Source organism: Nycticebus coucang, chromosome 11, assembly GCF_027406575.1.
Source record: "Nycticebus coucang isolate mNycCou1 chromosome 11, mNycCou1.pri, whole genome shotgun sequence".
NCBI lineage: Eukaryota > Metazoa > Chordata > Mammalia > Primates > Lorisidae > Nycticebus > Nycticebus coucang.
In genome coordinates, this window is record NC_069790.1 from 47,249,329 (window position 1) to 47,364,015 (window position 114,687).

General features: G+C 38.8%; 2 protein-coding genes and 1 pseudogene across 2 annotated transcripts; all 3 read right to left on the reverse strand.

Annotated features, from left to right (window-relative positions):
- Nucleotides 1–10,813: 10,813 nt before the first annotated feature.
- SCIN (scinderin) lies at nt 10,814–99,150 on the reverse strand. The gene is made up of 16 exons (XM_053609508.1): nt 98,164–99,150; nt 90,340–90,494; nt 86,187–86,348; nt 70,198–70,347; nt 51,337–51,429; nt 48,629–48,761; nt 48,202–48,290; nt 47,278–47,493; nt 44,339–44,460; nt 39,310–39,400; nt 29,537–29,707; nt 24,580–24,757; nt 24,182–24,303; nt 21,996–22,073; nt 17,702–17,762; nt 10,814–11,659 (listed from the first exon to the last, which is right to left on the reverse strand). Exons 1-16 carry the CDS (start codon nt 98,360–98,362, stop codon nt 11,532–11,534), a joined length of 2,148 nt encoding a protein of 715 aa, XP_053465483.1. The 5' UTR covers nt 98,363–99,150; the 3' UTR covers nt 10,814–11,531.
- On the reverse strand, nt 33,614–34,385 carry LOC128598753 (AN1-type zinc finger protein 6-like; annotated as a pseudogene).
- Nucleotides 62,194–62,547, reverse strand: LOC128598755 (60S ribosomal protein L34-like). The gene has a single exon (XM_053609514.1). It carries the CDS (start codon nt 62,545–62,547, stop codon nt 62,194–62,196), a length of 354 nt encoding a protein of 117 aa, XP_053465489.1.
- Nucleotides 99,151–114,687: the final 15,537 nt, after the last annotated feature.

Consider the following 114,687-nt stretch of genomic DNA (forward strand, 5'->3'; position numbering starts at 1 on the left):
TAATCTTTCTGCTTTTTCTTATGATTTTTTAAATTTTTGTTTCAGATTAATTTGAGGGTACAAAGAATTAGGTTACAATGTTTACATTTGTTAGGTAGTGTCCCACCCCCCCAGTGGAGTGCCATACACCCTCACACTGTGCCCATTGAGTGGGAGCACACTCATCCCCTCACACCTCCCCTCTTCCCACTCCCTGTTCCCCCGTCTCCCTTTCTGCTTTGAATTGAGTTTTTCTCTTATGTGGGTGTGTAGTAAATAGTCTACTGACTTCATATTAGTATTTAGTACATTGGATTCTTGCTTCTCCATTCTTGTGGTGCTTTACCAAGAAAAATGTGTTTTAACTCCATGAAGGTTAATACAAAAGACGTAAAGTCTCTATCCTTTCAAATGGCTGAATGGTATTCCATGGTATACATATACCACAGCTTGTTAATCCATTCCTAGTTTGGTGGGCATTTAGGTTGTTTCCAATATCTTGGCGATTGTAAACCGAGCTGAGATAAACAGTCTAGTGCAAATGTCCTTACAATAAAATGATTTCTTTTTCTTCTGGGTTAGATGCCTAGTAATAGGATTGCAGGATCAAATGGGAGGTCTAATTTGAGGTCTTTGAAGATTCTCCATACTTCCTTCCAAAGAAGGTGTATTAGTCTGCAGTCCCACCAACAGTGTAAAAATGTTCCATTCTCTCCACAGCCACGCCAGCATCTTCAGCTTTGAGACTTTGTGATGTGGGCCATTCTCACTGGGTAAGATGGTATCTCAGGGTGGTTTGGTTTGCATTTCTCTGATAATCAGGGACAATGAGCATTTTTTCAAATGTTTGTTAGCCATTCATTTGTCTTCCTCAGAGAACGTTCTGTTCCTATCTCTTGTCCAGTGGTAGATAGGATTGTTTGCTCTTTTTTTGTTTATTAATTTTTAGAGTTCTCTGTAGATTCTGGTTACCAATCTTTTATCAGATTCATATCATGCAAATATATTATCCCATTCTGAGGGTTGTATTTTTTGCTTTAATTGTTGTGTACTTAGTGGTGCAGAAGTTTTTCAGCTTAAGTCTCATTTGTTTATTTTTGTTGTTGTGATTGTGCTGAAGTCTTCTTCATAAAATCTTTCCCCAGTCCAACATCATTAAGAGTTTTTCCCACATTTTCTTCTAAGATTTTTATTGTTTCATGTCTTAGATTTAAATCTTTTATCCATCTTGAGTCAATTTTTGTAAGTAGTGAAAGGTGCGGGTCCAGTTTCAGTCTTTTACATGAGATTATCCAGTTCTTCCAGCACCATTTGTTGAATAGGGGTTCTTTTCCCCATTGCATGCTTTTTTGGGTTTGTTTATCAAAGATCAAATGGCAACTAGAGATTGGTTTCATCTCTTGGTTTTCTATTCCGTTGCATATGTCTATGTCTCTTTTATTGTGCCAACACCATGCTGTTTTGATCACTGTGGACTTATAATATAACCTGAAGTCTAATAGAGGGAAGCCTCCAGCTTGATTTTTATTCTAGTACGATGTTGGTATTTTAGTAGAGATTGCATTGAGTCTGTAGATTACTGTGGGTAGAATAGACATTTTAACAATGTTGATTCTTCCTAGCCACAGGCATGGTACATTCTTCTATTTGTTAATTTCTTCTGCTATTTCTTTTCTTAGGGTTTCATAATTTTGTTTGTAAAGATCCTTCGCCTCTTTTGTTAGGTATATTCCTAAGTATTTCATTTTCTTTGAAGCTACTGTTAAGGGAATTGTGTCCTTGATTTGCTTCTCAACTTGGCTGTTCTTGAGTTACACAAAATCTACTGACTCATAAACATTGATTTTATACCCTGAGATGTTACTGTATTTCCTGATCTCTTTCAGGAGTTTTGTGCTTGAGTCTCTGGGGTTTTCTAAGTATCAGATCATATCATCTGCAAAGAAGAAGAGTTTGACCTCCTCTGCCCCATTTGGATACACTTCTCTTTGCATAGCCTTCTCTTGCCTGATTACATTGGCTAGAACTTCCAGCACTATGTGGACTAGTAGACCTCCCTTTCCCTTGTAAGGAGGCAAATCTTAGCCAGCTCAGCCAGCTACTGTCTTGTTGTTTTCCCTGTCTTGTGTTTGATCATGTTGAGGGTTAGTGGATCCTGCTGGAAGCTGAGGACAGTGAGAGAGGAAAGAGAATGAGAAAAAAGTGGAAAAAATGAACAACTTCAGTGAAGGACAGAAATAAGATTTGGGGGAAGGCTTGCTCTGTGTTCTAAAATATAATCCTCCTTTTGTTGCTTTCTTCTTTTCTTTCTTTCTTTTTTTTTTTTTTTTTAGAGACAGAGTCTCATTTTGTCACCCTTGGTAGAGTGCTGTGGTGTCACAGCTCACAGCAACCTCTAACTCCTGGGCTTGGGTGATTCTCTTGCCTCAGCCTCCCGAGTAGCTGGAACTACAGGTGCCTGCCACAGTGCCCGGCTATTTTTTTGTTGCAGTTGGCCAGGGTCAGGTTTGAACCCACCACCCTCCACCCTCGGTATATGGGGCCAGCACCCTACTCACTGAGCCACAGGCACCGCCCCTTTTGTTCCTTTCTTAAGAAAACTTTGATCAACACCAAGAATTGTTTCTGAGGCCCTCTGGAACTGGGTTTTGTTTCTTTAGCATGCATTACTATGCTACTCTGCTGAGATGAGGAGGTTTAATTAGTTTATATTTTTATCAGACAATAAAGGTAATTTCTCTTTCACAAAACAAGAAATGCAGAGGGGGGCTACTATTGGTATTTCATTTTCAGAGAGTGCTACAGATGTTCTGGGAAAGACTTCTTTCACTTCTGTCTGACCCAGGGGCACTCTGATCTGTCCCAGACTTATACAGTCAGAACTTACACTTCTAGTTTGACAACAGTTCTGCACCATTTGGCTGGAAAACTGACCCTAAAAGGAATATTTCTATCTCATCTAAAAATGGAAATTACTTGTCAACTCTTTTCATTGGCTACATAGCACCAGTCCAGTTGTAATTCACTGTAACCTATAGCAGCTGCAGATAAGCCTGAAACGCCCCCTTGTTTGACCCTGTTTTATATACTCATGGCTTTATATATCCATGTTAAAAGGGCACATGATATCTGCACACTCCTTATCTCCACCCCAGGCACCACTGGTTAAGGGAATCCCCTGCTTCTGCAGATGGGTCTAGATACCTGATTTCTGACTTCTAGTTTTCAAGTCAGGTGTTCAAATACAGCCAAGTCAATATTAATCTGTACAAGTCAATTGAAGGTGATGTTCAAATACAGCCAAGTCAATAGTTATCTGTCCATTTTTCTTTTTTTTTACTTTTGCGACAGAGCCTCAAACTGTTGTCCTGGGTAGAGTGCCATGGTATCACAGCTCACAGCAACCTCTGGCTTAAGTGATTCTCTTGCCTCAGCCTCCCATGTAGCTGTGACTGCAGGCACTTGCCACAATGCCCAGCTATTTTTTTTTTTTTGAGACAGAACCTCAAGCTGTTGCCCTGGCTAGAGTGATGTGGCATCACAGCTCACAGCAACCTCCAACTCCTGGGCTCAAAGGATTCTCCTGCCTCTGCCTCCCAAGTAGCTGGGACTACAGGCACCTGCCACAAAGCCCAGCTATTTTTTGATTACAGCTGTCATTGTTGTTTTGGCAGGCCCAGGCTGGATTCGAACCCACCAGCTCAGATGTATGTAACTGGTGCCTTAACCGCTTGAGCCACAAGCGCTGAGCCTGGCTATTTTTTGGTTGTAGTTGTCATTGTTGTTTGGCAGGCCCAGGCTGGATTTGAACCCACCAGCTCCAGTGTATGTGGCTTGCGCCTTAGCCACTTCAACTACAGGCACCAAGCCTATCTGTCTATTGTTGATGATCTGTAGACAAATGGGTGACCAAATGTGTTCTCAAAAAGCTCATCTAAGGCCAGGTGTGGTGGCTCATGCCTGTAATCCTAGAACTCTGGGAGGCCAACGTGGGTGGATTGCCTGAGCCCATGAGTTTGAGACTAGCCTGAGCTAGAGCAAGACCCCATCTCTAAAAATAGCCAGGCATTGTGGTGGGCACCTGTAGTCCCAGCTACTCAGGAAGCTAAGGAAAGAGAAACACTTAAACCCCAAAGTTTGAGGTTGCTGTGAGTTATGACAACACAGCACTCTGACGAGGGTGACAAAGTGGGACTCTGTCTCCAAAATAAAAAAGCTCATATAGTGGTATCATTGCCTACTATCACCCCTATGGATTATAAAATACAATAGTTTGGCTCAGAACACTGTATGTTCTACAGCAATTACAGTTTTAACTTGTAATATTCCAAAAGCTCCCCAACTTTACTGGTACTTCTGAGGCTATCTGTAGCGAAAAGAAATTTAGGATAGGTATCAGCAAGCTATAGAAGGAGATGGGAAATCAGACAAGTCAGCTTTCACATCATCTTTCAGAACAAGCCCTCTCCCCAAGCACCTGGCCCCTTCAAAATAAAGCAGACAATCCAACTTACTTCACCTGCCTTCCTTCCCTGTTTCATTATCTTTTCTGAACTATATTTGCCATAAATTCACTATGCCTATTAAAACCCTAAATGTGGAGTGAGATTGCTTCCCAGAAGGTATTGTGTTACTGAAGACACCATACTCATCTTCTGTTGCCAAGTCATTGGAAGGGAATGGGTCAGGAGAAATTTTCACCTAGGAAGCATCTTTGATGTGTCTATACCACAGCGAAACCTTGTCCACATTCACCTCTTCCTCTGACCATTCTAAGGAGTTAAAAGCCACATCATCCTCCCTACTATTTTAACCAGGGCTCATGAGTTCCCTGGGGCAAAGAGCTAACAAAATACATTCCAGGTAAAATTCACAAGCTAACGCCAATGTCAGGAAATTAGGAAAATGAAATTAGCTCATTCTTGTTTACAGTTTATCTAGTAAACATTAAGATTAGCTAGAATGATGTGGATAACATCATTAATCTTAGTTTATGAATTATTAAAACCTTAAATGGAATTATAATAAATTTTCAGGAACAATAATATTGCTTGCAATCAGCATAGAAACGATGTAAAATATTTTGTGATTAGGCATTTTTTGTAAACATGTTGTTTGTATTATAAAACGTTTAAGTGAGGTGGATTTTGCCATGTTAACTAAATTCAAAGACCCATCTTTTACAGGTAACAGAAAACATGATTACTACATTTTCATTCCTACATTAGGAGAAAAACGTACTAGAAATCATTATTCTAAGAGATGGAGACTGGATGAAATGTATGCAAACATCATAGTCAATTACATACTGAAAATGACATCTTACTATAAAGGATTAATGTTCTCAAATAATATTTGGCTGCTTTTCACATTAGTGTAAAAAATTGTCTGGGTGTCACCTGTAGGCTCAAAGGGGTAGGGCGCCGGCCCCATATATGGGAGGTGGTGTGTTCAAACCCAGCCCCGGTCAAAAACTGCAAAAAAAAAATATATATATACATTTTCTTAAAAAGGGAAAAAATTATAACACAAGTCTCAGTGCACAAAGGGAAATGGTATCTCTGATTTGTCTTCCACTGATTGCATTAAACAAGGAAATTGCTAATCAGGATCTTCATTTTTTCACTTAAAAATTCATGTTGTATCCTTTGATGCACAGATGCATGTATTTTTGTTGGCTACATACCTCATCCACTGTCTTTTTGATTTCCTGGCTTTGCCCTTTGAGTTATTCTGCCCTGTCCATAATTTCCTGGGGTACATCTACAGTGCATGTTGGAAGGTATACCTTTTCCCCCCCACTTTAGATATGTTAATGGACACCGAATTCTAGGTCTTGAGCTGAATGCAGCCCCAGTTTCTCAACTCTCTGCTGATTCAGGGTTAGGGTCTTAGGAGATGCTTTATGGTCAAATAACCCCAAGCCTTTGTCAACCGGGCTTCCAAGTTCTTGAACTGTGCAATTTGCTCAAAACCACAGTTGAGTCCTGATCTATTTGGTTCCAGACAGCTGCATATGAAAAAAGCACAAGCAAAGCCTTTAACTGGACAGAACTCTGACAAGGCTCAGTCACTCTCTCTCTTGAATTAATAGCAGGTACGCTGAGTAGGAAAATAACACCCTTAATCTTATTTTTTATCTGGATTGGCTCCCATTTCTGGTTGGAATACTCAAAGGAAGGCTCTTGAGCAAGATTCTGAGTGACAATTTTATCTATTGTTATTTTGTTTACAGGAACAGTTGACTTTTCCAAGTTACTAATTCTGCCCTTTTCGATTGCTCACCACCTGCTGAGAAGAGAGCAGCAGCATCTCTCTTTCTTTTCTGCATTAAACTGATTAATTCCTGGCTGACTTCATCTCTTCTTCTTCTTTTTTTTTTTTTTTTTTTGAGACAGAGCCTCAAGCTATTGCCATGGGTAGAGTGCTGTAGCATCACAGCTCACAGCAACCTATAACTCCTGGGCTCAAGCAATTCTCCTGCCTCTGCCTCCCAAGTAGCTGGGACTACAGGCGCCCTCCACAACACCCGGCTATTTTTGGTTGCAGCTGTCATTGTTGTTTGGCAGGCCCAGGCTGGATTCGAACCTGCCAACTCAGGTGTATGTGGCTGGTGCTTTAGCTACTTGAGCCACAGGTGCTGAGCCTGATTTCATCTCTTCTGCAGCACATTGCTAAAAGCAGCAAGGAACGGCCAATACACATTAATGTCCTGAATTTCTGGACATTTCTGGACCCACCCCCTTTTTTTAGGAGGTACAGGCTTGGCAGGCACCATGTGCCTTGGTTACAAATTTTACCATAGAAAGGATTACTGGCCTTTCAGCCTGCAATATCTATTTACTCTCTCTCAGCAAGTCTACTGATAGGGTAGGACCAGAACATTTTTACTGTAAAAGTTCACTTATGATATTAGTTTTTGTTTTAGTTAGGGTACAGACTAAACTGCTGGAAAAACAAGACTCTGAAGTACACTGGCTCAAACAAGATACAGTGGTTTTTCTTTTTGCCAATCTGTATTAAAATGAGGACCTCTGGTATAGTAGGGAAGCTCTGCTGACTGCTACCTGTGGCTTCCATGTCTGGGCTCAATGTGGCTGTTTGCAAGCTCTCATCATTTCTCAGTGGGAAAGGCAGGACAAAGAGGTTTCTTTTTAAGGAGGTGAAACCTGCCCTCATAACACCATGAACTTCAGCTTGCGTGCCATTGGCCAGAATTTTGTCAGATGACCATACCTTAACTAGCAGGGATACAGGGAGTGTGTGCCCACTAAAACGCACACACTGTGCTATAACCCTAGCACTCTGTGATGCTGAGGTAGCTGGATTACTTGAGCTCAGTAGTTCCAGAGCAGCCTGAGTAAGAGTGACACCCTGTGTCTAAAAATAGCTAGGAGTTGTAGTTGACATTTGTAGTCCCAGCTACTCGGGAGGCTGAGGCAGGAGGACAGCTTGAGCCCAAGAGTTTGAGGTGAGCTATGATGCCAGGGCATTCAACCCAGGCTGACAAGGTGGGACTCAGTCTCAACAAATAAAATAAAATAAGCAGGCAAGGTTTCTATTACTAAATGGAAAGACAGAAGAATGCATAATGGAGACCATTTAGCAGGTTTAAATATCACGTTAGTATAATTTGTTGTTTCCTTGCTCTAAAAAATTTTCTTTCACATCTCTTTGGAAGAGATGGCATGCATACTTACAAACACAATTTTTGTTCCCAATACATACAAAATCATTTATCTAGATTTCACTTTTTAAAATATTCAGACTGTTTAGACTGTTTATTAGCACCAAGTTACCAATAAATAAAAAAAAATTTGCAATAATTCTGATTCTTGATTCTTCTTTGCTATTCAAGTTACACTAAGCTTTTTTCCAAGCTAAAGAAAATACAGCCATAAACTTCCATCTTCTACCTGCCTTTTTTTTTTTTTTTAAAAAACATCTCACTTTGTTACCCTCGGAAGAGTGCCATGACATCATAGCTCACAGCAACCTCAAACTCGTGGGCTCAAACAATTCTCTTGCCTCAGCCTCCCAGGTAGCCCGCTGGCCATTTTTAGAGATGAGGTCTTGCTGGTCCTGAACCTATGAGCTCAAGCAATCCACCTGTCTCGGCCTCCCACAGTGCTAGGATTACAGGCATGAGCCACTGTGCCTGGCTTTTTCTTTCTTTTTTTTTTTTTTTTTGAGACAGTCTCACTCTGTTGCCCAGGCTAGAGTGCCATAGTGTCAGCCTAGCTCACAGCAATCTCAAACTCCAGGGGTCAAACACCTATGCAGAAGTTAAGAAAAAAAAAAATCTACTTCTTACAAGATAATTTTTACTTAAAGCAATTAATATTCCCATCTGTTGCATTTGCCATAAATAGTTCTCTATTATCAAACACATCAGTAATATTATACTGAACATTTCAGAACATTATAGGCTCACGCTTATAATCCTAGTACTCTGGGAAGCGAAGCCTGGAGGATCCGTTGAGTTCAGGAATTTGAGACCTGCCTGAGCAAGGGCAAAACCTCACCGCTACTAAAAATAAAAAAATTAGCCAGGCATCTTGGTAAGCTCCTGTAGTCCCAGCTACTGGGAAGTCTGAGGGGAGAAAATTGGTTGAACCCAGGAGTTGGAGATCTGTCTGGGCAACATAGTGAGTCTCCATCTCTGAAAAAAAGAAAAACAATTGGCCACCCTGATGGGGCACCCCTGTAGTGCCAGCCGCTCCCACTTCCAAGCTCAAGTGGGAGGAGGATCATTTGAGCCTGTGAATTTCAAGGCTGCAGTGAGCTGTGGTCATGCCACTGCATGTCAGTTATTCTGTGACCATTTTGCCTACTCAATCATTTGAGCTAGTGGTAGTTTTGGTGCTGAAATTCAGAGCGATTTCTTCTCCTGTATTATTGAAGTTCCTTGAGAAATACTTATGCTGTTTGGCGGCAGTCTCTTCTCTTCATGTCAGAATATAGGAAGTTGTGTGGATGGTACAGGACCAGTTCGGCATTATATGAATTTTCTCATCTGAGTAACTGATGACTTCTTAGAGAAAAAGAAAGAATAAAATGTAGACACACACAAATGGCTGATTCGAAGAGTATAAAATAAAAATAGAAGTTCTCTCTGGTACCCTCAATAAAATTTCATGTAAAATACTGTTTGGCCTTATAAAACATGACCTTTTTGAAGCATTTTTTTATATTTAGAAGTTGAAATCTCACTCTATTATTTTTTATTGTTTTTTTTTCCTTCATATTGATTTTAAATTGCTGCAGATATTTCTTCAAGCCATGGCAGCTTTGGGTGTGAAATTAAAACACCAACTAACTGACCCTTTCTAGGGTCAGTTTTCGTGATACCTATTTATCCTTTCTTCCCACTAACTGCCCTTCAGTTTACTAAGAACAGGGCTCATAAACCACTGCAATTGCTGGCAATTTCTACGACCAGCCCCACTATCTGGGCTGGGCTGGGCAACACTGCTCAGTAGAGACTTCTCCCCCATCGTGCTTGTGCTACTGATGTTACCATCACTGCCTCTGAGGACCTGAGTTTAGGATTTGTACCACTCAAGCTTAACACGGCAAATCTCCTTAAGATGAATTTTTTTTGTAGTCCAGAATTTAACAGCAGGCAAGAGACTGCTGCGGAGTCTTCCTGCTTCTTTAGACTTCAGCCCGTTCTGCCAGGCGTCCTACCCCTTCAAGGCCTTGGTACTCCTTTTGCGTAGGTGTAACCACGAGGTTGACTCCCCACCCTCTGAGGATCTCTGTTGAAATGTCACCTACTCAATAAGGCCTCCCTGACCAGCCTATTAACACGGCACACTGCCCCCCTGTCCACTTAGTGTTCCCTAGCCTTCGTTCCCGTATTTTCACCTCCATAGAACTTATTTTCTAATATATGCTACAGTATATCTACTTGCTGATTTTGCTTTTTTTTTTTTTTTTTTTTGTAGAGACAGAGTCTCACTGTACCACCCTCGGGTAGAGTGCCGTGGCGTCACACGGCTCACAGCAACCTCTAACTCTTGGGCTTACGCGATTCTCTTGCCTCAGCCTCCCGAGCAGCTGGGACTACAGGCGCCCGCCCCAACACCCGGCTATTTTTTGGTTGCAGTTTGGCAGGGGCTGGGTCCGAACCCTCCACCCTCGGTATATGGGGCCGGAGCCCCACTCACTGAGCCACAGGCGCCACCCTGATTTTGCTTTTCTAGGCCTCTTTTCTGGAATATAAACTACATAAAAGTTGGGATTTTGTCTGTTTCATTCATGTTGGAGCCAAAGTGCCTGATGCTGAGTAGATGCTTAATAAATATTTATTGAATGAACAGTACCCAAAAGTACAGCTTTTCTCTGCTTTCTCACCACCCACACAAGCCCCAAGACCTCACAGGACTATTCACCTTTTGGACCATAATGCAGCTGGGCCCACTGCTCCATGCCAGGACCCAAGTCGAAACACATAAACCCTCCGTGTCCTCAGAGAGAAGGTAAGAAGTCCTCAGATCACTTCTCTGCTCTGTTCCTTCTTTCCATGGAAGTACAGCTTCCCCTCTTCAGCCACCTACCCTCTACCCCACTACCAAAGTCATCTTTCCTTTATTGGGGTTCTAGATTCTATCCCAATGCCTGTTTCTAGAGTTCCATGTTTCATATGCACTATACAATATTTAAATTTTTCACACTTATCTAACCATGGAAAAGTTGTTTCACCTTAACTACTTAATGAAGATAAGTTAAGAAATATTAAATCTTATTTATGTATAAAAGTGTTTAAACAAAATTAATAGTAATCAACTCATATCAAATTTGAATAAAAGGTTACAACACAAAATCCTTTCAAATAGAGATGTTTTAATATTGCAAAATAACATTAGTGAGGTTTTTCTGTATATATCTTTTGTGATATTAAACACGTACTATTAAAAGTATATCTAAATGGATAAGAATACAATTTGTTATGTGATGAAAGGGCTGTGCTTCCAAAGGCTTTTAAAAAGGCAAAAAAGAAAGTTCCTCTTAGAAAATTATACCAAGAAGTTAAAAGTATTAAAGTCACACTCATTAAAGAAGGAAAATAACAAATTTTAAAAGGTATCTTGACATGAACCTTATCACAAACATACAATTGTTTTGAGCACAATAAATGGAAAATATAGTAACCTTCCAAGGCATGATAGGTTTCTTCTCTGGCGTTCAAGAACTTTGGCTAGTGATTGCTGAATTCCATGTATAAAATGCTCTGCTGGGCCTCTACATTGTGCACTTTTACTTTAAAAAAGTCATATAAAAAGATACAAATCAGTTTCCAGAAGACTTAATATTAGCCCATAACAAAGATTTATTTTAGGCTATTTCATATATTAACATAAGAAAATTCCAGTTTAAAAGGAATTTCAAACCAATACTAGGCATTAAAAAAAAAATAGCCATTTAGCTAAAGTTAATTTTTTTAAGCCAAAAAGCAAACAAAAAGCTTTCTCCCTGGCCTATCCCAAACAGCAATAGTAAAACTTCCCAGTTATGTATGTTCGTTTTCTTTTTTTAAAAAAATCAGTTTACCACCTCCTGGAATCCCAGCCCAGGAACCAGCCTGTGAAGGTGGGCGGCTCATGGCCCTGCTTTATGATGACAACTGGTGTCCTCTTGTCTCTTCCAGAAGGGTCTGTCTGAAGGTACGTTTTGGCTAAAGAGTTGCAAAAACAGGAATTTAGTTAGTTTTGCTTAAACTAAAATAGTGTTAGAAATAGAATTCTTCCAATACAAGTAATAAATTAAATTTACTTGCCCCCACATAGGCAAATATGAACAATTTTTTTATTTCTTTCATCTGTATCATGAGTCTCATTTATGCCTAAAAAAACTCAGAACTTTATGGAATTACCCTGATGGCATAATCACTCCTACACTTTTCAATAAACAAAAAATTGTGCCAGAAAGACCAGTATTACGCAAAAGGAAGTTAAAAAAAATCTAGCCTATCACAGTTATGAACAGTCTACTAGTCTCATAATAAAATAAGGGCTTAAGAGGCGGAGCAAGATGGCAGCCGAGTAACAGCTTCCTTGCATCTGGGCACTGTGAGTCTGGGGATATAGGACTCCAGGCATCTCTGGCTGGTGGGATCTGCCTATCATCACCCCTGAGAGGATACAGGGAGTCAGCGAGAGACTTCTGGACCCCAAGAGGAGGACTAAAACAGTGGAAAACCGGCACGTGGTCGCGTGTGTTCAATCCGTCTAAACCCGCCCGCAACTTCCACAGGCACGAGAACTTAAAGAGCAAGAGGAAGTGAAAGGAAAATTAGGGCAAGGAAACAGATAAAAGAAATCACCCATGAGGAAGAATCAGCAGAAAACTCCAGGCAACATGAAGAACCAGTCCAGAACAACCCCGCCAAGGGACCATGAGGTAGCTACTGCAGAGGATTCCACCTATACAGAAATGTTAGGAATGACAGAAAGAGAATTTAGAATAAACATGTTGAAAACAATGAAAGAAATGATGGAAACAATGAAGGAAACTGCTAATGAAGTAGAAAATAACCAAAAGGAAATCCAAAAACAGAATTAAATCAGAGATGAACGATATGAAGAATATAAAAAGGATATAGCAGAGCTGAAGGAAATGAAACAGTCAATCAGGGAACTTAAAGATGCAATGGAAAGTATCAGCAACAGGTTAGACCATGCAGAAGAAAGAATTTCAGAGGTAGAAGACAAAGTTCTTGAGATAACTCAGATAGTAAAAGAGGCAGAAAAGAAGAGAGAGAAAGCAGAACATTCACTGTCAGAATTATGGGACTTTATGAAGCGTTCCAACATACGAGTTATAGGAATTCCAGAAGGGGAAGAAGAATGCCCCAGAGGAATGGAAGCCATACTATAGAATATTATAAAAGAAAATTTCCCAAATATCACCAAAGATTCTGACACACTGCTTTCAGAGGGCTATCAGACCCCAGGTCGCCTCAACTCTAACCGAGCTTCTCCAAGACACATTGTGATGAACCTGTCCAAAGTCAAGACAAAAGAAAAGATTCTGCAAGCTGCCAGGAGTAAGCGCCAGTTGACCTACAGGGGCAAATCCATCAGAGTGACCGCAGACTTCTTTAATGAAACTTTCCAAGCAAGAAGACAATGGTCATCTACCTTTAATCTACTTAAACAGAACAATTTCCAGCCCAGAATTCTGTACCCTGCTAAGCTAAGCTTCAAAATTGACGGAGAAATCAAATCATTTACGGATATACAAACATTGAGAAAATTCGCCACAACAAGACCAGCTCTACAGGAAATACTTCAACCTGTTCTGCACACTGACCACCACAATGGATCAGCAGCAAAGTAAGAACTCAGAAATTAAAGGACAGAACCAAACCTCTACACTGATGCAAAAGACAAAACTAAGCAATGGACTCTCACAAAATAAGACGAATAGAATACTACCACACTTATCAATTATCTCAATAAATGTTAATGGCTTGAATTCCCCACTGAAGAGACATAGATTGGTTGACTGGATTAAAAAACACAAGCCATCCATTTGCTGTCTGCAAGAAACACACCTGGCTTCAAAAGACAAATTAAAGCTCCGAGTCAAGGGTTGGAAGACAATTTTTCAGGCAAATGGAATTCAGAAGAAAAGAGGAGTTGCAATCTTATTTTCAGATACATGTGGATTTAAAGCAACTAAAGTAAAAAAAGACAAAGATGGTCACTTTATATTGGTCAAGGGAAAAATGCAACAAGAAGACATTTCAATTCTAAATATCTATGCACCCAATTTAAATGCTCCCAGATTCTTGAAACAGACCTTACTCAGTCTGAGCAATATGATATCTGATAATACCATCATAACAGGGGACCTTAACACTCCTCTTACAGAGCTGGACAGATCCTCTAAACAGAAATTAAACAAGGATATAAGAGACTTAAATGAGACCCTAGAACAACCGTGCTTGATAGACGCATATAGAACACTCCATCCCAAAGATAAAGAATATACATTCTTCTCATCACCCCATGGAACATTCTCCAAAATTGATCATATCCTGGGACACAAAACAAATATCAACAGAATCAAAAGAATTGAAATTTTACCTTGTATCTTCTCAGACCATAAGGCACTAAAGGTGGAACTCAACTCTAACAAAAATGCTCGACCCCACACAAAGGCATGGAAATTAAACAATCTTCTGTTGAATAACAGATGGGTGAAGGAAGAAATAAAACAGGAAATCATTAACTTCCTTGAGCATAACAACAATGAAGACACAAGCTACCAAAACCTCTGGGATACTGCAAAAGCAGTTTTGAGAGGAAAATTCATCGCTTTAGATGCCTACATTCGAAAAACAGAAAGAGAGCACATCAACAATCTCAGAAGAGATCTTATGGAATTGGAAAAAGAAGAACAATCTAAGCCTAAACTCAGTAGAAGAAAAGAAATATCCAAAATCAAATCAGAGATCATTGAAATTGAAAACAAAAGAATCATTCAGAAAATTAATGAAACAAGGAGTTGTTTTTTTGAAAAAATAAATAAAATAGATAAACCATTGGCCAGACTAACGAGGAATAGAAAAGTGAAATCTCTAGTAACCTCAATCAGAAATGATAAAGGGGAAATAACAACTGATCCCACAGAGATACGAGAGATCATCTCTGAATACTACCAGAAACTCTATGCCCAGAAATTTGACAATGTGAAAGAAATGGATCAATATTTGGAATCACACCCTCTCCCTAGACTCAGCCAGGAAGAAATAGAGCTCCTGAACAGACCAATTTCAAGCACTGAGATCAAAGAAACAATAAAAAATCTTCCAACCAAAAAATGCCCTGGTCCAGATGGCTTCACTCCAGAATTCTATCAAACCTTCAAGGAAGACTTATTCCTGTACTGCAGAAATTATTCCAAAAAATTGAGGAAGAAGGAATCTTCCCCCAACACATTCTATGAAGCAAACATCACCCTGATACCAAAACCAGGAAAAGACCCAAACAAAAAGGAGAATTTCAGACCAATCTTACTCATGAACATAGACGCAAAAATTCTCAACAAAATCCTAGCCAATAGATTACAGCTTATCATCAAAAAAGTCATTCATCATGATCAAGTAGGCTTCATCCCAGGGATGCAAGGCTGGTTTAACATACGCAAGTCCATAAACGTTATCCACCATATTAACAGAGGCAAAAATAAAGATCACATGATCCTCTCAATAGATGCAGAAAAAGCATTTGATAAAATCCAGCATCCTTTTCTAATTAGAACACTGAAGAGTATAGGCATAGGTGGCACATTTCTAAAACTGACTGAAGCTATCTATGAGAAACCCACAGCCAATATTTTACTGAATGGAGTAAAACTCAAAGCTTTTCCTCTTAGAACTGGAACCAGACAAGGTTGTCCTCTGTCACCTTTACTATTCAACGTAGTGCTGGAAGTTCTAGCCAATACAATTAGGCAAGACAAGGGAATAAAGGGAATCCAAATGGGAGCAGAGGAGGTCAAACTCTCCCTCTTTGCTGACGACATGATCTTATACTTAGAGAACCCCAAAGACTCAACCACAAGACTCCTAGAAGTCATCAAAAAATACAGTAATGTTTCAGGATATAAAATCAATGTCCACAAGTCAGTAGCCTTTGTGTACACCAATAACAGTCAAGATGAGAAGCTAATTAAGGACACAACTCCCTTCACCATAGTCTCAAAGAAAATGAAATACCTAGGAATATACCTAATGAAGGAGGTGAAGGACCTCTATAAAGAAAACTATGAAATCCTCAGAAAGGAAATAGCAGAGGATATTAACAAATGGAAGAACATACCATGCTCATGGATGGGGAGAATCAACATTGTTAAAATGTCTATACTTCCCAAAGCAATCTACCTATTCAATGCCATTCCTATCAAAATACCAACATCGTACTTTCAAGATTTGGAAAAAATGATTCTGCGTTTTGTATGGAACCAGAAAAAACCCCGTATAGCTAAGGCAGTTCTCTGTAACAAAAATAAAGCTGGGGGCATCAGCATACCAGATTTTAGTCTGTACTACAAAGCCATAGTGCTCAAGACAGCATGGTACTGGCACAAAAACAGAGACATAGACACTTGGAATCGAATTGAAAACCAAGAAATGAAACTAACATTTTACAACCACCTAATCTTTGATAAACCAAACAAGAACACACCTTGGGGGAAAGACTCCCTATTCAATAAATGGTGTTGGGAGAACTGGATGTCTACATGTATAAGACTGAAAACTGGACCCACACCTTTCCCCACTCACAAAAATTGGTTCAAGATGGATAAAGGACTTAAATTTAAGGCATGAAACAATAAAAATCCTCCAAAAAAGCATAGGAAAAACACTGGAAGATATTGGCCTGGGGAAAGACTTCATGAAGAAGACTGCCATGGCAATTGCAACAACAACAAAAATAAACAAATGGGACTTCATTTAACTGAAAAGCTTCTGTACAGCTAAGGAGACAATAACCAAAGCAAAGAGACAACCTACACAATGGGAAAGGATATTTGCATATTTTCAATCAGACAAAAGCTTGATAACTAGGATCTATAGAGAACTCAAATCAATCCACATGAAAAAAGCCAACAATCCCTTATATCAATGGGCAAGAGACATGAATAGAACTTTCTCTAAAGACGACAGACGAATGGCTAACAAACACATGAAAAAATGTTCATCATCTCTATATATTAGAGAAATGCAAATCAAAACAACCCTGAGATATCATCTAACCCCAGTGAGAATGGCCCACATCACAAAATCTCAAAACTGCAGATGTTGGCGTGGATGTGGAGAGAAGGGAACACTTTTACACTGCTTGTGGGACTGCAAACTAGTACAACCTTTCTGGAAGGAAGTATGGAGAAACCTCAAAGCACTCAAGCTAGACCTCCTATTTGATCCTGCAATCCCATTACTGGGCATCTACCCAGAAGGAAAGAAATCCTTTTATCATAAGGACACTTGTACTAGACTGTTTATTGCAGCTCAATTTACCATTGCCAAAATGTGGAAACAGCCTAAATGCCCACCAACCCAGGAATGGATTAACAAGCTGTGGTATATGTATACCATGGAATACTATTCAGCCATTAAAAAAAAATGGAGACTTTACATCCTTCGTATTAACCTGGATGGACGTGGAAGACATTATTCTTAGTAAAGCATCACAAGAATGGAGAAGCATGAATCCTATGTACTCAATTTTGATATGAGGACAATTAATGACAATTATGGTTGGGGGGGGGAACAGAAAGAGGGAAGGAGGGAGGTGGGTGGGGCCTTGGGTGTGTGTCACACTTTATGGGGGCAAGGCATGATTGCAAGAGGGACTTTACCTAACAATTGCAATCAGTGTAACCTGGCTTATTGTACCCTCAATGAATCCCCAACAATAAAAAAAAAAAAGAAAAGAAAAGAAAATAAGGGCTTAAGTGAATTTAAATTTTCGGAATGAATTGATAAAATTGTATTCTAAGTGAGGTCACAAAACATTTTTCTTGTACTCATTCTGAAACTCTTAAGTTTAAAAAAATTCCATTACTTTTTAGTTCTGAAGATGAAAGCCAAGCTACTTCTCAGTTTTGATTTTTATTTTTAGAATATAGAGCTATTTTATAGAAAGCAGTCAGGTGCTCAGTACTAACAGTGCCGGGAAGCTGCTGTACTTGTTTATGATCTTACCAGACTTCAAAGATTCCGTTTTCTCCAACTCATTAGCATCTTTTCCAATCCAAATAAATATCTGAAAAATGAAACAACAACATATGCTAATTTGGGAGTGTTGGCTCAGTGCTGGGCCCTGAAAAGTGTTTCACATACACCTACACACGGCTCATTCCATCCTTTTTTTTTTTTTGAGACAAAGTCTCACTATGTCACTCTCGGTAGAGCACTGTGGCGTCACAGCTCACAGCAACCTCAAACTCTCGGGCTTAAGCGATTCTCTTGCCTGAGTCTCCCAAGTAGCTGGCACTGTAGGCACCCACCACAGTGCCTGACTATTTGTTGTTGTTGTTGTTGTTGTAGTTGTCCTTGTTTGGCAGGCCCGGGCTGGGTTCGAACCCGCTATCTCTGGTGTATGTGGCTGGTGTCCTAGCTGCTGAGCTATAGGCCCAAGCCCCAGTTTTCATTGTTATTTAGCAGGCCCAGGCCGGGTTCCATCTTTACAACTCCAGACACTTGGGAGGTGGAGCTAGAGGCCCAAAGAATTCTGATAATTTTCCCAATGTTCATATTTATTGATGAGGGATAAAAGGGGGCTATAGGGAAGTAGGAGAAAAGTCTGGCCTTTTTCTGACCTTTTAGACAAGGAAGTTAAAAGAAAGGGCTTTGCAGCAAACAATGAGTTTAGGGAACTGTGTGATTCCGTTGATTAAATATAATTTATTTTACATAAAATGTAGTTTCTAGTTTGCTATAAAGAAGATTATTAATAAAATAGTGTAATGGTCCTGGGTCACAGAACAGTGCCCACAGAAGGGGTCACAAACATCACAAGACTACTAGGCACTGCCATACAATACCTGGAAACCGGGGAGTGATTACTGTTGACATATAAAAGAAAACGGACACATAGATGCCTGCGGGTGCACACGTGAGTATGTAAGGGAAGAGTCACATCTTGATGTGCTTGCACTGCTAGAAATAATGATTTAATAAGCTTAAAACCAATATTCCATTCTTTATTATAAGTAGGTTAGGAATTGAAATAAGAAAATGATTGTAGATGATGTGCAAAGGGAAGAGAGACAGGAGAGAAGTGGATCAGAGAAAATCATGGGCACATTCAGACTCCAGGATCCATACTAAGAAATCTATAAACTGTTGCGAAGTGCAGCAGCCTGGAAAACTGGCCCTCTGAGACCGAGAGACTGTCCTGCTGAAGCTTCACTCCCCAGCAGGACTCAGCCCCAGGTGGAACTGCTCTCTGAGAGGGATGAGTACAGGGGGTTGGGAAGTTTTACTAGAAAATTCTTTGATCTCAATAGGAGATCTCAAAAGTCTCTCAGGGAAATGAGGGGAAAGTGCCCCTCCCCTCCTATTTCTCAGGATGGCATGGCACCTGACTGCTCACAAGGCTTCCCAGGGGCTTAATTGTTCATCTTGGGGTCTGTGTGTGTGGTTTAATTGGGGTCGGTCTTCACCAGATGTCTTGCACCTGGACTGTGTTGGTATCCCATGCTCTGTTTGTGTTAAGATCATAAATAACTTAGAGTAATAACAGTAAGAGGTAAATCAGTCTAATTAATATAGTTAAAGAAATAGTTTGGTCAAAAAATGCAAGCCCAGAGAGAACCATGAAGTAAGAGTTTAGCCTCCCTGCCTTTAATGTCTGTAATAAAAATGGAGCTGTCTTGGAGAGAGGGCCTTTCCACTGGTCCTCACCCTTGAAAGTGGTCAATCAGCTCTCTAAAAAAACTTTCCCAACCCAGCTCTCTAAAAAAACTTTCTCTTTGGCTCTGTGCCTGTGGCTCAAGCAGCTAAGGCACCAGCCATATTCACCTGAGCTGGTGGGTTCGAATCCAGCTCGGACCCGCCAAACAACAATGGTGGCTGCAACCAAAAAATAGCCGGGCATTGTGGTGGGCACCTGTAGTCCCAGCTACTTGGGAGGCAGAGGCAAAAGAATTGCTTGAGTCCAAAAGTTGGAGGTTGCTGTGAGCTGTGATGTCACAGCACTCTACCCAGGATGACAGCTGAGGCTCTGTCTCAAAAACAACAACAACAACAACAACAAAAAAAAAAAAAAAAAACCTTTCTCTTTGAGTCTTGACTTTTTGTTTTTCCCTCATTCTCTTGTCTCTGCCAGTCACTGGGAGAGAACTCAGCATATAGTTTGGGGCTGGTCCCCAACACATGCGCGTGTGGTAGCTAAGGTAACTAAAAACCAATAAGAAGTAGATAAGATTACTTAAGAATTTTTTTTGGGGGGGGCAATGAAAACTTTTATAGATAATATAGGGAGAGTTAGGATGAAATAGTTATACTGGTGTATTGTCTTTGGGCTGGGGTATCCTCTTATGCCTGAGGGGGCTCCTTCTCAATCTCTCTAGGAAAGTCTACACTTTACTCAAATATTGTGCTTCTTCCTTCCTGCGGCATTGGAGTCTCCCTTGCTCTATTTCCATTCCCCTTTATCTTACTTTTGTTTTGAGTCACAGTACTTGCTAGTTCTGCTGAGTGACCGGACTAGGTTGACTGGACTCTTGGAGTCCCCTGACACTTATCAGGAGACACTAAAATTTACATCCAACCAGTTTGACTCCAGATTTCACACTATGACATATTCTGTTTATGAAGTGTTTTCTACTTTTATAAAGTGATCTTTCACAAAAACAGATAGGCTATTTTTTTCTTTTCTTTCTTTCTTTTTCTTTTTTTTTTGCAACCATCCCCTGGGATGTGAAGGTAGTTAGAGGAAATCAAATATTTTACTTTAAAATACACTTTGACATATTTTGAAATGGTTATTCAGGGGACCTAAAAACATAAGTAGAGAAAATCTGTGTTGATGCAGTAGGGCTTTCCTCAAGATCTTCCTTTGTCCAGAGCTAGGAAAGATTAATGGAGAGTCAGACATGTTTTAAAGTCTGAAAGGAACATTTCTTATATATTCTCAGAGAGTTGGTGCCAATGAAGCTTCATCTACATAACAGGCCTTCCTTGTTAGCCAGGCCTCTTCTTCCCACCCTCCCATAACCTGCCTTGCCACACTCCAGGCCCCATTCTCTCTATAACCTCAAGACAATATAAAACATCAACCATCTGGCCATTTCTTTGCCTTCTTATATTCTGTATGACTCCTGTGCCTAGTAATAAATTTGTAAAGCACAGAAATATAAATGAAAAGTATGATTTTAAAAAATGAAACCTAGTACCAAAAGCTTCAACTATCTGTGACTACAGAAACAACAGAGTTGGGGCGATAGTCCCTCAGCCCCTTCAAACACAAATGAGAAAAATTAAACACTTCTGAATAAGGAAATGTATTTCATTTAATTATTAAATATACAAATGGTTTTACTGATATAATGTTTTAAATCTCTTATACATATAATCCATTCACTTGGGAAGAATCCAAGACTGGATCCTCAATGCAAATATGGTCACTGCAGTATAACTGCAGAAGCTAAGTGCAGTATAACTGAATGGCTTATCAGTTAGGAACAGACCTAAAATAATCATCTCTGGGCTTGACACTAAGACCAGGCCTAATTCAGATAAGCATTTCACACTTGTTCCTTAAGCTGATCACCTAAGGGACTGTAACAAACTGGTCACTATACAGAGGTGGTCAACGTAAGGAATGAGCGAGGCCTACTGTACTGATACGTCCATGTGGTACATGTCCTGTCTATAAAAATTAGGTCAACTTAAGGATGTGGTCTATGTAGGGAGATGGTCAACTATGGAGGCTCTACTGTATTTATTTTTCCTTTGCTGTTCATTTATATGGAGGTTATAAAAGCTGTAAGATGTGACATGTTGAATCACCATTAGTTTCCACCAAAATGGAGATAAATATACAACAGCAACTATGTTGATTCAAAGCTGTTCTGTTTCTTCCTCAGCAGAGGGGTCTCCTATGACACCTTGTCAAATTTCAAGAGAAATTCTGACTACTTTGATTTTTTTCCATGACATTGCATCCCTATAAAATTGTTCACATTAATGCACTTATTATTGATAGTTCAATTATGAATAAGTAAAGAGTGAGTAAACTCTATAAATAAATGAAAAATAAAAGTTTCTTGCCAACAACTGAAAAGCCAAAGATAGTAGCCATGGAATTATTTCCACAGTAAGAAATCAACTTGCCATATTGATCAGCTTTAGTTTTTGCCAAACTCTGTTGAGTTTCTTTTAAATACAGCCTAAATCTCAATTCCCAGTTACTAGATTTGCCATTTTTCAAAGCAAGTTCTATCGGTTCCAACGTTACGTGTATCCTCTTGTGAACAAAGCCTAGTTTTACCTGTTCCCAAGTGTCCAGTAACATGACATCATCTTCTGCCAGATCGTCCTGGGTGAACTCTCCTGGAACCTCTTCAATCTGAAATGTATGAAAAGCTTTATGACCAAACAGTACAGCAGTAATTTTTCTAATATACGGGATACCGATGTGATGTATTATTTTTGAGTGCAGTGAAAATAAGATATGGTAGTCATTTTTCCTTCTTTTTTAGGTACATAGTAATAATGATATAATTAACTGTTCATCTGTTTAATTTGATATCACAAACTAATGGTATTGTGTTTGACAGCAGAGTGCTCAATATTATATATTGCATTTGTGAATTTAAATAATTCAAACTTAAAGCTGTTATAACTTTAAATTATTCTGAGCTTTGAGAGGAATGTGGCTACCTGTGGCCTGAGTCATGAGGCATGTGGCCACAACTTCTGCCTTTTTTTTTTCCCTGTAAATAATTAGGAAAACCAAACAGTGTCAGAGAGAAGACCTCAGATCACTACCCTGCCTCACAGAGTAATAATTTTCCTTGGAAAATTGGCATTTTGGCAATTGGCAAACTGCTGCCCATCAAATCACTATGATGAATGCACTGGTCTTGTATGGAGAAAATGTTATAACCCAGCTAAAATTTCTCTGTTTTGGCCTGGATGAGTGAAACCTTAAATTCACCTTGGAACTCTGACCCCATTTGTGTGGAGTTGGTGTTTCCCAGGTGGCTACCTTGAAGCTTTAAAATAAACTCCATATTTAATCATATTTTCTGAATTTCATCACTCATGCTTGATACTTTTGAATGCTCAGGCAGGACATCATTGCCCACAATTCTCTCTACTTCCAGCTCCTTACAACAGCTTGTTTCACAGATTTATGTTGCCTGCTGAGTTTATAGTCTGAGTATTAAATTATCTTATATTTTGTGTTCAAAATTAGTTTTAAAAAGTCAGTAAGTTGGGCGGCGCCTGTGGCTCAAGGGGTAGGGCGCCAGTCCCATATGCCGGAGGTGGCAGGTTCAGACCCAGCCCCGGCCAAAAAAATAAAAAAATAAAAAAATAAAAAAAAAAAAGTCAGTAAGTTTTGTCATTTTAATAAATCAACAATTTTCAAAAAGATATCATTAACATAATAATGCATATGCAAAATTCATTGTTTTTATTTTTAATGGTTAAAGTGTGTTCTCTATAGTTAAGGGTAATGGGGAGGGTTAGTTTAATCCACCCAACACCAGTGGGCATGTGTTAATCTCAAATTCAACATTTTTAGAGAATTCTGGAGGACAAGCTCCCTGATCCTTAGGCGAGATTAGGTGGGAGTTTGGATTATGGCTCCAAATTTTTCACTCCCCCCTCTGCCATGCGATTTTACAGTGTTATGGATTACATGTTTGTTTCCTCCCTAAATTTCTATGTTGAAGGCCTGACCACCAAGGGCATGGTAGGAGGATATGGGGCCCTCGGTGGTAATGAGGTTTCGATGAAGTCTTAGGATGGTCATGAAGTCACCTGTGTCCTTATCAGAAGAGAAAGAGCAAGCCCCATGGCCATGTGAGGATATGAGCAGGCTAGGAAGTGGGTCCTCGGAACTGTCTCAGTAGTGTTTGTTATTTAACCTCCCTGTCGATGGTATTTTTGTCATAGCAGCCTGAACTAATACATTTACACAGATACTTTTAATTTTACTTTTAATTGACTGAAAGTCAAAGCCCGTAAATGACTATAAACTGAAATATTCCTATTAACTTCACTTACATATAAAGCTGTCTGTGATTTTGCCCAATGATCATAATATTTACATAATATTTTTTATTCAGTTGACACAGTGAAAATTTGTATTCCTCTGTAAAAAGTCCATGTAAAATTTACATAGCTTGATCAGAAACAACTATTGCTGCCCACAGAAAGTGTCAAGTTATTAAATTAGCAAATCTAAGCATATGCAGAGTCATATGGCAACTACTGCATCTTGATAGGGGTGTAAAGTAGCTGCTATTTTTTTAAAAGCAGTAGTAATGTTTTCAAATCCATTATGTCATTGACCCTTAAAGTCACCGTGTGTAGAGCAGAGACGGTCCCCGTGGTTGGCAGGTGCACTGAAACTGTGGAGCCGCCCATGTGGAATGTGTTAGACAGACATAGAAATGCTTCTCCTGGTATCATCAGGTTCCAGCCGCTGTTTTTAAAAGTACTTACAACGAATCTTCCAGTTTTGTTAGAGCAGCCGAAAAGTCGAGGTGGATGGTCTTCAGCCTTGGTTTCTAGTAGCGGTGAGGTCTGGTAGTCTTTTTTCCCTCCCAGGGATTTCCAAAACTCCTCTGCGAAACACACAGTGATTCAGTGAATTCACAAGAGCATATGGTTGGCACGGCTTTACAACAACAAATCACGCCTCGCCTTGACCTTAAAGTGAGGAAATCACTTAAACAGGCTAAGTATCATCACCTGCTTTGCAACTAATGAGGTTTTTTTTTTTAACACTTATAGCCATTAAAAAGTGACTTTTGAGTGAAAAAACTTGATCAGCCGTCATATTAAATATAAATCAAGTAAATTCCAAATTCTGGTTGCGTCCTTGGCCCCACGGTACAAACCTGGCTCCTCGCCTTCCTGGATCCTTAGGGGATTGCATTTGAGGACACTTGCTATGAACTTTGCTCCCTTCTCCTCCTCCTGGCTAGCACCTTTTCCTATCCACATGTAGCTGCTATTCTGCGGCAGTTTCAAGACAAAAACATCATTGGAATTCAGTGAATTTGAATCAGTATCAACCTAGAACATAAAGGAAAATAACACAATGATTAAAATTTCCCTCAAGAAATATGTCCCAGAAGCTGTGACAACCCCCCCACAGCCTCCTGTCCTATCCCAGAAAACTAATTCAGGGCAGCCCTAAGAAACGGCTGTAGTGTTAGCAACATTAGAAGCACTTAGATTTGTGTCGTTCTGTTGCTCAAATGCCTTCGGACAGTAGCAGCACAAAGCATCAAGAATAAAATTCATGGAGGTTAAGTGAGAAGAATTGAGGACTGGGGAAAGTAACAAGAGTAATATTTAAATATGTAAGAATAAGGATGAGCTATAACCGACAACTGGAAAGGGCACAGTGTTCACGATGACACAACTAAAACAAAGGTATGCAGTTTTTTCTCCTCCACTTAAGAGGCGGTTTATCAAATAATCAAAGGGAAATCTACATGTCTTAAACAGGGACTGGAGTCCATTGTAATGGCTCAGAGAGACTACTTCACATTCACTAAGAGATTCTTTAGGCACAGATTAAAAATAGTTCAAATTACAGAAGACTTTACAGAGACTTATCCTTCCTCCAACTGAGAAGCTGCGGACACTGTCTGGAATCTGCCTGGTGAGCACAGTTCCAGTCCATGCGGTCACAGAGGAGTGAGGGAGCCTGGCGAGGTCCAGACCCTGTGCCAGGGTGAGGCAGAAGATGCCATCTCTGAACATGGACAAGTCATATAGAAGCTCAGGCTCGGCAGCGAGCACAAGGGTCTTAGGATTGTCTTGCTTCTAAGACTGTCTATGACCTTGTGATCTGGTGACTTTGTGTCCATCTCTGTGAGAACCGGTTTGGCCGTATGACTGTGTTGCCATGTCACTGTGTAAGGCTTTCTACATGACTGTGGAACGGAGTTTGGTGTGTGATTCCAAGGAGGGGAAGAAGCATCAGTAACCAAGACTGAGACATTGCGGCCCAGAGAGAGGAAGAAGCAAGAGAGTGTGGTGATCCTTCACTTGGAGGCCAAGTGAAGAAAATATTTAAGAAGCCTGAGGTGATCTGCTGTGCCAAATGATGCTGCTTGGCCGAGCACGTGGAGCTGCCAGGATGGAGGCAGCAGCTGTGTGGAGAGTTGAACTGCAGTAGGTCATCAGGACCCTGTCCCCAGAGAGAACACAAGAGGAGGAAGAAACAGCTACTGGAAGTTTTAAAGAAATGTTCCAGGGATTGGGGCCATTCAGGGAAGTGGCTATAGTACTCTTCCAGAAGGAATGAGACATCATAGAAAAAGTTCAAAGGACTCCATCAGGTGTGGTGATGAGGAGTTATATGATCTGAGTCTGGCTATCAGGGCTTCTGATTGCTAATTTACATGTGTCCTCACTGGCACAGAAGGAAGAGCCAGGATAAAGATAATGGAGGGACAGTGGCAAGAGGCCTGTGCGGAGATTGGCGTGAGATCAGGGAGGGAACAAATTCAGTCTGCCAAAAGATGAAGACAGAAAGCCTAGAGTGGTGCATTTTCTTTCTTTCTTTTTCTTTTTCTTGTAGAGACAGAGTCTCATTTTAACGCCCTCAGTAGAGTGCCGTGGCGTCACACAGCTCACAGCAACCTCCAACTCCTGGGTATGCGATTCTCATGCCTCAGCCTCCTGAGCAGCTGGGACTACAGGCACCTGCCACAATGTCCGGCTATGTTTTTGTTGCAGTTTGGCCAGGGCCAGGTTTGAACCCGCCACCCTTGGTATATGGGACTGGTGCCCTACCCACTGAGTGGTGCATTTTCTGAGAGGGTGAGAATGTGGAGGCTAGTTTGAGAGGCAGCAAGGAAATAGATGCCTCACAAGCCACTGTTGTCTTACAAAGAAATGCTACTGGGGAAGAGATCAGGAATGTAACAATGGTACATTTTGGTCAAATTTTCCATCTGAAATCAACTGGGAATGCCTGTAGATGAGAGCTTAACTGTCAATTTGATAGTTTAAAAAATTAGTCATAATTGAACACAGGAGAGTCCAAGCACAGAATATCCTAGTTGAGAGCAATATGTATGTTGGCATTTAAACTGTATGACTGAATGAGACCACTATGAATGGGGCCAAGACTGGGCCTCAGAGCACTCATGTGCTTATAGGTCATGAGAAGAGGAAACCCCAGTGCAACTACTCCTAGAACAGTGGCTGTAGGTTTAGAAAAAATCAGGATATATGTAGTGTTACAGATCCCTAATGGAAAAAAAAAAAAAAAAGTTCAATAGAACAGGAAAGGTTGACTCTGGCAAATGCTTGTGTGGGGGTTAAGAAAAATGAGATCAAGGCCAGGCGTGGTGGTTCATGCCTATAATCCTAGCACTCTGGGAGGCTGAGACGGGTGGATTGCCTGAGCTTAGGAGTTTGTGACCAGCCTGAACCAGAGCCAGACCTCGTCTCTAAAAATAGTCCAGCATTGTGGCAGGGCGGCTGTAGTCCCAAGCTACTTGGGAGGCTGAGGCAAGAGAATAGCTGGAGCTCAAGAGTTTGAGGTTGCTATCTGTGATGCCCACAGCACTCTACCAAAGGCAACAAAGTAAGACTCTATCTCACCAAAAAAAAAAAAAAAGAAAGAAAAATGAGATCAGAGAAGTGACCTCTGATGGTGGCAGGAGGCAGTTCACTGACAAACCCCACAAAAACCCCTTCAGTGGAGTGGTGGGAATGGACACCTGATGGGAGTGGCTTTAGAGAGAACAGGCTTAAACAGTAGAGAATATGAGTGGGTGAAGACCCTTTCAAATTTGTTCCAAGACAAATCGTTCAAAAATTTGTGCTCTTAAGAGAACAGAAAAATGATGTGATTGCTGGAGAAGGTCAGAGTTGAGACAGTTTTTAAAGAAATGACAGGAGGTTTTTGCCATCTTTGTAGTTCAAAGTAAATAACGCGGGATAGAAAATCAGTTGTTGAGACAGGAGAGAAAGGGGATTATTTCCTACAATCACAATGACCTGGAAGTGGGGTAAACACATGGGAAAGAGAGAAACCTAGAAGTGTCCTTAGGACACTTCCCAGGAGGGAATCCTGGACAGAAGTTGGTGGTGGGGTGGAAGCAGGAGGAATTTGGCCTTAAATAGGAGCCATATTGGTTATTTTATGTAATAAATATTTATTAAATTATTTACTGATGCATCATTTCGTACAAATATATTATTCAAATATATATTATATATTGTTAATATATTCAATATATTATATATTGAATAATATATTATTCAAATACATATTATATATTATATATTTATATTATTGTATTATAATACAAATATATTATTCATTGCTAATATATGAATAACATTGTTATAAGTTTATAAAACACTTCATTATATGAAAATTACTAACAAATTATTTATAAATTTTAAAATATAAGTAAAATTTTAATATTTCATAAAACAGGAAGGAAAGAGATTATATAGATACAGATGCAGATGAGCCGGTAAAATTGCAGGAGAGTAGACAAGGGGATTCATATGTAATTGAATGTATGTTCTCTGTAAACTCTGAATCGGGGGTTTCAGTAGGGAGCAGAGGGTGCCAGGGACTGGGGAGAGAGGTGGGTGGGAAGGGTGTGAAGAATGTGGAGGGTTCAAGGACTGTGGAACAAGCACCCTGGGGGTAAAGGAGACAAAGGGCAGGAGATGGTTGTCAGAGATTAGATGATGGAAAGAGATTTCTGAGTAGCTGTTATTTATTGCCCATGGCAAAATTGATTATAGGACCATGTAGATGTGGGATGAAGAGGGATCAAGGAAAAGACTGTTTTTAGGAGGGAGAAGCCAGAGTAACAAGACAGTGAGGCAATGAATGGCTGAATCCATCAAAGAATGAGAGGGAAGAACAGGCAGCTCAAAGGAGCACAGCACAAGAGGGCTGGAGGAAGGACAGGCTGATGAAAGCAGAGAGATCAAAGTCACAAGGCCTACCCGGTCCAGTCCATTCCTGAGGCCCTTGTCAGAGGGCACTAGGGGAAATTGAACTTCCACTGGAGAGGGCTGCACAGGAATCTGTCCTCAGAGGACAGTCACAGAGCAGTAAGGTGAAGGGGGCAGGAGGCTTGGGGAAGAGGCTGCATGTGGAGGGTATGATGACTGACCCCATGTTAAGGGCTCCACAGAGCGGCCTGTGCAGAAGGGAAGAGCTGCGAGAGGGCTGCAGTGTGGGAATGTGCGGAGTGTGCAGGGAAGTGTAAGGATGAAGTAGGAGGCTTGGATTTCAGCGGTGACTGAGATGACCAGGGTGCAAGGTAGGACAAGATCGTCCTACAGGTCACAGCACTCAGCCATTTAAAAATCTGGACAAAACCTAGGCAGCCTGTTTTTGTCTATACCTGGGGGTCTTATTTCGTGTCTCCATAATATGGCATTTGATTTCTTTGCCCAGTGCAGTTAAGTTCTAGCATGGCAGGAGGTGCCTCCCACATTTGTTACACTTGTACAAACCAGAGCCTTCCCACCGAAATTTGCCCAGTAGGGTCAGTCACCTCACCCTGTGATCCATCTACCCCAGGCCTTTCAAGATATAGCTTAAGCTGCCTCATGCCTTGGACAGCTTGATTTGTTACAGTATTCTAAAAATCCATTTGCTTGGGTTCAGTGGAGTTGAAAAATGTGAGAGGCCTGGTATTTGGAGTTTCACTTTTTACTCGACTCTCCTCCTTTTGGCGTTTTTTATTGTGAACAGTGGGCTTGCCAAGTTTTTAAAGACTGATATTTGTTGACGGCTCAGATCCGTTGGGAACTGCATAACTCGGGCATGTTTTTTTATTCAATGCCTGACATTACCTCCACAATTCTGGTGATGGATGCCAGGTTTCTCCGGACTTGAAAGAGGCGTGTCGGGGGAGCAGGTGCCTGACCTCCTTTCTTTGATGTTCCATTCTTGTAAATAATGAGCGGTTTGTCTTTGAACAAACTCAGCAGGTGAACAGGCTCTTTGCCTTGAGAGACTCGTATCTGAGAGGGAGGTTGGGGAAATTAAAAGAAATATAATAAAGAGTGTGATGAAAGAAGGCTGTATTTCCAAATGTGTTCTTACTTTTTCTTTTTGAAGGCAAAACAAAAATTAAAAAGTCAAGGGCAGGAGGAATGATAACTAATATAAAATACAGGTTTATGATAATCAAGCACAGTCTCCTCACTGACTTAAGAATCTTCTGTTACCCCAGATACAGACTCTCTGAGTAGTTTCTTGTCGGGAAAACACTGCCATACGTCGGCACTTTCAGCTTTAAGTCTGTTCATCCACATCTCCAAAAGAGAAAACACAACAACAAAGTCCTGGTGTCTGTGTGTGAACTTATATGAAATTACTCTTCTTTCGAGAGAGAGCATCAACATTTTACAATGTTTACAGAGGTGCTAGATTCTCATGGGTTTTGGATGTGGTTCAGAAGGTTAAGAGATATACATTCAAATGCTTCAAAAAATAAGAGACACAAAATCATACTCGTTATTTCTACATCCCTATATTTGTGAATTTTTTTTTCTTGTAGTTTTGGCTGAGGCTGGGTTTGAACCCACCACCTCCAGCATATGGGGCCAGCGCTCTACTACTTTGAGCCACAGGTGCTGCCCGAAATTTTTTTTTTTTTTTTAAGAGACAGAGTCTCACTTTATCACCCTTGGTAGAGTGCCCTGGCATCACAGCTCAGAGCAACCTCCAACTCCTATGCTTAGGCAATTCTCTTGCCTCAGCCTTGCGAGTAGCTGGGATTACAGATGCCCACCACAATGCCGGCTATTTTTTTGTTGTACTTTGGCCTGGACCGGGTTTGAACCCACCACCCTCAGTATATGGGGCCAGCGCCCTACCTACTGAGCCATAGGTGCCGCCCTATTTGTGAAATTTTAAAAAGACACACATAGGAAGATTTCAACTAACCTGATTATACTTTTTAATTTTTAACTTAACCTATAGAAATGGCAATAGTAGATATGTTCAATACAAGCAAGTTATTTTTTATACAATATAGGCACTTTTTAGGATGAGAAAACTGAAGGAAATAAATGTCAAATTATTTGTTTGATTTTTACCAACACCAAATAAAATTAGAATTTCCTGTTTTTCACATAAACAATTGGTGCATTTTTTATTCTTTCATAAAGAGTTCAGATTTTGTTTCAGCCCCTTATTTTTTTTTTTCATTTGTTTTGCCCTTTTGCTCTATGTTAAAATCAACTATCTCATCTACCTTGTCTGTCTTTTTCTAGAAATCAGGTGAATGGGTAAGCAGATGCACTTATCATCATGGAAAGGCCTAGGAAGGATTAAGAATAGCTGACTTGTAAGACCAGCAGACGTTCAAATAAGTGAGTAGTAAATTACGGAAATGTTTCTTCAGTCACAGGCCCAGAGCTTGGGATGGGGGTAGGAGAGAATACCCACTGTTGTAACTTAGTACTTCACATAACACTGAGAAAATTTCAATTGCCAACCTAGGGGAAAGGGGGCCACTGACATCCTCTAATGTGAAAGGAGAATAAGACAGAAAAAAGGTAGATTAAACTATTGTCAATAGTGTTAATAATACACTCTAGAAAGGAATGTTTAAAACAGCAATACAGGCCTGGTTTCCTATGCAGCATTGTAAACTACTGCCATCTGGTGATTAAACTAAAAATTACCATTTTGTCGTTAATTCAGTACTCAACTGGTTAACAATTCATGGGGAGTTATTACTAGGACATATCAGATATTCTACTGTGAAATATGGAATAGGTAAAGCACAATGCATATATTCAAAGCTTTTGAGTAATTTAGTAAGAAATACTTTAAAGATCAACTTAAGTCAGAGTTGAGTGCATTTAAAGAATCCAATTATCTCCTTAACTTATTAATTAACAATAAATTAGCAAGTTAATTTGTTTAAAGAGGTCAATACACATCTTAAATTTAGATCTAACCTGCTTTATATATGTATTAACAAGTAACAAGAGGAAACAAAACCAGCTGGAAGATCAAATTCAGCCTCATCTTAGACTTTACGTTTTAAAGTGTCTGACTTAACCATTTCTCTATTCAATTTGAAAACAAGACAAAATAAAAAACTTGTTTGCCACATAAACTCTTAGCTCACATCAGGAATGGGGAAGTTAGACACATCATGCAAAGGGAATCCTTAACGCTGCTGCATCAGAAACGTCACTACACTGGCCAAGTAAGCACCTGCTCTCAGCTTGAACCTGGATCTGGAAGATACTGTCCCCAGTAGATGGGAGCAGACACCTGCACAAAACTAGACGCGGAAAACACACAAGCATGCAGAGAATCCCCAGATAGCTCCAGCGCGCCGCGGCGCAAGCCGGGAATGGGGAGAGTGAAAGAGCCCACAGCGCCACCTAGTGCTAGTGGAGAGACAAGGCGTTAACAGCGGCCCTGTCCCCGAGGGTAAGGAGAGAGGACCGGACACGCTGGAGCACGCACGCTGGAGGGGGCAGGTCTCCCTGAAGTCTGCATTTCACTTATACAGTAAGGAAGTAAATAAGAAAGACCTAGAGTTTCCCATGGTTGCTAATAAAGATCTTAAAACAAGTAGCAGATACTTGAGAAAAAAAAGGTTGAATTAGGCTGAGAACAGTTCCTTAGACAATGTGAGGAGATTCAGAACTAGACATTGGTATTGTCGGATAGTGTGACATTCAAACTTTATTAAAAATAAATCAGTACAATATGTTGATGTACTTGAAAAATGTATGCTGGTATGGATAATAAAATATATAGTCAAAAAAAAAATAAAATAAATCAGTACATTAACCCTTCTGGTCTTTATCTCAATTGCTCTCTCTCCTTCCCTTTCTCTCTCTCTCTCCACACATACAACATATATGCACACATAAAAGTTGACTTCTTTCTGTTTATATGAAATTGCCATTCTGAATTTAGATTCAGTCATCTCAACAAGTTATTTTTTTTCAGAAATATCCAAATAAAAAATATATCTCTCTCTTCTCATGTCCCTTCCTCTTCTCTCCCCTTATTTCGTCCTCCAAATTTCTCTTCCCTTCCCTCCCCTCCTCTCTCATCTCGTCTTTCCCTCTTCTCCCCATCTTTTCTCTCTCTCTGCTCCCATTTCTTTTTTTTTTCCAGTTTTGCTTTTTATTTAATCAAAGATTAGTGGATAAACATAAACACAGCACAATTACTTCAGATCATTCTTCATATTGTATACACACAGGCCATGAACATAATCTGAAAGAAATCTGCAGTCAGCAATGAAATGCATATAGCTTTTTCTTCCCTCACGCAAAAAAAAAATTTTTTTTTAAAACACACAAACTTAGAATTTCATCAGCACACACTCTCCTGTGACAAATGATTCAGACATAAATAAAGAATGGATGCAAAGAAACTATATGCTAACATATGAATAACCTTTGTTAATGAAAAAACAGAAGCAGCCATAATGATTAAGATACATTCAGTTACTGATAGCTAGTTGTGCCCTAAAGGGCATTATCAAAAAGAGAAATTGTGCTGCAGAGAAAAGCTCTCTCTATATACACAATGAGAAAATAAACTGCAAGATTAACGCATGCATGTTTAATACTGGAAAAAAATCACAGCCCTCCAAAATTTCTCCACGTTTGTTATAGAAGCCCTCTGCACTCAACTAAAATTAAAATGATCTTAAAAGGATAATACTTGTCAAGTTTAAGTCTTTTCAGCCACAGAAACTGCAATGGGAATAAATGTTCAGAGTCATTTTCAAAACAAAAACAAAAATCTATTCTTCTGATGACATGCATGATTAAAAGGTGTATGCAAGATACATTGCTCTACATTCCCAATGACTAGGAAAAAAAAGTCAAGTCAATTTTTAGTTTGCAGATGGTCAAAGGATTTTGTATTCCAGCAGGAATTCAAATCTTCAGGATCTTTTCACCAACAACTACTGGATTTTCTTTTCTGATTTTCTCAGCAGCATCAGCTTTGTAATTGTAAGAGTAATTGTGTACGTCTGAGTAACGGTGTACACCACAGTAAACATTTCCACATCAGCATTCAAACCCAGTAAGTCCCACTTTCTTCCTGCACATGAAACAGCGATTCTTTTTTTTGTTTTGGTTTTTCAAGAGACTTGCTTTGCTCTTCAGATAGCTGCTGTGCCGTATCTGACACGGAAGCTTGCAGATCTTCTGCTTCAGGTACTGCTTTATCCACAGAGGTACTGTCCACTTGGGAAGATGCTACAGATTCTGATAAAAGTGACTGATTTGATACAGGGCTTGGCTGTATACATGAAGATGTAGAGTCTAGCGTCCACTGAGCTTCTGGGACACTGCCCTCTGTGCACCGAACTGGTAAAGATTCAGACAGACTACTGACAGAAGTTGCAGGTGGGCTTATTCTACCATTACTACTGTTCTGTCTTTGAAGATGTTCTTTATAGCATACTGAACACATGCCATTTGTACCAGGGTTTCCATAAAATCCGCAGCCAGTGGAACAAAGCATAGGCACTTGGCTGTGATTAGTTTCTTGAGCCATGTTCCTCTGTTGCACACTCTGATATAAGAATAGGACTTTGGATTAGGGTTCCTACTGTACTGAGGGAGCTTTGCAGCTCACTCTCTGTACAGCGGCCCCAGTTTCCTAGGTCAGGTGGTCTTCCCTGCTGCTGACTGGGCTGGCGGCGGCTCTCTCCGCCCGACGCGCTGCCCGCTGCTGCTGGTCGCCGCCGGTGAATGGGGACAGGTGAGGCCGCCGAACCCCTGCTCGCTCCCTCTGCTCCCGTTTCTGTCCTTCTCCCTCTCCTCTTTCTCCCTCATCTTTGTGTGTTGGATTTTGTTTGAGTAAAAGGGAAAAATAAAGATCCATAGTCTCTTATTCAAGTTTATTTCAGTTTGCCTCTGCAAAACATAACTCAGGCAATTTTATGATTTGGAAGCATAAAATAGTCTATTTTTAGCCTATTAATTAGAATTATTAATCTGTGCTTGTTCTATTTATTTCATATTTTTCAGAAATGGAGGTCTCATTAGGTTGTCTCCTTCCTTCCTTCCTCTTTGACATAGTCTCACTCTGTTGCCTCGGATTAGAGTCAGCCTAGCTCATAGCAATCTTAAGCTCCTGGGTTCAAGTGATCCTCCTGCCTCAGCCTCCTGAGTAGCTGGGACTACAGGTGTGCACCAGCACACTCAGCTGAGTTTTCTATTGCTAGTAGAGATGCGGGGAGGGCTTTGTTTGCTCAGGCTGATCTCAAACTCCTGAGTTCAAGAGATCCTCCTGCCTCAGTCTCCCAGAATTAATAAATTTACTATCTTACAGTTAATCACTGGGCTAAGCAATTCCTTTCTCTCGACCTCTTGAGTAGCTAACACTACACATGTTATGCACTTGTGGCTCAAATCATCATGATTTTAGTGGCTTAAAATAGCAAAAATTTATTATCTTGCAGCTCTGGAAGTCAGAACTCTGAAATAGGTACTGCGCAAATTTAGTCACTGGGCTAAAACTGAAGATAACAACTTAGTCACTAGCCTAAAATCAAGCTACACCAGGGTGATACCCTGTTTTCCCGAAAATAAGACATCCTCAAAAAATAAGACCTACTTACAGGAAAGATAAGACGTCCCCTGAAAATAAGACCTAGCACATCTTTGGGAGCACACCTTAAAATAAGACACTGTCTTATTGTCGAGAAAACAGGGCAGCTCCAGGGTGAATCTTTCTCCCTGCTTTTTCCAGCTTCCTTTGCCAGGTGCCTTTTCATCTTCAAAGCTAGCACCTTCACACAGCATTCCTCTGACTACCTGCCTGTTTTATTTAGAAGCACCCTGGTGACCACCTTGGGCTCACCCAGCAAGCCCAGATAATTTCCTACTTTAAGTCTGCCAGTGAGCGATTTAATTCCATCTCCAACGTTAACTCCCCTTTGCCTTATAGCATATTTGCACATTCTGAGGAATGGGATGTGAACATCTTGGGAGCATTATTCTGCTTACAACATCTGTTTAACAACAGCTGGAAATGATAACACAAGTAGAACATTTTTACTGTCAAGTGACTATCATTGGCATATGGGGTGTGATTCTAATGGGAAGATTCTTTCGGGCTCTTAAATCTGTTGATGGATTTTTGTTACTTTAATTTTGCTTTTCTATGCTCCCCATTTTCCAGAATCTGAGAGAACCAGCATGGCATGAGAGTAGTGTATTTGAATTCCAAAATGGAAAAAAGGTAGCATCAAGAAAATATCAACTTCTTTGGCGCTACTGTGAAAGGAATAGAGTCCTTGACTGTTTTTTCAGCTTGATTATTGTTGGTATATATAAAGGCTACAGATTTATGGGTGTTGATTTTGTAGCCTGAGACATTGCTGTATTCCTTGATCACTTCTAAGAGTTTTGTAGTAGAATCCCTAGTGTTTTCCAGATATACGATCACGTCATCTGCGAAGAGTGAAAGTTTGATCTCTTCTGACCCTATGTGGATATCCTTGATCGCCTTTTCTTCCCTAATTGCAATGGCTAAAACTTCCATTACAATGTTAAAGAGCAATGGAGACAATGGGCAACCTTGCCTGGTTCCTGATCTAAGTGGAAATGATTTCAATTTAATTCCTTTCAATACAATATTGGCCGTGGGTTTGCTGTAGATGGCCTCTATCAGTTTAAGAAATGTCCCTTCTATACCAATTTTCCTAAGTGTTCTGATCATGAAGGGATGCTGGATATTATCAAAAGCTTTTTCTGCATCAATTGAAAGAATCATATGGTCCTTATTTTTTAGTTTATGTGCTGAATTACATTTATAGATTTACGTATATTGAACTAGCCTTGAGACCCTGGGATAAATCCCACTTGGTCGTGGTGTATAATTTTTTTGATGTGTAGTTGGATTCTGTTTGTTAGGATATTATTGAGTATTTTAGCATTGATATTCATTAGTGATATTGGTCTATAATTTTCTGTTCTTGTTGGGTCTTTCCCTGGTTTGGGAATCAAGCTGATGTTTGCTTCGTAGAATGTGTTGGGTAATATTCCTTCTTTTTCTATATTTTGGAAGAGGTTTAGTAATATAGGTACTAGTTCTTCTTTAAAGGTTTGGTAGAATTCTGAGGTAAAGCCATCTGGTCCTGGGCTTTTCTTTTTAGAGAGATTTTGTATAGTTGATGCTATTTCAGAACTTGATATAGGCCTGTTCAACATTTCCACTTCATTCTGGTTAAGTCTTGGTAGGTGGCGTACTTCCAGGTACTGGTCAATTTCTTTCAGATTTTCATATTTCTGAGAGTAGAGTTTCTTGTATTATTCGTTAAGGATTTTTTGAATTTCTGAGGGGTCTGTTGTTATTTCATCGTTAGCATTTCTGATTGACGAAATTAGAGATTTTGCTCTTTTTTTCCTGGTTAGGTTGGCGAAAGGTTTACCTATTTTACTGATCTCTCCTCAAAAAACCAACTTTTGGATTTATTGATCTGTTGTATAATTCTTTTGTTTTCAATTTCATTTAATTCTGCTCTGATTTTGGTTATTTATTTTCTTCTGCTGGGTTTGGGGTTGGAGTGTTCTTCCTTCTCCAGTTGCTTGAGATGTCCCATTAAGTTATTAACTTCCTCTCTTTCCGTTTTCTTGAGGAGTATACCTAACAAAGGATGTGAAAGATCTCTACAAAGAGAACTATGAAACTTTAAGAAAAGAAATAGCTTAAGATGTTAACAGATGGAAAAACATACCATACTCATGGCTGGGAAGAATCAACATTGTTAAAATGTCTATACTACCCAAAGCAATATATAATTTTAATGCAATTCCTATTAAAGCTCTATTGTCATATTTTAAAGATCTTGAAAAAATAATACTTCATTTTATATGGAATCAGAAAAAACCTCAAATAGCCAAAACATTACTCAGCAATAAAAACACAGCAGGAGGAATCATGCTACCAGACCTGAGACTGTACTATAAATAGATAGTGATCAAAACAGCATGGCACAAAAACAGAGAAGTAGATGTCTGGAACAGAATAGAGAACCAAGAGATGAATCTAGCTACTTATCATTATTTGCTCTTTGACAAGCCAATTAAAAACATTCGGTGGGGAAAAGATTCTCTATTTAACAAATGGTGCTGGGTGAACTGGCTGGCAACCTGTAGAAGATTGAAACTAGACCCACACCTTTCACCATTAACTAAGATAGACTCCCACTGGATAAAAGATTTAAACTTAAGACATGAAACTAGAAAAATATTTGAAGAAAGTGCAGGGAAAACTCTTGAAGGAATCGGCCTGGGTGAATATTTTATGAGGAGGACTCCCCAGGCAATTGAAGCAGTATCAAAAATACACTACTGGGACCTGATCAAATTAAAAAGCTTCTGCACAGCCAAGAACATAGTAAGTAAAGCAAGCAGACAGCCCTCAGAATGGGAGAAAATATTTGCAGTTTATACCTCCGATAAAGGTCTAATAACCAGAATCCACAGAGAACGCAAACATATTAGCAAGAAAAGAACACGTGATCCCATCTCAGGGTAGGCAAGGGACTTGAAGAGAAACTTCTCTAAAGAAGACAGACGCATGATCTACAAACACATGAAAAAAAGCTCATCAGCCTTAATCATCAGAGAAGTGCAAATCGAAACTACTTTGAGATATCACCTAACCACAGTAAGAGTAGCCCACATAACAAAATCCCAAAACCAGAGATGTTGGCATGGATGTGGAGAAAAGGGCACACTTCTACACTGCTGGTGAGAATGCACACTAATACGTTCCTTCTGGAAGGATGTTTGGAGAATACTTAAGAGACCTAAAAATGGACCTGCCATTTGATCCTGTAATTCCTTTACTAGGTTTATACCCAGAAGACCAAAAACCACAATATAACAAAGACATCTGTACCAGAATGTTTATTGCAGCCCAATTCATAATTGCTAAGTCAAGGAAGAAGCCCAAGTGCCCATCGACCCACGAATGGAGTAACAAATTGTGGTACATGTATACCATGGAATATTATGCAGCCTTAAAGAAAGATGGAGACTTTACCTCTTTCATGTTTACATGGATGGAGCTGGAACATATTCTTCTTTGCAAAGTATCTCAGGAATGGAAGAAAAAGTATCCAATGTACTCAGCCCTACTATGAAGCTAAATTACAGCTTTCACATGAAGGCTTTAACCCAACTATAGCACAAGACTATGGGGAAAGGGCCTAGGAAGGCGAAGGGAGGGGGGAGGTTATGATGGAGGGAGGGTAATGGGTGGGGCCACACCTACGGTGCATCTTAGAATGGGTACAGGCGAAACTTACTAAAGGCAGAATACAAATGTCTACATACAATAACTAACAAAATGCCATGAAGGCTACGTTGAACAGTTTGATGAGAATATTTCAGATTGTATATGAAACCAGCACATTGTACCCCTTGATTGCACTAATGTACACAACTATGATTTAACAATAAAAAAATAAAAATAATAAATAAAAACAAACAAAAAAAAGAAAATATCAAATTCCTATCCCAGTTTGGGAGGGGAGCCGTAGCTAGAAATGGAGCTAGCAAGATTTTAACTCGTGTGAATTTGCAGGGGGTGGGGAGAGTATTCCAACCTGCACAGCCTGTCCTCCGAGGGACCGATCCAACTGAACAGTCAGGAAGGCGGATGTGGTCAGCTCATCTCTTGTGGCATTCGCTCCTTGCCTAGAGAAAACAAAGTAAAAGAAATCAGCTTGTTTTCAAGTATTAAGATCTCACGCGGGCATTGTAAGCAGAGACTTAAGTTATCATGAAAGATCAAGGAGAAACTGTTTTAACATAATAGGAGTTGTCGAAGCTATTATTGTTTTTCAATGTACTAACGTTGAGCCATGATTGTCCTGTGCATTGTCTAGAAATATATGTGGGAGGCATTTTTATCTGCATTTGGAAGAAACTGGGCATCTGTTGCTTGTATAACTTAGCTAAGGAATTGGGTCTCTTTGATTCCAAGTTGGAGCTGCCTACTTTTGGGAAACCATCTCCATAGTGAAAATAATCCATCTGAGTATAAGAGTATGAGCCAAAAATATTAGGATGGATATTAGAAGCATCGTATCTCTCTGTGAATGTTTGTGAGCATAGAGCCAAATGTCTGGAAGCCAGAAAATTTAAGAAATTAATCATCAGAAGTAGGCAATGGAGAGCCCCCATTTTGTCATCCTAGCAATTATGTAAGGTAGCAGTCTCTAACCTTTTTGGCACCAGAGACTGGTTTCACGGAAGACAATTTTTTCACAGACAGGGGTGGGGGGAGGTGGTTTTGATATGAATCTGCAAGCAATTTAATTATTATGGTCTCTGTGCAGTCAAACTTCTCTGCTAATGAATATCCGTATTTGCAGCCATTCCCCAACACTAGCGTCACTGTCTCAGCTCCACCTCAGATCATCAGGCATTGGATTCTCAAAAAGAGCACGCATCCTAAATCCTTCACACACAGTTTACAGCAGGGTTTGCACTCCTATGAGGTTTAAAACCCCCACTGATGGGATGTGAGGCGGAGCTCAGGCAGTGATGCAGGGAAGGGGAGTGGCTGTGAATACAGATGAAGCTTCGCTCACTTGCCTGCCAGCCACTCACCTCTTGCTGTGTGGCCAGGTTCCTAACAGACCATGGTGGTACCAGTCCATGCCCTGGGCTTTGGGGACTGCAGCTATAAGGAATTTTTAACAATGCTGTACATGGGCTTATCCACCAGTACCCAGATAAGTTGAATAAGATCAATTGATTTGTCCAGTTCATTTGCAACTTCTCTTTCTAGGGTAGTTTTTGGTGTAACTCTGTATCACTTTAACCTGTAAAATAACATTTGGGAGATCTGCCTGTTTGATAAGCTAGTGAGGGGAAAACAAAACAAAACCCAAAACATCCTAAGCATTCATTAAGCATTGTTTGTTTTTAGGCAACTTTCCCACGTTGATCTAGCAGCAGATATACTAACCTTCGAATTAGATTTTGAAAGTTACCCCTATCTCTTCGTCTGAAACTTTGACGGTAACCTGTCTTATGTTCAGAACCAATTAAATTAACCCACAACCCACACCCACAGCCCCCAAGACACTAGTAGCAAGTTGCCTGTCAGAAGTTTTCCTTTGACCAGTATAGGCAAATGGTTGATGTAAAAATTTTCTACAGAGAGGTGCAAAAAAAGAAAAATAAATATACATGTTTGTAAAAAGATTAAAAATGCTTTCCCTAATAAAGGCACTCAAAAAATGTAGTGTTTTAATGTTAATGCCCTGAATTTCCTTGACCTACAATGCTAACACATCTGTGAGCCACCAGAGCATAAGATGGAGGGCTGCGCAGGGCTGTAGGTGATGATCCACAGCCAAGTTCTCTGATCACACATTACTTCCAGGTTACATCTGGGGGTTCCCGTGTAAGGTCTTACTTCTGACTGTCATTAAGGATGCCTGTGTAGAGGACACCGAGAGCCAAATGACCTCTGAGTGAGATGATTTGCAGCTTGGGGGTGGACCCTTGGGCAACTCATCCTCGGGGGTTAGTCCCGGAGAGCCGGAGCCAGTGGCAAGCCTTAAGCACACAGTCATTGTCTAACACTCCCCTCGCCTGTCACTGCAGTCTCAATAAATAGCTACTGCGGAGGTTGCTCGGGGCTACCCTGCACTTAAGGTTAGCTAAGGTTAGCCCACCTCTTGCAAGCTTGTACTTCTAATCTGTGTCACACCTGTTTCCTTCCTTCAGCGATGGGGACAGGGCCTTAGGGGTCGTGACATGCCTGCTTTCCATTTTGCTTTTATTCTGGAGGAAAAATATTCAACCACCTAACAGATAATAGCATCCAACTTTTTTCTTCATTTCACTCTTTCTTTTCCTTAAGAGTATTTAAACCAGCAACTCTGAGGAGTATCACCGCACTTTTGTTTATTGACACTCTTAGCAAACACGTGACAATTCATCTCAACCCCATTATCCTATTCTCAGAGTACTGTGCTCAGATCCACACGGACTCAAACCTATTTGCTTTATGGATCTGAGACCCAGAAGGTCAAGTGCTCTGCTACCACCAAGCACAATACTACAGTCACTCTCTATTTCTAATTTTGAAAGCCTGTACTTAGAGGGGAAAAAAAAAAGAAAAAAAACAAACCACCTTTACATGATTTCTTTATAACTCAGTGGTACGTATTGCTCATTAACTACAGATGCTCCATAAAAATGAAATTTACTACTTCAAGAGATTCATCATTGTCACTTTTTCACTATCAATCACATGACATTTTAGAGAAAAGATCACACTGAAATTATTTTTCTCCTATCAGTTCAGAATAGAAGTGGTTTCAGAGCTAAAAAAAGACAAATTTGTATCTTTAGTAGTTGATATGATTCCAGTCTTTCACCTTTAACTCTGCCTCTTGGACTTTGTTTACATCTGTGTATCAAAATTAACCCATAAACTGGAAAATTGTTTCATTTGAAAGCCAGTCTTCGAGACAACTGCTTATCTTCTAAATGTCTCTTTACTACCTTTATGAACGCCTTTGGAATTCCACAAACCATACAACGTTAACAAACTTACCTATTTAACCACTATGATTTCAAATGGCAAAGACCCCACAAAAGGACTCTCAAGTTTCTAACTTACATTCTCCATTTCTCAAGAACATACACATTTTCATCATAGAAAGGTTGAACATTTCAAGTGACAAAGGAGAAAACACAATGACCATCCCCTCCAGTCCCATGCCAAAGACAATAACTATTAACAATACAGGACATTCTTTTTCTTTCTTTCTTTCTTTTGAGATAGAGTCTCACTCTTTCACCCTGTCTAGCTCACAGCAACCTCAGACTCCTGGGTTCAAGTGATCCTCTTGCCTCAGCCTCCCAAGTAGCTGGGACTATAGGCACCCATCATAACACAAATTCATTTTTCTATTTTTAGTAGAGGTGGGATCTTGCTCTTGCTCATGCTGGTCTTGAGCTCCTGAGCTCAAGCAATCCATCCCCCTTGGCCTCTCAGAGTGCTGGGATTACGGGCATGAGCCACCACACCCGGCCTGGTGCCTTCTCATTGTCTTCTTTTCCTCATTGGAGTTTTTACATTGTGGGCCAAACCTGTCCTCCTCCTGAATTTGTTATCTCAGTAAATAAAACGTTACCCACTTGGGCTCACCCAGAAACGATGGCATCAACCTTAACCTTGTCATCTTCTCTGTAATGAAAGGCTTTCTGATGACATCTCCTTAACAACTTGTAGATCCAGCTCATTCCTTCCTTCCTGTTGTACTTACACTGAATTCAGCCACATCATCACTCAGCTGATTATTGCAACACATCCCAGTGGTCTCCCTGCCTCTATCTTCCTCTACAATCCATTCTTTAGATGTCAATCAGAATAATTTTCTCTAAAATCAAAGCCAATCATGTAACTCTTCCTTGCAAACTCTTTTGAGTGGCTCCCAATGTGCTGGAAATAAAGTTCATCCTCCCTGGCATAGTTTATGAAGCCATTCACAATCTGGCTCCTTCTCGGGCTTTATCTTTTACCCCCTGTATGTGCCCCAGCCATGCTTTATTACTAGTAGGTTAGAGAACACCTTTTCCTACATTGCTTGGAGCAACTTCCCTATTTGCTTATCTGTCTAGCTCCTGCTTCTGCTCCCACCTAGATGTCACTTTTTCTAGGAGTCTTAGTCTGTTGCTTATAACAGAATACCTAAAACAAGGTAATTTATAAAGAAATGCAATTTATTTTTTACACTTCTGAAGGCTGAGAAGTCCACTGCTGAGGGGGTCACTTTTGGTGGGGACCCTCTTGCTGACAGTGACTTTCTGTAGAGTCCCGGGTAGCACAAGGTATGAATCACATGGTGACAGGGCTGAATGTGCTAGCTCAGGTCTCTTCCTTTCATAAAGCCACCAGGCCTATCCCATGATAATTCATTATCCCATTAATCTATAAGTAGTTTAATCCACTCATGAGGGCTCTCATGTCTTAAAGGGCCCACCCGTCAATATTGCCACATTGGTCATTTCCTATTTGAGCAAGGTGTTGGAAATGATGCTAAATAAATCTAAACTTCAATGAACTCAAATCATGATGCAAACATCTCACATCTTACCACGTAAGACGTGGATACAATAGTATATTTTCTTCATTATTATGAATTTAGAGGAAACAAAGAATAAGGATGCATCAAGGTGAGGTCTCTGGAGTAAGCTATGGAGTCACAAATCATATCCTTTACAGAGCTGCCTCATTACACTTCTGCACATTCAGTGAGAATAAGCCTCTGTGCATCTCAACAATAAGAAGACATGGTACCCAACACCTGCCACTGGAACATTATCCTGCATATAAGATGAGATATTCAACTACGTATCTGCGAAGAGATCGTTTAGGATAGCAAAACTTTCCTTCGTAGACTAAATAGGATAATTTTTATACAACTCCTCCTGCTTGTGGACAGCAGCTACAAACATGGTCAAAATCATGTCAAAGGAAAATGTTATACAAATCTTTCTGGGATAACAACTACAGGACTATTTTACTCCATGCTGCATGAAATTTAATACTCTAGGGCGAAGCCTGGCCCCTGTAGAGTGCGAGATATTTGCTAGAGGTAAACTTACCACGTGTAGATAATCTGTCCTCTGGGGTAAGTGTAGAGTATAATGTAGCAGTCACCACCATAGAATTCACCATATGAGTTTTGGTCAATTTTGATCCTACCATTGTTTTCTACACGCCAAATCTGAAAGAAATGGAATACATAATACCAAATTAAAATTTTCTTTTTCTTTTTCTTTTTTTTTTGAGACAGAGTTTCAGTTTGGCACCCTTGGTAGAGTGCCATGGCATTATAGCTCACAGAAACCTCAAACTCTTGGGCTCAAGCGATTCTCTTGTCTCAGCCTCCCCAGTAGCTGGGACTACAGGCGCCTGCCACAATGTCCAGCTATTTTTAGAAATGGGGTCTCGAACTTGCTCAGGCTGGTCTCATACCTGTGAGCTCAGGCAATCCACCCATCTTGGCCTCCCAGAGTGCTAGGATTACAGGTGCGAGCCACTGCATCCGGCCCTCAAATTAAAATTTTCTTAATCTAGTAATACTTATCATAAGCTTTAAATAATTTTTGTCTCAAATCTAACATTAAACAATTTTTTAATTATTTTGTTAACTAGTTTACAGATCAAGTAAGACAAAGGAGTTTTTTCAATTTGTGGACTTTTTAAGTACTTCTGTATTTCTTTGGCTTCCACTACAGTATTTAGTTCTGAGGCTATTGATTAATAAATACCTATCGTTTGATCCATCAGTGAAAATAATTTAACATTCTAATGGAATAAAGAACTCCAATACTTAGCTCAGAAATATATATCGACTTTATAGAAAAATGTTTTCATCGGTTGTGAAATAATGTTTTTCTTTTTCTCTGTGCTTTAATATATGAGACTATTATTTTCCCAGGTGAGAGTTGGTAAACTGTGAACAAATAACAAAGATATTGCACTAGACAGAATGAGTCCCCCCAAGATTGATGTTGAAATCCTAACCACCAATGCAGTGTGTTAGGGAACAGGGCCTTTGGGAGATAAGAAGGTCACACGGGTGGAGTCCTCACAGCGGGATTAGTATCCTGACAATCAGAGACCTCTCTAGTTCCTTTTCCACCATGTGAAAAAAAACAGAAAGAAAAAAAATTGTCTATGAACGAAGAAATGTACCACCACCAAGCACTGACCCCATCAAAACCGTGACCTTGGACTTGCTAGCCTCCACAGCCGTGAGAAACGTACATTTGTTGCTTAGGTCTGTAGTTCACGGTGTTTTTGGTATAGCAGCCTGAACAGGCTAAGGCAGATGCCAGTAGCATGACTTCTATTTTTAAAAGGCACAATCCATGCATAAGATTGAAAAGACATAATGAGGGATAAAAGCAGGAAAAACCACATTTATTCTACTTCATCATCTTCATCACAGATTAAATATCCTCCAATCCAAGTTAAAAAGATAAGAGTTGTAGATGAAACAGGAGAGCAACAAATGAGTGAGAGGCTGTGAGGCATGGCATGTGCACACCGTACACACATCCCCCTCTCCTGCCTGGGTCCTGGCTGGGGCAGGGCAAATCCTCTGCTTTGAAATTTGGTGAGGAGCATGTGGAGAAAAGCAGTGCGGTGCTCTCAGAAAGAAGTCTTCCAACACCATCCCAGTAAGTGGAAGAGAAAAGGCAGAACAGCCTCCCTACACCCAAGAGCCTAGAGCCTCCCAATTTCAGTAGCCCAAAGGTGGCACAGGAGGACTCCTCAGGATATTATAGCCTGAGACGGAGATTCCCACTGAGGCATAGCTGATGCCAGGAGCCCAGCCTGCCATGAAGGCTTTCTGACGGTGCTGCCAGTGCTGAGCTCCAGAATGGATGTCTGAGAGGGACCCAGAAAGGATGTCTGAGCAGGACAGAGAAAGGATGTCTGAGCAGGACACAGATCCAGAACACTGGCAACGTTCTCCCTTGGCATGTCCCATCCCCAAATCCCTGAGCAGCTTAATCACCCTCCTATCTTTGAAAAGAGGAAAAATTATTTCCCAAATTCATGACCATATAGTGTGAGCATTGTGTTAAGACCCAAGAATTAAGAGATAAAATATTTAAGTACTGTTCTCAATGAACTGATGAGAGAAATCCATAAGTAAATGAACAATTCTGTGGCACTTACATATGATAAATTCTGTGAAAAATATCATTATTGGTTGAGCATGAAGAACAATAATTTCAGCTCTGAGGAAAGCCCTCCTGGAAGGGGTGTGGCTTGTGAGTTAACTGAGTTGCCAAGGAGGAGCGGGGACACTGGCCGGACACAGAGGAGAAGAGTTGAAGCTGAGAGGAGGGCAAAGGCCACCTCCCAGGAGGCCTCGCAGGCCCCACTGAAGATGAATGTTTCCAGGAAGGCTGTGGGGACCCATCAGAATATTTAAAAACAGAGGGTGACATCACCCAGTTCTCATTAAGTCAGAAGATTCAAGAGTGGACTGAGCATGATTTAAAGAGAATGATTATGGCATTTTCAGTAATTTCTATCTAAAATGGAATAACCAACAAACTCAGTCCTAATGCTCTACAAATACCTGTGATTTTAGCACACACATATGCCCAAATTGCTTTCACGGATACCCCCAGTGTGTGGGGTGAGGTGAAACTGAGGGTGGATGGTGCATTTGAAGCAGTACATCCTTACTGAACAATCCCAAACAGGGACTTTTCCAAAAAAAGAACAGCTCTCCACCACAAAACAAAAGGGCTAGGTTCCACATCAGATCTCCAAGATGATAATTAGGTCATCTTGCACAAATGTAACTTCCTGGGATCTCAACGTACACATCTGTAAAATGGGGATGAAGGTCACATAACATCTTTTCCACCTTTAAATCCCTTGTTAGTATCTCGTCTTAGACCATCTTTTTGCTATGCAAAATTCACATTTTAAATGTTCATAGTTTCCTGAAATTATATTTCTACATAAACTGGGATAAATGGGCTTGATAAAAGAAAGAGAAACAGGTAAATACCTCCACTTTGCCAGAGCCATCATCCACCATATTGTGCTGGGCTGCCATCTGAGGAGAACTGTGTAATTTTGAGGCATCAAATGGAATTTGTTCTACTCGAGCCACTTTCTCTGTGACACAGACTTTTCCAAAGCCATCACTTTGATCTTTATCTCTCCAGTCCTTAAAGAACTGTTTGAAGATTGGTGTTTCACCTCCTTCTGGAAGAACCTGAATCTGAAATTTAAAATAATGATGATAATAAACAGAAAAATAAAAGATTGAGAGAAAATATGGATCTAGTAATGGGGAAAGTCACAAGGAAAGGGAAAGATTATCTCGGTCTTTACGATTATAGATGTAAAACTTAGAAGCTACGAAGCATGTTTTTTCCCCAAAGTTAATCGCCACTCAATTTGAATGTTTGAAATAAAGATAAAGTTATTTCATATGTTATCACTGCAGTCAAATAAGTTTGTCTTTATATGTTAGGTTTACAAGAGATCTGTGACCTATTAGAAATTATCTCATTGTGACAGGGCATAAACATGAAGAAAGTCGATGAGGCTGAGAGATTCCAGAAAGGAAAAGAGTCATTAGCGGGTGTCCAAGTTGATGTTGATGAAGACAAATATTATCTGGGTCTGCACAACTCGCTCTAAGGAACAACTGATAAGTGCTCTTAGTTAATTCAACTGTATTTACTATCTGCAATGAAAGACTATGGAGGAAGTAAATGGTTAGGTGACCCTGTGGAAGGACTGATGGGTCTCCAGTTTCTGCAAAATTCTATCCTCCACACGGATACGATACTAGGAACATATGACATGAGACTGCACACACTCAAGTTCATATACACCCATTACCAATTTTTTTCATGAATGAATGATGTCATGAGCTCTCAAGCTTTAAATTTTTTTCTAGCCATTTCATTTCCTCACATACTTGGATATTAGTGGGATAATTCATTTGCTGCAGGAATTCTTCAGCTGTTTTCATGGCAGCCTTCCTCTCCTGGGGATTAGCATTTTTACCTAATAAATTAAAAAAAACAGAAGTTCAAAGAGAGAAGATATTATATGATTAAGGAATATTTATGTACCAAAAACCCATAATAGTAACTTAATATAAATAAAGTCATGAAAGAATAGCAAACATTTCCTACTATCTTAAATATATTTAATAAGGCAGTAATGAATGCTATTTATAAAAAGATTCTTTTTGTTGCCTAAATGCTTTTCTAAACTAAGGAAAATGACTGTATTTTATGTAAGATATTTACAGATCAATTTATGTGATTTACTCTTCTGAAGAAACATCAATAAATCTGAAATGTATGCAAGAATCTCAATGGCTTTTTTTTTTTTTTTACCTTTCCATACGAAAATTTGTTTTGCAACACCATGGTCCAAAATAAAACATTCTTCTGAAAGCAGCATAGCTATGGAAAAGGGGTTTTCTTCTGCCACAACAGTCACTTTCATGGAGCCACTTGCATCTGAAACCTAATAGAAAAACCGTGAGCCCTGTGGTTTCGTTTCAGGATGCTGGATCATTAAGGTGTTCTAAAATTAGATTATGGTAATAATTGTACAACTCTTTAAATGTAATAAAACCATCATATTTAAATATAAACCATCACTCATTTAAATGTGTGAACTCTATGGTATGTAAATTATATCTCAACCAAACTGTTTCAACAAATAAAGTCCACAAGCCCCAAATTATACCTTGAAAGGTTTTTTTTTTTTTTTAAGCCCTTTGGAATAAAAGAACTATGAATAAAAAATTAAGTTTTGACACTGTGCCTAAAACATCAGAGGGTAACAGTGATAATAAAAAAGGTTAGGGTTTATTGCAATGCTCAGATGTGCTAAATGATGAGCTTCACATGATTATTTCTTATAGAGCAATCTTTTCAAATAAGTAATAATCTTACACTCATTTTACAGGTACATACATAAAAAGTTAATGTTTAAACATTCATTCAATCAACATTTCTTGAGCGTCTACCATATGCCAGGCACTGTGTTAAGGAAAGCATTGATATAATTTATATGCAAAGATTTTTTAAAAAATTTAAGTCCTGTAATTTAAGCATAACTTTGTGTAAACTATTAAAGTAAAAATTTTCTGTAAGTTTGGAAGTGACCACAGAACTTTTTTTTTTTTTTAATTTATAGGTGGCCTTAGAAAATTGAAAGTAATATTAACATGCAGGTTAGTTGGGAGCAAGACACAATTGTAAGAGGGACTTTACCTAACAAATGCAATCAGTGTAACCTGGGGTTTCTTGTACCCTCAATGAATCAATTAAAAAAAAAAAAAACCTGAGTGGCGCCTGTGGCTCAAAGGAGTAGGGCGCTGGCCCCATATGCTGGAGGTGGCGGGTTCAAACCCAACCCCAGCCAAAAACTGCAAAAAAAAAAAAACCCATGCAGGTTAGAAGGCACTGGTTTTCAAAGGTCAGCTTCTAGGCTACAATGTAATTACCCAGGCACTTGTTAAATATGCAAATTCTAGGGCCCTACCTAGATCAGTGGTGTGGTTTTACAGCAACAGGGTGGACTTTGAATTGAAAGCACCCCATGCTGGGCATGGTGGCTCACACCTGGAATCCTAGCACTCTGGGAGGCAGAGGCAGGAGGACTGCTTGAGCTCAAAAGAGACCAGCAGGTGCAAGACCGAGACCTCATCTCTACTCAAAATAGAAAAACTAGCGGGGCTTTGTGGCATGCCTCTTGTAGACTCAGCAACTCGGGAGACTAAGGCAAGAGGATCATTTGAGGCCAAGAGTGTGAGGTTGCTGTGAGCTATGACACCACCGTACTCTACTGAGGGCGACAAAGTGAACTCTGTCTCAAAAAAATAAATAAATAAAATAGTTCCACAAGTGGTTCTGACTTCCAGTCTTGTCTTGCAACCCCAGATTTTCAAACAGATTTATTGCTTTAGATGTTTGCAATACATTCTTGTTCCACTAGAGGGAGCGATAATTCAGGATTAGCATTTTCCCTCTTAACAATATTTCTTCGGTCTGTAATGCTGCCCAGAAGGAGAATAGTTCTGATTAGTGATGCAATATTAAAATTATCAGTATTAGTAGAAATTCAGAGGGTGCCAAAAAATGTATACACATTTTAAAAAAGGAAAAAACTGTATTAAAATTGTAATCTACAATATATACTGATAACATTTGCTATCTTATATATTGTATCTTGTATCTCTTGTAATTGCAGAAGTCAAACATGACTTGAGTATTACAATTTTAACACAGAATTGCAGATATAATTTCTTCCTTTTACAGAGTAGAAAACTACTGAATTCTGCAAGGAGATTAAGACCTACTCTCAGTCAAAGAAATTTGCAGGGGGCGGGAGCACCTAAAAAGCCTATTGTGGCAGTCTCCTTCAGTGGTTATGTCTTGTGGCTTTGGGTACTATCATTTTAAAAGAAATCACAAAATTATAGAGTTGTAAGAAACCTGAGTAATCATCTAATATAATCTTTCTCTCTCTGTGTCTATTTTTTTTTTCCAGGTAAGAAAACTAACACTCAGAATGGTTATGTCTTGCCCAAGGTCACACAGCCAGTCATTTTCCAAGGCCCTGACATAGAAGAAAGTTTGCCAAAGGTCAGGACAGGGCTGTTTTGCCATTTCCTTCTACCTGTTTGGTTTGATAGCTTCACCCACCTGAAAGCAAGGGTTGTAATATATGAAGCCTTCTTATGACTAAATAGGATGTTCTAAATATGGTGAAGATTTTATGATCTGATGAAAAATGTATAAAAACATTTTAGGCTGGGTGATTCAAAAAAGAATTCATAAGAAAAAGTTTACAAAATATTTTACTCTATGAAAGAAACATTGCTTTCCATATATCAAAATATATTGTTGCAAATTAGCACAGCAATAATGTATAATTTTATGTAAGTCATAGCAATAAATTCACTTATTTGTTGTTTTTAATTAAAATAATGAAAGTATCAACTGTAGCAAAGATAGTCTCTCCTGAAATAGGCCTCCCTGAATACATCCAGTTCAGCAGAAACAATAGAATGCATTAGCAGTAAACTCACCATGTAAAGTTTAGCCATTTTCCTATTATTTATGTCTGCTATTATGTCATCATCATTGTCTTCATCTCGAAGCTCTGGCTTTTTCCCTAAAACCTGGAAAAAAGTGAACAACAGATGACAGATAAAGACTTCTCATTAAAGGATGCAGAGGTTAAAAAGTAGTAAAAATTCTTACCTTTATAAAGACATCAATTATAAAATGTTTGCAATTAAAATTATCAGGCTGAAAAATTTCTCATCAGTATATACAATGTAGGCTTTTCCCCATGGGTCAAATCAATCCATGGCATTAAGTAAACAGGCACGGAGTCAGCTGTGAATTTCTAAGAAAGCAAAATCCCAAATTTGAAGACTACGTGTCCGTATTATTGAAAAATAGCAGGGACTAATTAAAATATGAATTCAAAATTCAATTCTACACAAGAATTTTTTTCCATGACCTCTGATTCTAGAAATAATCTATAGGTTTTACTAATTTATTATTATAAAGACTTGGATCTAATACTATTTGAAGGTAAAATGCTGTTATTATTGACATATATAGAATAGATAAAATGCAAGTTCTTGATGACATAATCATGCCTTGTTTCCTGCAATATCCTTGGCACTTAGAACAGGGCTTGAGACATACTAGATGCTCCAAGAGTATTTGTCAGATGAACGAATAAATGTGTTTATCTATTCCTTGCAAATATGATGCAATCCAAAAGTTCAAGTAGAGGGTTTGGTAAAAAACACATTTGATTCTGCTATGAATTTCTTTATATTACAATGACAACAAATATGTCTAGAAGCACTTTAATCAGTTAATTAAATTAATTAATACAAACACCATGGAATGTTAAAATCGGGGTAAAATATAAACTTATTCTAAACAATGTGATTATAGATATGAATTCTGGTTCAGAAAATGAAAAGAGGTGTTCATCTAGATGCAAAAATATTTAACAGACAATGAATTCCTTGCCTAATGTGTTTCATACTCAGTACTCCTTAAAATATATTACATAAAAATAGGTGTGCACTGCTAGATATAAGACAATAAAAATGTATATAAACTCATCCAAGTACAAGTGCAATCCTGAGTTTACACATGCACCAGAGAATTGACCACCTCTGGGAACATGCCTATCTTTTCATTTCCAGTGTAATCAGTAAAACATTTTAATTGCTGTACATGTTAAAAGACAGTATTAAAGGGTTTTTTTTGTTGTTGTTGTTAAAAGTAGGCTCAAATCCAAAATTAAAACACTTGTAACCAAAACCTTTTTTTTTTAAATGCTTTCACTTTTTTACATTTTTTAAAAACATTTTTATTTTGGTAAAAGTATACATAGCTTATAAGAGCCGTCAAAGGTCTCCTCATAAACCCTTTTGAAATTCTACTCCAATCAAGACAGTTTGGAATAAACAGTTTGGGTTTAGGACATACCTAATACTGGAAAGTCTCCCAGCAGGCCATCTAAGTCTGGGATTTGGGGCATGCTCTAACTTTTAATTTTCAGACAACAATTTCTATATCAACCAGCTGTCTTAATTGGTCTCTCAAAGGACCAGAGCTAAGTTGGAAATTGAACCTCAGGGACTTACTGAAAACAGGCTTAACTTCAAGGCAGGGGAATGCTAAGTATCCTGTGGTATCTCTAAGGGTCATTTTAAAATACAGTTCGACAAATAAGCATTTACCAAACACCTCACTGGTATATAAAAAAGCTTCCAACCACTTTGCCCAACCCTTAACGACTTTACATCTGCCTAGAAAAAGCAAAACAATTAAATATGTTCACTTTATCAACTATGCCATACATTTTCATCTTTGATGACATAAACTATAAAGACAACATTTAGGATCATGCCTAAATTTAAAACATTTTCATTTTAGCATTTCAGCAGTAAGTCCACATGATTAGCTTTTAGCAATCCTTTGTATGGGAAATAACATATATTTTGATAATTTAAAGGGGTAAGAAAACAGAGAAGCCTTATTTGAGAGTGCTCTATAAAACATTCATCTATTGCTCTAGCAGCAATCTGTCATTCAAGCTTGGAATTCCTCTTTCATTCACGTATGTCCTGTAAGTTTTCATTTAAAACCATCTTTGTTATCTAATACGCTACAATAAACTTATTAGCTACAAAAACAGCCATTTTCAGTTCTCAGTTTGTGTCAATGTATCTCTGTTCTCTTCACATTACTTAAAATCATGTGCTCAGTTGAGTACTTCTCTTCCACTTTGAATCTCTCTTTAAATTCTATTTTTTTATGGTAATGATTAGAGTCGTGGACTCCGTTATTGAGACCCTGGAGAAAGCCCTCGTCTCTCTTGCCTTGGGTGGCAGCTACTCCTGTCAGTTTCATCCTGCGCTTGGTCTCACCCCATATTTTTATCCTAATAGTTATCCTGTTCCCTCGCTTAAAGGCCCCTTATTTCATATTACTCCCATGTTTCAAGAATGTGACTCCAGATCAAGGATATCTTGCCATTTGTAACAGCACAGATGAACCTGTAGGGCATCATTCCAAGTGAAATAAGCCAGACACAGAAAGACAAAATACTATGTGACTTGACTAATATGTGGATTCCAAAATAGTCCAACTCATGGGGACAGTCCTGGAATGGTGGTTACTACGCATTGTGGAGCAAGGAAAAAGTGTTGGTGAAAGGGTACTACACTTATACAATGAATACATTCTGGGGACTGAAGGGACAGCATACTGGCTGTAGTTACTAATAAACTTGAAGTTTGCTAGAGTGTAGATCTTAAATATTCCCACCACCACACACACAAAATGTGAGGTGATGAATGTTAGCTTCATTATGGTAATCATTTCACAATTTAACCCATACCAAAATGCCACATTGTTCACCTTAAATATATACAATTTTTATTTGTCAATCATACCTTAGTAAAGGTTAAAAATTGAAAAGATTTATATCTTATGTCTTTACGTAACTTCTGAGTAACTTGATAAAATGCAGATTCCCACTGTCAGCAATTGTCAATAAATAGGTCTAGAATGAGGCCCAGGAATCTGCAATCCAGATTATTCTAAATTGGGCGCTAACGTACGGAGCCAAGACTCCTCTATCTGAAGGTGCTCTATCCTGATTATTTTTCATCGTGCTCTACCTAGCACGCTCTCTAATTGGACTGACACTCGCAGTGTCTCCTGTGGGAACCATGCTTCTTTCTTCCCCTGGGCTTCACCTAATGTTGGAGGTAACTTCTGTCTAGGTTGACTGGGTGTAACAGAAGCAAACTGAGCACTATTCTTAGGTCAGTTTAGCTAATTATAATTAACAGAGTAACAGCGCTTGTTGATGTCAACCATGATATGGGTACAAGGACAAAATGACGCGTGGTCAGTAACATAACGGGAATTTTAGCAATCTAAGACACTGTTCCCAGTACATTAAAGAGCGTGGATATTTATGAAAATGCAACTTAGTTCTCAACTTAAATAGATCTTTTCTGCTGCTTACTCTCTGCTGTCAACAGGAGTTCAATTCAAAATAAATATGAAGAAATTTACATTAATGAGAGCTATTTATATTATGTTTATATAATTCTAGTTTATAGAATTACATAATAATTGCATAATAATATACATTCTAGTTTCAGATTCACAAACTCCTAGCTTCAGAATTTCTGAGTTCTCATGACCCGTATCAGTACAACCTTTGGTGGATTTCTTTCCCCCACATAACCCAGGATGACCTTATCTTACTTTACCTTATCTTACCTTTCTCCTTCTCTCCCTCCTCCCTCCACTCCCTTCCTGCATCCCTCCCTTCCTTCCTTTCTTTTTTAGACAGAGTTTTACTCTTTCCCCCTCTGTAGAGTGTCAGGTGTCACAGCTCACAGCAACCTCAAACTCTTGGGCTCAAGCGATCCTCTTGCCTCAGCCTCCCAAGTAGCCGAAAGTACAGGCACCTGCCACCAGGCCGAGCTAGTTTTTTTTTTTTTTTTTTTTTAGTAGAGATAGGGTCTTGCTGTCTTGCTCAGGCTGGTCTCCCAAGCTCAAGCAATCCACCTGCCTCCCAGATTGCTAGGATTACAGGCATGAGCCACTGTGCCCAGCCCAGGCTCACTTTTTCTTTTGAAACTGAAGCAGACCTTTGTGGAAATCAGTTTTTAAAGAAAGAGCCAGGCAGTTTAAAAATCTGCTGTATCCTCTTAATTCTTAGTCTTCACAGTACGTGCATCTGTTTTTATCTATTTATTTTTCACCTTTGAGTCAACTTTGAGTCAACTCCACCTAGTTTGGATGCAAAATTGCACCATTTACACTCTCTCATTCTCAAGACAGGGTTTCCATCCTTTTACAGAAATGTCAAGATATTTGGCAACTTCAGCATAAGCATGTGAAGTGCATCATAGCAAAAGGACAACAATATGAGGATGATGCCTGACGCAAAGTTCCACGGCACTTTCATCAAAAATGTGCCAAGCTGGTATCAAGTCCTACAGTCATTTAATGCTTTACGTCTTATGTGCTTCCCACGGCAACTTTGAGAGATGGGCAGGACCAGTATCACGACTACCTCAGCTTCATGGACAAAGAAAACGAGGCTGAGAGAATTAGGAATTTTGCTTTAAATCTATGCCGCATAGTATTTAAGCCAAGATATAAATCCCACGCCTTCTAACTCCTACTTTGGTGTTCTTCATATAGAAAATGAGGCATTCTATTCTTCTTATCGTAATCATTTTGGGGTGGATGGCTCTGCTTCTATTTTCACTACGAACAGAGTAAGCTCTCAGGTTCTAAGAGAGAACATTTCAATTATTAAATTAAAAATTTAATACCTAATTTCCTGTCCCTACCTGAAAAATAATCAGTAAATTATAAGCATATGGAGAATAGAAATTGTGAAAGTGAATATTTCCTTGCTGTTACAGCATATTTACTTGCACAAGGCATTGTATGCCTTAGGTGAGACAAATATTTGATAATAAGGAAGCTCCACAGAGATATAAAAAGCCGGGCAATTCTGAGGAAAGCTGTGGTTCACTGGCCAGCTCCACCTCATCTAGGTGTGAGGTTCCCGCATTCACTCTGCTGTTCTCTCACAATGATCAGAGATGGGCTTCCCTCCCCTTAAAACACCTTTTCCCTGTACTGATAAACTAAGTAAAGGGTAATTCAGTATACCAAATCGTGGGTAATAGTTTTTTAGAGAAGAGAAACCATGTTACAGACATGTCCGAATGAGAGGACTAAGTGAACTGGGAGTCCGCAAGAGATTTAATTAGTTAATTCTCTAGAACAGTGGTATCCCAGAGAACATGATAACATGTTCTATATCTGTGCTGTCCAAAAAAGTTGTCACTAGTCATCTGTAGCTACTGAGCACCTGAAATGTGGCTGGTGCAATGAACTGAATTTTATATTTTCTGTAATTTAAATTAATTTATATTTAACCTCAAACAGTCACATATGTCTTGAGAATGCCAAATGGACAGTGCAACTCTAGAGGACTCAGGGAATGTTGTGGCCTTGGACTTGGAGAATTTATTGTGATGCAAGACTGATCTTTGATACAACTGTAACATTAACTGATCAGAGATTAGATTTAGAGGGTCACATTTACAAGGAAGTTAATTCATAAATTGCTGTTATGGGATATTAACTTACAAATTACTGTCACATACAAAGTTACACATTTCTGTAATTGTTACTGTACAAATTACTGTAACATGGAAAGTTGCACAAGTTATTAAAATATATAAGTTACAAGGCCAATTTATTAAATTATAGCGATTGTTTTCTCGGTTAGAACCATCTGGGCAGATATAAAAAAAAAGGCCAAAGTCTGAATCCTGTCTCTGGAGACTCTGATTTACTCATTCTGATTGAAGCCTAAGCATTGCATATTTTAAAAGACCTCTGGGCCTGGTCTGGTGATATGACTAAAGTGCTCAGCTAACCTGGTTCATCCACCTCAACCATCAGGACAGGCATACCAAACATTTCTGAGGTTCTCATTAGCTTCCCAGGCCACAACTGCCCTGGGAAAATTGTCAGGATCTGCTGGTCTGAAAGCTACCTTGGGACAGGTAAAGATATTAAGATATCTTCTTTTGGGGGGGGATCACCAATTTTCTTTTCTATCAGACCTTAAACCCACTTTGGACATTTATAGCTGAGAAATGCTTGAACGGACACAACATTTGCCTTTCAAGTTTCCTAATTTCTGTGCATCCCCCCTGTGTGTTTGACATCACTTGGAAGGATCAATCAGCCTGACCTGGGTGGAGTCCAAAAGCTTCTATGATCTTTTTTCCACATGTACAATGGCTTAATTTTTATCAATCAATCATTATGATGATTAAGGGAAATAATGTAGGTGAAGTGATATGTAGTGATATGTAAGTGAATGTAGGGAAATAATGTAGGTGTAGTGATTGTTATAATTACCAATACATAGTTGGAATTCAACAAATGTGAGCTCCTGCACCCTTTCTTTCCCTTACGTACATAGTCAAACTTCGCCCTGGTCAAAGCACGGTTCTCCCTCTTTCCCGTGACCCTGCATGTCGCTGTTCTGGTGCTTTAAAAAATGACTTCACTGTTGGACTTCTTGCCACACACCTCATGGACTTGCACTTTCTTGTTATTTGTTTATACCTCAATCTAATGATTTCATTAAGCCAGCTATGTGTCTTTATAGTGTAGCCTTGTCAAAGTGTCTATTTTAGATTTAAAACTACAAATTGAATATAGAGCTGTATATTCCTCTCCAACCAACACCTAAAGAATAGTCAATCAGCAAGGAATTCAGAGAGGAAGGATTAGGACAGGATGGACCTTCCCTTCTTCGAGGTTTATCCACAGCAGTGGTATGTATGATGCCATCAGTCCTTGGTTAAAAAATCAATTCTCTGATCCTCCCACGTTTCCCAGTTTTATCCTCCCTGTACTCGTGTACATATGACCTTATTTTGGTGAAGTGGGTTGTATCTGTTTAGTAAGGTTTATTTATGGAGTATCTGTGATATTCCAGCATCATGGGAGAGGGCTGGGGCAAAAATAGTTAACAAGTTAGCTTCGGTCGCTACTTGTAGTGAGTTGACTTTCAGTGCAGAATTTTACCCATTGGCTTTGCTGTAACAGAATACCACAGACTGGTAATTTAGAAACAAAAGAAATACATTTCTCACATTCTGAAGCCTGAGAAGTCCAATATCAAGGTCCCGGCATCTAGGAAGAATCTTCTTGCTGCCTCAGCTCATGGCAGAAGGCAGAAGGACAAGAGAGAGAAAAAGAGAGCAAGAGAGGGTAAGTTTTTATAAAAAATCCATTGCAGGCCAGGCACAGTGGCTCATGCTATAATCCTAGCACTCCGGGAGGCTGAGGCAAGAAGATCACTTGAGCTCAGGAGTTCAAGACCACACTAAGCAAGGGCAAGACCCCATTTCTACTGAAAAAAAAAAAAAATAGAAAACTTAGCCAGGCATTGTGGTGGGCACCTGTATTCCTAGCCACTGGGGAGGCTCAGGCAGGAGGACTGCTTGAACCCAGGAGTTTCAGGTTGCTGTGAGCCAGGCTGACATCATGGCATTCTAGCTTGAGCAACATGGTGAGATTCTGTCTCAAAAAACTAAATAAATAAAATAAACCCACTCTCATAAGAACTAACCCATGCCTGTGACAAGGTAAACCAAATCACCTCTTATTAGGCCCCACGTCTGAGCACTGTGAGATGCTGATTCCCCACCATGTCTCTGGTGATGTTCTTAGTCTCAGTAACTTCTTTTTGTTGTTGTTGCAGCTTGGCCGTGGCTGGGTTTGAACCCGCCACCCTCCGTATATGGGGCCAGTGCCCTACCCACTGAGCCACGGGCATCACCCTAGTCTCAGTAACTTCTTGCTCAGCTCATTTTTACCAACAGTGAAGATTACCACAGGAAAACCTTTATGAATATATATATACGCGTGTGTACATATATATATTTCAAAATAATATAACTATAAAATTGTGATGCTTTAGATACCTCTGCAAACATAACAGCAATTCTAATAATAACTAATAAATCTAATAATTGATTTGCATGAATACTTTCAATATAACCCAACTCCAACACACTGTGATTCTTGGCTCTGGAAAAACAGTATTTAGAACCACAATCCAGATGGCCTCTGTTTTAGGAGTTCCTTTTAAAATATGAGCATATCTCTTCATGATATTAAACAAATAACAATTATAAAAATATAAAATCAATACTAAGGAAATGTGAATTGCTGAATCTTGAAGACTCAATCTTTTCATATCTAGGCATGGCTAATTCATAGCATAACATGTAAGAGGAAACTAATATAATATTTTGCAAAATAATTTACAAAATAAAGGCAAGGAATGGTGAATTGCTGAATCAGAGATGTGTCCCTTCGATATTTGAATTTGCCTAGTTATTAACAAAAAGAATAAGAAGAAATTGGCCTAAAATTAATGAACAAAATAGTCTTTGACTGTTAGTTGTTTATATGCTATCACTATTATTATAATGAGGAACACTTAAACAAGAGAGAATTAAAACCTGCTAGTCTAGTTAAATGTTAGTATTAGTTTATCAATTCAAATATTCACTTTGTCGGGCAAAGATCGTCCTTCTCCTCTGTACTACTCACGAAGTCCATTTATCTGTCTTGGCACTGCATTTTCCTGTTTACCTTTCCTATCAAAATGCCCTCATTTCACCTGCAAGCTAAAGAGAAAACTACCTCATTTAGAAATGATTGCCAAGTGCCATTAGTTTGGACTGATTATATAAAAGTGCAAAAGTGGTATCTCATCTGTGAGGTTACAAGTCTTCATGTTGAACTTTGGTTTGACAAAGAGGAAGATTATATGAAATATTATCACTTTATTGCAACATATGGTTAACTATGCTGTTACTGTATGTTTTTCTTATCTTTCTTTTTTTTTTTTTTTTTTTGAGACAGAGCCTCAAGCTGTCACCCTGGGTAGAATGCCATGTCATTATAGCTCATAGCAACCTCCAACTCCTCGGCTCAAGCAATTCTCTTGCCTCAGCCTCCCAAGTAGCTGGGACTATAGGCACCCACCATAACGCTCGGCTATTTTTTGTTGTTGTTGTTGTTGCAGTTGTCATTGTTGTTTGGCAGGCCCGGGCTGGATTCGAACCTGCCAGCTCTGGTATATGTGGCTGGTGCCTAACCCGCTTGAGCTACAAGTGCCGAGCCTCTTTCTTCATAATATTTCAACTTCTTTCACTGGATGAATTGATGAGGAAGGAAATAGGTAACTAAACTAAGTCTAGAAATCCAAATAACAGGTTTATTAAATTAAATGACAATAAATAAATAATACCTCGAGCAGTGACTAGCAAACGGTAAGCCGTCCATAAACGGTAGACACAGGTAGCTACAGCCACTACCGCATTCTAGGAAGCATCATAATCTTGTGGCCTGCATGACTTGGCACTATACTTCTTTGGATTTCATGTATGTACCAAGTATCATTGCCATAAAGCAAAATGAAGAAAATGGTTTAATTACAACATAACACAGGGAAGAAAGGAAAAGAAGCCTTTTTGCTGGAATCTCTTATACTTTGTCTTTCCTCTATATACAATGTAGCCTCAGGAATAAAGTGGCAAATATAAAGGAACAGAGTGGCAAATATTTTTCCCCTAACATAAACATTTTTGAATGGTAAACCTGTAAGTGCACCCCTTCGTGGCTCCATGTGGCTTTCAGAGTAATGTTATTTCAATCAGATAACAAATACCAATGAGCATCTCCTATGTGCCAGGCACCATGCTACACGTACCTGGGACTCCAAAATATTTAAGGCAGTGATTGTTCCATTTCCCAAGAACTTACAAAAAGTCTCAGAAAAGCACACACAGAAACGTGTACTTCTCTGACAAAACTTTTTCTGTTGTCTCAATATCTAAGTGCTTACTGTGCCTACTAACAAAAAAAAAAAAAAATTAAAATAAACCTCAGACAACTCAAATTTCCATTCTTCCTTACAGAGTACAGAGTTTTGACTAACAATGAAATAAATGACAGGGCAATGAAATATAGTATACTGGGTGATGTTTTGTGTGGGTATCACAAACTCACAACACAATCTTAAGTCTTAATTTAAGGAGCCCAAACAACCACGCTCTTTCTTTAATGCTAATGGCAATGTGATTTTTATTCTTACTTACATTATTTTTTTGTAATGTTTTAGACACTTTTAAAAACACTGTACACATTCCCAAATGGTGGTGAGGAAGACTCTCACAACAGCTCCCCGTTAGTACTTCATCAGTTGGTTTGATACTGTCCTCAACAGTCAAATGGGGGATGATTTATCTAGTTTAAGATCATGCCCCAGAAATAAAGTTCCTCACACTTTATGTGGCATCGTTTCAACATAATCATGCCTGCTTTAAATGTACAATAATATTTTAGCTAAAAGATTAAAATGTGAACCCATGTAAGTCTAGTAAATTTAGAACTGTATGATGAATCAAAGCATTTTCACAGAGATACTTAATGGAATGTTGACAAAATTCTAAATTTCCCAATCCCAATTTGATTTCTTTCTTAACCTTTTACTTTGCGTGCGGAAATGTATGAATGTTCCAAAGCTTAAATTATTAAAATTTCAAAATCATTTCTATTTATATATATTTACATTGTATTAGATCTTCAGAAGTCATTAGCAATGCGTACCGCCTTTGATGTTAAGTTTTAGGTAAGAAAAGGCAAATAGATACGGTAATTTCAACAACAAAGCGCTGCATCTGTATAGTTTCTAGGAGTTCACCACCGAACACATTCACTTTTTTTTTAAGTCTTAATTTTTATTACCCCAAAAAAGCTTCATTTTCTTATTGAGCTTTCTGACTCTGTGCTTGTGCCTTCAACACTTTCACAACAATTTTCTGCTCCTCAGTAAAGAAAGCGCACTTGACCCTGTCACGAACGCATGTGGCACACATGGAACCACCATAGGCCCTGCCGAGATGTTTTTTTGTTTCAGATAGCCTCATGAGAACTTTGGGTCTCACAGCGCGAACCCCTCTAAGTCTGCATGGGCACACGCCACGTGCAGATTTGGGTGCTTTCCTAACCTTCCTGGTATAAAGGTAAATAATTCTATTACCAGGGGTTCGGGACAGCCTGGTTTTGTTAGAGGCTGTATTGTAGGAAAGGCTACGATGGTTTGTCAAACGCTGCACCATTCTGAGTGCCTCTAGACAGTGTCCCCAGAAGAGGAAAAAAGCACCTTCACTTTTAACCCAGAGCAGTGGCAGCTCAACAGTTTCCAAAGAGGCAGGACTCGGGCTGCGAGCGAGACCCAGCAGAGTGGCCAAGGCCAGTGGGCAGCAGCATTACGCTGTGCTAGCCTGTGAGAAAAGAACTGGACTTTTGTGATTGCTGCACCCTAAATGGGGAGGTGATCTTGACCTGAGATGAAGGTCAGATGACATGCATTTTTATTCGCAGAACGACACCAGCTACATTATTTCTTACTGTCTAACTGCTTCTGTACTACATGCTCTCTGTGTAATATGTGGGACAGTATTGCACTAAATATAAACATAAGGAAGAATTCATTAGTTTCTAAGATTATTATTTTCCAAGAGATTAGTTGTAACTACCAGAAGAAAGAAGACTAGCAGAATTTGAGAATTATCCTTTTTAATACTAACTGCTCATCTGTGTAAATGTAAAATCTAAAAACTTCTTTTAATCTATGGCATAACTTTGTTTAAAATTTTTAAAGTGATACTATCCTCTAGGAGACAAGAATACAAATAGGATGGGTTTCTGGTACCACATATTTCACAGTTAACTGTCCTGATGGTCAAATTATTAATGAGCAATGAGTTAGAGCTGGGAGGGCTTCACAACTATGAAAGCAGTGCCTGTCCCTAGACACCTGAGTAGCACTGACAAGACATGAACTGTGCGCGGCAGGATACTCTGGGGAATACAGTTGATATTTTATTCATTGTTTAAGTAGATTTTGTAAATTATCTGTAAAAGATAATTGAAGAACTATTTTCACTATTCAATTCTAGTTTTTTTTGTTTGTTTTTCTTGTTTCTGTTTTTGTTTTTTTGAGACAGAGCCTCAACTCTACCCTGGGTAGAGTGCCATGGTGTCACAGCTCACAGCAACCTCCAACTCCTGGGCTCAAGCGATTCTCCTGCCTCCGCCTCCCAAGGAGCTGGAACTACAGGCGTCCGCCACAACGCCTGGCTATTTTTTGGTTGCAGCCGTCATTGTTGTTTGGCGGGCCCGGGCTGGATTCGAACCCGCCAGCTCAGATGTATGTGGCTGGCACCTTAGCCACTTGAGCCACAGGTGCAGAGCCTCACTATTCTATTTTAGTTTTTACTAAGGTGCCTAGGTCAGCACATCATAAGTATCCAGTCACCTTGCCAAGAGAATGACTGAATACATTCTTTTCAAGTGTCAACTATGATCTATAACAATAAGAGGAACACAATTCCTCTATTGGGACTTTTTTAGAGGTTAATTTAGCATATTTGCTATTATCATTCAGTCCATAAAATATTATTTCTACCTGAGAAGCCTTCCAGCCAATGGTGGTATCATTCAGACCAGGTTCTCTGGCCTTTGAAGACCCCCATGGTCTATTCACACTCTTTCTGTTTTTTAGCACATGCTTATTTATTTAACCAGACAATAAAGTAGATAGTCTTTAAACTTTCTTCAGAACTCAATAAACTCAGTGGTCAATAAACTTATTAACAGAGAGAAAATATGATACGATAATTTTATTTTTTTGGTCTAGAATCCAAAACCATGATTGCCTAATGACTTTACAGGGAGGCTTAGAATTGTTTTTATACAAGCAAGAAACCTAACAACATGCATGAGCTTACAACCTCTCTGTAGTATTTCATCCTGCCAATATTCTAATAGCATCTGCAATGATTACAGACAACAAATTTCACTTAACTGTATTAAAAAAGTGTTCCCAGGTTGGGAACACTTATTGTTTTATTATTGTTGGGAACACTTATTGTTTATTATTGTTTCAAACAACTTGCTCCTTCTTTATTCTCTTTTTTACATACCCCAGATGTTGTCTTTTAAAAAAATGAAAGTCTATAAAACAGATGGAGAAATTATTGTTCCCCCAGGAGATTTTTCAGTTTTCCTCCTATAGTTCAGACAATGATTAGAGTCAATGAATAAACTTTGGGACCTTAGGGCTAGTGAGATATTTAATTTTCCTTCACATCCATTAACTATTTTTTTTTTTTTTTGTAGAGACAAGAGTCTCACTTTACTGCCCTCGGTAGAGTGCCATGACATCACAGGACTCACAGCAACCTCCAGCTCTAGGGCTTCCGTGATTCTCCTGTCTCAGCCTCCCGAGCAGCTGGGACTACAGGCACACGCCACAATGCCCGGCTATTAACTATTTTAAATACAAAAAGAAAAAACACCATGAAAAAGCTTTACTTCATTTATGTGCAGCCTTTCATGGCAAGTATGTTTCTAGTGAAGAGAAAGCAAACACAGGATAAAATGTGACTTTAGTTTACAGACTTGGGTTACTTCCACACACAAGATTATTTTTATATTTAGTCATATGAACTTTTAAAAGTGCTAAAGATAGTGAAAAGAGGGTGACCACACATCCTGTTTCCCCAGACGGCCTTGTTAATGGCCAGGGTGTCTCTGTCTCCTAAGTGCTTTGGTTTGGAGGAATTTATGGTCACCCTCGAGATAGGCCAAAACTGTGTGGAAACAGCATGATCAATGAAGAGCTGAGGCACCTCAAATAACTCTCAGAAAAATTATCTTTCAATTTTCAGTGTTGAGCACTTTAATGGTCAGAGAGACAAGTTCCAGAAATTCAACACTGAATGGAGAGTAATAATAGGATGACTTGATGGAAAAGTCCGCGACTTCGAGCCATTACTAATTCTCATGTAGATACTTTCAAAGTTTTTGAAGTGTAAGTAAATTTAAAATGTCTCCTTTAAAATTTAAAAGGTCAGATTCAAAAGACATTTTGAAAGATTTTTAGACTACTAAAATCAGCTGTTGCATTACAGTCTTAGAAAAAGAAGTGATTTTTCAATATAATTAAACAAGGAGACTTTGTGTAGGTATGTGTGTGTGAGAGCGTGCTATTGACCACTCTGGACCACTGCTGAAGCCTATTGGATCCCTTAGAAGAAAAACAGTTCTTAAATGCAAAAAATAAAATATAAAATATTACAATGGAAACCAATTATATTGGAATGCAGCTATCAAAATATCAAAATATATTTTTCTAAATAGATAATAAAGCCATATGTGAACTTCTTCCCTAACTTATTAAGTAATATTATCAAGTAACAGATTTAATTAACAACCGTAATTACCAGGTAGAGATGAGCGTGGTATTTTGAGGTTACCTGTAATAACTACCACGTGATCAGGAAAGTTACAAGGACTGCTCATGCTTCTCCTATTTGATCACATTCACAATTGGAGGAAATGCCACATTTTAGTTAAGAGATTAGTGAAAATAAAAAAGTTGTAATTTTCCCCAACCAAGTTCATTCTATACTTATAACACTAAGAGAAATCCTAGGGATCAACTAGTTTATCATAGCTACAATATTAATTAATCAAGTAACTACTCACCTTGTAATCAGGTTACGAAACAACCTTTACAGAAACAAAAAGCCCACTGCATATTTCCTTTTCTTGTCTAAAGAAGGATGTCACTGAAAATTTCAGTTCATTCGCGTGAGAACTGTCAGATGAAATGCAATCTACACACTGAACGTACTGAATGGAAACAAAGTAGGTGCTTTCTAAAACCAAACATGAAAAGTCCCAGAAACACAGACATGACACTCTATGTTAAGCATTACGTCCCTTTATCCCTGTCACCAACATTTTAAAAACAAAGTTATATTTTTACATAGTTTTCTTTTTATATTTGCATTTCCTTATTGACCGTTGAAAGTTTCCTAGAACAAAGTTTTGATCTTGAAACTATGCTTTGTATTTAGGTTTTTACTTTAATATCTATATTTGTCTTTAGAATTGAATCACAGTTAATAAAGCTAGCATAATCAAAAAAAAAAAAAGAGAAAGACCAAGCTACTTAGGGAGTGTGCCCATTTTGAATTCTTCTATGCTGTAAGCTCTGCTGGCTGAAATAAAAGCCTTTTTCCTCTTAAAAAAAAAAAAAAAGAAAGTTTCCTAGAACACAGTGTTAAATGTCTGTGGCTTCATTTCCAGGAACAGACTGCAAGTGGCAAATGAGAGGTAATTAAACACATCTAATGCCTAAGAGATAACACAGAATCACAGGGCACTGGACCTTAAAGGGACCAGAGAAGCCACTTTGTCTAACCCCTCATTTTATAAATGAGGAACCAGAGACAGAGAGAAGTTGAGAGACTTGCTCTGGACCCAGGGGCTCCTAAAAGAGGCACAAATGGCCTCTGACAGTTACTGCAACCCTCTCTCCACCACTCCACAAGGGCAAGTCCTGCTCCTGGGTCTGCTTCCCTCCGAGTAAAGCTACTGAAATAAGAGGTTTCAGTGAACTAGAAATATATCTCATTTACAGATATTTGCTTCCAAATACGCCAAGTTAGAAGACTTAAATGGTTGAGCACATCTCTATGACAGAGGCCTTGAAAGAATATAAAATAATCAAAATTTTGTTTTTTGTTTTTCGAGACAGCGTGCCACTATTTTGCCCTCAGTAGTGTGTCGTGGCATCATAGCAACCTCAAAGTCTTGGGCTTAAGCAATTTTCTTGCCTCAGCCTCCCAAGTAGCTGGGACTATAGGTGCCCATCACAATTCCTGGCTATTTATTTTTTGGTTGTAGTTGTCATTGTTATTTTAGCTGGCCTGGGCCGGGTTTGAACCCGCCAGCTCCGGTGTATGTGACCGGTGCCCTAGCAGCTGAGCTACAGGCACCGAGCCCAAAAATTTGTTTTGACTAGTTTAATAAGACTAATTTATTAGCAATGTTATTTTGACAATTGAAAGTCTAGTACTACCATCCCTAATTTTATTTTATTTTTGTGAATGGCCTTTTTTTCCGATTATAAAGTGAATAATCTATGTCCATTATGGTAAATTTGAAAATTCAAAGACAAACGAAGAAGAAAATAACAAGCAGCCACAACCCAAGGTCAAAGATAATATTGGTAATATGCCATCCTATTTCCCTCCAATATGTATGTATATATGTGAAAACATACCTACATACACATGGACTTACACAGTAAGATGATACTGTACATAAAATCTTACATGCTGCCTTTTCTTTTACCATTCTACCATAAACATTTTCCCCACTGAAATAAAATCATTTCCAAAATATTATTTATGCAAAAGTCTGTTGGGGATTATTAAAGCAATAAATTATAATCTATACAATTATCTCATATGTAATTTTTAATAACTGGACTTTTGGGCTATCATTGGATTGTGTAACTAATATATTGTGCTGCTCTAAATCAATATCATGTTTACAAGACAGTCTTTAGAAAGATTTAAATGCAAATGACTAAAATCACTAGGGGGAAATGCATAATATCCTAGGAAATCAGAGAAATGAAAACTCAAAGAGATATCACTTGCCTATTAAATGCAGAAGATTCAAAAAGATATAACAATACATTTTGAGAGGGGTCTGTATAGTCACAAGGAAAGGAACACCGTGGTTGTACAAGCAGCAACTGGTGCAAACATTTAGTGCCTGACACAGCACAAGAATTCAATGTGTGTTGAATAAATGTGAATCAACTTGCTGACACATATCAAGACATCCTAATATTATTATATCTTTGACTGATAATCTTACTTGAGGGAACACATGCAAGAGGGGGGTCTGACAATAAAGTTCGTGAACTTGCCACCATGCATGTACATTGATAGCACTGTATAAAGAACTTGATAAGGTTTCATAACTTTGGTAAATCCATGGCCCACAGCTATGTTTGTGTCAACATGTGGTGGTGTCTTGCTGAGTGGCTTTCAATATTGTGTTATGTTTTAGTGTGCTGTCGTAAGAACGTCAGGGCTTGAATTAGAATGAAGAACAAATGTTTGTAAATTTTTTGTTAAACTTGGCAAGAGTTGAAGTGAAATAAGGGATACGTTAGTCCAAGTTTATTGGGATAATGGCATGAAGAAAATGGCAGTGTTCACGTGGATTAAACATTTTTCGGAGGGGAGAAAAAGCATCACTGACAAAGAGAGGTCAGGGCAGCCAGTAACAAGCAAAACTGCAGAAAACATCACAAAAAAATTGTTAAAGTATGCATCAAAATTGTTGGCTAACTGTAAGAAGTGTAACAGATTAAGAAAACCAATTTTTCTATCAACAGAAATATAGTTAGGAACATATGAACTGAAAATCTTGGTCAACAACTCCTTGCTCTTGCCTCTTAACAAGCACCAGCTCACACAGCACTGTCTGTGAGGGAGTTTTTAGCCAATAAACTAATAACTGTATTGAAACATCCTCTCTACTCAACCTCATCTGCCCCCAGTGACTTTTATCCAAAGAAAAAGTAAATATTGATAGGAAGACTTTTTGATGACATTCAGAATATCAAGGGTAATACGAAGATAGCTTTGATAGCCATTCCAGGAAAAGAACTCCAAAACTGCTTGGAAGGTGGACTAGGCACTGGAGTCAGTGCCTGGCTCCCCAAAGGGAGTACATCAAAGGTGACCATAGTGATAATTCAGCCACGAGGTATGTAGCACTTTATCTAGAATGAGTTCATGAACATAATTGTTAGACTTGTATATGCACTTAGGTAGTCGCTGTGATTATCTTAAAAGGGAAAGTTTTGTCACAATAAATACCCAAGGTTAATATAATGGTTAAGTAAATGATATAGCTCTAAAGAGCCATAGAGACTTACTTTTCACAATAACTTAAAAGCTACACTAAAATCATTAGTCTCTTCCCTATAATTCTTAGCTTAAAATGATAAAAAATATTTAAAATTTTGAGGTATTTAATCCTTTGATATAAGACTGTATTTTGTTCTTTTAATAAATAGGTTGAACATCCCTGATCTGAAATGAGCAAAATCTGGAACTTTTTTTTTTTTGCAGTTTTTGGCCAAAGCCAGGTTTGAACCTGCTACCTCCAGTACATGGGGCCGGCACCCTACTCCTTTCAGCCACAGGTACAGGCCAAAATCTGGTACATTTTGAGCACTGTCTTGATGCTACAAGTCGAGTCACTCCACACATAAGCACCAAACATAGTCTTTGTTTGTGTACAAAAAAAAAAATATTTCTAAAATATTGTGTAAAATTATCTGTAGACTGTGCTTATATGGTATCTATGAAACATAAATGAATTTTTTGTTTAGAGTTGGGTCCCATCCCCAAGACATTTCGTTATGTATATCAAACTATTCCAAAACTTTAAAGAATCCAAAATCTGAAACACTTTGGTCCCAAGCATTTGAGGTAAGCATACTTAACCTTCAACTGTTTTTTTTTTTGTTTGTTTTTTAATTAAGGAAAACCACTGTGTTTTAAAAAAGTATTAAGAAGCCCAGATGAATGAACTATTATTTTCCTTGACGAATATATTCTTATAGTCAATGTCCAAAGTGTTACTCAAAGATAGCTTTGATAGCCATTCCAGGAAAAGGTCAGGGGTTCCTTTGATAGTCACGCCAACGGTGACATAAACAGGGCTTTGCCTTTTTCTAGTTACGACCTAGGGAACCCTGATAATTTGTTCTCCCTCATCTTAGCCTAGGCCCAGTATTAAAAATTTGTTGAATCTGTCTCTTTCATACACACACACACAACTTGGAATTGCAGCACTTCAACAAACTACATGCGACACGCTACCTTTGTAAGTACTGCTGGCTCGCTTCCTTCTTCCACCACGATTAGTTGAGATCTTCCTTTCCGTTCATTGTCCCGAATGCCAGTGGCTACCTGGTTTGCCTTCAGACGTTCATACTTGTTGCACGAGGAACCACACCACTGAAAAATTTCCTGAAAGAAAGAGAAAGATCATTTGACACCCAAAATATACGGAGGACATTCAGCCTGGGGGTAATACTTATTGGGATTACTTAGGAGAAAACAAAAAAGCATAAAAAAAAAAAGTACTTGACCTGTTGTTGAAGTATATGTGATTATATATCAGTATTTAAATGACAATTTATTCTACATCCTGAAGCTTTCAGTTGGTAGTATAAAGTGACCTTTTTTTTTTTTAGAATCTCACTTTGATGAAGCATCATGGAGTGCTGTAGCGTCCTCATAGCTCACAGCAGCCTCAAACTCTTGGGCTTGAGCAATCTTCTTGCCTCAGCCTCCCAAGTAGCTGGGACTAGAGACACCTGACAAAAGTAGGCTTTTTTTTTTGCAGTTTTTGGCCAGGGCTGTGTTTGAACCCGCTACCTCCAGCATATGGAGCTGGCGCCCTACTCCCTTGAGCCAAAGGCGCTGACAAAAGTAAGCATTTTTTAAACATGGAAAATATAGATACCTATCTCACCATTTATGTGATCCACTAGTTATAACTGTGAATGTAAACTTATATGGATTTTTAAAATTTTAAATGATAAATCTACTCTATTTCAGAAAGTCAGATTCTGTTAAGTAATATATTTTTGATGATCATAAAAACTGATATACTACTTCTGTAAAGGTATTTATTTTTTCAAATTGACAAATCAGAACTGTATATACTTCTTACTTCTTATTTCTTATTTATAAAGCAATGTTTTGAAATACTTATGCATTGTAGAATGGCTACATCAAAATAATTAACTTACATAAAGCAATTTAACGATTCTTATCAAGAGCCATAAAAAGTGTTAAAACCTTTGCCCCCCAATATCACCATTTTATTTTAATACGTTATTCATAAACAGAAGAAACTGCATACATAAGGGTTTTCTTTATAGGTGATTATATTGGTAAGGCATCGGAAGGTACTATATGTTCAATAATAGAATAATAGTTACATAAAATACGATGCATATCAAAAATTAGGTAGCTATTGAAATTATACTTTAATGTACAAACATAGAAAAATGGTAACAGAAGCAGTTTGATACACAGTAGAAATGACATTAGCTGCCATTTAGATTAAAATATCATATATTTTAGATTTGAACACAGTATCCAGAAGATATACAAATGGAAAATAATAACAAAATATTATTTTCTTCATTAAATGTAAGAAAGAGAGAGAAGTTTCCTGGTGCCCAGGCCTGGCAGCAGTGTGGGAATTGGCATCACCACACTCCCATTTGAGGGATAAAAACAGATACAGCCTTTTTTTTTTTTTTTTTTAGGGCAGTTTGGCATATCAAAAAAATAAATAAACATGCTTTTAATATCAGGAAATTCCATTTCTAGGAATCTATATTCCAAAAGTATTCAAACATGGAACATAAAAACAAAGAAACAAAACAAATGCCCCTCAGCAGGGAGGTGCTACGTGAATGTTGCTGCACAGATTCCCTAGACTCCTTCTAGGTGGTTAAAAATTTGATGGTTTAAATACTGATGTAGAAAATTACTGCATGTATATCATCAAGAATATCACAAAGGCAGATAATAATGTAATTACATTTATGTAGAAACAAAAATGTTTCGTTTGTGTTGGCAGAAAAAAGATATTTAAAGATGGCCTAGTTCTATCTGATTCAGAGGGCATGCGTATGGGAAAAGAAAGCTGTCGATGTTCGCTGCCCGTCAGTCCGTGTTCTTTCCTTTTGTTTTATGTCACATATGTATATTTATTAGGTGTTTATAATGCTGGGGATACAGAGATGAATAATAGAGAACTCACAAGGAGGGACTGACATGTGGACAAGTGTGATAATGTATTTGCACTAAACTTGGTCATGAGAGCACCACTCTGAACAACGCGGCCTTACAACAGTCTCTCTGACTCTCCACCTTAGCATGGTCCCTGATGACTTAATCCATAGTCTCCTTAAGAATAAAACATGCAATTCAGGAATTCATACCTTTATACGAAATAAAATAGAAAAGATTATGCAATTCTTGAGTGAAAAGAATTTCACTCAGAAGATTTCTATTGCAATCCTTTTCACTCAAGAATCCGATGTAGTTATTCGACATGGGCACAAGGTGCTTCTTTTCCATCCCTCAGAGTCTTCTATTGTTTTCTAGCCTCTTTTCTGCATCTGGGCATTGGCATATGAGGCTCACATGTGGAGGATATTTGCATACTATGCCAGGGTTCATAGTTACAGAAAGGGAAAGCAAATGGTTTCCAATGATCAGTCAACTGTTAGTCACTGAGCGTTAATCAGATAGTAAAGTGGAAGGTGAAATAAAGAGATGTGAGCCCTATGCTTAGGGACAAGCAGGTGTGTTTTGGGCAGCTGTGTTTGTTAAAAGCTCCCCAGGAGAGCCTAGCATTTAACCAGTGTGTGGCAGGTGTGATGTATCCTGAGAGCATCATACCTGGCACGCACTGCAGGCAATCTGTAACATCTAATTATTCTATGCAGCTCAGCAGGCTATTCTGTTGAATATAGACTAGGGCCTTAACTCAGATTCCCCCAGCCTTCCATGTTATTTTGCAAATGACTCTTTTCTAAGCAGATCTGTGAAGGCAAGCTACTACTAATCATATTTTACATTATAATGAAAGATAGGAAGTAGATCAGAAGTTAGCTTTCCAGAATTTTTCAGATTCATTAGCAATTTTCACAACTTACTCTGTATTTGTATAATCATTTAATAGCTGTTTATGTTTTCATTACCATAGTTGTATAAGTTACCTCTCATCTACTTCAAAGAAATTACATAAAATCATACTAAATTTAAAGTGTGTTTTACAGTGAATTTGAAGATGACAACTTCACAAACATAATTATCATTTAGCATTTAATTTTGCAATAAATCCTAGAATTTTTCTGTGATAGTACTTTGGATTAGGTGTTTTTATGTGCATACAATTTACAGGCAAATTTAACTGTAGAAAATATTTCTCACCATTGCTTAAAGACCACAGTTCCTACCTTTAAAATAGTGAAGAACATTATCTAGAAAATATTCATTAAAAATAGCAAAACTTTTAAAAGCAAAGTTTTCTTTTTAACTCAAAAGTGACTAATCACTAAAGAACTTGTTATAGAAAACCTCTTATTCAGTAAGAAATGAATGATTTGTGATATGCTTACTCTTATTATTTTCACCTTCTATTTACTAGACTTGCTTTTCAATAGTTAATTCAAATAAGACACAATAAAATAATGACTTTGTAAATCACTAAAAGTTAGAACTGTAATTGTTTAAAGAGTCATTATTAATTAAAACACTGCTTCTATTCATACTAATTCATTTTCTGTGCTCATTTAAATGGTGGCAGCAGCACATTAAAACTCATTTTAAAAGTATGGAGAATCAGCTCGGCGCCTGTGGCTCAAGGGGCTAAGGCCAGCCACATACACCTGAGCTGGCGGGTTCGCATCCAGCCCGGGCCCACCAAACAACAATGACGGCTGCAACCAAAAAATAGCCAGGCGTTGTGGCAGGCTCTGTAGTCCCAGCTACTTGGGAGGTGGAGGCAAGAGAATCGCTTGAGCCCAAGAATTGGAGGGCTCAAGCTGTGAGCTGTGATGCTACGGCACTCTACCCAGGATGGTGACAGCTTGAGGCTCTGTCTCAAAAAAAAACAAGAAAAGAAAAGAAAAAGTATGGAGAATCCTCAAATAACTCAAACTAGACCTCCCATTTGATCCTGCAATCCCATTACTGGACATCCACCCAGAACAAAAAAAAAAAAAATCATTTTACCATAAGGATATTTGCACTAGACTATTTATTGCTTTTCAATTTACAATTTCCAAACTGTGGAAACAACCTAAATGCCCACCAATCCAGAAATGGATTAACGAGCTATGGTACACATATACCATGGAATACTATTTAGCCATTAAAAAAAGATGGGAGACTTTACATTTTTTGTATTAACCTGGATGGAGTTGAAACACATTGTTCTTAGTAAAGCATCACAAGAATGGGGAAGCAAGAATCCAAGGTAGTCAATTCTGATATGAGACCAGTTGATGACCTAGAGCATGGTGGGGGTAGGGGGTATGAGGGATCAGAAAGAGGGAAGGGGTGCGAGGTCACAGTGTGTGATACACCTCTTGGAGTTGGGACATAATTATAAGAGGGACTTTAACAAATGCAATCAGTGTAACCTGGTTCTCTGTACCCTCAACAAATCCCCAACAATAAATGAAAAAAGCAATAAAAAATAAAATAAAATTATATTTCACTTCTACAAAAATAAAGAAAAAAGAAAAATTGTGATTCATGAGGGGAGGTCAAAATTCTACCTTAATAGGAGTTAATGGAACAAGTTTATCCCATCCCTCCTGGTAACTTTGAAGGTGTTGAGATTTCTACCACTGCATATGTGGTAGAGATAAGAAGGTAACTAGAAAGGGAGCCCAAAGATGTGACTGAATTGCTGTGATTTCATGATCAAACTTGAACGGATGCAGAGCTGCTTCTTATGGATGAAGGTGCTGTGAACTTTACTGAAATGATAACAAAGCATTTGGAATTGTACATAAACTTGATAAAGCAGCATCAGGGTTTAAGAGGATTGACTCTAATTTTGAAGGAAGTACTGCTATGGGTAAAATGCTATCAAACAGCATTGCATGCTACATACAGATAAATGTTTTGTGAAAGGAAGAGTCAAATCTATGTGGTAAACTTTGTAGATGTCTTATTTGAAGAAATTGCAGCACCTGTGGCTCAAAGGAGTAGGGCGGCGGCCCCATATGCCAGAGGTGGTGGGTTCAAACCCAGCCCCGGCCAAAAAAAAACAAACAAACAAACAAAACAACAAAAAAAGAAAGAAATTGCATCAGCCACCCCCAACCTTCAGCAACTGCCACCCTGATCAGTCAGCAGCCATTGACCATGAGGCAAGACACTCTATCAGCAAAAATATTACCATTTGCTGAAGACTCAGAAGATTGCTAGCATTTTTGAGCAATAAAGTATTTTTAGTGAAAAAATAAATAAATAAAAGTTTAAATAGAACTTTAGCCATTCATCATATGTGAAAATTTATATTCCACCATTGGTGGGTGATGTGTTTAGGACATCTCATTTTAACAGAGCTCCACTGTGCTGAAATAAGTACGCATAGTGCTATTAATAAACCATACTGCCCAACGCTCCCTCTATTCAGAGGTAGTTGGTTAAGACTACTTCACTGCTCTATGCATAGGGAGACTTTGTATTCACCTGGCACTGAGCTTGAAAAAACTCTCTTCTATAATTCAACTCACCCTCTTTTCTAGAGGGAGTAGGCTTAAAAAAAGAAAAAAAGTCTGCATTGATGTGATAGGTTAATACATATTATTACAATAAGAAGTTTTCGGCCGGGCGTGGTGGCTCACACCTGTAGTCCCAGCGCTGTGGGAGGCCAAGGCGGGTGGATTGCCTGAGCTCAGAGGTTCATAACCCATATGAGCAGCAGTCAGCCAGAGTAAGACCCTGTCTCTACTAACAACATCAAAAACAGCCAGCACCGCAGGAGAAAGAAGAAAATCAACAAAAAAGGAGTACTTCAAACAAACATGAACAAGCACACTGAAATTAATAAAAAAAAAAAAAAATTATAAAAAAAAGTTTTCGGGCGGCGCCTGTGGCTCAGTCGGTAGGGCGCCAGCCCCATATACCGAGGGTGGCGGGTTCAAACCCGGCCCCGGCCAAACTGCAACCAAAAAATAGCCGGGCGTTGTGGCGGGCGCCTGTAGTCCCAGCTACTCGAGAGGCTGAGGCAAGAGAATCGCTTAAGCCCAGGAGTTGGAGGTTGCTGTGAGCTGTGTGAGGCCATGGCACTCTACCAAGGGCCATAAAGTGAGACTCTGTCTCTACAAAAAAAAAAAAAGTTTTCACTAAAATCTAAATTATTTTATTTATAATATTTTAATGAGATGTAGCTTAAAAACTTCTATCAACTTGATCTGCATGTACTAGACACCAAAAGCACAAATCAAACATGGTTTCAGAGGCAACTATTTTACCCTCTAAGATGCTAAGGAATTTAACAATTCAACACTAAATGTCATGTATCTTTTGGGAAGGGATATAAAAATTCCATGGGAATATGGAAGTGTCCGTTCAAGTTTGAAGAAAATCCACTTACATTTTGGTAAAAAGTTATTGATGCACATATTGCACAGGAACACCCTCTGGTAGAAGGTGTGTGGGACTATAATTAACTCTTAATATACAAACTATCGGAGCAAAACAAAATTACTCTGCAAACTGGAAAAGGAAGAAATAAGGGAATGAAGACAATCTGTTAGTCTGGTCCACCAGGAACAAGAAACAAAATCGAGTGAGTGATATTTTCAGAAATAACCACATTTAGGGAGGGGAGACCTACTGGTCTCAAAAACCAGAGGTTTCTAAAATTTCCTTTAAACTCTGTGGTCAGAGTTAATAAGTAAAACATCAAAGTGCAGCCAAACATCATCTGGGGAAAGGAAATAAGAGTAAAAATAAAATAATGCTCAATGATGCCCTTGAAGGGAAGCAAGATTTCAGAGGCTGAGTTTAAAGGAGAACCCAAAACAGCCCAAATGATGCTGAATTACAACATGTGCAAAGAATTAAAATTCAGTGTAGACTTGCTACTTTTTTTTTGTTTGTTTCCCATTTTTTTTTTTTAATTGTTGGGGATTCATTGAGGGTACAATAAGCCAGGTTACACTGATTGCATTTGTTAGGTAAAGTCCCTCTTTACTAAGTTATTATTCTACATATATATCTACAAATTTTATTCAAGGAGAATGTGCAGCCAGACCTCTTCCTCTTCCTTGCTCTTATTGGCTATGTTTTAGGGTATTTGGTTTTATCTTCAATGGAGCTAACTGAACAGAGAAATTCCTTAAGATTCATTTAGCCTGAAGGTTCCCTAAGCATAGCTTAAAAATCATAATGATTTGTGAGATATCTTGGGGCATCTTTCTTAATTTTAAAAGTTCAAAGCATGCTTTCTCTAGTTTTTAGATTAACAAATGTTTACTTTTATCCTATTTTATTTTTTCTTCACAGTCAACAACTCAATGCCCTTCAGTGACATACGTATGAGTTTTTAAAGACGCCTCTCAGTGAAGGATGGAAGACGCACGGAATGGTGTGCAGGGCCACTGGGCGTGGGGTGACCAGAAGGAAGCAAGTGCTCTGACCTGGGGGAGCACCGTGGTGACAGAGAGGAGGAGAATTATCAAGAGATATTCAGAAGCCCGACCCTAGAGGATTGGTCAGTGATGCCAGGCTGTGCACTGGAGTGGCAAGGAACGGGGGAAAGACTTGGACAACTCTAGTTTGGCAGTTGGTACTAATGGCACCCACTGGGACCAGATGCACAGCTTCAGGTGGTTCTTTTTTTAGCATCAATGAGAACAGGTGAAATTATGTTCTTTGTGCTAGGTGACATGTTTAGCTGAGCAAAGACGGCTGGCTTCATTCAGACTTTATCAAAAACCATTTCTGCCAGCCACTCAAGTTGGTGACTCAACTCCTCAACTGACTTATTAGTTCTCCAGGCATACGAATCTGAACTGCCCAGCACCATTAGACATTTCCTATACTGAAGTGGTTCTCAACATTCCCTACTACTGTATGTTATATTATCCCAGGGGTGGAGGAGAAGGGGTTAAAAAGCGCCAACAACAAAGTCCATCCCAAAACTTCAAAATCAGAATGTCTGGGGTCAAATCACTGGCATCACCATGTTAAAAATATTTTCCAAATGATGCTTATATGAAAACATGACTGAGAATTAAAGTGTAAATCCTCAAACCTTGAGAGTTGTCTTTTCTAGTGCCCTCATCCTCTCTCCAGTTGTGTCAGTAGCTCACATTCCACCTTGCCACACTCTGAGGTGGGGATGTGTCTGTACCTTCCATGATGTACAGTCCCTGGAGGCTGAAAGTGACCCTTCAGCCTTCGCTCACCCAGGCCTCATTAAACACGGGATAAACAAAGCAGAGTTCCTCCGCAGAGTGCAGTAGTGACTAATAGAACAAGAAGGGCTTGCAGTGGTATGTGGCCATGACAGAGTAGAAAAAGGTGAGCCATAGATGTTCTCCAGCAAACATCATGGGGACAGAGGCCAAAGCCCAAATCTCAGAGTGAAGGGAATGGCTCTGCCTTAATGAAGGTTACAGGTGAGTTAGGACCAGACTCACATTTCCACTTTCTCCTCACACCCCACCCATAGGCCACAATACTGCATACGCATCCTGAGGGATGGGAAAGGGGATGTATGGGCTAAGTCTGAACGCTTTTATGGGATACAGAGTGATATCTCCAAATGTATATGACGTGTAATGATCAAATCAAGGTGATTAGCATATTCATCACTTCAAACATTTATCATTCCTTTGTGCTAGGAACATTTAAAATTTTCTTCTGGCTTTTTGAAAATATGTAAGTTATTAAGAGCTGGGCACAGTGGCTCACACCTGTAATGCGAGCACTCTGGGAGGCTGAGGCAGGTGGATAGCCTGAGCTCAGGAGTTTGAGACCAGTCTGAGCAAGAATGAGACCCCGTCTCTAAAAACATAATAGCCTGGCATTGTGGCAGGCAGCTATAGTCCCAGCTACGTGGGAGGCTGAGGCAAAAGGATTGCTTAAGCCCAAGAGTTTGAGGTTGCTGTGAGCTATGATACCATGGTACTCTACCCAGGGCAACAGACTGAGACTCTGTTTCAAAAATAAAAAAAAAAAAAGGAAAAGAAAAAATATAAGTTATTGTTAGCCATATTCACCTGAACAGTGCTAAAGGAACACTAGAACTTACTAATTCTATCTAACTGTAACTTTCTATCAGTTAAGCAACCTCTCCCTAACCTTCCCTCCCAGACGCTAATAATTACAATTCTACACTCTATTGTTATGAACTCAACTTTTTTTAGCTCCCACATGTGAGTGAGAATAGGTAATATTTCTCTTTCTCTGCCTGACTTATTTTGCTTAATATAATATCCTCCAGGCTCATCTGTGTGGCTGAGAATGATGAGATTTCATTGTTTTTTGCATTTGAATAGTATTCTATTATGTTTCTCTACCACATTATCTTTTTCTTTGCATCTGTGGATGGACATTTAAGATGTCACAATAGCCTGTGTATCTTGGCTATTGTGAATAGTGCTACAATAAACATGGGGTACTAGTATCCCTTTGATAGACAGATTTCCTTTCCTGTGGATAAATTCCCAGGAGTGCCATTTCTGGATTGGTGTGGTAGTTCTATTTTTAGTTTTTTGAGCAAACACCATGCTATTGTCTATAATGGCTATACTAATTCACATTTTCACCAAGAGTATATAAGAAATCTCCCCTTTTCTGTGTCCTCACCAGCACTTTTTTGTTTTTTGTCTTTTTGATGAATAGTCATTCTAACTGGGGTGAGATGACACTACATTGTTGTTTTGGTTTTCGTTTCCCTGATGTGGAGCATTTTGTCATATATTTGTTGGCTATTCAAAATTCACCATATTTCATTTTAACTCTTCTGTGGAAACAGAAGCATGAGAATAGATTAAGAGATAAAAATGAAAATTACACCCCTAGACATATGACTGCATGAGACCACATGCTTTATACTGGATAGGTACACATTTGTTGAAACATCTGTAGAGTAGCTATACATTCTGGCCTTTATATAACACGTTAGGAACAAAGTGAGTGAGGGTAGTAAGTAGATAGATAAGCAGAGTGAGCGATACTCAGAGGTGACTCTCTGGATAGTGACGGCCAAGTGAAGACAAAGGAGGATGTAATTCTACAGGGCTGGAACAGGGGACAGAAGAAGACAAGGTCAGGAGACAAATTATGAATAAGGCAATATCAGAGTTGAATATTTAAGGATCATATTGGGTGTTCACTGGAGAAAGATGCCTCAGAAGAGGAGCATATTCTAGGCAAAGAAATCAGTCCCACAAAAGCAAAAGCATGAATGCTGGTGGAATGTTTCTTCTGCAGGGAACTAAACAGTATCAACAGCAATGAAGAGAGCAGGAAAGAGTTAGGAAAGAGGGCAGAGATGAGGGTAGTGATTGAGTGAGTGCAGAGTGCTAGGGAGGAGTTGTCAGGAAGATTTGGAGTCTCTTGAGATCCTAAGTGAGTGGCAGTTCCATTAATAAGGTAAGGCAAATAAGGGGAGAAATCGTTTTCTACACTTGTTGAGTTGAGGTTCTCATGATACACACAAACCAAAATATCTGGGAGGTCACCTGAAATACTGACATGCACTTCAGGAAAGAGGGCTGAGATAGACTGTAAAATTGAGATTTACCCTTGGCTAGTAGCTGGAGCTTTGGGAGAAGATGACTGTGCTCAGAAAGAATATATAAAGAAGGGAAAACTAAAGGCAGAATCCTTAAAAAAGATACACAAGAGAGAGATGGGCAGACCATGCTAAGAAGAAAGACAAAGAGTGGCCTCAAAGGGAGTAAGAAAAAGAAGCTGGGGAATGAGCAAGAGGGAAGAAGATGAGACAGTCGAGTGGATGACGACCCGCTTGCACACGGATTTAACAAAGGCCGTGGATGCCCAACGTATGTAGAAAGAATAGTTTCCAAGGACTGGTGGGAGTGAAAGTCAGACAGTGTGGGTTAAACACTGACTGGGGAGTGAGGAAGTGGAGACTTCTTTGTCTGAGCAGCATGACTGAACAGAGGGAGAGTGGGTGATGGGTTATAAACAGCAACAGAGTAGGCCAAAGCTACATAACTTAGCAAACCGGGTAATAAGGAAACAGAATACGCTGAATGTGCACAACATTAGGATTTATAACTCACCACAGCAATTCCTACTACTGCAGGAGACCTAATTCTTCCTTAGTGGCTGACTCTAAGAGTTAATCTCAGATCCCAAACCTTAGGAACATGGCGACTTTTATTATCTTTCACGTTCCGCAGTTACTGGTGCTTTGTTGCAGTATTTTTAGATTTTTAGATGTGATTGTATTAGTTAACTTATTACTGAATTTCTTTTTTTTTTTTTTTTTTTTTTATTTTTGGCCGGGGCTGGGCTTGAACCCGCCACCTCCGGCATATGGGACCGGCGCCCTACCCGTTGAGCCACAGGTGCCACCCCCTATTATTACTGAATTTCTAAAAATACTTCCTGTCTTTAAAAATAGTAAGAAAATAATGAGTAATATATTCACCAACATAAAAATATGTAGTTCAAAAGCATTTCCAAAAACACAGTAAGTTGCTAAGATCTAATCATGTTTCATATTATTTTCTGAAAATGGACTAAATATGAGACAATGTATCTAGATCCTTCCCTAAAATACTGATGATTTTCTTCACTTTCACAGTGATTAAACTGATAATTTTATTATCTCATGCCTCAGACTGAGGAGGTTACACTGTCACGTCTATATATACAAACTCTATAGAAGAACAAATGTTTCTAAGACATATGGAAATTCATATTAATAACAGTAACTGTCGGTTCAGGGCCCGTAGCACAGTGGTTATGGCACCAGCCACATGCACTGGTCTGGGCCAGCTAACCAACAATGACAACTGCAACAAAAACATAGCTGGGCGTTGTGGCAGGCGCCTGTAGTCCCAGCTACTTGGGAGGCTGAGGCAAGAGAATGGCTCAAGCCCAAGAGTTTGAGGTTGCTGTGAGCTGTGACACCATGACTCTCTACCAACGGCGACACAGTGAGACTCTGTCTCAAAATAATAATAATAATAATAATAGTAACTGTTTATCAAACAAGCTGACCTCCTTCACATATGATCAAGATATGGGACTTAGATTCCATCCATATCTTAGTTTTGCCCAGCTGACTAGCTGGGTGATAGCTTTAGATGTTTAACCTATAATTTTCATACCTGAGTAATAATGCAACCTTGTAGAAACTGCACTGACGTTACTTTGTGCTCTCTCATGCACTTTCTTTAAATAATTAGCTCGATGACTACTATAAAAATATTATGGGACGAAAACTTTTAGTTCCGTGTCCTTCTTTGTTTACTGCAACACACCCCCAAAATAAAGTCACTACCGTAACTGTAAGATCTTATCACCATTTAGAAACTTTTGGCAACATACTAACTGGTTAAAGGTTAGTAACACAAACACAGATCTTGTGAACATTTGTTTCAGTGTATGTAGGAATCCAGTTCTTGATTCTTACTCAGGTATCCCAGAGTGTAGAAAACTTCCATAATTTAAGAGATAACCCAACACAAGTACCACTGCAACAAAATCATTCTAAATATCTCTACAAGGCATGAGTACAGAAGAGAACCTGAGCGTTATTAGACATAATTAAAAAGATGACTTAAATTTAAAAGATAATTAAAAACGAAGATAATGTACTATTAAAGAGATGACTGTCCTTGAACCTTATAATAGCCACTCTGTCCCTATTATATGAATCTGGATCTGTGGATCATATTCCCACACACTGATCCTACCCATGGGAAGAGAGCACATTGTCACTAGGACTAAAACACGTCGGCCACAACACCTGTCTAGTCCACTGAGGAAACTCAATTATTTGTTACACAAGATAATAAATGGCTCAGGTTTAAATCGCCACACTTGGCCCATGGGAAAAGGTGCCTACTTATATTTACTCTCACTTTCTTATGAAAGATAGAACACAACTATAGCCCAGGATGAAGGAGAGAAATGAAGTGGGAAGGGAGGGGAGGGGGGAGGTTTGACAGAGGGGGGGTAAAAAGCGGGACCACACCTATGGAGCACATGACAAATCAAATCTGTCAAGTGTAGAACATAGATGTTTTGGCACAATAATCAAGTAAATGAGGTGTAGGCTATGTTGATTGGTTTGATCTAACCACGTCAGATTGTATATTTAAAAAAAAATCAGCACATTGTACCCCACATGTGCATGAATGTATTCATGATCTGTGTGTATTTGACTTAATAAAATAAATAAATAAAAATAGTCAGACCAATAAATAAATGGTTCAGTGAATACTACTACTTTCAGTAGAATCTTAGCAGATGAGGCATCATCACTTCTGAATTCAGTACATTCTGAAACAGTTGCAAGATATTCTGTTATTGATGCTATCTTATATGCTACCGGGTTAGCTTAGCATAGTGAACAGGATGTGACGGAGGAATAGGAAAACCTGCGTCCCATCCCAGGTACCTCAGAAGTGGTAGGAATGCCAATGACACTTGTAAAGCTTTTGTTTTCCCTTTGAAACTGGAACAATAACTGCCATTTCCTAAATGTGACTGTGTATCAGGGGAGACTGAATCATGGTCAACTAAGAATAGAAATGACATCAGAAATCAGAAATATGAAAATAAATAAGGAAGTTAAGGCTCAAAAAAAGTTAAGTTAATGATTAGCCCAAGTTCAGAGTAGTTAGTTGGGAAGCGGAATTGGAAGTGACTCATTATAATTATATAGATTATTGCTGCACTTATGTAGCAATTATACTATTATAAATAAAAAGTTGTTTTTGTTTTTTTTTTAAGAAATGAAATACTTTGAAGTAATGGCAGTGAAGAAGTCCATCATCCCTGGGAAGTGTTCCTCTTAGTTAGTTGGGTGCCCTAGATATCACCTAATCAAACCCCTACCTTGACAGATGAGAACTTCAGATTACAGTAACTCAAATGAGAACTGAGTTCTCCTTTTTCCAATAAAAAAGTTGTTTTGTATATAAAAATACCTCATAAATTATACAAGGCTTTAAAATGTAAGTAGTAGAGATGAAAGCTGAGATAAGACGATGATTGTGCCTATTTTGAGAGAATGAATGCTGAAATTGTTTGGAACTATGTGGCTTAATGATCCCCACAAGCATCTGTTTGTGTAAGCTATTTATTTATTTATTTACCTGTTTGTTTGTTAATGGTACAGGAGAATGAAAGCATGTAAGAGTACCTGCTTTCTGCCTAGAACTGAGGGTCAGGACTCAAGCCTACTAGGAGAATGAATTGGCTTTTGAGGTTGAAAAGTTTCCTATGAAATTTATTGTGAGATTCAGGAACAAAGTACTGCCCTCTGGGGTATAGATGTCTAAACATGATACTAAAAATTGCACTTTGGACATTAATATTATTGTAATCTCAACTGTGTACACAAGATGGTGTGATTCAAAAGAAGTCAGATTATGCATCAGCAATAATAAAACTATAGAAATGGAAGACTTTTATACTTCAAGGTCATTTTCCAAATCATTTATAACTTTGGTACATTTAATCTTTATGCCATTGTCAAATTAATATTGCTTAAGCAGAATTTTCTGCTGACTGTCTTCAGAATGCTTCGTATCCTTCCCCTATGCATACGGCATGAACTCTTTTGGCTTGCCTGACGCTTTATTTCAAAATACCATCTACATAGATGCAGTAAAATGCCTGAGTGGGGATCAGATATACCTAGAGTCTTATCCCGGCTTCACAGCTTCCTGGCTTTGTAACCTCCAGAAAATTCCACAGTCCGAGCCCCGAGCTAACTGATGCACTACAGGTTAGGTGGCATCTCTGTACAACGCTTGGCCCAGAAATGTGAGGAATAATAATTATACTGCTGATGTATGTGGTGTGATGAGGAGCAGGAGGAGGAGGGCCTTTTGTGTTCTTTGCCTTCTTTGCTGGTGCACAGGGTTTTTTTAATAGTAGGGAATGCCTTTTTATTTCTACTATGAAAACCTCACAAATTGTAAAGATGCAACTTAAACTCTACCTACCAAAGTCTAGCACGGGGCCTTGCAACAGTACTTCATTGTCATGATGGTAACTAAGAAGCAAACCTGGTATTAAAAGGACTTCTTTTCCTGGAGGAAAACATGGGTCAGATATCACATACTATTGCCTGTGTCATTAAGAGGCTACTTGGTATTTGCACTTGTGACTTTCCTTCTAATAAACCCTAAATACAATTGGTAAGTCTAAAATAGTATATACATGTATGTATGTATATGTGTGTGTTAAAATATCCCTTCACAATTCATCAGGTGGCTGTTTAGACTCACCCTGTGTCCATTTTAAATTCTAGAAACTTTGACTGCTGGGGCAATCAATTTCCCCCTCAAACTATGTTTTCCCACATACAATTAAGGACAAAATAATCAAAGGAAGTTCTGTGTGGAGAGGGGAAATATATTCAGTATTATTCAATTTCTTTTCTATGGTAGGAAGAACTAAATCAGTTCTCTGTTCTAACCCTATCAAAGAAATAAAAACTTTGAAGTCCTATTTCATGTGTCATTTAAATATTTGCCACTTATTACATGATATGATTGCATCTCACATAAACATGACCTCTTTCCTGCGTGCAGAAAAAGTGATTCTCTTTGATGACAAATGTGTTTTATTTGATCAGAAATCAAATTCCTGTAGACAGCTATGTGTGCACATGAAACTCACGATGCTGATGGATGTGTTACTTAGTTCAATGTAAGCATTTCACATTGTATATCGAAGCAGTAACCTGAACCCCATAAATGCATCCAGGTACAAAGTTATGTTTTAATGAAAAAGAATTAAAAAAAAAAAAGGGCGGCGCCTGTGGCTCAGTGAGTAGGGCGCCGGCCCCATATGCCGAGGGTGGCGGGTTCAAACCCAGCCCCGGCCAAACTGCAACAAAAAAAATAGCCGGGCGTTGTGGCGGGCGCCTGTAGTCCCAGCTACTCGGGAGGCTGAGGCAAGAGAATGGCGTAAGCCCAGGAGTTGGAGGTTGCTGTGAGCCGTGTGACGCCACGGCACTCTACCCAAGGGCAGTACAGTGAGACTCTGTCTTTACAAAAAAAAAAAAAAAAAAAGAAGAAGAAACTTACGGTGCCGAGGTCAATAATGAAGCAGTCGCCCTTGTTGAAACTGTCCCAGCTGAGGGGAACTTCTGTGGCCCTGACCACTCTCCGACCCTTCACATGCAGGAGCCTCTGGGCTGTTAGGTCATTCGTGAGAACATGATTTAGTCCAGATGCCACACCGCCAGCCTGATTAAGGAGGGGGAAACACAAAACCAAACAAAGAGGAAACTGATGAGGCTTCCAACCAGACGAGGCAAAGCATAAGACCACAGGTGGAGGTGCCAAAACAGGAGTTGGAGGTTGCTGTGAACTGTGATGCCACAGCACTCTACTGAGGGTGACAAAATGAGACTCTGCCTCAAAAAAAAAAAAAAAAAAAAATCTTCCTTATTTTCTGGTAAATAGAGTTTACTAACTATTGTAGGCCTGAGTATTTTTAACTTTAAGTCCAGACAGATGCAGTATTTTGACTGTATATCCTCAATCACAACAAAATGAAAGAATATAAAATACAACTACATAAAATTAGAGAAATGCTGAAGGAAAAAATTTGTATCAATTACATTTTCTTGTTATTATTTATAATTATCTTTTAGGTTTTTTTTTTTAGTTAAATGTTAGTAACCATTTATTTCCACAATTGATTACAAGGTAATGCACATAACTGAGTTTAGAGTATAAACAAAACTCTATCATTGATAGATCAAAGGCCTTTGTAATAAGGATATTTAGAATGAGGTTAGGCTGTATAGGTAGTGATTAGCACATCCTTTTAATTTTCACAGGCTTTAAATTGTCACCATTCTTCAGGAGAAGGCCCATATGAATAAAGAAGTCTTGTTAGTATAGATTAAATGTTGATTTCAGGACAACTAACTATAACCTCAAATTTTAGTCCCTAATTTTACAAAGAGCTCCACTTTTTTTGGCTTAATGAACTAAATAGTATAAAACAAAATCAATGTAAGTTTTCATCTCAGTAATTTGAATTTTTAAAAAATAAGGTGAAGAACATTGTGATTTGATAAAAAAAAAAACCTATAAGAATACGGTGATCTAAAAAAAGAGTTATAAAATATAGAGTAGATTTAGACTGAGGTTACACATATAACTTTCAGGTTAATTTCATTTTATTTATTTATTTATTTATTTATTTATTAAATCATAGCTGTGTACATTGATATGATCATGGGGCATCATACACTCGCTTCATAGACCATTTGACACATTTTCATCACAATGGTTAACATAGCCTTCCTGGCATTATCTCAGTTACTGTGCCAAGACATTTACATTCTACATTTACCAAGTTTCGCAAATACCCCTGTAAGATGCACCGCAGGTGTGATCCCACCAATGCCCCTCCCTTTACCCATCACCCCCCTCCCTCCCCTCCCTTTCCCACTTCCCCCTATTGTTAGGTTGTAACTGGGTTCGAGCTTTCATGTGAAAGCCCCAAATTAGTTTCATAGTAGGGCTGAGTACATTGGGTACTTTTTCTTCCATTCTTGAGATACTGTACTACAAAGAAGATGTTCCAGCTCAGGTTAATTTCATAGGGTGAACCAGCACAGTGATACACAGTCTGTAAAAATTTAACATTATTTAAAAAAATAATTTGTCTCTAATAGTTGATGCTACAATATACAAAAACTATATGTCGCATATATGACTGTGAGTAATTCTTCCATGAATATTATTTGCATTAGCCCTAGAAACTTCCAGTCTCTTTCTACTTTCACAAGGCAGGATAAAAGCAAAGTAGATGATGTGAACTAGCAGCACCATAAATACATGTTTGCTGGCTGATAGACGTCTGATGGTCCCTCTCCACCATCATGGCCAAGAGCAGGGACTAGTTCCGCTTGGGAAAGGTATGTCAGCTGGGCATTTACTATAAAGGTACATTGGTAACTAACACTCCTCTATAATCTCTTCCCAGCCCCTACAAGACTTTAAAGAGAAATGTTACAAGTTAAGCAAATGAGATAAGAAGATACTCAGAATGCTTCCTAGCCAAATCTTTACATTACATATGGCAACTAAATATCATTTTTTCAGACTTGGTAACAGTAGGTTCTGTCCAATTTTGCTCATTATAAATAGACACAATGCCATATTTTATAGGGTAATCCTAAATGTAAACTGTACCCCCATGTTTGAACCATTTGTACACGGAGAGAGCATGAGAGTATAACGACTAGTGGTTTAGATACTGGAGTCAGATGGTCACCCACTCACATACCAGCTCTGAGACCACGGCAAGTTACATGGCCTCCTGAAGCTGTGCCTTCCTTATCTTACTAGAACAAATGGTAGTTACAGAAACTGCAGTTCAAGGCTGTTTATATTAAATGAGCTAATATACATGAAGTGATTACCACATTCCTGTAAGCGTAGAACTACTAATGGGATGAAATTAAGCATAATATAATCATATTTGTTTTTCGGGATGTTAAATTATCTTTGCTCCCACATTTCTTATCAAATACTGTTGCAACTTCATGCATTGTCATCTGCTCAATGTCCCTCATGATAAGATAGTGGACTCATTTTCTTGCTGATAAATTTGAACTCCAAATATCATCTTTCTAAAACACGTTAATTTGTGGTGGCTTTACTGTTTGTGATGAGAAGATAATTATCCAACAAATGTAAAGTTATTTTTATCATGTCCACTTTTAAACATGTATCCAGAAATTTGATTTCAAAAATCCTGTTCATAGCTAGCAGGATTAATAACATAAATTTCTACTGATTGCTTATGTACTGTATATATATTTTATTATTTAATTTAGTCCTTAATCTTTATAACACCTGTATGAGAAAGCTGTTATACCCATTGCACGTTTGACGATATTCAGCACAGAAAGCTCAAGTACTGGCCCTAAAGCAAACAACCGTATGTTGCAAAAATGGTTTCAAATCTGGGATGACAGCATAGCACCTGCTTTTTGTAACTACAAGACCCAATTCACTTAACATGATGGCTTTCTTAACATAAAGGAAGTTTCAGGATCGTTTGTCATAAAGGAGCTCATGTCAATTTAAATGTGAGAGGTAATATTTTCATATTTAGGGTGGTTAATAGCCTGGAGTGCAATAATGATTTTAAGAAAGATAAGAGAATATATAAGTATTCTGTCCTGATTTCAATTGTATCACAAAATAGTCAACCAAGGCTCTAAATAGGTAAAGGTAGAAATAAATCCTGGCATCTTAATAGGCAAATTTAGAATTCCAATCAGAATTATAGTTTTGCTCTGAAGTTTCAGGTCCACACAAGGGTGGCATGTTCCAGGGGTGGGGCAGCCGGGCGCACAGAACGTCTGCTGGAGTATGTTTGATTTGGGGAACGCTTGCTTCTGCACTGTGTGTCTGGGGAGGTGTTCCTCACGCCCTGACTAAACATACAGGTGGGGTGGGGGCAGGAATGGTGAAGACGGCCAGTCTGCAAAGGTCACCGAGAGAATGCCAGGATCATCCTACCCTTTCCTGAAGCTTGTTTTAAAGAGATAGAACTATTTAGCTAGTATTCATTTTTGCCTGTTTATTTTCAGAAGTAAAGCCAATTTATTGGTGTTTTAAATTGTGTGTGTGCTTACAAGCACGTTTGAGTTTGTGCGGCTGAACCACACATATTTTCAGCCACATGGTTCATTTGCATAATTTCTAAGATCAAACCACTCTATTTGAGAAATGCATGTCTAGTTCTTTTTACTCAAATTTTTAATTCTTATAATGCAGTATTAAGATATTACAGAGAAATTGATACAAAGGCCTGAGTTACTTTCATCAAATTCAAGGGTTCTCTAGAATAGCAAAATGAAAACTGTTAAGACTCAAGTTACTAATATTTAATTATTATCACTTTACAAAATATGAAAAGGCTTTCTTATGAAGACATAACTGAAAGTGCTTAACTTTCTTGAAAACATTAACCTATCAAATTAAAATCAAGTTAGTATATGTACATACTATACCATACATATTCACGGAGCGCCTATTATGTGTCTGGCAGGTATTGGGATATAGCAGTAAACAAATCTACTGAAAGGAAAACACAAGACAAAAAGACCCCTGCCTTCAATGAACTTTCATTTCATAAAGATATGAGGTATGGAGAAATAGGAGGAAAACAGGAATATCAATAATAGAAACTCAGAGAGCTGCTTACCTTGTACTTCAGTCCGCCTTTGAAGTAACCAACAAACTCAGTAGATTCATAGCCCTGAAGTTCTCTGCTCTGTACTGGCTTGCCACCCAAGTAGTCATCCATCTGAACAGTGAAGATGGCAGCTGCTGTGCTTTCATCCTGGGAGCACTCCTTTCCTGAAACAGCAAAGGAGACACCTCGGTCATCAAGCTAGAAAAAGGACTAAGGCAGACCTTCTGAAATAAATGGGGAATTTTCAATTCATTTACTTATCAGTATGACAAGTAGTCTTCTACATAAAGATTTTGGCAGAAATAATATATCATTTTGCTAATAACTACAAAAGTTATTTTTGTTCTTGCTTTTTCCAGTTCCTTTAAAATTTTTTTTTTTTTTTTTTCTGTAGGGACAGAGTCTCACTGTACCGCCCTCGGTAGAGTGCCGTGGCGTCACACAGCTCACAGCAACCTCTAACTCTTGGGCTTAACGTGATTCTCTTGCCTCAGCCTCCCGAGCAGCTGGGACTACAGGCGCCCGCCACAACGCCCGGCTATTTTTTCTTTTTGTTGCAGTTTTTGGCCGGGGCCAGGTTTGAACCCGCCACCCTCAGCATATGGGGCCGGCGCCCCACTCACTGAGCCACAGGCGCCGCCCTCCTTTAAAAATTTTTAAAAGAAACACTCCGTCTGAATATACTAGGAAAGATACAACAATATAGTTAAGTGAACATTCATTTGGCCACAGTCAGCGATACCAGATGATGCAAAATTTTGCAATTGGGCTGGGCATGGTGGCTCATGCCTATAACCCTAGCATGCTGGGAGGTCGAGCAAGGTGGATTGTTTGAGCTCAGGAGGTGGAGACCACCCTAACCAAGAGAGAGACCCCTAACCAAGAGAGAGACCCTGTCTCTACTAAAAACAGAAAAACTAGCAGGGTGTTGTGGTGGGCGGTTGTAGTCCCAGCTTCTCAGGAAGGTGAGGCAAGAGGATTGCTCAAGCCGGAGAGTTTGAGGTTACTGTGAGCTATGTCTCCATCACACTCTTCCCAGGGCGACAGAGTGAGGCTGTGTCTCAAAAGAAAAAAAAATTGCAATTAGTTTAGGCTTTATTAGTTTCAATCTTTAGGTTTCTGTAATGTCAATATGTTAATTAGTATTGTATGAGAAAGATGAACATCAGGGGCCATAATTAAATAATTTCAAAGGGAAAAATGAATACAATTTGATCTTACCTCTATTTTGCTTGCATGAAATATCTCTGAAGGAAAAGGGGGTGTAAAGAAACTAGCATGCTGGCATTTATTAAGTGTTACTCCTATAGGTGGCATTATTTCAGGAATTTAATTTTCACAATTCAAATACAGATCGTATCCAAGGTTGAAACAGTTCCTAAGAACCAGCGTCTGCAGTGTACATGAAGGTCAGAGCAAGGACAGTCCTGAGGGAGACTCAAATTTTATAAAAAGCAGTTCAAATCTCTTCTGTATCTGAGCTGTACAAAAATCATAAATAATTCTAGAAACAACAGCTAACACGTATGCCTATTTAGTATCCTACCTATGAGCAAGACACTGTGCTGTGTACCATGTGGATGATCTTATTTAATCCTCAAGCAAACCCATAAAGCAGAAGCCATTTTCTACCATGTTACAATAGAGGAAAAAGAGGCTTACAGAGACGGAGTAGCTTTTCTGAGTTCATAAGGAGATCTATTCCAGAAAAGGACCCAGACTCAGGTCTGTGTGATTCTGAACACAGGCTTTTAGAAACTACAATAGACAAGCAGGTATTGTTTATACTCAGACTCTTCATTAGCAGTAAAACTTTGCGGTGATCAGGGTATCTCCCGAGGATAATTGGTGCATAAATGTTTAGAAGTTATAACAATATACGGTCATAGTTTATCTGAACAACCTGAACTGAGAATATTCACCGAAGCTGAAGAAATCAGTTAGCTATATTAATAAGATAATGTCTTTACGATTTATCTCTTACTTTCACAGAAGACCTGTGTAGTATCTCTTATTCTCAAAGGAGACTTGTGTAGCAAATATCTTCTGACAGGAAACAATCAGTAGCTAGACGTGTACTTGACATGGCAACAATTTTGTGACCCTGCTGTGGTCAGAGGTAAATACTGCATTTAACACACAGGCATTTTGCAGTCTGAAAAGACTCCATTGTCATTCTTCTGCCCATTTTCCCAACCCTAACTGAGAATACCAGAAAGTTATAGATGTAGATTTTGTACCCAAATGCTTTAAGAGATAATCTCAAATCAAGGTTAATATCAAAAGTGTTGAAGATAATGTATTGGACGTGAACATTCTTACTTGACTGCAAGTTGAAACCTGCATCTCTTTAGGTGGACCTAAATGGACAGGTGTGAAGTTGAATGAACTGGAAGTAAGTTAATTAAATTACGCTTTTATTTGTTGATGCTTATGTAATGTGCTAAGCTGGGGGCTACCAGTACAAATAAATTAGAGTCCTTGTCCAAAAGAAGTCGAAAGTCTTAATGAAGAAAATATCAGCCTATGAATGTGAAAATTAGAATAAAATTCAGTTGTGTCACGATGAAATCCTAGGAACTTATAAACTTGGTACATGAATTCTGCTGATGAATTCATTTGGTCTTCTTTTATGAATTCTCCTGATGACTTCATTTGTTCTTTCCCTGTGCTGATTTTAACAATGCCTTTTATGTTTTGTTATCTTAAGATATTAAACATATAATATTACATTATACTTGTATATATGATGAAAACTTCCTAAAATTGTTTTGGAAATATGATGATTTTATATATAAAACAGAGATAAAGAGAGAGGTTCAAAAACTAGGTTAGGTCAGACATGGTGGCTCATGTTTGGGAGGTCAAGACAAGAGAATTACTTGAAGCTATGAGTTGAAGACCAATGTGGACCACATAGCAACCCTCTGAAGAGAGAAGAAAGGGAAGGGAAAGGAAGGGCAAGGGAGAGGGAAGAAAGAGAGAGAGAGAAAAAAAGAAAGAAAGGTTAATCCAATACTCTTTCATGATTTAAAAGACGATTAGCTAAATTAGGAAGGGAGAGGAACATCCCTAACTTGATAAACAGCACCAACAAAAAACATAGGGCTAATATAATGCTGAATGGTGAGAGACTGAATGCTTTTCCCACAAGATTCACGCAAGGCAAGGATGTCTCCTCTCATCACTCTTATTCATCACAGTACAAGAAATTCTATCCAGTGCAATAAAGTAAAAAAAAGAAAAGACATATAGATTGGATGTGAAGAAATAAAAATGTCTCTATTTTGTGATAACAGGATTCTTTATATAGTAAATTCTAAGGAATCTAGCAAAAACTTCCTCTAAGAAATAAAAATTGCATTCAACAAGATAGCAAGGTACAAGATTAATCGGTAAAAAAAAATCAATTGCATGTCTATATAAACACAATGAATATGCACAAACCAAAATTAAAAGCATAATACCATTTACAGTCACTCCTAAGAAACTGAAATACTTAGGCAAAACATGCACAGGATCTATAAGCTGAAAATTATTGCCCATGCAAAAATTCAAAAAAGACCTAAATAAATGTAAAGGTTTACTGTTCATGGATTTTAAGACTCAACATAATAAAGATGTCAATTCTTCACAAACTGATCAAGGCCTAATACTATTGTTATGAAAATCAAAGTACGGTTCATTTGTATGTATGTATGTGTATACATATATCTGTGCCTCACTATATACATTTTATCTAGCTCTCCTAGGAGAGCTTCACTATAGGCACAGGCCCTAGAATAGCTAAAAATAATCCTGGCAAAGCTGCATAAAGTGAAAGGAATCACTCTATCCAAAACTGATAGTAAAGTTTACTCTATAGCTATAATAATTAAAACAAAGTGGAATTGGTGAAGGATAGAACATAGATCAATACATACAGTTTCCCCCAATGATAGTATTTTCTAAAATTATAGTATGGTTTAGTATTCTATAGTATACAAACGTGTAGTATAGTGTAGCTCAGAATTCACAGACACAATTCACCCATCATATTCATATATCTCCAGTTTTACTTGTACTTATGTACCTGTGTGTGTGCATTTAGTTCTAGACGATTTTATCATGGGTGTAAATTCATGTACCACAAAAAAGATGCTGTATAGTTCTGCTAAAATATTACTTATGCTTCCCTTCTTAAGTATACCCACCTTCTGCCTACGTCACTCCTTCCTCACCCTAGCCCTGACTCCTGACAACAACAAATCTAAAATTTTGTATAAATGGTATCATGCAGCATGGAAACTTTGGGTTTTAGGTTTGTTTGTTCTTTTTATCAATAAGAATAATTTCCTAGAGATTCATCTAATTTTTTGTGTGTATTGATAGTTTATTCCTTTTTAACTGCTGAATAGTATTCCCTGGTAGAGATGTATACCAACTTGTTTAACCAGTCACCTGTTAAAGAGTATTTGGGCTGATTCTAGTTTTTGGTTATTCAAATAAAGCTGCTAAGGACATCTATGCTTAATTTTTTGTGTGAACATAAATTTTTACTTCTCTAGGATGAGAGTTCAGGGATACAGTTGCTAGGTCATGTGATAGTTGTATGTTTAGTTTTGTAAGAAACCAGTAAATCCTTTCCAGAGTGCTATAGTATTGTCTATCCCCCTGCACCAGCAATGTAAGTGATTCCATGTCTCGGCATCCTCTCCAACCCTTTGTATAAATTCCTTTTATTATATATTGTAATCCAATCCTATGGATTTTTAGTGCCTTGCAGAAGGCCTAGCACAGACTAATCACTGGATAAGTCTATGTTGTTTTGAAACATATTTATGTAAAGTTAAAACTGGCACCCAGCACAAAGCCAAAGTAATTTTTCTGTTTTTTATTAGAGACCAGGTAAGCCTTTTTCTTAGGCTGGTCTCAAACTCTTGAGCTCCAGCAACCTACCTCTCTCTGTCGGCTTCCCCACGTTTGGATTACAGGCTTGGCCCCCACATCTGCTAAGCATGTAGTGTTAATGCAAGGGGATACATCAAGTAAGATCTTGAGTTATGGGCGGTGCCTGTGGCTCAAAGGAGTAGGGTGCTGGCCCCATATACTGGAGGTGGTGGGTTCAAACCCAGCCCTGGCCACAAAAAAAAAAAAAAAGATCTTGAGTTATGCCAGGGTGCTAAGAAACACTGAGAAGAAACCTGGAAAGATGACTTTCTCTCATTTCTCTCTCATTATAGGTCCAATTTCTTCTGTTTTCCCTGACTCCTGCTTAGCTTGTTTCTTCATTTCTTCTTCATCCCAATCTGACTCCACCTCACACTTCTCTTCCTTAAAACTGATGTCCACCTATAGTGCATAATGCAAGGGTGCATGTCGAATCTATTAAGTATAGAGTATAAATGTCTTAACACAATAATTAAGTAAAAGAGATGAGGTATATATTAACCAGTGTGATGTAAGCGTTCCTAATTCTATATGAAATCAGCACATTGTACCCTATAAATGCATTAATGTAAACATGATCTATGCGTTTATGATTTAATAAAAAAAATTGATGTCCTGATTTCATTTAATGAACAGTTCTTTCCCCCTGAATTTTTAATTCACCTTCCTAGAACTTTCTCTCTATCTGTCTCTCTCCTTGTAAGTTTATCCTAATTTAGATCTTAGAGTAGATTATTATGGATAAAACTCAGTTTGCTTTTGGGAGCTGAAGTAGGAAATGCTGCTGGACTATTTATTTTACTGTAAGCTTTTCCATCTCTCTGTGATTTTTCTCTCAACGACAAGACTCCCCCTCAATTACTCTCATAATTTTGTTTTTCCTCAAGGCTTCCCCGTTTCCCCACAACTACGGACATTTGTGACTCTTACGCAGTTTTGATTGTATTTTACTGATGTCATATCACTTTTTCTCTTACTGCACCTTTGAGATGATGAAACTTCAGAGATGGTTCATAAATTATTCATATCCAAAAGTACATTACACAGTGCTAGGCATGTTGATGAATTAGCTTGCTATTAACATGCTATTGACGTCAGCATTTAAAATCCTAAATGTTTCTGCCCAAAGGATTTCCTATTATATTTTTGAAATTGATGAGCACTAAGTCAATAACTAAGAGCTAAAGTAAATCTGTAAACTCTACAGAACACAGTGCTTAGGGAACTATTTGGATAAGAATGTACAGTATTAGAGAATTGTGTTCAAATCCCACTTGCAGTCTCCTGATGAGGTCAAACTTAATTGCTATCTACCCTGAGCTACGGAATTCTTTTACATTTTATTTAATTCACGCAAAATGGCAAATGTGGCATTTCAGGTACACTATTCATCCCAGATCCATGTTATAGATAAAAAGAATTCAGTGGGGACATCATTAATCTATCTGGCATCATTCATTCTTGAACACATAGTATACATATTAAGATTTCAGTGTTTTCTGGTATAAAATTTAAATAGATTACTGGCTCTTATAACATTTTAATAGGAATAACAATAATGCAATGGGAAAAAATGTGTTAGAACTCAAGACTGAGCTTTCTTCACTCACTCAACCTATAACCAAATGGTATACTTTTAAATCCGATTTTTGTCTACATATTTTTTTGTTTCTTTTTTCTGAGGACCTAATCCAAGCATTTGCCAATGTTTAGACAGACACCAATGTTTTCACTTATTTTGTTTCTTGAATATTCAAATATTCAAATATTCAAAATGGTTGGCTTTCCCGAATTTAAGAATATGTATGTGTGTGTGTGATTTTATGTGTTTGCCTATCAAGCTCAGGAATAAAAATAAAGAAACACAAGCATAGGGGAGGCAAGCTAGTTTTAAAAGAATGCAAAAGACTCAGAGAGTTGGCATGTTGTTGGACAGGGTGTGCCCACCCCGGCAAGACCTCATAGGGAGAGTGTGGACATTCAGGATGTTTACCAGTAAAAGTAGAAGGTGGAAAAAGTGGAACACACAGGCCCAGTGTCCTGAGAGCCTGGAAGGAAAGCAACTCACAGTAATTACTACTACTGAAAGGGCTGTTCTGCTCCACACTGCATCATTGTTAAAACAGATCAATAATAAATTAATAAATAAAAGCAAGGCAGTTTATCTAAATAAATACATAAATTAGCCATATGGAGCTACTTATTAATACAGATAACATGTTTTGTTTTTTCTTTGTTTTTTTTTACTGATACCATCTTAAGACACCAGCTCCCTAATAAACAGGAGTTTTTGTCTGCCAAACAGGCAAGCAGCCAGGTGTGGACAGAATCCTGTTTGAAAGAAAAACAAAACGCTAATCCCTGCAAGTAATAGAGAAACTTGAACTGATGCCCAAAGGCAACAAATAAACATGAATTTATATTGGGGGCGGCACTTTCCACCAGCTGTGGCAAATGTCCACAAACTTGTTTGACTTCGTCCCCATCTTAACAGGCAAATCAGGAATGAACTTGTCAGAAGATGCGCTGGACTTGACTAGCGCCCGGACGCACTGAAACTGCGCTCCCGGGCGACAGTGCCCCTTAGAAACTGTAAGGTGAAAGGGGAAGAAACCTGAGGGACAAGTCTGAAAGTCCAGAACTGGATTGACAACAAAGGTCAAAGGCAGCGGGATAGATCTACTCTGAATCCCCTGCTCCTCGCGTTTGCATCTAGAGAAGAGTTGACTTTGGCTGGGAGAAAGTGTCCAACCCGAAAGGGGCGGCGGCTGCACAATAGCGCGGCTGGCGCAGCGCGTCCGGGTCTAGCTCAGTCTGCGGTCCCCTTTGCCCCTGAGCTTTCACAGACGCTCACGTCCGGCTCCCTGACCTGGCCCGCTCGGTGGTGCTGCGCGCCGCCCTTACCCAGCCAGAAGTGCAGGCGGTAGGAGAAGCCCCGGCTGGTCTTGGCGGTGTGCAGCACCAGGTAGGCATCCCCAACGTAGAAGTCGCCGTAAGCGCTCTGGGGCACCGCCACCAGCTCCAGCTTCTCGATCCTCCAGACCTGCAGCCCAGCCTGCTTGCCGGCCCGGGAGAACTCCTCGTGGTACAGCTCGTGGGCCATGGCTCGGGCACACCACTGCTCTGGGGCGGGTGCCGGGGCGCGGGGAGCGCGTGACCTCGCTCACCCTGGAGTCGGACTGAACCGAGACCGGCAGGAGGGACGCGGTCCGCCCTGACTTATAGGGTTTCCCTCCCAGGAGGCGGCGCCCGGACACGGGAGGGGCCGAGTGCCCGGGCCGGAGCTGCGCCCGAGGATGGGCTCCCCAGAGCGGGCGCTGCGCTCCCGGCTCCCACCCTTCCGCGGGCCGGGAGCGCAGTCTGCGTCCCTGAGATCTTGAATCCCCCGGGAATCTATTACAGAAACGCGACCAAGTACCTCCTCCAAAGAAAGACTTTTTCTGTGGCAACCGAGGGAGGAGAGTAACGATGAAAACTGCTTGGCATTCCCGCGTGCACACCCAGTACCACGTCCTGAGGGCATTTTCCCTTCTCCCCCTAATCCTGATATTCTGGATCTCAGATGTGCCTGTCACGAGGCTTGGGGCGCTGAAAGAGCGCACCAGCCCTGCCGCGCCCAGTGGACGTTTCTCTAGGAGCAAGACCTATGGTTCTTCTGGCCCTGAAGAATAATTCTTTCTTATAACAAGGCTTTCTCCTCTGATAGAATCACTTGCCGTTAGATAGCAGAGGATTGTGCCAAACAGGCATACCGGAAGAATTTTAATGTCTCCTTTAAAAAAAAAAAAAATGGGTGGGGCCTTGGTGTGTGTCACACTTTATGGGGGCAAGACATGATTGCAAGAGGGACTTTCCCTAACAATTGCAATCAGTGTAACCTGCCTTATTGTACCCTCAATGAATCCCCAACAATAAAAAAAAAAAAGTTTAAAAAAATGGCTTTTTGAGCAGCAGTCATGCTAGTTCATCGACTCCATCCTTTCATTGGCCAATCTCTCCATTTCTGATGGCCAAAGTGTCTGTCTCTGTCTTCTCAGTTTGAAAATAACATGAAAAGCCGCATGTTAGGTCTCTTTTTTGGAAAGGATGAAAATCTGGAAGATTGGCTGTCCTGCCTGGGAGCAGAGCTCTCTCTGTAAATTCCCAGGAGTTCTGTAGCTGTGGTTAAGCTCTCTTGCCACCTGCCTCATCTAGCCAAGAAAGTTGCTGGAAAAAACAGACTCTGCCCCCCTGGGTGTTCTCTCATAGGGCTGTTTGTAGATGTAATTTTATGCTTGGCCTGACTTTTGAGTTACCTATTACCTAGCTTCCAGGTGCTAGTTTTCTCGTTGTTTTACCTAAATTTTTGCCTTTGCAGCAAGCAAAACACTGCAGACCACAGGTGGAAAATTACTCTTTATTTTGCATTCATTTAAAAGAAGGTGGTGGGCGGCGCCTGTGGCTCTGTGGGTAGGGCGCCAGCCCTATATACCAAGAGTGGCGGGTTCAAACCTGCCCTGGCCGACTGCAACAAAAAAAAATAGCCAGGCGTTGGGGGGGGCGGGGTTGTGGGGGGGGTACCTGTAATCCCAGCTGCTTGGGAGGCTGAGGCAGGAGAATCGCCTAAGCCCAGGAATTTGAGGTTGCTGTGAGCCGTGTGACGCCAAGGCGATAAAGTGAGACTGTGTCTCTTAAAAAAAAAGAAGCAGCAGCAGCTGGTGTAGCCAAGGATTCTGCTTTTGTTGAAAAAGCAAATTGCTAAGGATGTAAAGAGAAGGAAAGCAGATTTTTAGGCATGTAAATTTTTTTAAAACTTTTTCCCAAATTACAGAAGTTCCTGGGAAGTCACTAATATGCGTAATGTACAATTAGATTTTTCCTTAATTAATTTATGTTTTTAAGTAGGTTATTACATGACCATGGTAAAAATTTTAGAAAACAAATACGTGTAATAAACAATCTCCCTTTCACCCGCCAGCCAGTTGCTTTCCCAAAGGCATTAAGTGACCAACTTTTTAGGTATTTTTTTCAGAAATACTCTTTTACCAAGAAGAATATATAGTCATTTTTATTTGTTTAACAGAAATGGTAACATACACACCATTCTGAATGTATGTGTGAGTGTGTATTGAAATCTGGCGATGCTTAATAGAACCTCCTGGTAAAACCTACCCCAGGGAAAGACATTTCCCATTCAATGAGGGAATGTGTGTGTGTGTGTGTTATCAACACACAGTACTCAGAAAAGTTACCCCTTTCTACTGACCACGTGGTACCACACCTTCTAAATGTGCTATAATTTATTTATTCTGTCCAAGTTCACAATATAGGGCCAAGCAAAAACTTCCTTGTACACCTCTGAAGGTTTGCTGGAAAAAAAAGTCAATTCACAAAAGGCAGATTAACAAGAGCAATGCCGTACACATTTATTAATATGCATGCACAGAGTGATTGCCCCACAATGCAGTGGGTGCAAATAGATACATATGTGTGTACCTTTCTTTTTAGGGGGAAGGGAGATAAGGAAGTGTGGATGATGTTAACAGGGTAATAAATGATTTTTAGGGGAATTCAGAGGGCTTAAAGAACTTACAGTCACCTGGGCCAAAATCTGTTGGATCTGCAGGGCTGACCATAATTTGTGACAAAAGGCTGCTCAGGTGTGTTATCTGTGACTTAAGCCTTTCTTCCTGATATGTGAATTCAGTTAATGAAAATTCAGAGAAGGAACCAGAGTTCTGTCTTTGATGGGTACAGAGTTTAGGCAGATAAGAGAACTTGGGAGAACTACCTCATCCTGTGCTTTGTGAGAGAGAGAACTGGGTGAGAAGGGACAGAGAGACCTTGAGCCTTCTTCAGTTCAGCATGTTAGAGTGCCATCGTTGGGGGTGTCAGTTTCTGAGCCCTAACATTAGACTTTAAATTTTGTGTATATTTTGCCAATACAATGTTACAAAGAACATTTTTGAGCATACTTTATTATGGATATGCAGTATTATAACTATGAGATAAATTCTTAGAAATAGGATTGCTAGAATGGTTGGAATTAAATAGTTTTGGTGACATTGATGATAATAATAAAAACAATCACTACTGTTTATTGGTGTTTGGCAATTATGGGTTATGGCACTAAGTGCCTTGACATTTGTGTCTGTTACATAGAAAATGTTCCAGCCGGGCACAGTAGCTCATGCCTATAATCCTAGCACTCTGGGAGGCCGAGGCAGGTGGATTGTTTAATCTCACAATTTCGAAACCAGCCTGGGCACAAATAGAGACCCAGTCTCTACTAAGAATAGAAAAACTGAGGCAAGAGGATTGCTTGAACCCAACAGTTGGAGGTTGCTATAAGCTCCGAGGCCATAGCACTCTACCCAGGGAAACAGCTTGAGACTCAGTCTCAAAAAAATAAATAAATAAATAAAAATAAAAACAGAAAAGGAAAAAGAAAAAGAAAATATTCAGTAATTTGGTGTTACAGGGATTTCCCTTCAGGACTGGTCAGGGATCTCCCATTTTTCTAGGGCTAAGCAGGCTCATAAATTGGTCTCATTGCAGACCACATCTCTAGACACAAACAGGTTCTCTGCAGGCCACATGCTCTGGACAGACAAGCTCATAAAAAGCAGTGTGACCAATGCCTCATCTGGGCTGCTGCTTCTGGCGTAGGAAACACACCCTACTCTTCTCCCAGAGCAGAGAGTCATGCCTCATGTGGGACCATATTCTTCTGTACTATGGCAGTTTTTTTTTTTTTTTTTAACTTTTCTTGAGACAGAGTCTCACCATGTCACCCTCAATACAGTGTTATGGCGTCCTGGCTCACAGCAACCTCAAACTTTTGGGCTTAAGTGATTCTTTTGCCTCAGCCTCCCAGTAGCTAGGGCTACAGGCGCCCGCCACAACGCCTGGCTATTTTTTGTTGCAGTTGTCATTGTTGTTTAGTTGGCCAGGGCTGGATTCGAACCCGCCAACCTCGGTGTATGTGGCTGGTGCAGTAACCACTATGCTACAGGTGCAGAGCCTGCACTATGGCAGTTTTAAAATTAAGCCCCTGGTACCAAATAGTTGTGGAAATATTCCAGATATACATTCCATCTCCCTGAAACCTTCTGCTAGCAGGATAGGAAAGGCCGTATATAAAACCCTGGACAGAAGGCCCTAGTGAGCTACCCGCTTGGGTTCCCCCTTTGGCTTACTGGAGGCTTTGATTTTCTTTCCTATCTATCTATCAATCATCTATCTATCTGTCTACCTATCTATCAGTCAAACCAGTCTTTTCACTTACTTGTGTGGTTCATTCTTGGACTCCAAGATCAAGGACCTGGCAGAGAGAGAAATTCCAGCTACACTAGGAACTGTAATTAGGTGGTGCTGAGCTTCCTTTTGCTCCCTTAGATATCTTCTCCATCTTTCTGCATCTTCTGGGCTTCCTTTGAGGATGACCTTTAAGAGCTAAATCAACTTGGCCCTGGTGCCCTCTACTTTGGGTTGGGATTTGAAGGCAAGAAGGAAAAAGGATACGGAGATCAGAATATTTATTTCCTTGGCTCCCTCCATCACGGTGACCTTTGCCTGCCTTTGGGCCTCAGCAATTGTACTCTCACATACACTATCTCTTTTGGTTTTGTTAGGTAGATAGCTGGAATCTAGCTCTCTTAGGGAACGAGGCCTGGGGGCCCTCATCTCAGGGCAGCTCACCAAATTGCTCACACCTGTAAAGGAGGACCCACGCTACCTACCAATCTACCAATCAGAACTTAGTGTGTCAACTGCAACAGGATGTAGGAGACTCTCTAGCTCACAGGACTAAACCCCACAAGTACTATAGAGTCTGATAGGTGACCCACAACAGCCTTAAGGCTAATTATCCTGTCATTAGCCTAAATCTACATCGTGGTCCACAGCCCCTCACGGGCCCTCAGGGAGGCTCATTGTAATCCACAAGCATGTAAGACTCCAGTTTTAAGGTGATTTCTAAACCACAGAGAGGCCCAACCCAGACAATATAAAAGAGAACCCCCAGTCATAACTAAGGCCTTTTTTTTGTCAGGACAAGGGGGTCTGTTGCTCTTTATAATGAATGTATCTTGCTTTCTAAAAATTCTTACTCTGTAAACCTATTTTTTTTTCTTCAAGAAACTGTGTTTCATGTTTGCCTTACTTGGGGGTTTCTGGTCATCCTTTGGTCAAGACTACCCCAAGAACAAAGATGCAGACAGCTTACTGGAATCCAAAAGTTTCTCTGCCTCTCCACTTCTATACATAGCTTCTAAAAATAAGATCTCCTGGAATTTTCCTATTTTTTATTCATGCTCTGTGGTAGGGTGACTTTTTTTTTTTTTTAGACCAAAGTAGGCAAACAGCCAAAGTTTATTAAAACTTAGTACATTCCATAAAAGGCACTGGTCTACCCCCCTCACAGGGAGAAAACCCTGGGTTTAACAAGATTTTTCCTCTTTATGCTGACTTCCTAAATATGTTATGGGGGGAAGTAAAATATTTATAATTTTTATTGGAAAGGGGAAGACATTTCCAGAATGGAGAGTCCTCTTCTTTATTATCCTTGTAAGCCAATTTCTGGGGTTAGTCATGGTATTTTTAAACAGTCATGGAACAAATATATATAATATTCACTATCTTTATAAAAATGGGTGACTTAAAGATACTGTCATCTTGTGTGCATACACCACAGACCACTGGGGGTTTTTTTTGTTTGTTTGTGGGGTTTTGGTTTTTTTTTTTTTTTTTTTTTGAGACAGAGTCTCACTTTGTTGCCCCCTGGTGGAGTGCTGTGGCATCATGGGTCACACCAACCTCAGCCTTGGGTTCAAGTGATTCTCTTGCCTCAGACTCTCAAGTGGTACAGGCACCCGCCACAATGCCCAGCTACTTTTATTTTTATTTTTTGAGACAGAGTCTCACTTTGTAGCCCTCGGTAGAGTGTTGCGGTGTCACAGCTCACACCAACCTCAAATTCTTGGGCTCAAGCAATCACCTGGCCTAAGCCTCCCAAGTAGCTGGGGCTATAGGCACCCACCACAATGCCAGCTATTTTTATAGACGAGGTCTCGCTCTGGCTCAGGCCTGTGAGTTCAGGCAATTCACCCGCCTTAGCCTCCCAGAGTGCTAGTGATACTGGAACTTCGTCTTCTCTCCTGGCTGGCACACCAATGTGATACCGGAGTTTCAGGTTCTTGGTCTCCGCCATTTCAAGAATGAATCCACGGACCACAGGATCAGTGGTAAGACAGGGTTTATTCACAGAAACAAAAATTACAACTTACAAAAAACCAAAGCTCCTGGCAGAGAGAACCCAGTAGGGGAACAAGCTCTCCTGTTCTCTCTTGGAGGTCTATCTTTGGGCTCTCTGCTCAGGGATTTATGTAGTGGCAGGGGGTTGTTTTGCTGGAACTCAATGTTGACTTTTAGGGAGTGGGTCTTCATCAGTTACAGCCAGCTGTCCAATGAATTCTCAGGCCTTGGAAACTTAAGTGAAATCCACCAGTTAGAATTGCTCCCAGGAGGAGACAGCAAGGTGCCAGTGTCTCCCCCCACAGGTGTCCACCCTTCCAGCAAGTTGGTTCTTCCAGCCAGGGCAGCATCAGCACCACCAGGGCTAAGGCTGCAGGTTGTGGTACCACCTGTTGTGCATCACTAGGATTGCAGGCATGAGCCACCACACACAGCCCCCCCCCCCATCTACTTTTAGAGAGGGTGTCTCACTTAGGGTGACATATTGATGAATAAATGTTATTAGCTACATTCTCTTTCTTTCTTCCTAACCAAAATAATGAAAGGTGAGTATGATAATCCTCATTTCACAGATAAGAAAACTGAGTGAGGTTTTGGAATTTGCTACAGGTCATCCAGCTGGTGAGTAGCCAGAGGGGAATTCAAGCACACTCTCTCTAATTCGAAAGTACTTGCTCTTTTCACACAACCTAATCTTTCAATCCAAATTATTTAATCAAGATTTGTTCACTTAGGAATACTTGATATTTTTATTTTCTTCCACCTTGTACCTACAGAAGCTTCTGATCTAGTGTTTGCCCCATGCAGTACTAAGAAATTTAGTTTTAACTTTGTCAATGAGCCATTATATATCTTGGTTTCCTTATCTATAGAGTGAAATCACCTGTTCTCTTCCTCATAGGGAAAAATTATCAAAGCTAGTGTTCTAAAAAATCAGAGTCATCACTTAAGGTTAGTTTCAATTTTAGTGATCATTTCTTTCTTGAAGATATAATAAGGAACTTTTGCATAGACAAAAGTAAAATTGTTTCTAACTCAGGCCGGGATTAGAACAAACCTACATGCCTGGGATGTAAAATTTAAGGAAACCCTAAGACAAAGAAACAAACAAAAACAAATCAAAACTTCAGCAATCAAGATTAATATTCTAAGGGTGTATTTTTAAAGTCAAAATTCATGCAAAAAATTATGATAAAAAGTAACATTTCAAATACAGGTGGTTGTTGATAGTGCTTGGATAATGTAGCTGACACTAAAGAAAAATACTGAATCTACCTTTACTCAATTTTTATAATTAGTTCCTTTTTTGCATTAATTTTGATATATAAAAAGGTTCTGTATTAAAATACTATTTTACTGGGAGGCGCCTGTGGCTCAAAGGAGTAGGGCGCCAGCCCCATATGCCAGAGGTGGCAGGTTTAAACCCAGCCCTGGCCAAAAACTGCAATAAATAAATAAATAAATAAATTCTATTTTACATACTAAAATATTTGATTACTTTTTTTTTTTTTACATCCTCTTAATTTTGTGTTTGAGGCAACTGCTGGACTCTCTTGACCCTAGTCTTTTCCTGACTAAGCTCCAGCCTCAAACTTCCAATTCTTGCTGGACATAGCTACCTAATTGATCCTGCCAAGGTCAGGTTTTGCTTGTTCACAACAATCTTATCATTTCCTCAAAATGTTCTTTTCCTCTTTTTTTCTAATTAACAGCAGAATTTAATTTTAACTCAGCACTCTTGATTATCAATCAACAGGGCTCTCCCAAATCTATCCTTAGTTGCTCTTTCTGTGTCTGCTTGGATTCTTTTCTTCAGTAAAGACATGCAGGTGGCCTAGTTTACAACATGGCTTTGACCTGGGTCAAATCTTTGATTCCACTCTTTAACTGATTGAGTTTGGGCAAATAACTTACCATTATTGTACCTCAGTTTTCTCATCTCTGGAACAGGGATACTGGTAGGATTGTCACAAGGATTAAATGGATAAATATATATAAACCTGGAACAATACCTGGTACATAGTAAGCAAGAGAAAACTCGACTGACAAGTGGGGCAACTAATTTATTTCTCCAAAGATTTTCCTCAGAGAATGTTTCCAGGGCTAGTTCCGGTAAGGACTACTCATTTCCTACACACAAAAAAGCCCTCCAGAACCAGGCACCATTTCTGATCCATGTCTTTAATCTCTCTTTTTCTCATACCCTAGTTTCCTAAAAATAAAGAATTTGCTTCCCTTTGTGTTACTGACTTTCTTCTTCACGGTATAATGAAAGCTTCATATTTTCATCACCATTTTTCCCTGGATCCACTAAATTCCAGCATCGTCTGCACTCCCAGTGTCCTGGATATGCTCTTATAATACAGCAGGTACTACACTCCTTAATGTGTTTTCTCTCACAGCATCATAGGTTCACTGAGAGATTTATATATCATTAATTTATTTCCTGGCTTTATGGCAATACATGATGACTAGGCATGACTAAATTGGTTTGGGATTAAATTACATTTACTTTTTCATCAATTTACCAATCATCAATTTACCAATCACCAGTCTTTTACTAAAAATCAGAAAGGTTACAGTTTGGAGCCATATGGTTGAATTCAAGGTAGATATTCTAGACTATTAATACCCAAGAGAAAACAATGCATAGTTTAATTCTTGAAATGCATAACAATGCCAAATAATGTAATTGATTCATTGTGCAATTTGGTAGTATGTGTTGGTTAAAATAAAAAGCTTCAAGAGATATTTATCCTAAAATGTTGGGGTTTCAGGCAGTTGTCTACATTCATGCTTCTTGGTGTGTTCTTGGCCAAAGAATGACCATACCAAAAGCAAGGCAAGCATGAAATGAAGTTTATTGAAGAAGAGAAAGGTAGGTTTATAGAGCAAGAGCAAGATATAGGTTTACAGAGCAAGATATGTTTAGCCACAGACAACAAGTGGGTGCTGTTGTCATAACATATAAAGGGCTCTGAGTATGGTCTGGTCCTGTACTGCCCAGATTGGGCCTTCCTGCTGGTTCAGGCATCACCATAGTACAACTTTGATGGACAGTTAACAACATGATAATTAGCCTTAGGTTACTCTAGGTGACTTTCCAAATTTTATTGCTCTTGGGTTGCCTGGCCACATCTCCTTCCAGGTGTGAAGTTCCTCTGGATAGGATCAAGGTGGGGCAGTACCAAGTCTGGGCACCCACCCTTTGCCCCCCAGGAGAGCCTGCAGTCCAAACTTTCTACCTAACAAAATCATAGAATATCAGATTTGAGAGATGTCTTATTTTATTTTATTTCTGTTACTGCATCATGACCACACAATTGTTGAAACTAAACATGTGAAAGACAGGAAGTGTGCTTTTTTCCCCCTAGGAAAGGGAAATGCTTTAAATGTACAATTTATTTGCTTTCCTTTGATTATAAATGATGTAATGAAAATACATTTCTTTTACTGGGAATCCTGCTAAATTATAATAATATATGTTTGATTTACCAAATGATTTCAGGGCATAAGCATGGAATTTGGAATCAGAAGATTTGAGTGTTGCGAGGATGGAAGAGATTAAGTATGTGGAAGTCCTGAGCACACAATAAACACAGTGAAAATTAGCAAGTGCCAGTACCTGTCAAAGCTTTATTTAAAAGTGAAAATACATGCAAGAGAAGTATATTTCCAAACATCCTGCCTACATTAAGTAAACTATAATTTTAAAAAATCACCTATTTTAAAAAAGCTTTAATCAGGATCTTGGACTTTCCCTTTCATGAATCAGTTTTTTTCTTTTTTTAATTTCAAAATATTAAGGTGGCACAAATGTTTTTGTTGCATGTATACATTTAATAATGCCTACAGCAAGGCTATTAGTGTGCCCACCACCAGAATAGTGTTCACTGTACTTATTAGGTAGGTTTTTACCCCTCCCCTTGTTGATTTGCAATGACTTTTGCTTCTCTCGGTGCCCATGTGTATCCATCCATTAGTTCCAAATTATCAGAGAGTACATGTGGTGTTTGTTTTTCCATTCCTGGGATACTTCCCTTAGAATAATAGTCTCCGGTTGCAACCAAATTTCTGCAAAAGACATTAATTCATTTATTTTTGTGGTTGAGTAGTATTCCATGGTGTGTGTGTGTGTGTGTGTGTGTGTGGCGGGGGTGTATACCACATTTTATTAATCCACTTTTGAATTGATGGACTCTGAAGTTCATGAACCACTTATTTTAAAAGTACACATAACACTATAACTAAAACATCATGGTCCCTCGTTCAGTACTAAGGTTAAGGTTGTATTCTTGAATGTCTGCTATTGGGATAAATGGTTCATTTTGTGTAAACCTGTTCACAGCAGCAAGTTATAATTGGTTGATCTGACACTTTTTTCTCAAGTTGTCATGATTTCTGATTTAAAAGAGAAAGTTATCCTTTAAGATTATGCTGTCATAGAGAAACATATGATGAAATTGAGACTAAAGCTCCTTGAGACTACAGCAACAGCTTTGTTGCCTGATTTTTTTAATGTTTCTTTTTATTAATAATCATAATAAATAATTTATTCTGTTTTGTTTGCTTATCTGTAGTCTTGGCTTTACCATCTTGTGAAAAGTAACTTCAGATTTTCAAGGGATATGTCAATAATATTTGAATGCCAGATCTTTGTGACCATTTAGAAATGGAAGTCTGATAAGGTTCATTTTGTTGTCATAATACTTACAAAAACAAGATTAATTAAGTCCCCTGAACCAAATGGAAGGTTGCTTCACAAAGTCCAGGCTTAAAGATTTCCTTCTGCTGGCCCAAAATAACTTCCTTCAGCTGATTCTCTTTTTGGCTCAACATCCTTTCATGTGGGTTAAAATTATGCAATTTGACTGATATTCCTTTTACTCTTAGATTCCTTTTCTCTCAGTATGTTCAGTCTTCCCTGAAATCACAGGCTTCTTTGGACTAGTAAAATTGAGTGGAAGGGTTTTGGAAGATGTTTTATGTTTTACATGTTTCAGAAAATACTGTACTTTGAGGCCAGGCAAAGGGGGCCTCATCAACTCCATGTCTACCCACTTCTCTCTTGAAATAATAAGAATTTAAAATAAGTCACTGCACAACTATTCCTTGAAAACCTGTTACTCCTGTTTCTAGCAGAAGCCAGTTGAGGAAAAATGGAAGGCAATTTGCTTCACCAAGATACTTGAGACAGTTTTTTAAATATGAGTGAGAATTTTTTTTATTTTTCACTAATTTCAATTTCAATGTTTATTGTGCATTTTTCTGATTGTAATAATTAATACATGTTTACTGAGAACAATTTTGAAGATAGAAAATTATCCCTATAATCTAAAATTTTTGAACAAAATTAAGATCATGATATGATGTTGCACGTTTTTATTTGTAATTTATCACTCATAATACACAGATGAGGCTTTAAGAGGCTGAAAACAAAGAATTTTTAAAAGTTCCATCTTCCCACTTGAATAACTCTGACTTGGAAAAATTCCATGTCATGTTAGAACCAGCAAAAGTATAATTTTAACTTTTGGGGGTTGTTTTTGAAAATTATAAAGGAACTACATTCATCCATAATCATGTATTTGTTTCTATTTTGGCAAAAATATTATTTAAAAAGTTAATGTCCATCTTTGGTCCATCAAATTTTATCTTTTAGAGCTTACAACATTTTAACAATTCGATGTATATTATTATTAATTTTTTTAGTTGATACAGCAATTTCCATACATTATCTTTTGATCTATTTCTTTTTTATTTTTTATTAAATCATAGCTGTGTACATTAGTATGATCATGGGGCACCATACTTTTGATCTATTTCTTTTTAGCTATCCAGTTAACTCTCAATTTTGGTGGTTAAGAGCCAGCTATCCTGGGTTCGGGTCCCTGCTTTCCCAATTCTAGCTGTGTAACCTGTGGCAAGTTACTCTGCACCTCAACTTTGTCATCTCTGAAGTGGGGAGTACCATGTGATGTGATTGTTGTACCATGTGATATTATATGAGGATCAAATTAGTCAATACAGATAAAGTTCTTGAAACAGTTTTACCAGTAAAACTCTCAATAAGTGTATATTGTTATTATTATTCACTCATAAACACATTCGCACATTTACCCATATTCATTTGAACCAAAATGGAGTGTATATTGCCATATAGCTTGCTTTTATTAAAAAAATTATTAATGGATTTATGAATATTCTTTCAGGTAAGTATGTATAGATTTACCTCATTCAAAATAATGCCTTTGTGGGGCGGTGCCTGTGGCTCAAAGGAGCAGGTCGCCGGCCCCATATGCCAGAGGTGGTGGGTTCAAACTCAGCCCTGGCCAAAAACTAAAAAATAATAATAATAATAATGCCTTTGTGTTCTGTTGTATGCAGATGTCATTTCTTACGTATGTATTTTTAGTTGTTTCCAAATGCATCAATTCAAATAATATGTCAACAAATGACCTTCCATGAACATTATTGTCCATATATACATATTATTATTTCTATATTATAGATTTCTAAAAGTGGATTTGCTGGGCCAAATCACATACATTTTTCAATTTTAAAATATTATCAAATTACTCCAAATAAGTGTATAAGAATGACCATTTTCTCATATTCTCAATTCGCACTGAATTACAATAATCTTTTGTTCAAAAATTATTTATGGTTTGATGTATTAAAATTATATTTCACCTTTAAAAAGTTAAATATCTGTGATGATTAGTGAAATCAAGCATCTTCTATGTATTTTTTTACCTATTTTTAATTTCTCCTGGAAATCTCATATTATTTGGACATATATCTACTGAACTACATTTTTTTATTGGTTTGTGTATCAATAACATTAATTCTTTTCCTCTAAGAAGTGTTGCATTATATAATTTATTCCCCTCCTCTATTTTCTACTAACCCTTCTAATCACATTAGAAAACCCTTCTAATGTGATGACCTGATATTAAATAACGTTTTCATATGCTTCATTGTAATAATTTTGGAGCTTTATATTTTTCTTCAAATTTTTACTCCATCTGAAATACCTATCTGTGTAATTATATGATGTAAAATATAATTTTCCCATTCAAATTGCCATATTTCTCAGTATGATTTGTTCAATAATCCATGTATGTATTTTAATATAAAATATCACATTTATCATACATAAAATTCTTATTTCTTAACTTTTTAATGTAATCTCCTGATTTATTTATTCATTTATCTGTAGCATGTTTCAAAGATGCTTCATGTTTTTTTGTTACTCTTTTCCCCTTTAATCTCTGCTATGGCAGATTCTTAGAATTTTTTCCAAAACTTTCTTATCAATGCTATATATTTTCCACATGAAATTTAGAATCCATTGAATCCATTGAACATGAATGTTTTACTGTTAATTTAATATACCCTTTAGGGAACATGGCATGATTTTATCATTGGTTACGCCTTGGTTTGTAGCAGTCAATAATATTTCAGAATATTTTTAAGTTCTTATTCCTAGACTTTTTATAGTCGAATATAATACATGTATATTTTATCATATTCTAAACAAATAAACAAATAAAGTTGAAATTAAAGGTAAAATGAATATAGTTCTAGAAAATGTGAAGTGCCATAACTAACACAGAAAGACATACAAAATCTTAATTGAGCAATGCATGTTAAATAAGCAACATTTATTAAAAGCAAAACCTTTCCTTCCATAAAGTATCAGTCTCAAGAAGTTTTACATGTGACTCTTACAACATGTATTTCTTATTCTATACTACTTGATTTAGAAAACAGAATGAAAGAAAAATTGGTAAAATCATTCTTATATGGCTATTATAGCTACATAGTATCGAGGAAACTGGCCCCAAACCGCTCTGAGTCTACTTCTTAGTGGCCTGGAGGTGCAAGAAACCTTTGGAAAATTATTATTAAAATTATAGAGAATTAATAGAGAAATAACAGACAAAGACAAAGAGCTAGTTTTAAAAGCAGTGGGAATTCGGGAGGTGGCACACACTTTTTTGTGAGGCTTCCAGTATGTGGCTGCAAGTATCAGGCTAGCTCTGTATTTAGTTCATACGTCAGTGTTACAGTCATAAATCTCATGAAAGCAAGGCAAAGGATCCCGTCGTGGTTCTTACTGCGTTTGCATTCCTACTAACTAAACTAAATCTACAACTGATACGTTAATTGTATGGATTTACTTGTTACTTTTTATTGTTTCAAGGTATTTATGGTCTTAATACAAACAGAGTCTTGACAGAGTAGTCATTTAGAGGCTGACTCAAGGCGCAAACCCTCACTGACCCATAGTCACACCTCACAGATGTGATGTTTTAATACACAGACAGCCTTGTGTCCAGACAGACTCCTCTGGCCAAACTAAGGTGACAGAAGAAACATGTCCTTATCTGGTTTAAAGCAAATCTTCCTGTGTGGAGCAAATTTTAAAGATTCCACATTCTTAACTCCTCAAAAGCACTCTCCTGACTTGCCCTGGCAGAAAATGGCCTCAAGGCCTGCAGTGCAGCAGCTGTGGGGGAGGGAGGATATTCAACACACCAGGCTTCAGAGTGTTAAAGTGACCAAGTCTCAGGCTTTGCGCTCAAAGCCAGGAAATTGTGTCTGAATCAATCTTCTATTCCTGTCTCTCTTTGTCCATACTCTGTACCCTATTTCTGAATTTCTAATCTAACAACTAATAATTGAACATTGGTTTCAAGCTTATAAAATCATTATTACTAGTAATGCAAGCACATCAAGATATGACTCTTAAGTATTTCCACATGCACCGTCAACATAGTCTGATAAAGGTAGTTCAAAAATATATAATTATACTTCAATATTTATAAATATTAATACCAAGATTATAAACAAAACTTTATCCAACCAAGTAAAAATGTGTTTCGTTTAAGGAAATACAGATTATCTTAATAAAGAAAAAAGAAATAAAACTCCTCTTGTTTAATATTCTTAGAAAACTACATAGAAGAGATTTTTCTTAATTTAATGACAAATAATAAATTGCATCAATAATAAAATTAAATAGAAAAACTTTTAAAAGATTTTATTTAATGTTAGTTAAAAAAGGGAAAGAATAATAAGAAACCCACTATCTTACTGATATGGGACAGGTGGCAACCCAGCCAGCTCAGCCAAGCAGAAGGCAGACCTGTTGCCTCCACCCTAATGGTGTTGGTATGGTGCTAGCCAAGCAGAGGAACCAAAGGGCTGGAGGGTGGGCAGTGGGGGAGGCCCTGCAGGAGTCTCCAGTAGCCAGAGGAGCTGGACAACTGCCACAGAGACACCAGTGCCTCCCCTTGCACTTGCAACTGAGCAGGAACCCCCATTTCCCAGGCCTGGTCAATTTCATGTAGGTTTCCTAGGCCTGGGAACCAGAGGGATTGTATCCATTCATTTGCTACTGAGTCCAGCTAAATGTAACTACAGAGTACTGGCTAGATGTAACTGCAGTGGATCCATGCATACTAAATGTAACTACAGAGGACCCATGCAACCAGATATATATATATACCCCTGGACAAAAAGCCCTGAGAGAGAGACAGAGAGCGAGCTCCCCCTCCCCCACTTGGGTTGTTTCTCTCTGCCAGGAGCTTTGGTGTTTTTGTATTCTTTTCTGTAAATAAATTCTGTCTTACCACTGATAGGAGCTTTGGTGTTTTTGTATTCTTTTCTGTAAATAAGTTCTGTCTTACCACTGATAGGAGCTTTGGTGTTTTTGTATTCTTTTCTGTAAATAAATTCTGTCTTACCACTGATCTGTGGTCCATCCGTGGGGTCATTCTTTGAATCACAGAGACCAAGAACCTACTGAAGACATAATTCTGGTATCATTACTGTTGTCCAATAAGGTATAGAAATCTTGGATGATACAAAGACCAAGAAAAGAAATTTAAAAATTAGAAATTACTAGGAAGGATCAAAATTAATTATTTATAGATAATAATCATGCAAATAAAAAGTCTAAGAGAATTTATTGATGAATAGAATAAGAAAGTTCGACAAGATTATCAGATGATTATAATAAAGTAGTATAAAATGAAATACAAATTGAATATCTCTCTGCTTTCAAAGTAGAGATTTCTTAAATAACCTTTCGCCCTCATAAAAAGCATGACATGGGAAGGCAAAAATTGATAGCTTTGACTACATAAAAACGATGTAGCTTCAAAATAGGACAAGTGATGGTTG

Excerpts from the sequence above, each read along its gene's own strand:
- LOC128598755 (XM_053609514.1), bottom strand. The coding sequence starts at position 62,547 with ATGGTGCAGCGTTTGACAAACCATCGTAGCCTTTCCTACAATACAGCC.
- SCIN (XM_053609508.1), bottom strand. The coding sequence starts at position 98,362 with ATGGCCCACGAGCTGTACCACGAGGAGTTCTCCCGGGCCGGCAAGCAG. Across the intron at positions 90,495-98,163 it reads CCGCCTGCACTTCTGGCTGG|GAAAGGAGTGCTCCCAGGAT; the intron begins GTAAGGGCGGCG and ends TTGCTGTTTCAG. Across the intron at positions 22,074-24,181 it reads ACAAAACTGGAAGATTCGTT|ATTGAAGAGGTTCCAGGAGA; the intron begins GTAAGTACTTTT and ends CATACATTTCAG.